This window comes from Pinus tabuliformis, chromosome 4_2 (genome assembly GCF_031772625.1).
Source record: "Pinus tabuliformis cultivar Carrire ecotype Pingquan chromosome 4_2, CPIR1, whole genome shotgun sequence".
Lineage (NCBI taxonomy): Eukaryota > Viridiplantae > Streptophyta > Pinopsida > Pinales > Pinaceae > Pinus > Pinus tabuliformis.
Window position 1 is genome coordinate 159,264,134 of NC_142304.1, and position 121,896 is coordinate 159,386,029.

The 121,896-nt window shown below is 38.3% G+C and overlaps 1 protein-coding gene and 3 pseudogenes across 2 annotated transcripts; all 4 read right to left on the reverse strand.

Moving 5' to 3' along the window:
• Positions 1-51,987: 51,987 nt before the first annotated feature.
• LOC149168675 (polycomb group protein FIE1-like) lies at positions 51,988-52,671 on the reverse strand (annotated as a pseudogene).
• A 783-nt stretch (positions 52,672-53,454) lies between these two features.
• Positions 53,455-93,741, reverse strand: LOC149168676 (protein DETOXIFICATION 40-like; annotated as a pseudogene). The gene is made up of 3 exons (XR_016259175.1): positions 93,499-93,741; positions 53,966-54,574; positions 53,455-53,926 (listed from the first exon to the last, which is right to left on the reverse strand). The product of XR_016259175.1 is annotated as a protein DETOXIFICATION 40-like (transcript).
• An 8,050-nt stretch (positions 93,742-101,791) lies between these two features.
• LOC149168677 (uncharacterized) lies at positions 101,792-109,072 on the reverse strand. Its single transcript, XM_089428371.1, has 4 exons — positions 108,716-109,072; positions 108,420-108,590; positions 108,070-108,251; positions 101,792-102,773 (listed from the first exon to the last, which is right to left on the reverse strand). Exons 1-3 carry the CDS (start codon positions 108,949-108,951, stop codon positions 108,224-108,226), a joined length of 435 nt encoding a protein of 144 aa, XP_089284497.1. The 5' UTR covers positions 108,952-109,072; the 3' UTR covers positions 101,792-102,773; positions 108,070-108,223.
• On the reverse strand, positions 106,896-107,363 carry LOC149168678 (putative clathrin assembly protein At2g25430 pseudogene; annotated as a pseudogene).
• Positions 109,073-121,896: the final 12,824 nt, after the last annotated feature.

Below are 121,896 nucleotides of genomic sequence, written 5' to 3' on the forward strand. Positions count from 1 at the left end.
TAAATAAAAAAATAAAAGGTAAAAATATGAAAATATCCCAACAATAACCAAGCACACAAAAATTACCCAAAGAATTCCCAAAACTTACTAAGAAGAGGATAAGGATTAAATAAGAGAGCAAAGTGCCTGAAACCATATGCAAGTCTTTAATTGTTGTAATCATAATGATAGGAGATGTTTGAGTTCAATCTTACCTAATAAATCCCATGAGGGGCATTGATAACCCCATTATGTGGTGTGCCCTTGTATTCCCAAATCCGCCAAATCCCACCAACACTCATGATAGAGGTTTGTCATTTTAGGCTCTTGGATATTGAATTCTCATGTCATTGGATCCTTCTCCTCATGCCAAAGCACTACTGAAATCATCTTGGACAACTCTCATATAAGGATTTTGTCATTCCACCCACTCCCATTCATTATCCCCTTAATGTTTTCTCTTGTCAACTTCCTTGAAATGTTTTGTTTTCCTTTCAATTGCCACCGAGACTTTGTTGATAACAAGGGGAGTCTTGGTTCCATTTTGTAGTGCATGGGAGGCAAGTGGATGGATAAGACATCCCCCCTTCAAAACAAATTATTTTGTTTCTTGGTTAATTGTGGCTTCGAACATGAATACCAATTTTGCATTTTCTGAGATAATTAAATTAATGGAATAGGGAAGTGGGAGATGTGATTATTGATTAGCAATGATCCTACTGTCAAACCAATTTCCCTCCTTTTCATTTCATCCACCTTCGTGTTGTTTTGTCTCAGAATATGATGACATTGATATTCTGAAAATTGATCGAGAAGGATTATGGTTCGAAGGAAGATTTAGTTGAAGAGCATATACTTATGATGCTTTTTTAATATGGCCTATGATAATTTTGGAGTCCCCAACAATATGGATCTTGAAAATTTGATTAGACCGAGCTAAAGAGAGACCTTGAAACAATCCCTATGCATCAACTTGATTGTTTGAGGCTTGTCCCAAACTCCATGCCAAAGTAGATTAGATTTTTCATCCAAGACAAAAAAAAAATAGCACCCCCTGCTCCTACCACCCCAACAATAGCACCAATTTTTATTGAAAACTTAGAATTTCAGTATTTTTTAAATCATTGTTTACAAATTTATTATTATTGTAATTGAAGTTGTCATACTCGCTCTCACTCCACTATCATTTTCCCAGATTTTAAAAACTTTTAAATTTTGATTTTTTTTTAAATCTTAAAAAAATATATCATATATATATATATATATATATATATAGAGAGAGAGAGAGAGAGAGAGAGAGAGAGAGAGAGAGATGTCAAATCACCTCTTGAGCACAAGCTCAATCTTGAATTATCACTTTGAGAATGATGATCTTGAGTGTACCCTCATGATATGTTAGGATGGAGGCTTCGTGAGAATGGCATCTAGCTGTTGTGGTGCTTTGGGCTGCTCAACTGCTTTTCACTCTTCTCTAATTGGAACTGTTGGCTGCTTGAAATTAGGGCCTTGGAGATCCAGCCAGCCAGAAAGAATGGTGTTGGATGGGGCAAGCATATGATTTTGATTTATCCCAAAGCAATATCGATGACTAACTCTCAACTCTCAAACAAGTTGTATGGCATATTATCAAATATGTGATAAAGATGAAGTATTTCGTATTTCTCCTGGAGAAATGTCCCGATCCCATCTTCCCTCCGTTCTTTTGAACGGAATAGTAATTCCTTCTAGCTTATTTTCTTCCACTCAGAAGTGACTCTTTGTTTCACAAATCTTATGATGAAATTAAAACATAAAGGCAAAAATATTTCAAATAACTAAAAATAACATTAGAAATTTATTATTTAAAAAACGTATTGAAAAATATGAAAGAAACAATTCCAAAGAAATGAAAACATTTATTAAAATATATATATATATATATATATAGATATATAGATATAGATAGATAGATAGATAGATAGATATATTCATGTTAAATAAGAGAGATAGGGTTGCAATCCAAGGTGCTATAGGTGAGGGTGTGGAAGGGTTTTCGCTTTCTTTCTTTTTTTCGGGGGCTTTTTAGGCTTGTTTGAGGTTTAAGGTCAAATATGTGGATTTTCTCAGTAAGTCAGACCCCTTACTCCTCAAATGTGTTAAACCTTGATTTCCGCTTGTCCCATATTTGGTGCCATCGATCTTTCCTGTCAAAATATCCCCCTTTTCATGCATTTTTATTTCTTCTAGTGTCTACTCGGGAAAGATGGACTATGAGTAGCTGGAACTGGTGGACTGTGGAATCATCTTAATCTATAGCTACATTTTTCATAGGCAGGATGAGTACCCGACACACAGGCCTTCAATCTCAAATCCTACTAATGTTTCCCTTTCTAAATCTTGTCAATTTGTCTTGACAAATGGCTTTCTACATGTGGAGGCTCGGGGTGTATTGTTAATTTTTCCATCTCCCCCTCACTCACATATTTTTCTTTGCATTCACCTCCATATTTCTCTTTTGTTCTGCTCCCTCCTATTTCATTTCCTAGTAGTCACCTCCTCCCTGGCGATATTTTTCCCCCTGTTGTGCTAGTCAGTTCAAGGGCCACACGCAACAAGGGTAGGTGAATTTGACAGAAAAAGGAATTTTTTAGCTTAACAGCTGGTAAGGACATTGAAGTGTCCCAAATCATGGATTATGAAATGAAGACGCTAGTTGATATATTTGGAGTAAAGGCAGTTGTGGAGGCTTCTCTCTAAAAATGGGTTGATTCATCATGGTCATCCTTGTTGGGTTATGTTCCCTCTATCCATGTGTTGGAAAGGGGTTGAATAAATTTTATTTCTAGTTTGGTGATGACTATGAGTGTATTCAATCATAAAATTGGAGTCGGGGGCATGACAAGCTCAAGCTCAAACGTTGATCTATTATGTTTGACCCAATCAGGGAGTCGATGGATAAGCTTAGGGTTTGGGCAATTTTACATGGTTTACAACTCCATTTCTGGAATTAATATTTTTTTAAAGTGATAGGAGACAAAATTGGCTCCTTTGTGGACGCAGAAGAAGCGTGGGATGGGAAAGTGGACCACCACTCAACCTAGATTCAAGTCGATGTTTGTTTCAAGGAAAAACTAGTAGCATAAGTGGAAATATTTATGGGAAAGGTGGCATGGGTGAGAAATGTCGATTACTAGAAAATCCCTTTAGATTTCATCGTTATCATGAAGTAGGAAATTTGATGAAAAATTATCCCCTACAAGGTCCCAAGGGAGCTACGAGGGTGCATTCCCAGCATCTCCAAGATGAAATGGACAAGTTTGATCCAAAGTCAGGTCTGAAGATGCAGAACAAGATCCAGGTTTCAAAAGTTATCTTTAGGTTCTATGATGGAAGAAAAACCCCCTATGTGGTAAGGTTTTCTCCTCTATCCCCTCTAATGGGTGTTTAGGTCTAGGAGGATGTCTTGGTAACACACCTATTGTTCATATATGATTTATTGGCATGCATCATGGAGGTCAAGAGATACCTCTCCTTTCTCAGGAAAGCATTGGACCTCTTATGTTGGGTTACTGCCATGGTAGTTAATCATAAAAAAAAATCCTATATCATATTACATGGATGAGGAGATGATATTCCATATTAGGAAAGGTTCCTATTTCCTTATGTTGTAAGAAGCTTAGATGATGGTTTGAAGTATCTAGGTTTTATTATAAAATTGAACAATTTTAGAAAAATGGATTGGATGTGGTTAGTCTAAAAGGTGGAGAAGCATATATCCCTTTGGTCAACTCTTTTCCTCTCAAGGGGGGGTCATCTAGTGTTGGTCAAGTCTATCCTTCAGAGTATACTTGTGTATTGGAATTATATCAATGTCATACCCAAAGGAATTATAAATTATATAAATAAAATCAACTTCCACTCTCTATGGGTTAGATTCAGTGAGCATAAAGGCATTTCATTGGTTAGATGATCATGCCTCATGGTGAAAAAGGCATTGGGAAGGCGGCGATAAAAGAAATTCACTTGTTTTTTAAAGCACTGGTAGAAAAAAACTATGGAGACTCATTCAAGAATCCTCTTTTATGGTAATAATCCAAATATGTACCTGGGAAATCAAATGTGTAATGGTTTAGAGAGTCAAACAGATTGAAAAAAAGGTTTGATTTTTTGGAAAGCGTTAGAGCTTTCTTGATGGTTGGAAGATGTATTTCATGGCATGTTGGGAATGGTATCTAGGTTCAAATAGCACGTGATCCTTGTTATGGTTCGAGTAACGATTACCTCTTCCTTGAATCTCCCTTGAGAATTATTTCCAGATTGAACATTTATGTATTGGCAAATGTGAGTGCCCAATATCCTCAATTAAAGGGTGCCTAAGATGGAAGTCAACCAGGGATTTGGTTTCAAGGGTGAAAATGTTGCAGAATGGGAGAAATATATTGACTTATTAACATAAACCATGTTTCTTCTTAGGGAAAATACTTTGCATTCCCTTGTGTTGGGTGTGGAGAATGATTATCTTCTTTATTCAGAGGTATCAACGTGTTGGACCCTAGTTCCTAATAGGGCGGAAATGTCGGTCATTTAATCGTTTTCAGGGGGTTCGGGGGTAGCACCCCCAAAGATAAAAATAGATGTAAAATTGCCTTGTAAAATATTGTAATTTCATAGTCAATCTGGGTCATTCATTAGGCAAATGACCTAATGATAGAAGTCATGTTTTATTTATGGTTTTTCCCTAGAAGGCAACCCCTCGATTTATATGAGGGAATTTTATTGTGGATGTGTATATGTGTATTCTGAGAGAGAAAGAGAGAGGAGCTTGTGTGAGAGTGAAGGGGAAATTACAACGAATATGTTATAGGTTTTATCTCTTCATTTTGTTGGATAATATGAAAGGAAGGATTGGTTGTTTTTAGCCTCACTCTCATGTGTTTAAAACAATTATAAGTCCAAAATAGTTAAATTAATTAAAATCAAGAAAGTTGGATTGAGTCCTACCTTTCTAGATTGAGTTTGCTCCACATGGTTAGGAGTCAGTTTAGGTCTAGTTGGTTGAGAGATTCTCTCCAACTAGTTAGGCTCCTAGATTGGTGTTTGGTTGAGATATTTTCTCAACCATAGTGTCCAACATAGACGCACTATCTTGAGACAAACTTCCTCATGTATTTATATGTATCATAAACATTATTTTAAAAATGAGAAAGAGAAGAATACATCAAGGCTGAGGCCTTTTCTTCCATGTCTAGTTTTTTATGTCTCTAATATTTTAACGTATGTTTATTCTAAATCCTTCATTGCGGTATCGGAGCTAGGGTCGTGAGGGATTAACTGGTGTGAAGCGAAATGATGTTGTTGTTGTTGAGGAGAGGGTTCAACTATCAATTTTTCAGAGATAAAGAGTTGAAGAGGATCTGTCTGCCCTCAACCGGTCGTATGGTTGAAGTATATTCCATCTAAAAGATCTTTCTACTTGTGATTCTATTGATAGGTTTTTGAAGCGCATGAAAAAAAATTAATCATTCGACTGGATGGCCATGGATGCTGGTGAGACTTCATTGTATTCCCTCAGCGAGTTTTACGGATAGTAGGTGTTAGTGGCAGGCTGCTTGGTGACTAGCGTGGATCAAGCACACAGATATTCTATATATATTTTGAAAGAATTTGCGGCATTTGAGGGCTTGGCGACTGAAATTATCAAATGTCCACCATTCAACCTAAAGCGTTGTTCCAGAACTACAGATTTGTTGATTGTTGATTATCGTTGTTGATGAAACCCGCAGTTAGACTACCCTCCTGCATATGAAGAGCTCCTCCTACAAATAAAGAGATGTGTTGGCATAATTATAATGAAAACAAAGCGTTGAAAAGACTCTGGAGCTGCTACGTCAGAATATTTTGAAATTTGTTTGATCATTGTGTGTTAGAGTCAGTCTTCGCAGCTTTCCACCAGTGATCAAACATGCTCTTACAAAGTGGTCTTAGCGTGTCAAAGTCAAATTGTGTCATTTCAGTGAGTCTTCGAGTAAAATTTGGTCAATAGGTATTAGGTCTAGGATTGTTTTCGCTCCTTCCTAAGTTTTCCAAGTATTGGTCCATGTCACCATTTGACTGAGTGTACCATCATTCAAAGAGTTGTCATCATTATTTTAGGTTCCAATGGGTCATTTTACATCTTGTTTGTGCTTCAGTTGTGCTTAGGTAAGGCTCATTTCCCTCTCCTAGGCTTTTGAAGGTAATTTTTCTTAGATGGTCAAATCATCAACAAAACTTGTATCCTGATGCTCATACACCTTCCCCTATCCTTAATATACCTTCTTAAACACTTCCTATCACTGATATCCCTCAAATTCATCATTTTTCCACAAACCCTAGCATATTGCTACAATTTGACACTTTTCTAGGTTAGGCCTGTGTTTTGGCCTTTTGTACCCCTTCCCCTCACTAAATCCTTGAAATTACACTTTCCCGTGCTTCCTAACATCCCTCCATACTTCCAAAAAGTTTCTCAAGAATTTAGAAGCCCCTCATCCCCTTCATTTCCCTTCATTTCTGCAAATCCCCTGTTCCACACATCAGGATAGGTTTTATTCACATGATGTTTCTGAGCAAGAAAAGATGAATTTGACAAAAGTGAGAGACGTTTTTGTCCACCATAGACCCAAGAAGAAAAATTTAATTCAGGTTTTACATAGGTCTCCTAGTTTGCGATAAATGTCCAAAACATCATTTCCCTAAGGAGAGTTGATGCACTTCTGGAGTGACCTTGGGAAAATCAAGCTTTCTCTTAGTTGGAGTGACCAAATGATTTGCTTGATGAGTCAAATGATAACTAGTAAGAGAGGTATTTTCAATGAGCTATCATGAGATCAATTTGGAGTTGAGGAGGACCTCCAAAAGTTGACTTAAACAACACTATGCATTTTGGCAGCCTCATTCTGCACATTTTGAAAAGTCTTTGAAGCTTGCACTTTTGACAGGGAAAATGAGCTCCAAATTGATGAATTCAAGATGTTCTGGAAAGTAGAATCGACAAGCTTTCCAACGAACTATCCCACACTGAATTTGGACATCAGGAAGGCAGTCAAAAGTGAGTTTTAAGTGGCGTTGCGTGTTCAGGAAGTGGCATTGCGTGTTTAGGAGGTGGCTCAATGCGCAGTGCCACCGGCGCTGCGCTTTTCCAAGGGACACCTAAAGGACAAATGGCTTGCATTTTTGGATTCAAAGCAATGAGTACATGCACCCTATGGATTTGCTAAGTTTTTGGGGCAGAACTAGTACACCAAAAGGTGAAAAAAAAAAAACAAAGTTACTAATTCATCGTGTGCCTAAAAAAAAAACACCATACAAATGACCTTTCTACCACTTTTTTGACAAACAAAAGCAGTCTTGGGAGAATCAACTTTTGAGGGGTCAAATGAGCTTCAAATGAAGAAATTCCAGGTGTTTTAGAAATTAGGCTTGAATACCTTTCGAATGAATTATCATTAGCTCAATTTGGATCTCGCGAAGGCCTCCAAAAGGGACCTGAAAGTGGCATTGCGCGTTGGGCCATTGGCGCTGCGCGTAGGGAAAATTTGCACAGGATGGCTTTTTTTCCAATTTTTTTTACTATGTTCATGGATTTTCTCTCATGGAGGTTGTTTTACTGATGTAAATGATGATTTGGCTTGTAAATAGGATGGATAATTAGTAGTAGAAGGTAGATTCATTAGATTAAAAGTCATTTTGCGCTGAAATGAATCAGTTTCCTCACTTTTAGAGGGAAGTTGTTAGGATGCATAGATTCCAGTTTCTTATTCAATGTTAGTTAGATTAGCTCCTCATCTTAGGGATTTGACCCCTGAGGATGCGAGGAGGCTGAAACAAAGCCTATATATTCTTCTTCTTTCCCATTGTAAAGGGTTGGACTCAGCTGGATGCTCATACCTTGATTGTACATCATTTTGTAGCAGTTTAGCAGGAGATTAATAAGAATTGCAGCTATTTTTATGGGATCCATGTGGTATGAAGTTTAAGTACAGTTTCTTCTCTTGTGATAATATGTTATTATGCTTTATGTATTTCGTTAATCATTTCATTTCTTCTAAGTGAATGTTTTCAAGTTGATAAGCAGAATTCATTCCATCACTGCTCTGCTTTGGGAAAATATTCACCATTTCATGTTTTCTACAGTTTGGGAAGGATCCATGGTAATCACATTCTCTTCCTAGCCTCTCACCAGTCTTAAACATCTCACCCATATAAGCCCTAGAGTGTTAAACCTTATGCCTGCCTTGCCCCATTGAACACCCTACAATTTTGACCTAATTCCCTAGCCCTAAACTGTCCATCTCCTCTTGATCTAGGAAACCCCCTTCAAAATCCAACCAAAACTTCGTGCTACTATACCTACCCTAAAATCCTTTACCTGATCCAGTCATCTTGGCTGAGATCCTTATGGAGAGAGCCCTCTCTTGGCCTAGTAGGGCTAACTATTTGGCTAAGCATGGTTTGTGGTTACCCTAGCATTGTCTTCCTTCAGCCTGAGGTTCAATCCTCGTGATAACATAGTGGCGACCATACTGGGGAACGTAGTTTTATGTTCCTTAGAAAAACGTATCAAGTTTAGATCTGATTGTTGATGGTGGACAACGATCAGACATCACAAGGTTGAAATCATTCACCTGGAAACTCTAAATCAATTTCGAGATCAGATCCAAGGACTCCACTGGAGAATGAACCTGACCAACAAAAACATGAAAGGACAATATGGAAAGATCAGGTATTCAAGTTGGAATTTCATACAAGACATTATGTTCTTTGTTATAAATTATTTATTCTCTTTTCCTGAGAATGTTAAGAAGGTTTTACAAAGTATACTGTATTTGATAAAATATCCTAGACCTGCATGTGATTCCTTCCCTTTGAAGATTGCAAATATGAAATATTTGCATGCCTTTGATCTTGATGAAGACCCTTCATCTGAATCTTATGATGACTGTCTTCAAACTGATGAGCCTCAAGAGATCAAGAATAATTCTATAGTTTTTGTATATACTCCTATACCTTGTAAAAATCTAGATAGATACAAGCCTCTAATTTTACCTACTATATCCCATGTTTTCCCTAAAAATCATTACTTATATCTACCAAGACTTGATGGTGAATGTGACAACATCACTGCTGAGAGACGTGTACTAAATTTTGAGTCTTTTCTTGACCTTTTTGAAGTTGATGAAGAGGATGTCGGTATTAGGCTTTTTACTCTTTCTTTGCAAGGCAAAGTCAAGAGTTGGTTCAAAACCCTGCCTGATGTGAGCATCTCAAATTTCTAGCAGTTCGTCAATTTTCCTCAACAATTGGGTGGTCAGACAAAACCCTTTCTTGATACTAGAAGAGTATAACCAGCTGAAAAGACTGCCAGGGGAGACACTACAACAATTTTCTGCTAGGTTTAACCAAGTCTATTTTTCGATGCCTGCTAATATAAGGCCTCCTCCTGGATCCGCTCTCTTGCACTACCCGGATGCCTTTGATTCGGAAATGGAGTTTCAGTTGAGAGAAAGGAACCTTGCAACACTTGAAGAGATGCAAAACAGTGTGGTAGATGTAGAGGCTAAGCTGTTGATCAGAAGGGAAAAGTTGAAGGAAGAAGAGAGGAAGAACATAGATCCAGAGGAATCGACATCTTTAGAGGTAAAGCTCGACATTTTGGTAAGTGCAGTGGAAGAGATGATGCAAAAGATCACCACAAGGAATGAGTATGATGTTCAAGACCATGGCTCACTGATTGAAGAAAAACAAGTGGCTAATCCAAAAAATTTCCTTTCTTATCCCAATTGTCATAGATCTGATAATGATTATTTTATAGATCAGTTTACAGAAGAGAGATCTGTTGATCTGACATGTATGTTTGAAGATGTCTTTTATATTGATGATTTCCCTAAGTTTGATCAGTATGATGATGATTATGTTCTCCAAATAGAAGCTAATCTTGCAGACAAATCAGCAGCTGGTTTGTGGAAGGAGGAAGTTCACTTTCAGCAGCTCGAATACAGTGATCAGCCGATGCATATTAGCTATGGAAGTGAGGAGGAAAGTGCAGAAAATTTTGAAGTAAGTGAAGGATCTTTGCCTTTTTGTTTTACTTCATTTCAATTCATCAGAGACAAATTTCGTGCAATCAAAAATCAACTGTCGATAAGTTTTGATCTTGACCATCTAGAGGGCAATGAAATCCTTGTTCAAGACTTCCCATATCTAGATTTGCAGCCCCCGAATGCCATTGAATGTCAAGTTGCAGATGAAGACTTGGAAGCTGGAACATATGATCAAATGATGCAAGATGATTCCGTACCATTATGTTTTGAATCATTTCAGTTTTTGAAGGGAATTTTGCATAGTATATCTTCAAATGAGCAGCCTGTAGAAAATCATGCAATCTCATTAGAACCAATAGAAAATGGGTTGCAATAGTCTTTTCAAGTTTTTCACGATCCAATAGCTGATGTGTTGGATGATATCTGCAGTCAAAGTCCTTCTCCATTAGCTAACTGTGAGCTTGAAAAAAGTATTGATACAAACTTGATCCGGTAGCCAGTTTCTTTGTCATTTTCAGCAAGAGTCTCATCACAAAACTCAAATGAAAGTTTGCATTCATGGTATGAGGAGAAGCAAAGTAATCCATTGGATGAGCTAAGTCCCAGTGCACATGAATTTCAAGATCCTTATGCAGTATTTTTGGAGTCAGATAAAGAATCCATATTATTCAATCTGGGAAAATTTGGATCTGTTTACAAGTTTTCATGGGAGTTGCATTTCAGTAGTTATTTCTTCTTGCTCATAAACAAACACTTGTGGAGAATTCAAACAGTAGCCAGAATGTTTACTTGGTTGCATTAGTTGTTTCATTTCACTTGATCAGTTGATGAATGGAACAGTTAGAGTAGGTTTTATTGAATAAGCTCCATTTTGATCATCTTTTCCAGTTTGTCAGTTGTGTTTTAGTATTGAGTCTTTTTTTAGTTGACTAAAAGTCAGTTTGTGTCTTTGAGTCATCAGTATTCAGTCATGTATTTCAGATTGAGTTTTTTTTTACTCCATGCCCAATGGATAAGGCTACTTGGTCTACGGTGTTCTTGGCACCTCCAAGGAGCTACCATCCCCAATGGAGCCAACAGCCTTTGCAGCCTTCCACCATCGATCAAACATGCTCTTACAAAATGGTCTTAGGGTGTCAAAGTCAAATTTTGTCATTTCAATGAGACTTCGAGTAAAATTTGGTCACTAGGTATTAGGTCTAGGATTGTTTTCGCTCCTTCCTAAGTTTTCTAAATATTGGTCCATGTCACCCTTCGGTTGAGTGTCCCATCATTCAAAGAGTTGTCATCATTATTTTAGGTTCCAATGGGTCATTTTACACCTTGGTTGTGCTTCAGTTGTGCTTAGGTAAGGCTCATTTCCCTCTCCTAGGGTTTTAAAGGTAATTTTTCTTGGATGGTCAAATCATCAACAAAACTTGTATCCTGATGCTCATACACCTTCCCCTATCCTTAATATACCTTCTTAAACACTTCCCGTCACTGATATCCCTCAAATTCATCATTTTCCCACAAACCCTAGCCTATTGCTACAATTTGACACTTTTCTAGGTTAGGCCTGTGTTTTTCCCTTTTGGACCCCTTCCCCTCACTCAATCCTTGAAATTAAACTTTCCCATACTTCCTAACATCCCTCCCTACTTCCAAAAGGTTTCTCAAGAATTTAGAAGCCCCTCATCCCCTTCATTTCCCTTCATTTCTGCAAATCCCTTATTCCACACATCGGGATAGGTTTTATTCAAATGATGTTTCTGAGCAAGAAAAGATGAATTTGTCAAAAGTAGGAGAATTTTTTGTCCATAATAAACCCAATAATAAAAACCTCCTTCAGGTTTTACACAGGTCTCATAGTTTGGGATAAATGTCCAAAACATCATTTCCCTTAGGAGAGTTGATGCACTTATGGAGTGACCTTGGGAAAATCAAGATTTCTCCTAGATGGAGTGACCAAATGACTTTCTTGATGAGTCAAATCATAACTAGACATAAAGATATTTTTAATGAGCTATCATGAGCTCAATTTGGAGTTGAGGAAGACCTCCAAAAGTTGACTGAAACAACACTGCATTTTGGCAGCCTCATTCTACACATTTTGACCAGTCTTGGGAAATTGAGCATTTGAAAAGGAAAATGAGCTCCAAATTGAACACTTCAATATGTTTTGGAAAGTAGACTCGACAAGTTTTCTAACGAGCTAACCCGCACTCAATTTTGACATCAGGAAGGTAGTCAAAAGTGAATTTGAAGTGGCACTTCACGTTCAGGAAGTGGAGTTGCGCGTTCAGGAAGTGGCGTTGCGCGTTCAGGAGGTGACTCAATGCGCAAAGCCGGTGGGATACCCAATGGAAAAATGGCTTGAATTTTTGGATTCAAAGTGATTAGTACATTCACCCTATGGATTTTCTAAGTTTTTTGGGCAGAACTGGTCCACCAAAAGGTCAAAAAACACCCTAAAAATGACCTTTCTGCCACTTTTTGGACACACAAAAGCAGTCTTTGGAGAATCAACTTTTGGGGGTCAAATGAGCTTCAAATGAAGAAATTTTAGGTTTTTTGGGAAGTCTACTTGAATATATTTCCAATGAGCTATCATGAGCTCAATTTGGATGTCAGGAAGGCCTCCAAAAGGGCTCTGAAATTAGTGTTGCGCGTAGGGAAAATTTGCACAGGATGGCTGTTTTTCCATTTCTTTTACTGTGTTCATGGATTTTCTCTCATGGAGGTTGTTTTACTGATGTAAATTATGACTTGGCTACTAAATATGATCGATAATTAGTAGTATAAGGTAGATTCATTAGATTAAAAGTCATTTCGAGCACAAATGAATCAGTTTCCTCACTTTTAGAGGCAAGTTTCTAGGATGCCTAGATTCCAGTTTCTTGTTCAGTGTTGGTTAGATTAGCTCCTCATCTTAGGTATTCAACCCCTGAGGATGCAAGGAGGTTGAAACAAAGCCTATATATTCTTCTTCTTTCCCATTGTAAAGGGTTTGACTCAGCTGGATGCTCAGACCTTGATTGTACATCATTTTGTAGCAGTTTAGCAGGAGATTAATAAGAATTGCAGCTATTTTTATGGGATCCATGTGGTATGAAGTTTTAGTACAGTTTCTTCTCTTGTGATCATATGTTAGTATGCTTTGTGTATTTTTTTAATCATTTCATTTCTTCTAAGTGAATGTTTTCAAGTTGATAGGCAGAATTCATTCCATCACTGCTCTGCTTTGGGAAAATATTCACCATTTCATGTTTTCTACAGTTTGGGAAGGATCCATGGTAATCACATGCTCTTCCTAGCCTCTCACCAGTCTTAAACATCTCACGCATCAAAGCCCTAGAGTGCTAAACCTCATGCCTACCTTGCCCCATTGAACACCCTGCAATTTTGACCTAATTCCCTAGCCCTAAACTGGCAAGCTCCTCCTAACCCAGCAAAACCCCTTATCCAATCAAAACTTTGTGCTACTATACCTAGCCTAAAATCCTTTTCCTGATCTAGTCATCTTAGTTGAGATCCTTATGGAGAGAGCCCTCTCCTAGCCTAGTAGGGCTAGCTACTTGGCTAAGTGTGGTTTGTGGTTACCCTGGCATTGCCTTCCTTCAACCTGAGGTTCAATCCAGGTGATAACATAGTGGCGACCATACTGGGGAACGTAGTTTTATGTTCCTCAGCAAAATGTATCAAGTTTATATCTAATTGTTGATGGTGGACAACGATCAGACACTGGAAGGCTGAAATCATTCACCTGGCGACTCTAAATCGGTTTCGAGATCAAATCCAAGGACTCCACTGCAGGATGAACCTGACCAGCAAAAACATGAAAGGACAATATGGAAAGATCATGTATTCAAGTTGAAATTTCATCCAAGACATTATGTTCTTTGTTATAAATTATTTCTTCTCTTTTCTCGAGAATGTTAAGAAGGTTTTACAAAGTATATTGTATTTGAGAAAATATCCTAGACCTGCATGTGATTCCTTCCCTTTGAAGATTGCGAATACGAAATATTCGCATGCCTTTGATCTTGATCAAGAACCTTCATCTAAATCTTATGATGACTGTCTTCAAACTGATGAGCCTCAAGAGATCAAGAATAATTCTACAGTTTTTGTATATACTCCTATACCTTGTAAAATTCCAGATAGATGCAAGCCTCTGATTTTACCTCCTATATCCCATGATTTCCCTAAAAATCATTACCTATATCTATCAAGATTTGATGGTGAATGTGACAACATCACTGCTGAGAGACATGTACTGAATTTTGAGTCTTTTCTTGACCTTTTTGAAGTTGACGAAGAGGATGTCAGTATTAGGCTTTTTACTCATTCTTTGCAAGGAAAAGTCAAGAGCTGGTTCAAAACCCTGCCTAATGCGAGCATCTCAGATTTTCAGTAGTTCGTCAAATTTTTCCTCGACAAGTGGGTGGTCAGACAGAACCCTTTCTTGATTCTAGAAGAGTATAACTAGCTAAAAAGACTGCCAGGGGAGACAGTACAACAGTTTTCTGCTAAGTTTAACCAAGTCTATTTTTCGATGCCTGCTAATATAAGGCCTCCTCCTAGATCCACTCTCTTGCACTACACAAATTCCTTTGATCCGGAAATGGATTTTTAGCTGAGAGAAAGGAACCTTGCAACACTTGAAGAGATGCAAAACAATGTAGTAGATATAGAGGCTAAGTTGCTGATAAGAGGGGCAAAGTTTAAGGAAGAAGAGAGAAAGAACATAGATCCAGAGGGATCGACATCTTTAGAGGTAAAGCTCGACATTTTGGTAAGTGCAGTGAAAGAGATGATGCAAAATATCACCATAAGGAATGAGTATGATGTTCAAGACCATGGCTCATTGATTGAAGAAAAACAAGTGGCTGATCCAAAACATTTCCCTTCTTATCCCAATTGTCATAGATCCGATAATGATTGTTTTATAGCTCAGCTTGCAGAAGAGAGATCTGTTGAGTTGACATGTATGCTTGATGATGTGTTTTATACTGATGATTTCCCTAAGTTTGATCAGTATGATGATGATTATGTTCTCCAAATAGAAGCTAATCTCGCAGACAAATCAACAGCTGGTTTGTGGAAGGAGGAAGTTCACTTTCAGCAACTCTAATACAGTGATTATCCGATGCATATCAGTTATGGAAGTGAGGAGGAAAGTGCAGAAAATTTTGAGGTAAGTGAAGGATATTTTCCTTTTTGTTCTACTTCGTTTCAGTTCATCAGAGACAACTTTCGTGCAATCAAAAATCAATCGTCGATAAGATTTGATCTTGACCATCTAGAGGCAATGAAATCCTTGTTCAAGACTTCCCATATCTAGATTTGTAGACTCCGAATGCCATCGAATGTCAAGTTGCAGATGAAGACTTAGAAGCTGGAACATATGATCAAATGATGCAAGATGATTCCGTACCATTATGTTTTGAATCATTTCAGTTTTTGAAGGGAATTTTGCATAGTATATCTTCAAATGAGCAGCCTGTAGAAAATCATGCAATCTCATTAGAACCAATAGAAAATGGGTTGCAACAGTATTTTCAACTTTTTAACGATCCAATGGCTGATGTGTTGGATGAAATCTGCAATCAAAGTCCTTCTCCATTAGCTAACTATGAGCTTGAAAAAAGTATTGACACAAACTTGATCCGACAGTCGGTTTTTTTGTCATTTTCAGCAGGAGTCTCATCACAAAACTCAAATGAAAGTTTTCATTCATGGTATGAGGAGAAGCAAAGTAATCCATTGGATGAGCTAAGTCCCAATGCACATGAATTTCAAGATCCGTATGCAGTATTTTTGGATTCAAATAAAGAATCCATATTATTCAATCTAGGAAAATTTGGATCTGTTTACAAGTTTTCATGGGAGTTGCATTTCAGTAGTTATTTCTTCTTGTTCATAAACAAACACTTGTGGAGAATTCAAACAGCATCCGGAATGCTTACTTGGTTGCATTGGTTGTTTCATTTCACTTGATCAGGTGATGAATGGAACAGTTAGAGTAGGTTTTATTGAATAAGCTCCATTTTGAGCATCTTTTCTAGTTTGTCAGTTGTGTTTTAGTATTGAGTCGATTTTTAGTTGAGTAAAAGTCAGTTTGTGTCTTTGAGTCATCAGTATTCATTCATGTATTTCAAATTGAGTTTTTTTTTACTCCATGCCCAATGGATAAGGCTACTTGGTCTACAGTGTTCTTGGCACCTCCAAGGAGCTACCATCCCCAATGGATCCAATGTTAGATTCAGTCTTTGTAGCCTTCCACCAGCGATCAAGCATGCTCTTACAAAGTGGTCTTAGGGTGTCAAAGTCAAATTTTGTCATTTCAGTGAGTCTTCGAGTAAAATTTGGTCACTAGGTATTAGGTCTAGGATTGTTTTTGCTCGTTCCCAAGTTTTCTAAGTATTGGTTCATGTTGGGTCCCTATAATACTAGTGATTACCCCATTACTATTGTAGTTATACCCCCTATTTATATTGTTGTGCCCCTATTACCCCCATATTGTTATTTATGTGCCCCATAGAATCCCTCTATTGTTATTTTTGTGGCTTTATATTATTATTGTTAGGTCGGCTGGATTATATTGTGACTCCTTAGACTCCTATATATAGAAAGGAGGTTTTGTCATTTGTATCATCCAAGAATTGTTCATTTATGTAATGTAAAGGAGGTTGCCCCCTCGAAGAGGCTGAATTCTAAGGCGTGGATCTCTCTTTTCTATCTTTTTGTGAGCTGGTTTCATAACATTTGGTATCAGAGCTTTGGATTCTAGGGTTTCGCTGCTCCAAACAGGTCATCGTGGCATTTTCGCTATAACTTTTTTTCTGTGACGTTTCAGAAGTCGCAAAAAAAACCCATTTGAGAAGAAATCGCGCTGAACCTTGGGTCCAAATTTCAGAGCTTTTCGCGCGATATTTGTGGAGATATGATCTGAGGAAGTTGGTCTTTTTGCAGACTCCTGAATTACATTCAAAACAGGTGACCTGGGGAAAATCGTCATAACTTTCTCTCTGGGATCGGATTGAAATTTCGTAAGAAGGTACAGAAAGAGGACGGACTTTAGTTTTTTGTATGTGTGTTTCAGATTCAAAGGTTGAAACAGTGACTCGTGGCACGTCGTACAAGTTTGCTCTACTGAACCAGTCTAAAAGCAAGTCACTGTGGGAGATTTCACATAACTCTTCCTTGGAGAATCCAATTTGGCTCAGACTTGTGGCATTGGAAAGAGGACGCAGAAGGCTACTACAGGTAGCAATTTCAGAATTGGATGATCCGAAATTACAGAGATACATCAGATTCAATATCAGGCTTCTATAAAGTGAAAAAAGGTGTGTAGTTTTTTTTTTTTTTTTTTTGTAAGCTTGGTTTAACGGAATTCAAAGGGCATAGTAAAACATTATTATCGGTAACTGATGCCCCGAGGAAAGAAAATGCAAACACCTAGTAAGGAACCTGAAAGCTCTAGCATGACTCATGAAGAAGAGGAAGAAATGCTACATGATATATCAAAATTACAAGAACAAGTGCAACAAATGTCACGCTCACAAAAGCTAACAGAAGCTAAGATAAGTGGCGTGGAATCTAAGGTAAATGGCGTGGAATCTAAGATAAAGGGCATGGAAGCTAAGATGGATGGCATGGAAGCTAAGGTGAATGGCATGGACGCTAAAATTGATGGCATGGATGATAAGATGGATGAATTGAAGAAGTTGCTACAAGAAAGGGTCACTAATGGTGAAAAGGTAGTAAAGGAAACTCATGATGAGAACAAAAGAAATGTTAATCATGATTCCATAGACTCTAATGTTGGATCGAAGACTCACCATGTTCCAAAAATCGATATGAGGAAGTTTGATGGCAAGGATCCCGCCACATGGATATTACAGATGGAGCAATTCTTCGATCTCAATAATGTGCAAAACACACAAAAGGTACGTATGGCAACTTTATATTTGGAACCAAATCAGTTTGTATGGTATCAATGGCTTTGTTCTCGTAAACAATTTATCACTTGGGCAATTTTTACGGAAGAATTGATAGCACATTATGAGGATACAAAAAGCAACACTTTTTTTAGCCAATTGATAAGTCTCAAACAAAAGGGTTCAATAATGGAGCACATTGAGGAGTTCCAAAAATTGAACATAAGGGTAAAAGATATTCCAGAGGAGCATAGGATTGATGTGTTCATAGGGTCTTTAAAGGATAATATCCAACATGATGTGCGCCTTTGGGAACCTGATTCATTAGAGAAGGCATTCAGGTTAGCAAGAAAAATGGAAAGCAAAATTATGGCAACTAGGAAGCATACCGTTCACAACTATAAAGACGGAAGTGTTGTTGCCCATAGTCTTCCACAACCTACAAGGTTGACACCACAACAATTGGAAGAAAAAAGAGCAAAAGGGCTTTGTTACAATTGTGATAGCAAATACACAAAAGGTCATAAGTGTGCTGAGAAGAAATTATTCTACATAGATTGTGAAGAGGAAGAAGAAAAGGAGCAAGAAAGGTCAAAAGAAGAGGATATATTCCAGGAACAAAGCCTAGATGAAGAACAAATAAATCCGACCATATCTTGTAATGCATTGGCGGGAATTACCACTCCTCAAACCATCAAGATAGAAGGACAAATCAAGAAGAAAAAGGTAATAGTGTTGATTGATTCAGGAAGCACCCACAATTTTATTCATTGTAGGGTAGCAAAAGAATTGAATTGCTTCCTATATCCAGCACCAGAGTGTCAAGTGATGATTGCAAATGGAGGAACAATAAATTGTTCTGGAAAGTGCCATAATATCAAGCTATCCATGGGAGAATATGTATTGACTAGCCCAATGCTTTCCATTCCAATGGGAGGTGCTGATGTTGTACTAGGAGTCCAATGGCTACAATCCTTGGGTACAATAGCTTTTAATTTTCAAGAACTTTTCATGAAATTTTCTGTGGAAGGAAAGGAAGTTGAATTAAGGGGTATTGCAGGGAAACCAGGAAAGATAATCAGCTCTAATGGCATGACAAAGCTTCTAAAAAAGGAGCAAAGAGGTGTAATTGCACAATTATGTTCGCTAGATGTTTCCACATTGGAATCATCTATTTCTCCAGATCTCCAAAAAGTCCTGGACAATCATTCCAAGGTATTTGAGACTCCCAAAGGTCTCCCACCTATGCGTGATCATGATCATGCTATTCATCTGATTCCAGGAAGTGTTCCTCCAAACATCAGGCCGTACAGATATCCATATGTCCAAAAAAGTGAAATTGAACGTATGGTTGCAGAAATGCTAGAGGCTGGTATAATTCAACCGAGTCAAAGTTCTTTCTCAGCTCCAGTAGTATTGGTGCACAAGAAGGATGGATCATGGCGCATGTGTCCAGATTATAGGGAGCTCAACAAGCTCACTATTAAAGATAAGTTCCCCATTCCTGTTATTGATGAATTACTGGATGAATTGCATGGATCAATTTACTTCACCAAGTTGGATCTTCGTTCAGGATATCATCAAATCAGAATGAAGATTGAAGACATTCCGAAAACAGCATTTAGAACTCATGAGGGTCATTATGAATTTTTGGTCATGCCTTTTGGCCTTACCAATGCACCTTCAACATTTCAAGGTTTGATGAATTCAATTTTCAAACCATTCCTTAGAAAATTTGTGTTAGTATTTTTTGATGATATACTAATCTACAGCAAGTCTTGGAAGGATCATGTTGAACATGTTGACAGGGTGCTACAACTATTGGAGGAGAAACAATTATATGCAAAAAGATCCAAATGTTTCTTTGGAGTCCAGGAGGTGGAATATTTGGGTCATATTGTATCTCATGAAGGAGTTAAGGTAGACCCTAGCAAAATTAAAGCCATTAAGGAATGGAAAATCCCCACATCCATAAAGCATCTGCGAGGATTTCTTGGGTTGACAGGGTATTATCGCAAGTTTGTTAAGAATTATGGGAGAATAGCAGCACCTCTAACAACATTATTGAAGAAAGATTCATTTTCATGGACTTCGGAAGCAACAAAGGCCTTTGAACATCTTAAAGAGGCAATGTGCCAAGCACCGGTCTTAGCTACACCGGACTTCACAAAAACCTTTATTGTGGAATGTGATGCTTCAGGAAATGGAATTGGTGCTGTTCTAATGCAAGATGAAAGACCCATTGCTTTTGAAAGTCGTCCAATCAAGGGAAAGTTTTTAAGCAAAGCTATTTATGAGAAGGAAATGTTGGCAATACTCCATGCACTTAAGAAATGGCGACCCTACCTAATGGGAAGACACTTCAAGGTAAAAACGGATCATGATAGCCTTAAATACTTTTTAGAACAAAGATTATCCTCTGAAGAGCAACAAAAGTGGGTCACAAAGATGTTGGGTTATGACTTTGAAATCATCTACAAAAAAGGGAAGCAAAATGTGGTGGCAGATGCACTCTCAAGAAAGGATGAGGATGTGGAAGCATTGTTGTGTGCCATTTCTATTATCCAACCAGATTGGATAAACAAAGCAAGGGAGGAATGGAAGAATGACGAAGAAGTGTGGGCACTTATTCGAAAGCTACAACAAGATTCCAGTACTTCTGATACATTTAGCTGGAAAAATGATTCGTTATGGTACAAAGATCGCTTATACCTCTGTAAGAATTCCCAGCTAAAACAAAAGATTCTTATGGAATTGCACACTTCTCCCTTAGGAGGGCACTCAGGATTTTTAAAAACTTACCACAGGGTTAAGAAGGAATTTTTTTGGGATGGCCTTAAATCAGATATTCAAAAGTTTGTGGCGGAATGTTTGGTTTGCCAGCAAAATAAAGTTGAAACAATTAAGACACCAGGTCTATTACAACCTTTATCCATTCCAAGCCAACGTTGGGAGGAGGTTTCAATGGATTTTATCACAGGTTTACCCAAGTCTGAGGGAAAGAGTGTCATCATGGTGGTAGTTGACAGACTTACCAAGTATGCACACTTTTGTGCATTATCACATCCATTTAAAGCCAGTACAGTTTCTACTGCATTTATGGAAACAGTTCAAAAGCTACATGGAAACCCAAAGATTATTGTAAGTGACAGAGATCCCATTTTCACTGGAAATTTTTGGACAGAATTATTTTCTTGTCTTGGTACTCAGTTAGCTCATAGCTCATCTTATCATCCTCAATCTGATGGGCAAACTGAGATAGTAAACAAATGTTTGGAAGGATATCTTCGTTGCTTTGTATCTGATAAACAGACACAATGGGTCAAATGGTTGCCTCTGGCTGAATGGTGGTATAACACTTCCTTCCATACAGCAACAAAAATGACCCCATTTATGGCACTTTATGGGTATCAACCACCATCCATCACATCATATTTAAGAGAAAATTCTAAGGTTCAGGCAGTGGAACATCACATCGAACATCAACAACAAGTCCTCCAACTCTTAAAGGATAACCTCGTGTTGGCACAAAATAGAATGAAACAACAGGCAGATCAACATCGCAGTGAAAGAAGTTTTGATGTAGGTGATTGGGTATTCCTACGGCTACAACCATATAAGCAAATGTCCCTAAAGCAAGCTAAGAAGGATAATAAATTATCACCAAAGTATTATGGTCCGTACAAGGTGTTGGAAAAGATTGGTACTATGGCATACAAATTGGAGCTTCCTGCAGCTTCTCGATTGCACCCAGTTTTCCATGTTTCATGTTTAAAGAAGGTTATAGGTGACAAGCTCCCAATTCAAACAATATTGCCAGAACTTGACGAGGAAGGAAAAATTATATTGGAACCGGAAGCAATCACAGAAACAAGAACTCGACAGCTACGAAATCGATCAATTTCAGAGTATCTTATCAAGTGGAAGAACTTATCCGCTGAAGATTCCACATGGGAGGATGAGAATTTTATGCAGAAGTATCCAGAACTGCTCAAGCGTTGAGGACAACACTTTTTTGAAGGAGAGGGGCATGTTGGGTCCCTATAATACTAGTGATTACCCCATTACTATTGTAGTTATACCCCCTATTTATATTGTTGTGCCCCTATTACCCCCATATTGTTATTTCTGTGCCCCATAGAATCCCTCTATTGTTATTTTTGTGGCTTTATATTATTATTGTTAGGTCGGCTGGATTATATTGTGACTCCTTAGACTCCTATATATAGAAAGGAGGTTTTTTCATTTGTATCATCCAAGAATTGTTCATTTATGTAATGTAAAGGAGGTTGCCCCCTCGAAGAGGCTGAATTCTAAGGTGTGGATCTCTCTTTTCTATCTTTTTGTGATTTGGTTTCATAACAGTTCATGTCACCATTCAGCTGAGTGTGGCATCATTCAAAGAGTTTTCATCATTATTTCAGGTTCGAATGGGTCATTTTACACCTTGTTTGTGCTTCAGTTGTGCTTAGGTAAGGCTCATTTCCCTCTCCTAGGGTTTTGAAGGTAATTTTTCTTGGATGGTCAAATCATCAACAAAAATTGTATCCTAATGCTCATACACATTCCCCTATCCTTAATATACCTTCTTAAACACTTCCCATCACTGATATCCCTCAAATTCATCATTTTCCCACAAACCCTAGCCTATTGCTACAATTTGACACTTTTCTAGGTTCGGCCTATGTTTTGCCCTTTTGAACCCCTTCCCCTCACTTAATCCTTGAAATTAAACTTTCCCCTACTTCCTAACATCCCTCCCTACTTCCCAAAAGTTTCTTAAGAATTTAGAAGCCCCTCATCCCCTTCATTTCCCTTCATTTTTGCAAATCCCCTGTTCCACACATCGGGATAGGTTTTATTCAAATGATGTTTCTGAGCAAGAAAAGATGAATTTGACAAAAGTGAGAGAGGTTTCTTTCCATCATAGACCCAAGACGAAAAACCTCCTTAAGTTTTTACACATGTCTCATATTTTTGGAGAAATGTCCAAAACATCATTTTCCTCAAGAGAGTTGATGCACTTCTGGAGTGACCTTGGGAAAATCAAGCTTCCTGCTAGCTGTAATGACCAAATTACTTTATTGATGATTCAAATGATAACTAGACATAGATATATTTTTAATGAGCTATAATTAGCTCAATTTGGAGTTGAAGAAGACCTCCAAAAGTTGACTGAAACAACACTTTGCATTTTCGTAGCCTCATTCTGCACATTTTGACCAGTCTTGGGAGATTGCGCTCTTGACAGGGCAAATGAGCTCCAAATGGAAAAATTCAAGATGTTATGGAAAGTAGACTCGATAATATTTCCAACGAGATATCCCACGCTAAATTTGTACATTGGGAACGCAGTAAAAAGTGAGTTTCAAGTGGCACTGCGTGTTCAGGAAGTGGCGTTGCGCGTTCAGGAGGTGGATGGCGCTGCGATTTTCCTAGGGACACCAAATGGAAAAATGGCTTGCATCTTTGGATTTAGAGCGATGATTACATGTACCCTATGTATTTTCTAAGTTTTTGGGTAGAATTGGTCCACAAAAGGTCAAAAAAACACCCTAAAAATAACTTTTCTGCCACTTTTTGGACACACAGAAGCAGTTTTGGGAGAATCAACATTTGAGGGGTCAAATGAGCTTCAAATGAAGAAATTCCAGGTATTTTAGAAAGTAGACTTGAATACCTTTCCAATGAGCTATCATGAGCTCAATTTTTATGCCATGAAGGCCTCCAAAAGGGACCTGAAAGTGGCACTGCGTATAGAGCAAATTTGCACAGGATGGCTATTTTTCCATTTTTTTGACTGTGTTCATGGATTTTCTCTCATGGAGGGTGTTTTACTGATGTAAATGATAACTTGGCTTGTAAATATGATGGATAATTAGTATTAGAAGGTATATTCATTAGATTAAAAGTCATTTTGAGCACAAATGAATTAGTTTCCTCACTTTTAGAGGCAAGTTGTTAGGATGCCTAGGTTCCAGTTTCTTGTTCAGTGTTGGTTAGATTAGCTCCTCATCTTAGGAATTCGACCCCTGAGGATGGGATAAGGTTGAAACAAAGCCTATATCTTCTTCTTCTTTCCCATTGTAAATGGTTGGACTCAACTAGATGCTCAGACCTTGATTGTACATCATTTTGTAGCAGTTTAGCAAGAGATTAATAAGAACTGCAGCTATTTTTATGGGATCCATGTGGTAAGAATTTTTAGTACAGTTTCTTCTCTTGTGATCATATGTTAGCATGTTTTGTCTATTTCATTAATCATTTCATTGCTTCTAAGTGGATGTTTTCAAGTTGATATGCAGATTTCATTCCATCACTACTCTGCTTTGGGAAAATATTCACCATTTCATGTTTTCTACAGTTTGGGAAGGATCCATGATAATCACATGCTCTTCCTAGCCTCTCACCAGTCTTAAACATCTCACCCATCAAATCCCTAAAGTGCTAAACCTCATGCCTACCTTGCCCCATTGAACACCATGCAATTTTGACCTAATTCCCTAGCCCTAAACTGTCCAGCTCCTCCTGATCCAGGAAAACCCCTTCAAAATCCAATCAAAACTTCGTGCTACTATACCTAGCCTAAATAATTTTCCTGATCCAGTCATCTTGGTTGAGATCCTTACGAGAGAGCCCTCTCCTGGCCTAGTAGGGCTAGCTACTTGGCTAAGCATGGTTTGTGGTTACCCTGGTATTGCCTTCCTTCAGCCTGAGGTTCAATCTAGGTGATAACACTGTGCATCACGGATTCTGTAGTGGATCGGCGCTGCTACGTTTTGTGTGATTGTTGACTCTGAAGAAGTGATTGAATGAATGTGATGAAGAGTTGTTATGTTTTTTTCTTGTCATCGTTTGACCCACAGAATTAATTTTGGTACGATAAAATGGCCATTCATGTGTTCAATGTCTCTTCTAATAGTGTAGTGTTGATACATAGATCCCCATCAGAATGCAACAAGTCTTTCTTTCAGGGAGTGTGTTGGTGCATTCAATCATTTGTGAATCATCCTTTATGCTGCCCTTTTCTTCTGTTAGTGAGGCTATTGGGACTTTAAGTCGCCTTTAAAGTTGCGTAATCAAGGCCGGAGGAGTGAGGACAAAACCAATTTTTCTTTGCAACGCCAGTGGATTCAACCTACATGCCTGCATTTGCTTGAAGAATTACTTTATGTCTGTAATAGTAACTATTATGGGATTCTCACACACAACGATATGTGCTGAAAATGAGCCAACATCACGGAGAAACTAGCGGAAAAGAAAGACCAGCGTTGAGCGCCAGCGTGGAATCCATTTTGGAAAGGATGTGTCTCTCTAAAAAATGATGGTGCATAATTTATTTCTCCAACGAAGTATCTCCAACTAAATACATATGTATGGTTTTTTATATGCTTAAAGTTTAAAGCTTGAAACATTAATTCACTTTTTAAAAGTGATTTCATGAAGGTTAATTCACTTTTTAAAGTGACTTCATTTAAAAAAATTAATGGAACTTTAAAAAAAACGAAAAAGGTTGATTATTAAAGATTTTTAATGGAGAAATAAGGTGTGTTTTCTTATTTCTAGTTTTGAAGTGATTTTTTTTGGAGAGATAAGGGATTTTGTAATATTTGTGGAGAAATAAGGTGCGTTTTTTTTATTTTAATTTGGAGTTATAAGTTGAATGTCGAAGTCTTGAAGTGATTGTGTGGAGTGATAAGGTGAATTTTTTGTAATTTTGGAGCAATAAATGTTTTGTAAATTTGGAGAGATAAGTGAATATTTTTACTTTTAGAAGGTTGAGTCAGTGTCTATTTAGTTTTTGAAGACAAGTTACTGCAAGAGACGATTCTCATTGTTTGAGAAATTTCAATGACAATGTTGTGAAGGTGAAAGGTTGATGTACTCAAATACTTAATAAAGACATATTTTTTTGTGTTGTTGAAGTGTCCTAGATCTACCCGAAATTGAATAAGGGAATCTTAGGAACACCTTGTGTAGTGCATGATTATTGATGTTGCTTATTTTTTGTGTCTAGTTTTGACACTATCTTTTGTAAAAAGATACAAATGGAGTACACAATAAGTTTCACGCATATAATCAATTCCATTCAAGCTCATGTAATCAATCTTAAATAAGAAAACTACAAGCAATCAAGCAGATACAACATATAATCAAGCTTGTCAACATCAGCATTCAAAAATGATTCTACATCAACAAGTGATTCAACATCATTCACTCAAGGCAATCAAGTTAATGAAGTTGTCATCTACATCAACAACATTTGCATCAATTCAACATCAAACTTTTGGACAATGCACTTGCAAATGTTTTGTAAAAGTCCACTCAAAACAAAATTGTAACTTGCACATCATAATTTGTAAGTTAGCTTGTAATCAAAGTCAAATTGAGTTGAATTGTAAGGGTGCATTCTCGGTCGAAACCGACACCCAAATTGTGAATTTATAGGAGGTAAAGTGAGTCAATTATCCTCAACTGAGTCAATTAAGTGAGTCAATTCTCTTCAAGTGAGTCAATATCATTTGAACTTGGCATTGTAAACATTGGGTGCATTTTTGGTGGTATCTATCACCCTCATCCTAGTACAAAATTCAAGTGAGCGTGCATTTCAATTGTTAACAAAAATTTCAAGCAAATGTCAAGCTCATTGAAGCATTCACAAAGTTCAAGCGAGCGTGATTTCAACCATTCCATTGATAAACTAAATCAGGCACACAAGTTCAAGAATTCAAGTGAGTGAGATCTTCAAATCCTACAAGTGTTACAAGCAAGCATCAAGAAAAATCAAGCAAGCAAGTGAGCCAGTACAAGCGAGTGTGTCAAAATTCATAATGGGTAAAGGAGGAAAACGTCTTCAAAGTGCAGAACTGGAGATTAAAGATTTGCAAGATTGCAATCATGAGTTACATAACACAATTGAATTACTGGAATGGAAGTTGAAACAAATTCAAACCTTAATCAATCAAATGCCCAGTACATTAGAAGTAGTGAAAGACTTTCAAATTGAGCTCGAAGTGAAAGAAAAACTCATTCCTGCACTTCAAATTAAGTTAAGTGAAAAGAAATATTTACTTGATGCACATTGTTTAGAGAAGACAGATGCAAGTTGTGACATAGAAGACCTCATCGCAACAGCGAATGAAAGTTGTGATACAAGTGATCTTATTCAGCATATTAATGAAGGTTGCAACATAGATGATCTAATCAAGCAAGTTGATATAAGTTGTGACACAAGTGATCTCAACCAACTAGTTGTACTACTTAATGATGCAACAAGTAGTACCAAAGATCAAATTGATCAGTTTGATGCAGCATGTCAAACAGATGAACTGTTAATGCTTGATGCCCAGTGTGACACAGAAGGTTTAATAAATCAAGGATAGGATGTTAGTAGCAACAGCAAGTATGAATAACAACAATAGGATAATCTTTCCAAGAAGGTGATCAGACCTTGGGAAGAAATCTCCTTCCACAAAGATCGACATGGCCTAGGATACAACAAAGAAAACACTTTTCTTGTTCCATATTTCTCAAATCCAGTTCAATTTGTAAGTGCTGGTTTTCTAAACAGTGATTAGAATATGGTTAAATGTAACCATTGTAAACGAAATGGCAATATGGAGAGTAAATTCTTTGACCTCCATCCTTGTCACCATTGTTGCAAGAAAAATCATTCATCTGAAAGATGCTGCAAGTGAAATAAACCACCCAGAGTGAAGATCAATTATGCATGGATTGATCTTGGAAGTGGTCATCTATAGTCAAACAATTTTCTATGTGTTACTGAAGGATTTAGTCTCACATGAAGACCAATTCTACAATAAAATGAAGATAGTGAAACTCTCCTACACCTGAAGGGGGGAGTTCAGAAATCAAGTGCAAATGATTGTCTCTCCTTTCAGTTGACAAAGGGGGGAAATGATAATGGAATTGAAGGTGGTTGTCAAACTGAAAGTCTCGACAACATTAGAAAAAGCATCCAGTGGGAAGTCTTCATCAAATCAGCCAGTGGGCATCATCAACAAATTTGCTAGTGGGCGAACAACAATTTTTGCTATCATCAACATCAAGTAGCCAGTGGGCAGTTTCGCATCAAAAAATTTGTCAGTGGGCGTTCAACAACAAAAGCAGCAATGAGAAGTTTTCAACAAACAACAGTGAGCAGTATCAACATCAGCAAATTCGCCAATGGGCGTTCTCAATATTTTTTTAGTGGATAAATCAAATTTGCCAATTGGCATCATCAACATTTTGTCAGCGGACAAAGGATGCTGATTGAAAGCAAAGGACAGATGGATCCTTTTACAGCTTGGCACGTGATGGAGACATCAAGCAAAATTCATAGATGAATCAGACTTGCAACTTATTCATTTTCACTTCAGATTGCAGGTTTTTTCGGCATCCAACTTTGGTGGTTTTTCAGGCAGTATTTTTGAGGATCAACAATTTCATCATGAGAACTTGGAAGATGGTTCTTGGTTCTTATTTTGGACTTATCATTGGGGGGTGGATGTTAGCCTCACTCTCATGTGTTTAAAACAATTATAAGTCCAAAATAATTAAATTAATTAAAATCAAGAAAGTTGGATTAAATCCTACCTTTCTAGATTGAGTTTGTTCCACATGGTTAGGAGTCAGTTTAGGCCTAGTTGGTTGAGAGATTCTCTCCAACTAGTTAGACTCCTAGATTAGTGTTTGGTTGAGATATTTTCTCAACCATAGTGTCCAAGATAGACGCACTATCTTGAGACAAACTTCCTCATGTATTTATATGTATCATAAACATTATTTTAAAAATGAGAATGAGAAGAATACATCAAGGCTGAGGCCTTTTCTACCATGTCTGGTTTTTTATGTCTCTGATATTTTAATGTATGTTTATTGTGAATCCTTCAGTTATTTCTCCATGGACGTAGCCCAACTTGGGTGAACCATGTATATCTGTGACTCTCTTGTTTTATGTGTTTTCTATGTTTTTGTTTCTACAATATTTTATGTATTCCATTGTTCTATAATATATAATTTTCTAACACCTTGCTTGGTCTAAAAATCCTCTCTCTAGCTCCTTTGAATCTAAGCTTGGTTATAATGCCTTGTTTGAAGCACATTTCTTTGAACGAATTTTTTGGTGGTGGAAATATATATGGGGGTTACATGCCCCTCTTAAAGCTAAATTAACATCACAGTTGGCTCTTAGTGATAGGATGTTAACCTAGGACAAACTTCAATGGTGTGGTTGGAACAATCCAAATAAATGCATGTTATGGCAACCCTCAAGAGGAAACACATACTCATCTCTTCATGAATTGTAGGTATATTAAGAAGGTCTGAAATATACTTTTACATGAATAAAAGTTAACATATTGATGGCTTGGGGCATCTCTATTGGAATCCTTTTGGTACTAGTGGTTAGACAAAGATATTTCTTCTTGCAAAGGAATGCCATGCATTTTAATTTCAAGTATTTGACACAATGGGAACAAGGCTATATTTGAAGAAAAAATCACTCCTCTAGCTTCTTGTGCCATGAAGGTGGTTGTGATCACTCAAGAATATAAGTCACGTCAACCTCCACACAAAAATCAGGTTCCAGTAATGCTTGAACTTGATTTTAGTATGCCGTGGGGAATATTTTATGGAGAAATCAAAAGTAACCCTCCCAAATGTGAAGTAGGAGTTGCATTGCACCTTAGTCGCACCCACTTTATATACATTTGGTATGCTACTAGGTGAGGTGAAAACAATAATGCAAAATTTATAGCATTATGGATACTATTGGAATTGGCCTGGAGCGAAGGGGTGTCGAGCCTCCAGGTGATGGGAGACTCCGAACTAGTCATAAAATGGGCCAATCATAAGTTGGAGGTAAACAATGTTGGTTAGACACCCTCCTATCAGATATAAGGAACACTCAAAGCTCCTTTGAGCACATTACATTCAGTCATATTTTACGAGAGATAAATTTTGAAGTTGATAGACTACCAAAGGAGGTTCTACAGATCCCCTCTAGCTCAGTAGGCCAATATGAATATCAGGATGGTGAATAACTTGATTCAATGGAGACCAATCTAAACTTTGGGTCTCGTTAACAGTTAGAGGCAAGCGATATCAACATATAAAAGATAACACCTCTATGTACCTATCTAAAAATGTATTATCCTTTTTCACTTTTGATGGTTTCTTGGGAACGATCAAGACTATTTGGAATATCTAGGTTTAGGCACCCTCCTATCAGATATAAGGAACACCCAGAGCTCCTTCAAGCACATTACATTCAGCCATATTTTACGAGAGTTAAATTCTAAAGTTAATATACTCCCAAAAGAGGTGTTATAGATTCCCTCTAGCTTGATAGGCCAATATGAATTTAAGAATGGTGAAGAACTTGATTAAATGGAGACCAATCTAAATTTTGGGTCTCGTTAAAAGCTAGAGGCAAGCAATGTCAACGTATAAAATATAACACCTCTACGTAGTTATTTGATAATGTATTATCCTTTTTAACTTTTAATGGTTTATTGAGAATGATCGAGACTATTTGGAATGATGATGATGATTAATTTCCATTGATACTAATGAGATCTATCAGACCTTAAGAAAGAAAGAGACTAAGATAGACTTTTCAATATTTTATTTCTATGGTAAAAGAGGAGGGAAAGAAGCGTTCTTAGATCACTATAGTTTGTTGAGTGAATAGGTCAAGAAGGTTGGTAGTGACGTGGTAGATTGTTTGGAAATGAGAATGGATATGAGTAAGAGTCGGGGAATCTAAGAGAAAATGTTTTTCATCTTCAACGCTCTTAGTATCGCATAGTTGACATATTCTTTCATCCCAATATTTTTTCGGAATAGACCAACGTCTGGTTTGTTACACAGTATTTTGTCACACCTCCTATTCACTTCCCTTATCCTATCCTAAAGTGCCAAAACATTTACTACTATGTAGCATATCCATCATGATACACAGACCAAATCCTCCCTAAAGAACCAAAGAAGAATTGCCTTGAGTCATTTCTGAAGAGGATTAGTTGAAACCCTAGTCTCTAGGTCAGCACGTTTTGCTACTCTACCTGCCAATGCTGATGGAAGGTTGCTCTTCTTTGTTATAGTGCTATCAGCACGAATTTTTCTATGGAAACCCATGTTGAACCTCTTCTGACAGGTTTTCCCAAACTGGAGGAGAAGCTTTGAATTCTGGAAGCTTCAAGAACGACAAGTTGGATATTGGTTGTTGTTGATATGGTCAAGCTCTCCCATTTGGAGCTCTTGATACTACAATTATGGGCATTCCCCTTGAGATGTGGACCTTCCTCCATATTTAGTGGATCCATAACTCCCTCTCCCTTCCTATAAATGCATCCCCTTACATTCCCAAATGGTTGTTCTTTGAATGCTTGCACCCTTACGCTGAGATTATGCCTAAATGTTATTGATTCTAGCTTGGAGAAGGAGTGCTTGAGAGACTTTGCTTGGACTTGGACATCCACCAAAGGAGAGCTCCAACATCAAGGCATAGGTTGTATGCTTCCCCTTTTAGATTAATAATACATACATTTGATGTTCACTTTCCATATTTGTATATGTGTTTATGCTTTTATCCTAACGCTCCTTGATATGTTAGGTAGTTTGTATTTGATGTACCCCATATATGCTCTTGTACTTTGCATTGTCCTTTGAGTTTTCTTGCAGGTACGTCAACACGAAGAACGAGTAAGGAACGAGGCCTGGGGTAAAATACTTGAATCCATCTTCAAATGGATCGAGCAGCTAGTGTTAATAAGTGGTAGGTAACTCTTCCTCTTCATTTATCAAATATAAACTAGGAAATGGAATGTCAGTTTGGTTTGTTTGTTGCTAAACCCACTCATTAGGCCAGAGAGATCACCTCTATCTGCAGAGGGGATTTTCCTTCACACAAAAAATGGTCACTCCACTCAGGAAGTTATAAGTCCTTCAATCATTTTTTCAATTTGATCTCCTTATCACTTTGACTAACCATCAAGTTCTCAGTTAGATTGAGTCAGTATAGGTCTGCACAGTGATTGATAGTTACCTTAGAGTGTTGAGTCTGGTCTATTTGAGGAATTCTTTTTTAGTTTTTTTCGTTTAACTGGCCCACCACGTTTTTTATCCTAAACAGTCATGCTACCAATGTTGTTTTTACTAAAACAATCGCATTGATCCCATGTTGAACATGTATTTAGCCTTGACAACCATGTTGATCTCAAAGATTGGCAAACATTAGGGTTTCCTTGCCTATATCCAGTGCATCTCAGCCTTGAGGTGTTTTTTATGATCTGGAATGAGTAGATCTATTGGTGTTTTGTCTGATTGACTAGTTTATTTGGTGAACCTTTGATCCAGGTGGATGTTGGTGGCCACCCACCTATCTCACATGGACCCTCACAACTGTCTCTTTCAGTTTTTTCAATTTCCTTAATTGTAGCACAATTTACTATTTTTAGCAGTTTTTTCGGGTCCTGAACTTCTGGAGCCGTTTTGAGGCCCTAAACGACGTTTTTTGGGAAATCCGAGAGCAACATGGGACGTCAATTGATGTTGCTCTTCCAAAAGTTGTATTCCTCCGATATATATTTCTAATGAGCTATTTTGTACGTCAAACGGAGATCGTATGCCGAAGTTACGACCCCAGGAAGTTGATGTACCAATTTACCCGAAACGGGGCCCACAGTTTGGCGTTTCATCTCCTAGGGTTATGTTTTTGGATGTTTAGGGTTTTCCATTGTTTCTCAACAATAAATAGGCCCGCAAGCCTCATTGTAACAGAGTTCAGAGGCATGTAGCGGCCACATCTCTTCTCATATATAAGCTACCATCATCCTAGCTGGTTTATTTCAATTTCTATTTGTAAGCATATTTCAGTAGTTTACACTAATGAAATGAAGTATTATTTCCGCTGCATATCTTTATTTATGGTTATCTCTGTAATTTGTTGTGTTCCTGTTTAATCCAGATTAGTGGTATCAGAGCAGTCTGCTCTTTCTCTATCTTTCTTTGCATGTCCCCAACGAGGTCAAGATATAAGGAGTTATGGCTTGCAATGGTCGAACCTTTGCAAGACCAGCCTCACAAATCTCGACGGCCTCCCATGGTGGATGAAAAGAAAGACGAGGGGGCAGGAGATCCTATCAAAATCTTGCTCGAAGAGGCCCTCGAGCAGCAAAGGTACGCGATGATGGACAGCTTTGCCTAGATCCTTCAGCGGCTACCGAGAGGCGATGCATCGGCTTCCAACAGCTACTCTGGAAACGCCACACCCTTTAAGGTACAAGTTAATTTTGAAATCCCCATCTTCGAGGCTAAAATAGACGCAGATGCCGTAGATAAATGGTTAAATCTGCTAGAAGGTTATTTTTCTGTTCATGATTTTTCTAGTTCGGAAAATATTATTTTCGCTCTTCTCAAAGCAGCCCCCCACATCAAGGACTGGTGGGAAACCTACTACGAGCAGAAGGATGAAAGTACAGGCTCACTATTTTCACCCGCACCCACTTGCAATTCATTCTGGGATTTCATCAAGGAGCGGTACTACCCTATCAAAAGCTATGAGGACAAATACATAAAGTGGACCACACTGCGGCAGGGAAGGGACCAAGATGTTCCGAAGTTCACAAACATTTTTCATCCCCTTCGCACACAGTTGGGTATCAATTATTTTGAGCTGCATTTGGTACTAAAATACCGTGGCTAACTACACAAATACATCCAGGAAGAGATGGAGTTCCTGAACATCTCCTTGCTCAGCACGGCGTACCGATACGCTGTCAAAATCAAGCATAAGTTTAAACAGAAGAAGCGAGACTTTGGATATACGAATCTGAAGCAAGGGAAAGGCTTCCCCAAATCACATAACCAAGGGCAAAACCTAGACGGGGCAACCCAAGAAAACCCGTCGAAGCCGCAAGAAAAGAACAACACCACAAAGTCAAAGAAGGACACAGGAAAGTGGTGTGAGTTCCATAAGAGCCCCACTCACAACACAAGTGAGTGTTGGACCAAGCAATCGCTGGTGGCCGAGTTGAAGGCTTTAGAATCAGATGCATGTTCCGACCCTGAGTCAGAACCCGACAAGGGGAATGACAAAGGGAAGGAGATCATTAACACGGAGCCCAGTGCCACTGTTGCCACCGCCAAGATCTAGAAGAATGAGCCTGAAGATCTAGAGGATGGGGAGCGTCTTTTCCAATCACAAATGTGGGTGAAGGGTTCGCCGCTGCAATTCATTGTTGACAGTGGGAGCCAAAAGAACCTCATTTTAGCAGAGGTTGTGAAGCGATTGGACCTACCGACTACACCACACCCACAGTCGTACAGTATTAGGTGGCTTCATGAAGGACGAGATCTCTGAGTCTCCTAGCAATGTCGCCTTCCCTACAGCATCAAGCCCTTCACAGATGAGGTATTGTGTAATGTTGCACCGCTTGATGTTTGTGATGTCTTATTAGGCCAGCCATACTTGTGAAGGCGACATTTTGTGTATGAGTCAAGGCCTCGCGTTGTCATTATTTCTTTGTGTAATTCATTATACAGGATACAGGAGGTAGCCCCACCGACCACCACCTCTTTGATCACTGCTAAGAAAGGCAGCAGGCTCATCTCCCAGACTAGGAAATTCATTTTCTATCTGGTTCACTCCTAAAGTAAGGGGAAGATCGTCGCCACATCCATGACCCCCGTGAAGTGTTCCTCCATGCAGCAACAACATCAGATGGATACAGTCATGAAAGTAGATAGGAACAACTTCTCCTCACCCATAGGGGTACCACACAAGTTTCAGGTGGGCAACAAAGTCTGGTTGAATTGACAGAAAGAACGCCTTACCAGAACCCATCAGAAGCACAGACCACTCCGACATGGTCCTTACAACATTACCAAGGCTATGGGAAAAAATGCTTTGGAGCACAACATTCCTCCATTCCTTCACTTGCACCAAGTGTTCAATGTAGAATGCCCTCGACCATGCTTCTCACCATTACTGGACACATCAGAGATTGTAGAATAGCTCACCACGGACCAAGTTCAACAGATGGAGGAACTCAACGCAATGGGGACCATTGCTTCCTAAGGGGGGAGGAATGATCCAGGTGGATGTTGGTGGCCACCCACCTATCCCACTTGGACCCCCACAACTGTCTCTTTCAGTTTTTTCAGTTTCCTTAATTGTAGCACAATTTACTATTTTTAGCAGTTTTTTCGGGTCCTGAACTTCAAAGTTGTTTTGAGGCCCTAAACGACGTTTTTTAGGAAACCCTAGAAAAAATTTGTTGCTCTTCCAAATGTTGTAGTCCTGAAATAAATCTTTCTAATGAGCTATTGTTCTCGTCAAATGGAGATCGTGTGCCAAAGTTACGACCCCAGGAAGTTGATGTACCAATTTACCCGAAACGGGGCCCACAGTTTAGCGTTTCATATCCTAGGGTTATGTTTTTGGATGTTTAGGGTTTTCCATTGTTTCTCAACAATAAATAGGCCTACGAGCCTCATTTTAACAGAGTTCAGAGGCATGTATCCACCACATCTCTTCTCAGACATAAGCTACCATCGCCCTAGCTGGTTTATTTCCATTTCTATTTGTAAGCATATTTCAGTATTTTACACTAATGAAATGAAGTATTATTTCCACTGCATATCTGTATTTATGGTTATCTCTCTAATTTGTTGTGTTCCTGTTTAAATCCGGATCAACCTTTGTCTTTTTTATCTTTCAAGTGTTTGAGTGAACTTGTTTGATTTTAGGGTTTCTAGGTCATTTGCTTGTCACTTGGCGCTTGTGAGTGTCATTGAGTCTATGATTTACTACTTGATTGGGTCTGATTATCAGTCCAGGTAATTCAGAATAACCAGTTACATTAGCTTCAGTTTGTCTTATGCAAAGTTGTTTTTCAAGTGTCATATTTCATCTTGCATTTGAATTCATCTTTGTCATTTTTCAAAGCATAGATTACATTGCTTGGTTGCAAACTAAAAAGTGTATATTTGCTTATCTATTCGAAAGAAAAGTGAAAAATAGTTTCATTAAAGTGCTTTTAGATTGATTGATGTTGCTTTGACTAATGCATCATTTTTCATTAAGAGCATTTGAAATAAAAATATCGTCTATTTCTTTAGTTGAAACAAAGTTGCATTAGGACATCTGACATCAAAAAGAGCATCATTTTAAGTGCATTTTAGTGAAAATTGAAATTAACATCATTTTTACTTTTGTTAGATTGCATATTGGATAGTGAAAGTGAAAGTTTATTTTTTGCTTTTGCATTTTGCATTTGGAAAAGAAAAGGTAATGAAAGCATGTCTCTTGGTGCATTTGTTTGTTTGTTGCATTAATTGATTGAATCCTCTTCTCTTGATTAGTGTAGCATTCATCGAAATGAAAATATTTCTTTTTCTCATTTAGTTGCATCCTAGGATTCAGGTGACATCGTTTGAGCCATAAAACTGAAACTTAATCCAAGATAAACATTAAAATTTACTGAATTAACCTAAAGATCATTTGGAACCTAACGCAAACATTTATAGTTATAGGATAAAGACGTGTCCTAGCGTCTTTAAACATAGCATTTGTCACTAACTGCCTGTATTGTATCCTGGGGGTGAAATCTCGTTCCAGTACGGAAGTATATCAGAGGTTCTCTGATACTCTTGGGTATATCAGAGGCACTCTAGTATGGCAAGTATATGGGAACGTGCTCACCGAACAGTTATGCATTAGACAGCGCTAACACGGACTTGTGCTCCCCGTACCATCGCATATATATTGGGAGACCCCATTAGGTTGTTATCCTTTAGCCATAAGTAACTGAGTTAGCCGCCTTGTAAACGTGATACATCGAACACATCATTCAGGGAGATTTGGCCATCGTACGTTAAGTCCTTGATTTCGGCTAAGGTGTATATGCAATTCATAGATACTTGGTAAACCCTCTTGCCTAGTACACCCTTTTTGATTTATTTCTTATTTTAAGTTCTGAAATTTAACTGCTCATGATAACACGTCGAACCCATGCATCTATTCTTGGCATCATATTGCGTAATTCCTTGAAAATTTTAATTTGTAAAGCCTCAAATAAATCACCTTTTATCCCTTTTTTTTAGAGAAAGCCACAGTGGTTGAACCATTGCGTTCACCTAACACCTCCCCTTCACAATCTGACACTGAAGGGTCACCACAAGGAGTCCATCCTGAGATTCCACAATCACTTGAAGCCCAAGGTTTTGAACTTGGAATTGTCCCAAGTATTCAACCCCTTACTTCTCGTCCTCCACCTAAAGAGTCATCATCTTAGGAAACTGATCCTGAAACTCCTAAGGAACCACAGAGGTATCTGTTATTTCCTCCCAATTTTCTTTTTGATCCATTGGACATATCTCCTTAATGGCCATATAGTCTGTTTGATAACCCCAACGTACCTTTTGAACATTCTCCTAGTACATCGCAGATTCCTCCTCGCCAATTGTTTCCACTCATGGCTTCAGAAGGCGAGATTCCAATTCCTTCACAGGATTCTCCTCCCGAAGTTTCAGCTACTCATACTCCTAGTGGTACTGATGGATTTGGATACAATTTTCCACCAGAAAGCTTTCCGTATGTGGGAAGTATACCAATACCACCACCACCTGTAAGCAGTGAGTTGTTGGTTCCACCAAGTTATCAATCCTTGGCTCAACTGGTTTCAGGAATTCCAAGTGCATCTTCACTATACCAAAATCCCATTTGGTCATCGAATGTTATGCCTACTTCTAGTCCGTTTGTTTTAAACACGGCCTTCCATACTCCTGTACAAATTGCAGTTACATCAGTTCTGGTACAACCGACAGTTCATGTCAATATACCAATAAGTTCCTCAGCTTCTCCATTGAGTGGACAGTATGTACCACTGTCGATTCCACTGCATGGGGGGAAATACCCACCTCCTCCTCCACATGTACCTCATTTTTTGGATGGGCCTTATGTGAGTGGATCACAACCTCACATACACTGAGTCATTCAACCTGTTGGCAGTACACCTAATCCTAGTGGATCATCCATTCCATCTGGATCAGGCCAGATACCATATCAACAACCTCATTCGGCTCAGATACCCTACCAACAACCATACCCTCTGTATGGTTCACAATGCTTCAAAACCCACCTTATATTCCGCAAGCATGACCCCATATGCAGCATGGTCAAAATCCCTCATTTGGGGCATCGAGTCAATATCAAACTGGGACTTATCAATACCAAATGGGAACTCAATAGATTCTGCAAGGAACCTTTCAACAACAGCAGCCTTTTTTACAACAAGGACCTTATGTGCAACAAGGGTTTTATCATCAACCACTGCAGCAAGGGCAACCTTTGCAACAACAAAACCCACCCTTGTATCAACAAGAAAAACCCTACAACCACAAGGTCAACCCCTCCAACAGCAGGGTCAACAAGTTTACTACCAGGGTCAACAGGTGCAACAACAACCTTATGTTCCATATGCTTCACAAATTGTTTATCCTCCTTCTGGATCTCAACGACCTACGATGGGTCCATATCAACCTTGCCCTAGACAAAATCCACCCTTTATGGTCAAAATACCTCTCAATGAGGGCAATATCAAGTCCTTATGGTCAAAATCCGCCACTTTGGGGGCAGAATCAATACCAGCAAGGTTGGAACCCAAATCTGGGCCTTATCAAAGGCCTGCCATGCCTTTCAATCAACAATTTCCATTTTAAGCAACGCTAGAACTATCGGATGTGTTAAGATTAACAAATGACCCAATACTTCATTCTCCGTATTGGATTCCATTTCCTACTAAAGTACCTGAGATTGTCCTAAATTTGAAGGAAAGTCTAGAGAATACCCCCAGGCCCATGTTATGACATACCATTTATGGTGTTCTAATTCCTGGGTGTATGATTTCATTCATCTTCGTCTTTTCCAGTGAACCTTGACTGGTGTCGCCATGAAATGGTACATCGAGCTGCCTCGAGCTGCCTTCCAAGACTTCAATTCTTTAGCAATGGCTTTTCTTACTCATTTCCACCTGTCAGTTCAATATGAAATGAGTACCCATCTCCTTACCTCTTTGAAATAGAACACTTCCAGGCACATTTCAAATCACATCCATGAGTATAGGCGTCATCTGATTAAGTTTGAAATCCAGATGAACTTTTAATTGAATGGTTCACTAAATCATTCGTTAACAAAATATCTAAGGACATTTATATAGGTGAATGTGTCATTGAAGATAAAGCCATTGTCTGTGCCCAATATCTCGACCTGGTTTATTCCCAACCTGGCACGCTGTATGAACTCTTTCATGATGCTCCATGGCCGTCTACTGATCCTGAATCTTTGAAAACTCTAGAGACACCACCTGTCAATGGCATTATTGGGTCAGTAACTCAAACTACCATCAAGGCTTCTTCTACTTCTACAAAGCATAAATTTGTTTCAAACACTGCATCCAATCCTTCTTCGAAAACTTCTTCGAATCCTAGTAAAACCTCTGAGGTTAATGTCATTCAGTCTACAGTGGCATACAAAACTTCCAAAGGTAAAAATAAGGGTAAATGAAAATCCAAATCCAACAACCCAAAATAGGATCCTCCAAAACCATCTGTTGATGAGGCGTCTAAACGAAAGCCCAAATATCCTTGCCTCATTTGTGATGAAGATCACTAAACCAAGGATTGTCCTCGTCGTGCTGAAGTCAGTCACTTGTTAAAAGGAACCCAAGGGACCCCGGCTGTATTGAAAGAACCGTTTCCATCTCAGCAAACCCAATTGGTAGAACAACCACAGTCTTCTTCATCTTCAGGCTCTCAAGTTTATATGAGTGGAACGACACCTATTTATGTTTCCAATCTATCTAAAGATTATCGTACTCCTCCTAAATAGCCTATGGAGAAAGAAGTTGCCAATACACCTTCCACGTGTAGTCCACCCAGTTTCAATCCTCTCCATATCGAGAGACCTAGTAATCAATTTGTTATCTGACCACCTCCCAAAGGTGTACTTCAGAGATCATCATATAATCGCAACGCTAGAGCTGCTCAACACTATAATATTGTCAAAGATTTAGCTCAAGAACCTCCGGTGATGTTTTCCTTAGAAGTTCTCCAGAGTTGTCCATTGCAACGAAAATCATTACTATCCGTTATTAGACGAATTGATCCTGTTGACTCAAGTCTGATTACCTTTGACCTTGAAAATCAGGTTCCACGTCTTCCTCACCAGCTTGCTTTCTTGATTAAAGTCATTATTAAAGGAAAGACGATTCATATGACTATCATTGATGAAGTTGCTTCCACCTGCATCATGTTTGTTTCATGTTGAAAAGCTATTGGCTCTTCAACTCTCAACTAGTCCCCAAAAACCTTAGAAGCCTTTGATGGAAGAGGATCTCGTCCATTTGGTATTCTCACAAGTTTACCCATAAAGATGGAAGGGAAAACCGTCAACTTAGAAGTAGAACTCATTGATGCCAACCTAAATTATAACCTTCTACTTGGTCGAAGTTGGACTCATGCTATGTGTTGCATGGTCTCTACTTTATTCTGTGTGCTTTATTTTCCTCATGAAGGGAGAATAGTCATAATTGATCAATTAGCCTTTTTCTCTTCTAACTTCTCAAATGGTAATGTGCCATATGTCTGAGTATTGATATTCCATATGAGAGTGTGGGGGCAGGTCTTTCCAAAGATTCTGATTTAATGGGAACTTTTTCTCTCCCACCTCTACATGTCGCTTCAGTCAACATGATCCCTACTTCACATGATCCTTGAATTATTCCTCATCCTGATCAAGTTGACTCTTTCGACGATGCCATGTGTTAGGTCCCTATAATACTAGTGATTCCCCCATTACTATTTTCATTGTATCCCTAATTGTTATTGTTGTGCCCCTATTGTCCCCATATTGTTATTATTGTGCCCCATAGAAGACCACTATTGTTATTTTTGTGCCCTTATATTATTATTGTTAGGTCAGCTTGGGTTATATTGTGACCCCTTAGACTCCTATATATAGAAAGGAGGTTTTGTCATTTGTATGATCCAAGAATTCTTAATTTGTGTAATGTAAAGGAGGATTCCCCCCTGAAAAGGTTGATTTCTAAGTCGTTGATCTATCTTTTCTATCTTTTTTTTAGCTGGTTTCATAACATTTGGTATCAAAGCTTGGATTCTAGGGTTTCGCTGCTCCAAACAAGTCATCGTGGAATTTTCACTATAAATTTGTTTCTGCAATGTTTCAGAAGCTAAAAAACAAACCCATTTGAGTCGAAATCTCTCTAAACCTTGGGTCCGAATTTCAGATCTCTTTTCGTTATATTTTCAAATATATGATCCAAGGAAGTTAGGGTTTTTGCGAGATCCCGAATTACATCTCAAACAGGTGACCTGGGGAAAATTGTCATAATTTTTTTTTGAGCATCAGATTGAAATTTCGTAAGAGTTTACAGAAAGAGGATGGCCTGAAGTTTTTTGTTTATCGGTTTCAGGTCCTAAGGTCAAAACAGTGACATGTGGCACTTCGTACATTCTCGCTCTACTGAACCAGTCTATAATCAGGTCATCGTGGGATATTTGGCATAACTCTTCATTGGAGAATCCAATCTTGATCAGACTTGCGGGGTTAGAAAGAGGACTTGGATAGTTACTGCAGGAAGCAATTTCAGAATTTGGAGATCAAAATTTATAGAGATACAATAGATTTAATATCGAGCTCCTACAAAGTGAAAAAGGTGTGTAGTTTTTTTAAATTTTTGCATAAATTTGGTTTGAAAAATTAGTTTGAAGGAATTCAAAGGGCATAGTGAAGCATTATTATCATTAATTGGTGCCCCGAAGAAATAAAATGGAAACACATAGTAAGAAACCTGAAAGCTCTAGCATGACTCATGAAGAAGAGGAAGAAATGCAACATGATATATCAAAATTATGAGACCAAGTCCAACAAAATTCACTCTCACAAAAAGTAATAGAAGCTAAGATGGATGGTTTAAAGAAAGATATAGAAGTTAAGATGTATGGTGTGGAAGCTAAAATCGATGGTTTAAAGAAAGGCATAGAAGCTAAGATGAATGACGTGGAAGCTAAGATGGATGGCGTGGAAGCTAAGATGGATGATTTAAAGAAAGGCGTGGAAGCTAAGATGGAAGATTTGAAGATAGATTTGACAAAGTTTCTACAAGAAATGCTTACTAATGGTGAAAGGGTAGTAAAGGAAACTCATGATGAAAACAAAATAAATGTTAATCATGATTTCATAGACTCTAACATTGGATTGAAGACACACCATGTTCCAAAGATCGATATGAGGAAGTTTGATGGCAAGGATCCCGTAACATGGATACTACAGATGGAGATTTTTTTCTATATCCATAATGTGCAAAACACACAAAAGGTATGCATTGCAACTTTATATTTGGAACCAAATCAGTTTGTATGGTATCGATGGCCTTTCTCTCGTAAACAAATTGTCACTTTGGCTATTTTTATGGATGAAATGATATCACATTATGAGGATACAAAAAGAAACACTTTTTTGAGCCAATTGAGCAATCTCAAACAAAAGGGTTCAATGATGGAGCACATTGAGGACTTCCAAAAATTGAATATAAGCGTAAAGGATATTCCAGAGGAGCATAGGATTGATGTGTTCATAGGGACTTGTTGATGCCCTGAAAATCGTTGTATCAACATTGGGGGATAACCACCCGGTCCAGACCTTAATACAGCTCCTTTTCCGTTTGGAATGGTGGCTCCGACTGGGGATAATGGGACCAGTTTCCCAGTAATGAATAAACGGGATGGATGAATGATTGATTGTCTACTCTAATGATAGGCGAATAATTTAATTTATTAGCAAAATAGAAGAACTACTACTAATCCCGGGAACTATTGTACTTTGAACTGTAGCGCTTGATGATCTATGTTTATTAACAGGCATATAGATGACTCCATCTAATAAACATGGATATTGATTCATTCAAAGATTACTTTGCTTAAATAGTTAAACAAAGTGGTTAACGCAATATTACTACGCTTATCATTTATATCATCAATACATATATGATCAAAAGAAAAGAATTACCATAAACATCCAATAGTGGAGGAAATAAAGAAATGTTGTTAAAACACATACATATATTCGATAATAGCAAAGGTGATCAAACGACAATTCATATAAGAGGAATGAATTCAGACATAGATAATAGTACCATATGAGCTCCTAGTCACTCCCGATATCAATCGCTATTTGAGATTCTTCTTTCAACGCAGAAATACTTTCAAACAAAGACGGTAGTGCACAATTGCATAAAAGCTTCCTTGCCAAAAATTAGAATAATTGGTCCAGTTTTATAAAAGAATATGCCTGAAGTACAGTAGTGCAACTTTAGGCTTTTAATTCAAGTACAAAATTTTACGACCCTTTCCAAAACAATAAAAGGGTCTATAAATACTTAATTAAGCTAACTATATATGAAACTGAAATCCTACTTAATTGGTATCAAATGATCTTGAATATCTCCTTCTCAGCAATCTGGCAGTCGGCGGCATGAATCATCATGTAGGTTGTTTGCCTTTAAACCTGAGCTGACTTATCGCAAGCATTGGCTCCACTTCGGGCGGTCTGTTGAGGCGGGAGTTGAGCTGGGCGGCATAGGTGGCATCCTGAATATCGGGAATAATATACCCGATTGCATCTGTAAGGCATTTGAGGGCAGCTCTTTGACTGTGCGGTTTTACCAAGAAGAACCAATAGGCGTCCCATGTTAAACTGTTAATTCCAGCAATTAATCTCCCATTTTTCTCCAGATCCGGATAACATGACTGCTCCAATGTTTTCGCCGCTGTCAATTTTCCTGGAGTGCATTGGGAAATCATGTTAGACAAGTAGAGAGTATTATTAACCAATTCAACCAAATTACTTGTGGTTGATTTGCATCTTGAAACTGCCCTCTCTGCTTTCATTAACTGGGACTGCCATTCTGTAAATAATATTTCTTTATGTGATTCTAAAATCCTTGGTAAATTTGCCGCCTGTCCCTGATCGGTATCTTGCCACTCAAGAAATTCAGTTAATGTTTCTTCAGCTTGATCCAAGTCTGTTCTAGCCTTTTCTGTTTGTTTACTTATTGATGTCGTCAAATCGCATAATGGTTCCGCCTGGGTGATTTGTTGACATAAAAGCTTGATCTGTGTTATTAATGCCTTATTTATCTGTAATGCTTCTGATTTGAATTCGGCTATCTGTGGAAGATCCTTTGTCTTCTCAAGCTGTGCTGATAGTTGAGCAATCTGCTCATCTTTTAATTTCAGCATTTGTTCATTCGCTGCCCTCAGTTGTGCCAATGCCTCAGACGACTCTTTCTGCTTCTGGACTGCGCTGTGATCGATTCTCTGTTTCTCTTCCTGCAATTTTTGAGTTAATTGAATATTTATTTGTTGTTGTGTCAACAATTGCCGTTCTGCCTGCTCTGCCTTCTTCTATGCTTCTATTAGTTTTGCTTGCAATAAAAAGATTTCCTGGTCTTTTGTTTTTAATAAAAGACTCACCTCTGATGCCTTATCTATTGTTGCTGCCGAATAGGCTCCAGCATATTGTGATAGTTTTGTTAGGTCATCAGAGGGGTCAAATTCCTCCTTCCAAACCACATTGCCCGTGACCGTCTGTTCTGGGAAAAGGGAAGGTTGATCAGTCCTTTTCCTCTTCCTCTGTCGTTTTACCACAGCTTTGTGTCTTGGGCTATAGAAGACATCCAAGGGAGGAATTTCTTCTATCTGCAAGACAATTTGATCGGAGGGATCCTTTGGGATTATTTCTACTTCCTTCGAACTGGGTAGGCCGCTGGTTCCACTTGGAACCTGTTTTGAAGTGGTCTCCTGTGTATCTGCCGCTTTTGAAGTTTCGGTGTCCTTTGAGCATTCAAGACTACTGATAATTGAATCAAATTGCTGCCATTCCTGGAGCAATTTGGGATCAATTTGAGTATCTACATTTACCTCTATGTTGCTCTGTTCCTGCTCTTTAGTCTGGGTTTCCTCTTGCACTTTCTCCTGTTCTTCTATTGTAACCGGAGGTTCCTTAGGATGTTGCTGTTCAGGCTCGCTTGGTCCTGTTGCTGGGGTTGTTGCTAACAGATCTAAAGGCAGAGTTTGCAACCTCTATTCTCTAAGTCTGTTGAATTCAACTAACCCTTCATCTTTGTATTCCATTATGGCCAACGATCTAACTTGATACATTGATTCAGCTGAGGAGAACAGGTCATCAAACTTATCTTCTATATGATCAAACTTTGTCAATTTGGCCTGTTCAAGTGCATTATAGGCGACTTTGTTGGGATCAAATCGCCTGTTAGGGAGAGTCGCTAGAGTTAATGACTTCATCTTCGTAGCTTCTTTTTTCTGCATGTTTGAAATCATGCAAAGTGTAGACACCGCATCTCAGAGGAAAGGAGGGCCAGACCTGCTTCTTATTTTTCTTCAGAGTTTGTGTAACCCCTTCGGCAATAATCTGATAGGCTATCTCCCTTGCCAGCAGTTTATCAGGTATGTACAAAGGAAGGACATGAGGTTCGGCTTGGCTGCCGAATACTCTTATATAAGTAAATTTCTCCTCTCCGAACCATCTTCCTATTGATGTTAAATCAATCCATGCTTGGTAAGAAATTTTGGGAGCAGGTTTATTAAAAATAGAATAATGAATGGGTAACATGAAGCCGTTGCAGACTTGGTATAAATGGTGCTTATAGGAAGTCTTCCACAATTTCTGAAGGTATATGTGAATTGGCGTGGGGTCTTGTGCAGTCCACCTCCAGCCAAGTACAGGAAACTCAGAATTAAAACACATGGTATCTAGAATATAAGCACTGTAGTAGAATGGGGGAATAAGCCTTTCGGAGACGGAAGTTTTAGTTCTAAAATTAAGAACTGATGTTGCTATCTTATCTGACAGTATGCTTGCCCAATCCATTATCTCACTATTACACGCTGCTTCCATCAAGGGAACCATTTCTATAGTGAAATTAGCGGAATCGTGCAACCCCCACAATCTACACATGATTATCCCAGCCTAACAATACGGAGAACATAGAGAATCAACAGAGTACTTACCGGAAGTTTCATGCTTGTGTTTCGGCGGATTTTGCCTCCAATCCCGAATGGGTTTGGATTCAGTTTTGTTCTCATTTCGGAATTTCTCCAGAAATGCCTTGTTGTACTTCTTCTCTGGCTCAGGCAAATGATACATTTGCCTCAAATCATCAGCCTTGAATGAACCGAAGATTCTTCCATATCTGGTGCAGAAGGTTTTGTCTGTGATTGGGATTTCCTCAATTGCCCACTTCACTACATCCGTATATGGGAGAATTTGTTCCCGAGCTACTATCCGATGAAGGAAAGAGTCGGCCAAGTCTTTTAAAGTACCATCAGATTTTTTATTGGAACCCGCTGTAGCTTGTACTGCTGTTACCTTTGGTTCTTCTGCCTCGATCAAATTATAGGTACTTTGCCAAGTGGTCTTGCCAAGTCCTGAACATGTAGTATCAGATATCAATCCTTTCTTTTTAGTTGCTGGATCAGCGACGGCTTGTCCTGTGGCTGGTGCAGCGGAAGCGATTGCGGTTTTCTTAGACTTCTTCCCCATTCTGCTTGAATCTATTACTTTGGAAGAATTCTGCACAGTAGTGGAAATAAGCGTAACAAAGAGAATTGGTAGCGAAAACAAAATACGAATGAGATATATTGATCAATGCACGATGAAGGATTAACTTAAAGTTGCCGCGGATACAATCTATGAGAAGATTTTTTAAATTTACTATTTCATTAAACGGCCGTTAAAACCTGCCAATCCTTTAAATACCCATCATATCGCTTATCGGCCAAATGATTTGTTTAAGCGTGCCTTGGATGTTTTGGCGGTTGAGCGCAGGTGAATCACTGCTTGAAAGATAAGGCTTTTAATATGAATTAATCGTAATATCTCTGCTTTAACGGTTTTTTGAAGTTTGCGCTTTTGGCTTTATCGCAATCGGGCGTCGGGGGAAAACTTAAATCTTTATATTGACACCTTTTGGAATTCCCGATCGCCGATAGCGATATCGCATCGCATCGCATCAGGAGTATTAACTGGGGCACTTTAGAAAGCATGCATGGTACATCCCCGATCGCCGATAGCGATATCGCATCGCATCGGGGCGAAAGGGACATGATCGCATCGCATCGGAGCGAAAAGCACTTGATCGCATCGCATCGGAGCGGGAGGCACTTTTATTATGGGAACTTATTATTGCCGATATCCGATAGCCTATTGCATGTCATCGCATTAGAGAAAACCAATGGGCCTTTAAGTTATGCCTCCTTTGTCATTGCGATATGCGATCTTGCGATCGCTTTATCGCAATGATAAAAGATTAATCATTTATATTATAAGACCAAATAATTGGTTTGTCAAAAAGGTTTTTTGTAATGTTTTCATCTTCTTTTTCGGACCTTTTTGAATAATACAAAGTTGATACCAATTAAAATAAAAAGGGACCCATTTCATATTATAGTTTTGTGAATAAAATGGTATGAAATGGGGGGTTGTTGTGGAGCACAACAATTGGCGATTCACTGGAAGAAACAGTTATCTCTGAAAAGTATGGAAATACTTAAACTTTTTCAAAATAGAGTTCTCATCAAAGGGGAAAATTTTAATATAACTAGGTATATATGCATTCCAAATAGAATGAAACTATCTTTGCTAATTTCCTCTCTTGTTTAAAATTAGATACATTCTAAGTTTTAAATTGGCCTTTAATGGTTGATAGTGATAAAATAGAAAACCTTTCCAAATCAGCTTTTAGAATTGACTCCTTTGTCATAGGTAGAGCCTCTGCTGCCAGCAAATGTTCATAGTTTCGACAGGGATACCTTTTTAACCATGCTATTGTCCATTGTCCTGCTCATTTCAGAGTATGATTAACAGAATGAATTCAAAACATGCTTTTCATATTTTGTATTTCTTTTCCACTTTTCTGTTATTTTGTAAGATAAAAAGCCATTGTCCTGGTTTGGTGACCAGCTTAGTGACAATGCCATTCACTGGTAGTAATTTAACCGAACAAGCTAGCTCGTGATGAGACCCCTTGTCTTATAATTCTAAGCCATTACCCTGTTTTGGTATGCAGTATTGGTAATGTCAGTTAAACTATTTCCCTATGATCATGGTAAGCAGGCTTGTAATAAGACCTCTTATCTTTTATATCAAATATTTTAGAATTACACTTTGAGTAATCATAAGCTTTGGTGAGTGGGATGGACAATTTTCTCCTTAAGAGTAAATGGATGACAAGGTAAGAGTTAAGGATGCTGAAGTTGGATTAGTTTCTATTTTGATATTGATAACCTTTTTATGACCAATTTAAAAACATAAAATGATTTACAATATTTCTAAACTTTGAGAAGCGTTCACAAAAATTGAAGTGTAGTTTCAGAATGCAATTACACCTAATTTCCTAGAAATTATCCCTCTTGTTTTAAGACTTCTGTTATTTTAAAAGTAAACATCAACCCTACTTGTTTTGAGAAACTTTCACGTATAGCAAAGGTCAATGGAAGATATCTCACAACTTTATTTTCTAATAATCCTACAAACTACAAAATTCTAAAAAAGGGAGAAGGGGTTACCTTCTTAATTGAAGAATTTCTTTAAGATGAGGCCATTAACAGGGAGAGAATCTCTCAAACCTGATAAATCTTGTAATATGAAGGTCGAATGGCCTATCTTCTCACAAATCTGAAATGGCCCAAGCCACATCTTCTGGAACTTGGTGTGTTTTCCCTTGTCCTCGTGGGCATTGTCCCATTTCAGAACCAAATCACCGACTTGAAATTGTTTTGAACCGGATGAGACTAAATCAAAGGATGACTTGATGATTTGCTGATGTTTTGCATGAATAACCTTGGCTTTTTCTCTTTCCTCTTCTAATTTTAAAATTTGGTCATGTCTAAGTTGAATAGAAGAAGAAGGGCTTTCCTCAATAAACTGCACTGGGGCTAGAGAAGGAAGGACAAGATTTGTTGGTAGCACTGCTTCTTTTCCATACACAAGGTTGAATGGAGAAGAACCTATGGAAGCCTTTTGTGTTATCCTATCAGCCCATAGTGCAAATATTAAGGATTTGTGCCATTTTTTATGATTCTATTCGATGGTTCGCTTAATAATTTTAATCAGATTTTTATTTGTAGACTGTGCTAAACCATTACCCTGGGGATAGTAATTAGCATAATATTTTAATTTAAATCCTCTTTTAATAGCGAAATCAAACATAGCATTGCCTAAGAAGTAAGATGCATTTGGGACACCAAACCTGGTAATGATGAATTGATCTATGAATTCAATGATTGTCTCAGAATTTGTTGTCTTCAGAGGAATTGCTTCAACCCATTTAGTAAAATAATCAGTAGCGGTAAGGATATACCTATGCTGTTTGGAAGAATGAGGAGTAATTTCCCCAATGATATCCAATCCCCATTGCTCAAATGGCTGTTCAATGTTGACTGGTTGCAAAGGGAAAGCTGGTTTTCTTTGTCTGCCACTAGAAGTTTGACAATTTTGGCATTTCCTTACATATTCATGAGCATCTCTAAACAGAGTGGGCCAGTAATATCCAGCATGAATGATTTTATGGGCTGTTGTATCAGCTCCAAAATGTCCTCCTGCTGGTCCATCATGTAATTCCTGCAAGACCTTTTGTGCTTCAGGTTTTTCTAGGCATCTTAATAAGGTTGAATCATAATTTTGCCTAAAAAGCACATCATCAATAATTGTGAAATTTTTTGCTTTTAATCTAATGGCCCTTTTGTTTTTGTAAGACAGGTTAGGAGGTGCATATCCATTTTTCAAATAAAATATTAAGTCAGCATATTATGATTCAGAATCAGTAATACTTATTTGGTTGATTACTTCGGTTTGATTTGTATCACCTGATTCTGGAATGTTGGAAGCTCCTGCCAATAACCTGCAAAAACCTTGGCCTCTAACAATCTTTGCTGGTTTAATTTCTAAATCATATTCTTGAAGTGCTGTGACCCAGTTTGCCCTTTTTTCACCTAGTTCTCTTGGGATTAATAGTTGCCTTACTGCAGGGAGAGGAACTATAACTTTTGTATGGGCTTTTAAAAGGAAGGGTCGGTAATGTTTGACAGCTTTATATACAGCAAAGGCTTGTTTTTCTACTTCGGAGTAATTCAATTCAGCACCCTGAAGATTTGAACTATAGAATGAAATGGGTGCTTCCGAATTGTGATCATTAATCTGTGTGAGTACTGCTGCATAAGACAAATCAGATGCGATAGTATACAGTGTGAAATGATTAGAAAAATTAGGGGTATTTAAGGCGGGGGCATTAATTATTGATTGTTTGATTAAATCAAACGCTTCATTTTCTGTTGATCCCCACTTAAAGACTAAATTTTTCTTAATCATAGTTTGAAGTGGCAAAATGATTTGAGAAAAGTCTGGAACGAATCTTTTGACAAAATTGATTTGGCCTAAAAATGACTGTGTTAACACTCGAATTGGCCTCAGGCTGAGGAAGGCAAAACTCAAGGCAACATCAAACCACGCTCAGCCTCGTAGCTAGCCCTACGAGGACAGGAGAGGGCTCTCTCCGGGTCTATCTCGACAGACAAATCTTCAAATGGGCTGAGATGACCAATAAGGAATACCGATTTTAGGCTAGTAAATTGATAGGAAAAGGGGTTTTAATGAATGATTGGGTTTTCTGGGCAGCGTGGTATCAAGAACAACGTGAGCAGAGATTTAATCAAAGGCACAGATTATTCCATAAGGCGAGGTAGGAGCGAAATTTAACAATTAAATTGAGATTAAACGGAATGGCAAGACTGCTGAGAAGTCGACAAGGGCATGTGTGATGAATCCTTATCGAACAGAAGAAAACATTAAATATGAACACTTCCTCAAGACAGAGCAAATAAATTGAATTCTGCCTTTCTCACTTAAAAGTATCCATTTAGAAACGATTATGAAATGAAATGGAAACATTACAAAGACATATGAAACAGAAGAAAAACATATGCTAAATTTCCACACCACAAGAATCTTACAGATCAGAGCTGAGCCATTTAATTAATCCCTGTCATTCAACTGTACATTGAAATGCTCTGTTTTCCTCCACGCACACCTCAGAATTTTTTCTCTCTCACCCTCACAAATCATTTGCCATACAATAAATAAACTATACTAGAAGAAAACAGAACGACCCAAAACAAGGGCGCTGTTTCACCTGAAGCCATGAAGATAGAAAAGAATCCTCCATCTGCTCTAAAGATAGAAAAGCCTTCCATTATTCCAGCTTGAGGATTTCTAATGACCCATGAAAACTAATCCTGGAGCGTAGACTAACTAAAGGCAGAAATAGGCAATCGAACCTTTGAATGCCACTTTGCAACTGCTCTCAAATTTCTAGAGATACGCTTTGCCACTTTACAGAAAATGGGAAGAGGTCCCCAATATTTTAATGCTAAAATATGGGTCAAACTGCGACATATGCACTTTTAGATGAATCGAATGCCCACATATTGCAACGATTGCCACGTTACATTTTCCATGTGCTTATCACCACATCATACATATACTGATACCTTTAATTCATCTGAAGAAGGTTCTATCATAAAACAACAACTTATATATAAACAACTCAATGCGGCCATCAACTATCTGATGCGAATAGACCATTTTCCTGAAAATACTGTGTCCATTTCCACTTTACTGCATGACAACATACACTATCTGTTTTGAATACATGCATTAGAACTGGTAGTGATGATGTCCCACTGACTTCTGAGAAGATTCCTTTGACTCCATTAAGATGATAATAACAAATGGTTGTCTTTGAAGGCATCTTTATGAACACAAGGCCCTGGGGAGCATGCTAATTTCAAATGTCCAGTAAAGTGTAGCTTTATAAAAATGGGCATGCAATGCACATTGAACCAAGAAATTGATGATTTTACTGAGCCACGTCCCAGCGCCACATACTACCATCGTCACAGCAACAGAGAATGGTACTTCCATCATGAGATATAGCCGTCTGTCTAATAGGATGTTTGCAATGTGGATGTGATAACCTGGCAATTAAATTAGGAGGGCTCGACTGTAATTCCCAAACATAAACTTTTCCTTCCCTGTTGCCAACTGCCATAGAATTATAGTGGAAATCGCATGAAAACTTGATAAACCAAATGTCACATTCTGGCACTGGATACTTCTGCAGGATGTCCACACTCTTTGATAGGATGAAACTGCCAAGCCATCTAGTGCAATCCACATAGTTTGAATGCACTGCAGCAATAAAAACAGGAAACTACACATACTTCGTGGGGAATTTCGATGGAAAATCCGTCCAGGTAAATGACTTCTCAACATAGGTCCAAAACTCTTTCATAGACCAGCTCTTGACCGTGTTGTCCATGCCACAGCTTGCAATACGATATACATCTGAAGGATGGAAATCTACACTGAGAACTTCATTGCGATGTCCCCCAGCTCCAGCAAATATCAAAATGCATATTCCAGTTTGAACATTCCAGAGTCGTACAGATTCATCTTTGCTAGCAGATAAAATAAGGGAAGGTTTCAATGCTCGGGTCCTTATTTCATTCACAGAATCTCCATGGCCAACGAAACTCTTCATGGCTGCGTGAATGCTTTGAAAATCCTATAACTGATATTGATGATGATGGCGCGCTTGCAATTGAAGCGTATGGGCATGGGATTGGACGCAAGAGCAACAAATTTCTGAGCTCTGTTGCTGTGTGGGTAGCGCCCCTGCCCAACGCGCCGCGCGCCTCTGATGCGCCGCGCGCGTGTAATTTTACACTGTGTTTTTGTGCCTGATGCGCCGCGCGCCCCTGATGCGCCATGCGCCCAGTCCAATGCGTCGTGCGCCTAAAAATTGATCCACCAAGATATTGGTAGGCTTGACATCTTTATGAATAATTGAAGGGGAGCAATCGTGGTGTTCTTCTAATCGGTTCTAATTGGTGGAGTTCTTCTTAATTCTGTCCTTCTAACATCTGACATGGTTGCAGCATTCTCCTGTAGATCTCCAGCTTCAGCAGAATCAAGAATATGCCATCTTATTTATGGAACTTTCAATACTTATGATAAGTCCTCCTGTTTACATAGATGGAAGGCTTTAAAATGCAAATTTATTACAAAAACAAATTTGTCGATTTCTTCTCCAAAACAGAGTTTTGGAGAAGGATCATTTTCGAACATTACTGATGATAAACTCTTGAAGTAAGAGACTTATTCAACCTCCCTCTTCATCAACAGTTGTAGCTGCTAGCATTTCAAACACCTCTATCAGAGCTCCAGGAAGAATGACATTGCTTCTTACCAAAATCTTCATCTTCTAGATTCAATAAGCCCACCAGTGTAGTATAGAAGGGACTCCTGTGTGGAAGCTTCTCAGCTATCATCCCAGACCAGATGCCAGTTATCCCCAATCCGAACTTGTAACATATGAGTATGCCTAGCGGCAATCCCACCATATAACAGGAAATTAAGTTCACATTAGCAACATAGTACTGTGAACCAGATCCTATAGCCACACCTGACAGCACTGCCTGTATTCCATTAAGAAGGATAGATGCAGTAAGAAATGGAACCAACTCTGAGACTCTTTCTGTGACAGTCGAGCTGCTTGTGAAGGGATAACCCAAGACATTTTTGCAAAAAAGAAAAACTATTGCAAAGAATATGCTGATGACTGAAGATGTAGCGACCGAAACAAAAACTGAAAAGCATGCAGCCTCAGCATTCCCAACACCAAGTTCATTGGAGACCCTTACGCTGCAAAGAGAATATTATGAACAGGAGGGAACATCTTATGGCAACGTTTGAAGCCAAGTGGTATCATCATCTCCAGAAGTATCATACTAATGCTTTGATAACCAATGTCGTGGAGCATCAGGATTAACTACCTTATGGAGAGTGCATCTATATCAACTGCTGGATCATTCAATGTCCCAGCAAGAAAAACGAGGATCTGATAGTACCATATCTGCAGGAATACCATTATGGCTGAAAATATAGATAGTCTTAAGAAGGATGGAAGTTGGCGGAATGCAATTAATTTGAAGCCCGTCCATGAAGCTTTGCATGAAGCAGAATGCATTATGTAAAGAAACTCAAGGATGGTCATAAGCCAGCACGATACATTGTGTCATGACAATACCAATGAGGCCTAGTTTTAGTTTGAAGGCAGTTATCCAACAGAATATAAGGTGCAAGATTAATACTCCTCCCGAGATCCAAACTATAGGTAAGACTAAACTCTGTGCATGTAAAAACTTCTGAACAGATACATTTACTGCAAATGCAAACAGTTGGGGAAGCATCCATTTCAAGAGAAGTCCTGACTTAGCAGCAATGGCAGTTGTTTGGCCAAACAGTTTGAATATAGGTTCTGCAAAAAGGCATGGAATGGACAATAAAAAATCCAATACAACAGCTACAGCTTCCTTGATAAAATGTGTCTCATCCAATATTATCCGATGCCCTTTGATTGAATATAGAATAGAGGAGCTATCCTGCTGAAGACTTGAACTCAAGCAGTGCGAATTGACTACAGTGGGTTGACAACAAACGGGCAAGATGGAGTCTAACACACTGCATGGATTTTTTATTATGAGGGAAAGGGATTTCAGAGATTTCTTTGATCCTATCGGGATCAATATAAATGCCATCTTTAGAAACAATAAAGCCTAAGAGCTTTCCTTGGTTAAGAGCGAAGAAATATTTTTTAGGATTAAGTGAAATACCATACCTTTTGCAGCGTTGAAAATTTTGATTTAAATCATGCAAATGATTGGACTTCTCTTTAGAAAATACAGTAATATCGTCTAAGTAGACGACTACTGTTCTGTTAATCAATCCTTTAAAAGCTATATCCATCGCTCTTTGGAATGTGGCTCCTGCATTAATAAGTCCGAAAGGCATTTTCTGATACGCATATGTTCCCCATTTTGTTCTGAATGTGGTTTTAAGTTGGTCATCAGGATGGACCAAAACTTGGTTATATCCTAAAAAACCGTCTAGAAAGGACATTAACTCAGAGCCTGCTACTGATTGGAGTATCTGCTCCATAGTAGGTAATGGGAAATTATCTTTTAAGCTCGCCTTGTTCAAATTTCTGAAATCTATACAAATCCTAATGTCGCCATTTTTCTTTCTGACTGGCACCATATTGGAGACCCAGTTTGAGTGCCGAATGGGAAAAATAATCTTAGCTTTCAAGAGTTTATTAAGTTCAGATTTTATTTGACTCTCTAAGTTTGGATGTATTTTTCTCAACTTCTGCTGAATTGGTTTCTGTTCGGGAAGCATTGGAATGGTATGCTGGATGATGGATGTATCATATGTCTTTAAATCGTCATATTTCCAAGCAAAAACCTGTTTATTTTTCCGTAACAGTCTAATGAATGCTTCCTTTTCTTCCACGGAAAGTCCTAATCCTAAATTAATGTTTTGAGGAGTTTGCTCAGTGCCAAGGTTTATCAATTCAAACCTTAAGGTAGAACTTTGGAGCTTTGTATTGGTCACAGGTTTAAACCTGTCTTTAATATCATAAAGATCCTCAAGCTTCACCATAGGCTTAGGGATTGAATTCTACTCGAGTTTACCTTTCATTTGAAGGTCATTCTCATTTTCCTCAATGATTTGATCATCATAGGACTTTTCGGAAGTTAAAAACTGTAAAATGTCTTCATCGTGGTTGAATACTCTCCAATTAGCTACATTGTCAGGAATTGATGGCCTAAAAAGCAATTCTACTGAAAATCTATCTGGGCTATAGTCTTCGGAAGATAGGAGCTTGGAAGCAACATTGGCTAGTAGGTCAGCTGCCGAATTTTGAGACCTGGTAATGGAAGAAATATTGAATGCCAAAAAGTGGGAGGTGAGTTCCTGTACCAGCGATTGATAATGTTTGAGATGGGTGGAGAGACAATGAATTGTATTCCTTACCTGTTTGATAATAATTTCAGAATCTCCGAACACTTTCAAATATTGGACCTTGAGGCCAATAGCTTTATATAGTCCTTGGACTAAGGCTTCGTATTCTGTTGTATTATTCGTGCATTCAAACTCTAACCTACAGGACAGCATTGTTTTTTCTCCTTGCGGGCTAATCAAAATACATCCTGCTCCTGAGCCCTCACTAGACTTGGACCCATCGAAATATAATGACCAAAATAAAGAAGTATTAACAATTTTATTTACAGTTTCCTCAGTATCATTAAAACACCTTGACCTATCTGTTTGTGAATAATTTTCGATTTGAGATGTAAAATGGTTTACTGAGAAAGGAGATGGTTGGGCAGCAAAGTTGCCAAAGAATGACTCTGATGAATAATTCCCCAAAATGTTGTTATTAAATGCTATTGGTTGGTTTTCTTGTTCAAATTCAGTAACTGTATGGGTCATATTCTTTTCCCAATCGATTCTTATTTGATTTGGCTTACCCTTATAGGGAAGCCACATATGTGACCAATCGGTAGAAATATACCCATGTAGTTTTTCAGACCAATCCCTACTCAAGATCAAACCATAAAACTCAGGTATATCGGCGATCAAGATATCAATCCTTTGCACTATTCTGGGATCAGCAGATAACCTGATAGTTACGGAGTTGATCTCTCCCAAAACCTGTACTTTAGTCCTGTCCAACTGCATAATATGAATAGCGGACTTTTGGGGTTCAATGTTCAGTTTGGAACAAACTGAAGCTGGCATTATGTTAGAAGATGCCCCTGAGTCAATCAAACAGTTGTGCAGGTTTCTATTGTAGATCTCATAGGTTAGAAGGAAAGGTGGAGTATGAGAATTTGATCTATCTCCTATTAGAACTGCATCAGTAGCTTCGACCATACCAGAAGGTGGTTGACCTGTATCGTTTGCAGCTTTAGCACTGGGAAGGGGTGAAGTAGGAACAGCATTTAATTCTTTGAGAAGCAATTTTTGCTGATGTTTCAATTTACTAAGTTCAAACATGGTAATGTTTGCCTTGGTCTTTTTCATGTCATCAACAATATTGTAATCCATTGAATCAGACACCACCAATGTCTTAGATGTTGATGGAATTGTTGAGGTTGAAGGTTGGTTTTGTGGGATTGTTACAGGTGGCTTCTTCGGGGGAGCCTTTTCTTTTGTTGTAGCAGCACCTGCACTTCTTTTCTTCGAAGTTGTCTGAACAGGTTCGGAGGTACCTCTACTCCTGGTAGTGACAGGAAATGCTTCTTCTTTGTTTTCTGTATCGGAGTTAGGCAATATAAAATCCCACATCCCATGACATTCAACAACTTCCTCTTCTTCATCAGTTGGTGCAGCTGTTTCTTCTTCTCCTTCTTCAAGATCTGAATCTGCATTTGATATAACATTTGGTGGTTTTGATTCAGTTTTCTTGTAATTTCTAAAGGGTCTTTTGGTTGAAGTTTCAGCTACCTGTTTTTTTAATTTCAACCATTTCATTTGACATAGTTTTGAGGACCTTTTGTAGACCCTCCATGTCATATGGATATTTAGGGGTTTTCTTCTTTGAATCATCTTTAAAAGAAACTTTTTTGGCTTTTCTATCTTCAAGAGCAGCTTTCTTCTCTAGAGCATTAATACGTTTCTCCATAGCAAGTGCTTCTTTCATGTTTTCAGCTAAAGTTGGTTTTACAGCCCTGTCTACAAAAATAGCTATATTGGCAGGTAGGGCAGTTATATACCACTCGCTTCAGATTTGCTCACTTGGTTTGGAGGCCGTTGGGATTTTTTTCAAGAGTTTATTGAATCGTGCATTAAATTCTTTAATTGGTTCCCTATGCTCTATCCTAAGATTGGAGAGATCATTTATTAGTGTAGCCAAAGACCTATCATCACCATACTTAGTAAGAAATTGTTCTTGGCAAGTCGTCCAACTGGTAATGGAACCAGAAGGTAAAGAAAAATACCAGGATCCTACTGATCCTTGCAAGGTATAAGGGAAAAGCCTAACGACAACATCTTGCTCTGTTACTCCCTTCAAATTAACTGCCAACATGAAATTATTAATATGTTCCTCAGCTTGTGTTCCATCATCTGGATTAAACTTGGGTAGCCATTTTTCAGGTGCATCAGGTAATGCATGCAATGGAGCAGGCATATTGACTGCACCAGGCCTGGTCCATGGATCTGCCATTGTAACCGCAGTAGTGGATGATATTACTGTTGAACTTACAGAAGTCTGGGAAGGAGTTAATATTAAGGATTGCGTAGTTTGGGATGTTGTAGTTGATGATCCCTGATGAACGACAACGTGTGATGAGGGAGTGGATGGTTGACTTCGCACGGGGGAAGGTGAGATGGAAGATGTGGTTGAAAATTCTTCACTGTCAGATCCTTCAGTGTTTTTCTTTGCCTTTTTCCTTTTGGGTAAAGGGAACTCAGTAGGTTCAATATCGAGCTTTCCACTCTGAAGTCTGGTGAGAGGGTGAGGTAAATTGAACTACGAAGTCGCACTGCTTTGAGATACCTCAGATTTCTGTGGTGAAATCGAGAAGCTCTGAAGTTTGTGGATAAGAGACTAGACTTCAGGGGATTCAAGACTTAATTGTTCTGGAGTATGATGGGTTTGAGCAGTGGTAGTTGATTCCTCTTCTTCTTGTTTGGATACTGGAGAACCAGCATGCAATTGGGAAGTACGAGGTGATGCGGAGGGAGAATTACTCTTAGAATGGTTTGTAGATTTGGGTTTGCTTGCCATTCACAGTTGATGGCCCTCCTTCTAGCGCCAAAAATGTTGATACCCGAAAATCGTTGTATCAACATTGGGGGATAACCACCCGGTCCGGACCTTAATACAACTCCTTTTCCGTTTGGAATGGTGGCTCCGACTGGGGATAATGGGACCAGTTTCCCAGTAATGAATAAACGGGATGGATGAATGATTGATTGTCTATTCTAATGATAGGCGAATAATTTAATTTATTAGCAAAATAGAAGAACTACTACTAATCCCGGGAACTATTGTACTTTGAAGTGTAGCGCTTGATGATCTATGTTTATTAACAGGCATATAGATGACTCCATCTAATAAACATGGACATTGATTCATTCAAAGATTACTTTGCTTAAATAGTTAAACAAAGTGGTTAATGCAATATTACTACACTTATCATTTATATCATCAATACATATATGATCAAAAGAAAAGCATTACCATAAACATCCAATAGTGGAGGAAATAAAGAAATGTTGTTAAAACACATACATATATTCGATAATAGCAAAGGCGATCAAACGACAATTCATATAAGAGGAATGAATTCAGACATAGATAATAGTACCATATGAGCTGCTAGTCACTCCCGATATCAATCGCTATTTGAGATTCTTCTTTCAACGCAGAAATACTTTCAAACAAAGACAGTAGTGCACAATTGCATAAAAGCTTCCTTGCCAAAATTAGAATAATTGGTCTAGTTTTATAAAAGAATATGCCTGAAGTACAGTAGTGCAACTTCAGGCTTTTAAGTCAAGTACAAAACTTTACGACCCTTTCCAAAACAATGAAAGGGTCTATAAATACTTAATTAAGCTAACTATCTATGAAACTGAAATCCTACTTAATTGGTATCAAATGATCTTGAATATCTCCTTCTCAGCAATCTGGCAGTCGGCGGCGTGAATCATCATGTAGGCTGTTTTCCTTTAAACCTGAGCTAACTTATCGCAAGCATTGGCTCCACTTCGGGCGGTCTGTTGAGGCGGGAGTTGAGCTGGGCGGCATAGGTGGCATCCTGAATATCAGGAATAATATACCCGATTGCATCTGTAAGGCATTTGAGGGCGGCTCTTTGACTGTGCGGTTTTACCAAGAAGAACCAATAGGCATCCCATGTTAAACTGTTAATTCCAGCAATTAATCTCCCATTTTTCTCTAGATCCGGATAACATGACTGCTCCAATGTTTTCGCCGCTGTCAATTTTCCTGGAGTGCATTGGGAAATCATGTTAGACAAGTAGAGAGTATTATTAACCAATTCAACCAAATTACTTGTGGTTGATTTGCATCTTGAAATTTCCCTCTCTGCTTTCATTAACTGGGACTGCCATTCTGTAAATAATATTTCTTTATGTGATTCTAAAATCCTTGGTAAATTTGCCGCCTGTCCCTGATCGGTATCTTGCCACTCAAGAAATTCAGTTAATGTTTCTTCAGCTTGATCCAAGTCTGTTCTAGCCTTTTCTGTTTGTTTACTTATTGATGTCGTCAAATCGCATAATGGTTCCGCCTGGGTGATTTGTTGACATAAAAGCTTGATCTGTGTTATTAATGCCTTATTTATCTGTAATGCTTCTGATTTGAATTCAGCTATCTGTGGAAGATCCTTTGTCTTCTCAAGTTGTGCTGATAGTTGAGCAATCTGCTCATCTTTTAATTTCAGCATTTGTTCATTCGCTGCCCTCAGTTGTGCCAATGCCTCAGACAACTCTTTCTGCTTCTGGACTGCGCTGTGATCGATTCTCTGTTTCTCTTCCTGCAATTGTTGAGTTAATTGATTATTTATTTGTTGTTGTGTCAACAATTGCCGTTCTGCCTGCTCTGCCTTCTGCTGTGCTTCTGTTAGTTGTGCTTGCAATAAAAAGATTTCCTGGTCTTTTGTTTTTAATAAAAGACTCACCTCTGATGCCTTATCTATTTTTGCTGCCGAATAGGCTCCAGCATATTGTGATAGTTTTGTTAGGTCATCAGAGGGGTCAAATTCCTCCTTCCAAACCACATTGCCCGTGACCGTCTATTCTAGGAAAAGGGAAGGTTGATCAGTCCTTTTCCTCGTCCTCTGTCGTTTCACCACAGCTTTGTGTCTTGGGCTATAGAAGACATCCAAGGGAGGAATTTCTTCTATCTGCAAGACAATTTGATCGGAGGGATCCTTTGGGATTATTTCTACTTCCTTCGAACTGGGTAGGCCGCTCGTTCCACTTGGAACCTGTTTTGAAGTGGTCTCCTGTGTATCTGTCGCTTTTGAAGTTTCGGTGTCCTTTGAGCATTCAAGACTACTGATAATTGAATCAAATCGCTGCCATTCCTGGAGCAATTTGGGATCAATTTGAGTATCTACATTTACCTCTATGTCGCTCCGTTCCTGCTCTTTAGTCTGGGTTTCCTCTTGCACTTTCTCCTGTTCTTCTGTTGTAACTGGAGGTTCCTTAGGATGTTGTTGTTCAGGCTCGCTTGGTCCTGTTGCTGGGGTTGTTGCTAACAGATCTAGAGGCAGAGTTTGCAACCTCTGTTCTCTAAGTCTGTTGAATTCAACTAACCCTTCATCTTTGTATTCCATTATGGCCAGCGATCTAACTTGATACATTGATTCAGCTGAGGAGAACAGGTCATCAAACTTATCTTCTATATGATCAAACTTTGTCAATTTGGCCTGTTCAAGTGCATTATAGGCGACTTTGTTGGGATCAAATCGCCTGTTAGGGAGAGTCGCTAGAGTTAATGACTTCATCTTCGTAGCTTCTTTTTCTGCATGTTTGAAATCATGCAAAGTGTAGACACCGCATCTCAGAGGAAAGGAGGGCCAGACCTGCTTCTTATTTTTCTTCAGAGTTTGTGTAACCCCTTCGGCAATAATCTGATAGGCTATCTCCCTTGCCAGCAGTTTATCAGGTATGTACAAAGGAAGGACATGAGGTTCGGCTTGGCTGCTGAATACTCTTATATAAGTAAATTTCTCCTCTCTGAACCATCTTCCTATTGATGTTAAATCAATCCCTGCTTGGTAAGAAATTTTGGGAGCAGGTTTATTAAAAATAGAATAATGAATGGGTAACATGAAGCCGTTGCAGACTTGGTATAAATGGTGCTTATAGGAAGTCTTCCACAATTTCTGATGGTATATGTGAATTGGCGTGGGGTCTTGTGCAGTCCACCTCCAGCCAAGTACAGGAAACTCAGAATTAAAACACAGGGTATCTAGAATATAAGCATTGTAGTAGAATGGGGGAATAAGCCTTTCGGAGACGGAAGTTTTAGTTCTAAAATTAAGAACTGTTGTTGCTAGCTTATCTGACAATATGGTTGCCCAATCCATTATCTCACTATTACACGCCGCTTCGATCAAGGGAACCATTTCTATAGTGAAATTAGTGGAATCGTGCAACCCCCACAATCTACACATCATTATCCCAGCATAACAATACGGAGAACATAGAGAATCAACAGAGTACTTACCGGAAGTTTCATGCTTGTGTTTCGCCGGATTTTGCCTCCAATCCCGAATGGGTTCGGATTCAGTTTCGTTCTCATTTCGGAATTTCTCCAGAAATGCCTTGTTGTACTTCTTCTCTGGCTCAAGCAAATGATACATTTGCCTCAAATCATCAGCCTTGAATGAACCGAAGATTCTTCCATCTCTGGTGCAGAAGGTTCTGTCTGTGATTAGGATTTCCTTAATTGCCCACTTCACTACATCCGTATATGGGAGAATTTGTTCCCGAGCTGCTATCCGATGAAGGAAAGAGTCGGCCAAGTCTTTTAAAGTACCATCAGATTTTCGATTGGAACCCGCTGTAGCTTGTACTGCTGTTACCTTTGCTTCTTCTGCCTCGATCAAATTATAAGTACTTTGCCAAGTGGTCTTGCCAAGTCCTGAACATGGAGTATCAGATATCAATCCTTTCTTTTTAGTTGCTGGATCAGCGACGGCTTGTCCTGTGGCTGGTGCAGCGGAAGCGATTACTGTTTTCTTAGACTTCTTCCCCATTCTGCTTGAATCTATTACTTCAGAAGAATTCTGCACAGTAGTGGAAATAAGCGTAACACAGAGAATTGGTAGCGAAAACAAAATACGAATTAGATATATTGATCAATGCACGATGAAGGATTAACTTAAAGTGGTCGCGGATACAATCTATAAGAAGATTTTTTAAATTTACTATTTCATTAAATGGCCGTTAAAACCTGCCAATCCTTTAAATGCCCATCATATCGCTTATCGGCCGAATGATTTGTTTAAGCGTGCCTTGGATGTTTTGGCGGTTGAGCGCAGGTGAATCACTGCTTGAAAGATAAGGCCTTTAATACGAATTAATCGTAATATCTCTGCTTTAACGGTTTTTTTAAGTTTGCGCTTTTGGCTTTATCGCAATCGAGCGTCGGGGAAAACTTAAATCTTTATATTGACACCTTTTGGAATTCCCGATCGCCGATAGCGATACCGCATCGCATCGCATCGAGAGTATTAACTGGGGCACTTTAGAAAGCATGCATGGTACATCCCCGATCGCCGATAGCGATATCGCATCACATCGTGGCGAAAGGGACATGATCTCATCGCATCGGAGCGAAAAGCACTTGATCGCATCGCATCGGAGCGGAAGGCACTTTTATTATGGGAACTTATTATTGCCGATATCCGATAGCCTATTGCATGTCATCGCATCGGAGAAAACCAATGGGCCTTTAAGTTATGCCTCCTTTGTCATTGCGATATGCGATCTTGCGATCGCTTTATCGCAATGATAAAAGATTAATCATTTATATTATAAGACCAAATAATTGGTTTGTCAAAAAGGTTTTTTGTAATGTTTTCATCTTCTTTTTCGGACCTTTTTGAATAATACAAAGTTGATACCAATTAAAAATAAAAAGGGACCCATTTCATATTATAGTTTTGTGAATAAAATGGTATGAAATGGGGGGTTGTTGTGGAGCACAACAGGACTTTAAAGGATAAAATCCAACATGAGGTTTGCTTTTGGGAACCCAATTCATTGGAGAAAGCATTCAAGTTGGCAAGAAAAATGGAAAGCAAAATTATGGCAACAAGGAAGCCTACCACTCACAATCATAAAGATGGAAGTGTTGTTGCCCCTAGCCATCCACAACCTACAAAGTTGACACCACAACAATTGGAAGAAAAAAATAGCAAAAGAGCTTTGTTACAGTGGTGATAGAAAATACACTAAAGGTCATAAGTTTATTGAGAAGAAATTATTTTACATAGATTGTGAAGAGGAGGAAGAAAAAGAACAAGAAACGTCAAAAGAAGAGGATATACACTAGGAACAAACCCTAGAGAAAGAAGAAATGAATCCGACCATATCTTGTAATGCATTGGCTGGAATTACCACTCATCAAACTATCAAGATAGAAGGGCATATCAAGAAGAAAAAGGTAATAGTGTTGATTGATTCAGGCAGTACCCATAATTTTATTCATTTTAAGATAGCCGAGGAATTTAATTTCTTCCTATATCCAGCACCAGAGTGTCAAGTGATGGTTGCAAGTGGAGGAACCATAAATTTCTCAGGAAAGTGCCATAATATCAAGTTATCCATGGGAGAATATGTATTGAATAGCCCAATGCTTTCCATTCCAATGAGTGGTGCTAATGTTGTACTAGGAGTCCAATGGCTACAATCCTTGGGTACAATAGCTTTTAATTTTCAAGAACTTTTCATGAAATTTTCTTTAGAAGGAAAGGAATTTGAATTAAGGGGTATCGCAGGGAAACCGGGAAAGATAATCAGCTCTAACGGAATGACAAAGCTTCTAAAGAAAGAACAACGAGGCATAATTGTACAATTATGTTCACTAGAGGTTCCCACATCGAAATCATCTATTTCTTCAGATCTCCAAAAAGTCTTCAACAATCATTCCAAGGTATTTGAGACTCCCAAATGCCTCCCACCTATTCGTGATCATGATCATGTTATTCATTTGATTCCAAGAAGTGTTCCTCCAAACATCAGGCCTTACAGATATCCTTATGCCCAAAAGAGTGAAATTGAACGTATGGTTGCAGAAATGCTAGAGGCTAGTATAATTCAACCTAGTCAAAGTTATTTCTCTGCTCCAGTAGTATTGGTTCAAAAGAAGGATGGATCATGGCGCATGTGTCTAGATTATAGGGAGTTCAACAAGCTCACTATTAAAGATAAATTTCCCATTCTTGTCATTGATGAATTATTGTATGAATTACATGGATCAATTTACTTCACCAAGTTGGATCTTCGTTCAGGATATCATCAAACCAGAATGAAGACTGAAGACATTCTAAAAACAGCATTTAGAACTCCTGAGGGTCATTATGAATTTTTGGTCATGCCTTTTGGCCTTACCAATGCACCTTCTACATTTCAAGATTTGATGAATTCCATTTTCAAACCCTTCCTTAGAAAATTTGTGTTACAATTTTTTGATGATATACTAATCTACAGCAAGTCTTGGAAGGATCATGTTCAACATGTTGACAGGGTGCTCAAACTATTGGAGGAGAAACAATTATATGCAAAAAGCTCCAAATGTTTCTTTGGAGTACAAGAGGTGGAATATCTGGTTCATATTGTATCTCATGAAGGTGTTAAGGTAGACCCTAGAAAAATTAAAATCATTAAGGAATGGAAAATCCCCATATCCATAAAGCATCTGCGAGGGTTTCTTGGGTTGACAGGGTATTATCGCAAGTTTGTTAAGAATTATGGGAGAATAGTAGCACCTCTAACAACATTATTGAAGAAAGATGCATTTTCATGGACTCCCGAAGCAATGTAGGCCTTTGAACATCTTAAAGAGGCAATGTGCCAAGCACCCATCTTAGCTACACCGGACTTCACAAAAACCTTTATTGTGGAATGTGATGCCTCAGGAAATGGAATTGGTGTTGTTTTAATGCAAGAAGAAAGACCCATTGCTTTCGAAAGTCATCCAATCAAAGGAAAGTATTTAGACAAAGCTATTTATGAGAAGTAAATGTTGGCAATACTACATGCACTTAAGAAATGGTGACCCTACCTAATGGGAAGACACTTCAAGGTAAAAACAGATCATGATAGTCTTAAATACTTTTTAGAACAAATATTATCTTCAGAAGAGCAGCAATCGCAAAGACGTTGGGTTATGACTTTGAAATCATCTACAAAATAGGGAGCAAAATGTTGTGGCAGATGCACTCTCAAGAAAGGATGAGGATGTGGAAGCATTTATTTGCACCATTTCTATTATCCAACCAGATTTGATACACGAAGCAAGGGATGAATGGAAGAATGATGGAGAAGTGTGGGCACTCATTCAACAGTTACAACAAGATCCCATTACATATGATACATTTAGCTGGAAAAATTATTCGTTATGGTACAAAGATCGGTTATACCTATGTAATAATTCCCAACTCAAACAAAAGAGTCTTAAGGAATTGCACACCACTCCCTCAGGAGGGTGCTCAGGATTTCTAAAAACTTACCACAGGGTTAAGAAGGAATTTTTTTGGGATGGCCTTAAATCAAATATTCAAAAGTTTGTGGTGGAATGTTTGGTTTGCCAACAAAATAAAGTTGAAACAATTAAGTACCCAGGTCTATTACAACCTTTATCCATTCCAAGCCAATCTTGGGAGGAGGTTTCAATGGATTTTATCACAAGTTTACCCAAGTTCGAAGGAAATAGTGTTATCATGGTGGTATTTGACAGACTTACCAAGTATTCACACTTTTGTGCATTATCTCATCCATTTAAAGCAAGTACAGTTTCTACTGCATTTATGGAAACAATCCAAAAGCTACAATGGAAACCCAAAGATTATTGTAAGCGACAGAGATCCCATTTTCACTGGAAATTTTTGGACAAAATGTTGGAAATAATACTGAGAGGGGGGTGAATCAGTATTATTAGATCAATAATTCTATTTCCCAACTAGATTTATATACGCCACTTCAGTGAAGTGAACTAGCGTGTACACGCGACTGTGCTTAAAGAAACCAGCGTATATGCATAGAACTTGTGATTTAGACAATTTATCATGTATTGAGCTTAAACCAGTATATTAGAGATTTATTAGACAGTGCAGTAAAAGTAGAATAAAGCATCACACATAAGCAATACACATGAAGACCAAGATTTAAAGTGGAAACCCAATGTGGGTAAAAACCACCTGCTGATGTCGTCTCTGTCTTCTTTTAATAATAAGAAAATCTGTTTACAATCTTGTACTGGTGCAGACTCATACCAGTATGCAGGATTCTACCTGCAAAAGGTTACAACCTTCTCTCATTTTCCAGCTTCTACTGGAAGGGAGCTACAACCCCCTAGCTCTTGTACTAGCCAATATGTTTACTAGTACGTAGGTGCCAGCCTACAGAAAACTCCACTCTTCCACCAAGGACCACGTTTCATGAATTTTCAGACTGGATACTCCTGGATCACAACACCACAATCTGAAGGCCATGTTTCATCAAATTTTCACACTAGACCCATCAAATCTTTTTAAAACTTAAACTGCATCAACCAATATTCAGTTAATCTGAACAATCAGATCACTGACACTAGAACACTGTGTTGAACCTAGAATCATTCAGAACCAGCTGTAACCTCAAAAATCATGCATTAGAGTGTATACGCTACTTGAAAGAACTGAACCTGCATGTACACGCTCTTTGGCCGAGACGAACCTGCGTACAGATCTGCAAATTTTGACTCAGAGCTTTGTTGCAATTCCAGACTTCAGACAAACCCAGATCATGATAGATAACAAATAGAACAAGTGCAAAACATTAGATCTGGTCTCAACCAATATCAGATCATTCAAGAATAAGTCATTTCAAGTCTCATGATTCTTGATCCAATATTGAACTCAAGGTGCACATGAATATTTCAGATCCAGTCCCAAACATAATCCTGCAACATAAAATATACTTCAGATAGAAGTATTCCTTAGAATCTCATTGTTTGCACCCCTTGGCCTAATGATATTCTCCTCCTTATATGCTCTTAGGCCTTTCTCAATACCTTGGACCAAAACCACTTATGACCAATACCTTGGACCCAATACCTAGGGTCACTACCTTGTACCAAATACCTTGGACCAAATACCTTGGACCAAAATACCTTGGATCAAATACCTTGGACCAAAAACTTGGTTTTCTAACATGTACGCAATTTTCCTCCTGTGAAAGTGCATGTATACATTATACGCTAATTTTGTTCTGTTAAACCGTGTGTATACGCGCCTTGGACAGAGTGAACCAGCGTATAACTCTGTTTCTTCATTCTTTGGAGTCTGATCTATAATCCTTTGTTGTTGACCTGCTACACTATGAACTTTCATCTGAGTGAGTTGCCATCAAGGACAGCACCTATATCATAATGCCAACAATCCCCCCATTGGACTTGATGGCAACAACAACACCAAGACACTCTCCCCCTTTGACATCAAGGGCAAAGGGCGGACCAAGATATTCTCTCCCTTTGACATACATTATGTTGTTCATGCTCCCCCTGAGTACATGCTGAATTCTCTTATTGAGCTCCCCTTTGTACATGCTGATATGCACTGAAACCGTCCATGCTCCCCTTAACCACAAGCAGAGTCTGCAAAAATATTCTCCAAAAGAATAACATGACTCTATAACTCAACTATGTGAGTATGACCTTCCTATCACCAATGACTCATACATACATCCATCTCCCAACCAAGTGGGGATATACCAAATTTTACTCATCCATGCAACCAAGTGGGGATATACCAATTGTTTATACATGATAGAAATACAATTACATCATCCATCCCATGCAAAGTGGGGATACAAATTACATCATTGTCCAAAAGGACTTATTCAAATGTATGAGAAGACATATCACACCCTAGACTTTAACATGACTTAAGCAACAAAAGGTATAAATATATGAAGCCATACCTAGACTCAGCAACCATAGTGCCAACAATGCAGAATGCATGTGAAAGCTAATGCTCCCCCTGAACCTATGCTAACTGTGCGTTGTTAACAAGTCAATGATCAAGGCATCTTTGTCAGTCAGATAAAAATTAATGAACAAAGCATATCAATATATTGTAATCATCAATCTCAGACATAGCACCCATATCAAAGTCTGCCCTATTGTTTTTCTATCTGAAAAGCATACACGCTCCTTCACCCACAGCAACCCGCGTGTATACGCGACTATACTTCATGAAATCCGCGTATAATAATCTTTCTCTGAAAATTTGGATTTTAACAATAGGATGATGCAGCAACTACTCCTAGTTTTTGTCTGAGATATTCAAATGTTTCTCTGGGCAGTGGCTTAGTGAATATATCAGCGACCTGTTCTTTGGAGGGAACATACTCCAATTTGACCTTTAGTTCAAGCACTTGTTCTCGTAGAAAATGGTACTTGATGGGTATGTGCTTGGTCTTGGAGTGCATGACTGGATTCTTTGAAATACTAATGGCACTTGCATTATCACATAGAATGGAGATGGGTGGAGTACATGTGATCTAAATGTCTTACAAAGTTTGCATCATCCAAAGTAGTTGTGTGCAGCAAGATGCAACAGCCACATATTCTGCTTCAGCTGTAGATAAAGCAATTGAACTTTGTTTCTTGCTGAACCAAGACACTAACCTGGAACCCATATAGAATGCACCACCACTAGTGCTTTTTCTATCATCAACACTTCCTGCCCAATCTGCATCTGTATATGCATGAAAAGTAAGATCTGCATCTCTAGGATACCATAAACCATAGTCCTGAGTTCCTTAAAGATAGTTGGTGTGATTCCTTTGGATTTGCTTGGAATCTTCCAACTATTCCTACTGCATGCATGATTTCAAGTCGAGTACCTGTTAGATAAAGCAGACTGCCAATCATGGATCTGTAAATTGGTTGATGTACTACTGTTGATTCATCATTTGAGCTGAGATTGCATACTGTTATCATTGGGGTACATATAGGTTTAGAATCTTCCATTCCGTACCTTTTCAAAATCTGTTTGAGATATTTGGTTTGTGAAAGAAATATACCATCTTGATTTTTTTGAACTTGTAGACCAAGGAAATAAGTAAGTTCACCAAGCAAGGACATTTCAAATTCTTGCTGCATTATTGAAGAAAAATTCTGACTCATGGATTCTTCATTGCTACCAAAAATTATATCATCAACATAAACAATAATAATTAGCAGTTTATCAGTTTCAATATTTGTATATAGATTGCTATTTGTTGAACCTTTTGTAAAACCTTATTGGTGTAGATATTTCTCAAGGCAGTAATACCAGGCCCTTGGAGCTTATTTCAGACCATAGAGAGCCTTTTTGAGTCTGCATACAAGTTTTGCATCATTTCCAAGAATGAATCCTTCTGGCTTTTCAATATAAACTTCTTCTTCTAAATCTCCATTAAGGAAAGCTGATTTTACATCCATTTGGTATACTTTGAATTTCTGAAAGCTAGAAAGAGCAAGAAACATCCTTATGGCTTCAAGTCTAGTAACAGGTGCAGAAGTTTCTTCAAAATCTATACCTTCTTGTTGAGCATACCCTTTACAAACAATTCTGGCCTTGTTTCTAATGACTTCTCCATTTTCATTCAACTTGTTTTTTAATATCCATTTAGTTCCTATAATATTTTTATCATGAGGTCTAGGAACTAATTCCCAAGTATCATTCTTTTCAATTTTCTCAAGTTCTTCATCCATGGCCTTCACCCAAAATTCATCTTTGCATGCTTCATTTACATTTTTAGGTTCGGTGGAGGATAGTAATGCTAGATAGCTTGAGGTCCCTATAATAGTTCTTCTTGTCTGTACACCTGCCTCTTTTTCCCATAAAATTTGAGTTTATTGATGATTTTTCTGAACATACCTAGATGGAGTCTTTTCTTCTACCATTATCTCTTCTTCTGGTGCTTCATTGGTTTCTTCTTCAATATCATTTTGATTTGATGTAGGAAAATAATCCACATCTTCTTCATTGTCATAATCTTCTGTTTTTATCTGTTTTGGATTTTTGCATGCTTCGTCAACTACAACATCAATGCTTTCAAAAAATTTCCCAAGTCTTTTATTATAACATTTATATCCTTTACTTCTGGAAGAGTAACCAAGAAGAATACCTTCATCTGCTATGGGTTCAAACTTACCAAGTTTTTCATCAGTCCTTTTGACATAACATTTGCTTCCAAAAACTTTAAAGTATTTTACAGTAGGAGTCTTACCATACCAAAGTTCATGTGGAGTTTGAGTTCTATTTACCCAAACATTTGCTTTGTTGCTAATAGTTACAGCAACGAATGCTGCTTCACCCCAGAAGGTTGCAGGAGTTCCAGATTCATCTAGCATAGCTCGAGCTATTTGTTGAATTTTTATGTTTATTCTTTCTACCACACCATTTTGTTGAGGAGTCCTTGCGGTGGAGAATTGCCTTTTTATTCCATGTTGTTCACAAAAGTCAAAGAATTCATCCGATGTAAATTCCCCTCCTCGATCAGATCTGAGGCATTTGATTTTTCGATCTGATTCATTTTCAACCAAAGCTTTGAAGGCTTGGAACTTTTCAAATTCTTCATATTTATGCTTTAGAAGACCTATCCAACACATTTTGGAAAAATCATCAATGAACAAAATAAAGTATTCTTCTTCACGAGGTGTCTTTTTCCTTGATGGTCGATATAGATCAGTATGGACAAGTTCAAGAGGCTTACTAGCTGACCCTTCTTTTTCCATGAAATGAACTCTAGTTTTCTTGACGATTTGACATGGTTTGCATATTGTGTTTTCTGGGATGTTGATATCTCAAAGATCACGGACAACCTTGAGTCTGCATGCTTTTCTTATTTGAGAAAAGCTTATATGTCTCAATCTTCTATGCCACAACCAGTTTTCATCATTTTTTCTTAGATAGCACTGTTGTTGTCCTCCCTTGAGTATGTATAAGTTGTTTTGAATTCTTGTACCTTTGATCATGGTCTCTCCTGTATCAAGCTCACGAACAATACATTCGTTTGATCAAAACACCACTTCATTTCCTTGATCACACATTTGATTGACACCCAACAAGTTATGCTTTAAACCATAAACATACATAACATTTCCAGCTTTAACCATTTCTTTCAAGAAAACAGATCCTTTACCTTTTATGACAGCAAGAGTGTCATTTCCAAATGAGACATTCTTCTCATTTTCTAAGGCATTATAAGAGTGAAGTTTTTCTTTGTCACCTGTCATGTGTTTTGAGCATCCACTGTCGATGTACCACTGATTTTCTTGTCCTTCTGCATACAAGGATGTACCACATATTTCTAATTGAGATTCTATCCTTCTCCATATCTTGGGATTTAATAGAGGTTGCTCCTTTTGAGATGTTTGCCAAAATTTGCTCTTGCATTCAGATTCTTCATGACCAAAGTTGTTACAGATTGAGCATTCTATTTCATTTTCAAGAGGAGAAAAGTTATTATAGGAACTTTTCTTGATCCCTGTTACATTCCTTTGATTTTGTGCTTCTCTAGTCATGATGGTTTTGTAAGCAACACATTGAGCAGCTTTGTGTCCAAAATTATGACATGAAAAACATTGCCCATTAAAGAAGTTCCTGCGGCTATCGAATCTATTGACCTGGTGATTGTAGTTTCTATTGATATTCATCTTTGGAGCAAATTGAGTATGATTTACCTAAGGTTGGTTGTGTCTTCTATTCATCCTTGGAGTAAATTGAGTATGATTTACCTGGTGATCTGCTTTATGCCTTTGCTGACGATTGTCATACTATACAAAGGTCTTTGCTGCATCAAGATAACTTTTGGTTGAAATTGACGGCTTCTGTGATTGAGATGCTTCTTCAGTATATCCAAGACCTGTCTTTATCAGAGGAGAACACTGAACCTTGATAATTTCATTTAAAGTTTCTGATCCTTTAGCAAATCTAAGATTGAGAGATTTCGTTTTCTCAAGATCCTTTCTTAGACCCACAATTTCACATTCTAGTTTTTCATTGTGTTTTTCCTTTTCAGCAAGTTGGTATGTCAAGGTATCTATAATCATATTCTTTTCTTCTAAATAGATTTTGAGTTTAGATATTTCTTCATGAAGGTCTTCCTCTTCTAAAGCATCCCAAAAATTATCATCGTCATAAGCCATGAGAAGTCTATAATCATCACTATTATATAAACCATCACTATCCTCTCCTAAAATATCCCAAAAATCATTGCTATCATAAGCCACGAGAAGTTTGTAATATTGTCCAGTTTCATCTTCATCACTATTAGATAAACCCTCACTATCTTCATGAGTATAATAACTCGTTTTATTCACAACTTGTTTTCTATTCCCTTTTGCATATTCCTTTCCTTTTTCAAATTTATCTTTATGAGGACATCTGGCAGCATAATGATCGACTCTGCCACAAGAAAAGCATTTGAAGGGTAACTTACCTCTAAACCTTCCAAAACCCCGTTGAAGCTTATTGACAAAGTTTACCTCATCTTCTTCTTCTGAAATATGTCCTGATTCATTATGTTCTTCCTTTCCTTTTGCTGAAGCTTTGAATGTGTCTTCTCTCATATCTGATGGTCCTCCTTTTCTCATCTCAAAGGCAGTTAAGATTCTGTGAAGTTATGTCATAGTGATATTCTGCAAATCCTATTTTTCTTCTATGGCAGACACTTCTTATTCAAATCTAGCAGACAAGGATCTCAAGACTTTCTCAACTAAGGTAACTTCCTTAATTTCTTCACCCAGATTCTTCATACAATTGACAACCTCATATATATGTAAGAAGTAACTAGCTATACTTTCATCACTATGCAACTTAAGAGTTTCATACTGAATTCTGAGAGTTTGAAGCCTAGCACGTTTTATGTGAGAGTCTCCTTCATAGCTCAGAACGATTTTGTCCCATATTTCTTTAGCTGATTTGAGCTGCATGACTTTAACAAACTCTGATTGTGACAGACTTCCCAATAACGTATTGACAGCCTTGGCATTGGTTTCATATTGCTTTTTACCTGCCGCATTTGTCGGAATTGTTGTTAGAAATGTATATTCTCCTTCCACAATTTCCCAGACATCTGTTCCAAGTGATTGTAGATAGGTTGTGGTTCTTTTTTTCCAATAAACAAAGTTGCTCCCATCGAAGATTGGCAGTCTAATGGATCCCATGCTTTCTTGATTATTCATGTTAATGGATCTCCCTTCAAGCAATCAAGCTTCTTCTGAAGGACCTGCTCTAATTCCAATTGTTGGAAATAATACCGAGAGGGGGGTGAATCAGTATTATCAGATCAATAATTTTATTTCCCAAACAGATTTATATACGCTACTTCAGTGAAGTGAACTAGCGTGTACACGTGACTGTGCTTAAAGAAACTAGTGTATATGCAAAGAACTTGTGATTTAGACAATTTATCATGTGTTGAGCTTAAACCAGTATATCAAAGATTTATTAGACAGTGCAGTAAAAGAAAAATAAAGCATCACACATAAGCAACACACATGAATACCAAGATATAAGGTGGAAACCCAATGTGGGTAAAAACCACCTACTGTTGTCGTCTCTGTCCTCTTTTAATAATGAGAAAATCTATTTACAATCTTGTACTGGTGCAGACTCATACCAGTACGCAGGCTTCTACTTGCAGAAGGTTACAACCTTCTCTCGTTTTCCAGCTTCTAATGGAAGGGAGCTATAACCCCCTAGCTCTTGTACTAGCGAATATGTTTACTAGTATGTAGGTGCCAGCCTACAGAAAACTCCACTCTTCCACCAGGGACCACGTATCATGAATTTTCAGATGGGATACTCCTGGATCACAACACCACAATCTGAAGGCCACGTTTCATCAAATTATCACACTGGACCCATCAAAGCTTTTTAAAACTTAAAATGCATCAACCAATATTCAGTTAATCTAAACAATCTGATCACTGACACCAAAACGCTGTGTTGAACCTAGAATCATTCAGAACCAGCTATAACCTCAAAAATCATGTATTAGAGTGTATACGCTACTTGAAAGAACCGAACCTACGTACAGATTTGCAAATTTTGAATCAGAGCTTTGTTGCAATTCTAGACTTCAGACAAATCCAGATCATGATAGATAACAAATAGAACAGGCACAAAACATTAGATCTGGTCTCAACCAATATCAGATCATTCAAGAATAAGTCATTTCAAGTCTCATGATTCCTAATCCAATATTGAACTCAAGGTGCACATGAATATTTCAGATCCAGTCCCAAACATAACCCTACAACATAAAATATACTTCAGATAGAAGTATTCCATAGAATCTCATTGCTTGCACCCCTTGGCCTAATGATATTCTCCTCCTTATATACTCTTAGGCCTTTCTCAATACCTTGGACCAAAAGCACTTAGGACAAATACCTCGGACCCAATACCTAGGGTCAATACCTTGGACCAAATACCTCAGACCAAATACCTTGGACCAAAATACCTTGGGTCAAATACCTTGGACAAAAAACTTGGTTTTCCAACATGTACGTGCTTATCCTCCTGTGAAAGTGCGTGTATACGTTATACGCTACTTTTGTTCTATTAAACCACGTGTATAGGCGCCTTGGACAGAGTGAACGAGCATATACCTCTCTTTCTTCATTATTTGGAGTCTGATCTGTAATCCTTTGTTGTTGACCTGCTGCACTGTGAACTTCCTTCTGAGTGAGTTACCATCAAGGACAACACCTATATCATAATGCCAACACAGAATTATTTTCTTGTCTTAGTACTCAGTTAGCTCATAGCTCATCTTATCATCCTATATCTGATGGCAAAACTGAGATAGTAAACAAATGTTTGGAAGGATATCTTCGTTGCTTTGTATCTGATAAGCAGACACAATGGGTCAAATGGTTTCCTTTTACTAAATGGTGGTATAACACTTCCTTCCATACTACAACAAAAATGACCCCATTTATGGCACTTTATGGATATCATCCACCATCCATCACATCATATTTAAGAGAAAATTCTAAGGTTCAAGCAGTGAAAGATCACATCGAGCATCAACAACAAGTTCTTCAACTCTTAAAGGATAACCTCACCTTGGCGCAGAATAGAATGAAACAGCAGGTAGATCAACATCGCAGCGAAAGAAGTTTTGATGTAGGTGATTGGGTATTCCTACGACTACAACCATATAAACAAATGTCCCTCAAGCAAGCTAAGAAGGATAATAAATTATCACCAAAGTATTATGGTCCATACAAGGTGTTGCAAAATATAGGTACTAGGGCATACAAATTGGAGCTTCATGCAGCTTCCCGAGTGTACCCAGTTTTCCATGTTTCATGCTTAAAGAAGGTTATAGGTGACAAGCTCCTAGTTCAAACAATATTGCCAGAACTTGATGAGGAAGGAAAAATCATATTGGAATCTGAAGCAGTCAAAGAAAAAAGAACTTGACAGCTACGAAATCAATCAATTTCAGACTATCTCATCAAGTGGAAGAACTTACCCACTAAAGATTCCACATGAGAGGATGAGAATTTTACATAGAAGCATCCAAAACTACTCAAGCATTGAGGACAACATTTTTTTGAAGAAGAGAGGCATGTTAGGTCCCTATAATACTAGTGATTCCCCCATTTCTATTGTCATTGTATCCCTTATTGTTATTGTTGTGTCTCTATTATCCCCATATTGTTATTATTGTGCCCCATAGAAGCCCACTATTGTTATTTTTGTTCCCTTATATTATTATTGTCAGGTCGACTTGGGTTATATTGTGACCCCTTAGACTCCTATATATAGAAAGGAGGTTTTGTCATTTGTATGATCCAATAATTGTTCATTTGTGTAATGTAAAGGAGGTTTTCCCCTAGAAGAGGCTGATTTCTAAGTTGTTGATCTATCTTTTCTATATTTTTGTGAGCTAGTTTCATAAAACCATGCCTCTAAGTCCATATGAACAAGCTTATCAAGAAGTGTTCTTGGCTTTAGCGACCGCTTCCGAAAGTCATACTACTCTTTGTATGCATCTAGCATGTATTCCCAGTCTCATTGGCTTGGTTCCTGCGATTCTCCTGATCCTTTGAACGAGATATTTCCTACTGACGAGAGTATGATTGAGGTGATGTATCTTGAAGAAACTCCCTGGAATGATGCACATCATCGTAATTTGTTTCTCCCAAGTCTTCAAAAATTTTCTTCATGTTTAGAATCCTCTGTTTCTCATAACCTAACTCATCCACTTCAAACACCTATTTTGGTGCATGAAGTTTGGTCTAAAGGTAATGTGGGGAACATCACTACTACGATGCCTATCAACATTTTTGTTCAACCAGGAATTGTCGAAAACATCCACATCGGGGTTTCTTGTTCTCCAGATGAGATCAAGGTTTACACTAACATTTTTAAGGAATTTCTTATGTCTTTGCTTGGTCATATGAAGAAATGACTAGCATTTATCTGAGTATAGTGGTACACGAGATACCCACTTATCCAAATGTGAACCTATTTGTTAACGACTTCCTTTCATGTGCATCCTAGAAAGGCAGCCGCTATAAATGGCAAGGTTGAAAAACTTCTTAAGGTTGGTTTCATTTATCCCATTACATTGACAGACTAGGTATCTAATATACTACCTATGACTAAAAAACATGGAACTATTAGAGTTTGTGTTGATTACCTTGATACCAATCGAGTGTGTCCAAAGGATAATTATCGAACTCCTTTTATCGATCAAATCATTGACGAGTGTGTCGGGAGTGAGATTTTTTCTTCTATGGACGGTTTTTCTGGCTATAACAAAATTAACATTCTTCCTGCCGATCAACATAAAACTACTTTTATCTATCCATCGAGAACCTTTGCCTACAAAAATCTCCCCTTCAGTTTGAAAAATGTCAGCGCGACCTTCCAAAGAGAAATTTCCTATGATTTTCATGACATTAAACACATCATTCAACCTTATCTTGATGACTTACCAACTCATTCTGCTAAGCGTCATGACCATCTCGACCACCTTCGAGCAATTTTTATTCACTGCAGACACTACAATATTCATCTCAACTCGCATAAATGTGTCCTTTGCGTAGAATATGGTTGTCTCATAGGGTTTGTCTTGTCTATATATGGCATCCGAATTGACCCTCTCAAAGTAGAGGCCATTATAAATTTACCCCCCCCCCCTTCATCTTCACACTAACTGTAGAGCTTGCAAGGGAAAGCTAATTTTCTTCTTTGTTTTGTACCTAATTATGCTTAACTTTCCAAGGGATTTACTTGCTTACTTTAGAAGGGGATCCCTTTCATCTGGGATGAAATCACTCAAAAATATTTCGATGCATTTGAGAACACCCTCATCAGTGCTCCTTTACTGCATCCGCCCAATTATCACCACGATTACTTCTTGTACTTGGCCTCAGCCGACAGTACTATTGGCATGGTATTGATTTAAGACGATAATGATGGAAATGAACACGTGATTTACTACTTAAGCCGAAATCTTAATCATACCAAAACATGATATTCCCATGTCGAGAAACTCGCTTTAGTCATTGTTCACATTGTTCAATGCTTTCGACATTACATTCTTCTACGAAAAACCACCATGATTTCTCACTGCAACCCCATGAATTGCATTTTGACTCGTTAGTTGCTCGGGTCCAAATATTCTAAGTGGATTGTCATCCTTCAGGAATTTGATTTGGAGTTTTCTACATCCAAATCAAAGAAATCACTATTTTTTACTAAGTTAATATGTGTCCTTCCTTCTGCAACCACTTCTACTGCTTTTGATGAGAAAATTCCTAATGAAACTCTCTTTGTTATCAGCACTCTTCACCCATGGTACAAGGATATCATCGTTTATCTTGAGACCCAAACCTTTCGATCAGAATTGTCCCATTCTAAATGTCGTCGCATTCGACATCAGTCTCAACCCTATCGGATTATTGGAGATACTTTGTACCGAGTCGGTGTTGATTCTATCCTTCGTAGATGTTTGACACTTGAAGAGGCTAAGAGAGTCCTAAATAACTATCACTCTGGGGCATGTTGTGGTTATATGTGAGGGTATGCTACTACTTAAAAAATCCTTATGTGGGTTATTTCTGGCCTTCGATCTTCAAATATTGCATTTTGGTAGTCTAAAAATGACATGCTTCCCAGATTTACAACCGTAAACTGCGCCACCCACCCACACCCTTACACCCAGTTGTTATTGTTGGTCCATTTGCTAAATGGGGAATTGATTTCATGACATGTAAGCCTCGCTCGGCTAGGGGGCACGGTTATATCATCATCGTTGTTGATTACTTCGCTAAATGGGCTGAGGTGATGCCCACATATGTTGTTGAGAAAAATTGCCACTCAATTTCTTTTTAACCATGTCATAGCTAAATTTGGTGTCCCTCAAGCCATAATCACTGATCATGGTTCTCATTTTCATCATTACATGATGGTCAAGCCTACTGCTCAGTTCGGTTTGCGTCATGACGGCTCAAATCCTTATTATCCACAAGCCAATGGCCAAGTTGAGGCAATCAAGAAATTCTCGGTGACCATGATTTAGCGTACCACTGGGATGCATAAACGAAATTAACATCTCATGTTTTTTTTAGCTCTTTGGGCTTACTGAACTGCAGCTAAGACTGCCACCAGATTCACACCATTTCAGTTGGTATGTGGTATGGAGGCAACTCTTCCAATTGAATGTGAAATTCCTTCACTAAAGCTAGTTGTCGCTTTACTCCCTGATACCTCACCTGAGGAGGAATGCTTACTTTATCTCAAATGGCTTGATGAAACCCGTCGTTTCACAGTGTTAGTACTCGAAGCCCAGAAGAAACAAGTTAAGGCTCATTATGATAGAACTGTTTCTCCACGTGTTTTTGCTAAGGGTGACTTGGTCTTGCTATATGATCAAGCCAATGACAAATTGGGAGCTAGCAAAATTCAAACCCATGTGGCATGGGCCATATATTGTTAAAAGAGTTTTACAAAAACGCACCTATGAGTTATTGGATTATGAGGGAAATTCTTTATCCGAGCCTCGAAATGGTCTTTACCTTAAGAAGTATTATGCGTGACTTTCCGTATAATTACTTTTATACATTAGTGTGTTTTCATTAGTGTGCAGTGTGGTTTTGGTGTGTTAGTTTGTTTTTTCAAACAAGTTTTTCCCTTTTTTACCTCGTGCTCTACTTGGTTCGCAGATCTCATCCAACCGTTATGTTGGTTTTGCTGATGGTGCTTGTCGTAGTACACGGAACCTGTCTTCCACATCATGGGAAATCTATGACCCTAATGGTGAGTTAGTGGATTTACAGGGTATTTGTTTAGGTCAAACAACTAATAACATTGTTGAATATAGTGCGGTCATAAAACTTTTGTCAGAAGCTATTTATCTTGGCATAAGGGAGTCAATTGTGAATCTTGATTCACAACTCATTGAACTACAACTCAATGGTCAATATTTAGTTAGAAAGCCTCAAATTTTGAGAATGTATTTGTGAGTTCGTCTCTTGGAACGAGACTTTGATTTCATTACTTATCATCACATTCCAAGACGCATGAATACTTTAGCAGATGCATTGGCTAACTGTGTGTTAAATAGACAGTTGTGAAACTTGTAAAAATAAAACATCACATTATAAACGCAGTGAGCACAAAAACATGTATGTATGTGTATATATAGATATCAAAATGTCAAAATATGTGTTCCGAGACACATGGATTCACAAGCCTACAACAGTGTAGAAAATAAAACTAGACATTGGATATTTTCCCGCATGATGCTCATGATAGCATGATATGGCCCTGATAACTCAACCTAACAACCGACGAAGTCTAGAAGACACTCTGACAGTGTGCCTTTAATACTGCAACAGTACATCATCTATAGTGGCATATTTTGGAATACCCTTGGTTAGGGCTTCCGGGTTACGCTCCATCTCGACAATAAGATTTTCTCCCTCCTCATAAGGAGCATCTTCCTCGATCTGACGTGCCACTCATCTGGCTATTGGAGAAACCCCTAGAAGTCTCTCTGGTCCCACATCTACAAAACATCATAAGTAAACTCTCAATACACATAACAAAAAAAATCAAAAACTTTGAAAAACAAGTTTTTACCTTAATCGGTCCACTGTGCCCCTGTTAGAAGTGGAAGATATGGATCTCCTCGGAAATTCAAGCCTGCATAATCATGATCAATTTTCAATTCAAACATCCAAAGAATGTCATCGGAAATGACATCTGTTGCCGACCTCCATGACGAGGCATTAAATCACCCTATCTGAGTAGTCATGGATCTTTGGGCGCAGGTGGATTTATCTCTACCCACTAACACTGGAGTAAAGGCACACATTCCAAAAAGAATGTCACTAAGATGTAACCAAACAGGCACTGCTTGAGCCTTCCGGACTTGCATTTTGTGAGTTCGCTCTTCAGATTAACCAACAAGCCCTCACACTAATTGAAGACTGTAGGACTGAGACAATCGATCGCATACTGGAGTTGAGACTTCATTTCCTCATGCAATGCTTGTGCCCCAACTACCCGGGCCATGCTATGCAGGATTGTGTGTGGTAGGATATTTGTAATGGTCTTGATGTCTATCTTCCCCCTTTGTGTTTTTCAAGTGCCATGACAATGCCTCAAAATCAACATGTATATACTCTCACCTCCAGTGTGACCCCCAGACATATGAATCTGTTGTCCCTTTATGGACAACCCAGTAATGAAATAAATGTTTGCCACATATATTTCTACCTCTTGGTCCCTGATCATGAACAATTGATGGTATATATCCCACCATCCAATCAAATGCCACAATAGCTCAGTTTGGGATTTGATCCCAGGGATTTTGAAGAACTTAAGCAACCCACAAGCTCGCAAGGCATTGATGCAATGCAGATCTTCAGCCAGTTGGTGGTATTCGGCTTCATGACCACGTTATTTCCATTCAATCACCATCTTTGCCAATTAACCTGTGAAAAACTAGTAAAATCACATTTCATTAGCTTTCACGGAGACAAAAATCATGAAAACCCCTTTAAAAGTGAGGATTTAACTGCAAAACATTCAGATCGACGCTGATTTTTTCCGCGCTGGCAGTGTGGTAGAATTTTGGAACACAAAGTGACCAGTGTGGGTCCGATAGGTAAATCCTGCGTTGATCACCCTTGACCTAAATTTTTGAAAAGTCCTCCTACTAAATGACTCTATGGATGACATTGCATAAAAAAGGAGGGAAAATGAGCTAAAAGAACACATCTCTTACCTACAACTGACGACTCAAAAAATGGTGTCCTAAATCGATCATGCTCCTCGCTTGAAGTTTGAGGAAAAATGAGGTCAAAATGCTCTCCAAATAGTGAAATGGTTTAATGGTGAAAATTATTTACTTTTTCATTCTTTTATATATTTTAAATTGTGATAAATAATATTTTTACCAAAATTAGGGCATTTTTAATCATTATTTATCATTTTTTCTCGAAAATAAGTGATGAGTGTTCACATGTGCAACAACAAGTTATTTTTCTTAGTGCCAGTGATCTTTTTTAACTGATTCAAAAGAGTTTTATTTTATCACTTTTTCGAACTCGCTAAAAATAAATGGAAAAGTGACCTCCTAGAGTCATCTTTAAGCTCTTTTTTGACTATTGAAAAATGAAAAGATTTCTAAGTACTTGCCATTTCAAAATCGTTAAAGGAAATGAAAAGAAGTCTCCTCAGTATAATTTTAACCCTTTTCCGGACTGAGATAGACTATTGTATGAGAAAGGAATACCTTATTCTAACATGGCTAGGCAGTTCTCTTGGATATTGTTTTCTACCTTTTTGGGTTCAAGAGATGATTTACAAAAAGGGAACTTTGAAGTTTTCTTTTCTACTTCTTTTTCAAACTCCCTAAAGAGTCTATGCCCTAGGAAGTAGAACTCGTAAAACTTAAACGACGTAGGACTTGTCACCATGACAAGGCAAAGTTTCTATTTCCTGGGGCATAGAAAACTTAATAGGTTGGATTCATCCGAAGGATGAACTTATATGGAAAGCATACGTTTTCCCCTTCAAACTTGCGATAAAAAATAATAGGGTACTAGCTAGAAATGGTGGGGGAAAAAGTGAAAGAGATCATCTTTTGTATTTTTGTAAATGCAGCATGTCTCTCTTGAGCATGACACTCATCTATTTCTCGTGTCAAGTTTAGGACATCCTCACTTAGTCACTTGCCTTCCTGGGTTTGGGAAATCCATTTTGCTTCTCATCTTATTATTTTGTTTCATCATCATGACCTTTGATCCTATGTTGAGTCAAATGTTGCCAAACTCCAGAGTTGTGTCGTTGATATGTTCAATATAAGTCCTATCTGCAATTCTTTACCACTTATACATTGTCTCAATTTCTTCCACAGTCCTGGATGATACTTATCTACTCTACTTCATCCTTTGTTTCGTGTCGAGGATGTGGGATTCATTATGGCCCTCCTTCGATGGATCGCTTCCCATCAACTCCATCTCATTATCCAGGAAGATGATCTAGAGACTCCCTTCTAGTACCTTAAAGCTTGCATGCCTTAATGGAAAATTCTTCACATTCGAAAATAGGTTTACATCATTGACCTTCGATCAGATGATTTCACGGGTGTTCGACTTCAGCTTCATTGTTCACATTCGTGGATTGTGTTGATTGTACCTTGAGAACCATTTTCATTGTCGGTGGTTTCTCTCGTAACTGTTAACAGTTTACATCATTGACCAATAATCAGGTGGTTATCTAGCATGTTTGACTTCGACACATCTATTCGCATGTTAGAATTCATACATTGATCGGGGCGAGATGAAGCGTAAGACCCTGGATTTTGTGTGATAGAGTCTAAGTTGTGTGGAGTTATAAGTTATTCATGATTGTACGCATGTTTCCTCTAGATGGATGGGTGCGACCATACCGTGGGTCCATATATATGAGCCTTTCTATTCGGATGGTTGCATCCATACCGTGGATCCATATACATGATCCCTTCTATTCGGATGGTTGTGTGCATACCATGGATTCCTATGTTATTAGATGCCTATTCATGTGTCATTAGGCATGATTATCAGAAATGTCAGATATGTATATGTATGTATATGCTTGATTTACAAGTCTCCTGGTGGTGATGTTCTAGTCCTTGCACTGACTTGTAAATCATCTCAGTCATCACTCCCTATCTAGCTTCATGCATTAGGGGGCATCTATTACACAATATTTTTCCACACCTCCTGTTCACTTCCCATACCATATCCCGAAGTGCAAAAACATTGACTACTGTGAAGCATATCCATCATGATATATAGACCAAATCCTCCATGAATAACCATATATGCTCTTGTACTTTACATTTTTCTTTGAGTTTTCTTGTAGGTACCTGTACACAAAGAAAGAGTAAGGAACGAGGCCTGGAGCGAAAGACTCAAAGCCATCTTCAAAGGGATCGAGCAGCTAACGTCAATAAGGGGTAGGACACTCTTCCTCTTCATTTATCAAATATAAACTAGGAAAGAGCATGTGAGTTTGGTTTGTTTTTTTGTAGACCCACTCATTGGGCTAGAGAGATCACCTCTGTCCGCAGAGGGGATTTGCCTTCACAACATGTTTTTACTTCGAAGCTCATGGGAGTCAGTCCTTATCTTTGTGATGTTCATTTTCTTCTTAGCACTGGTCAAGACAGAGAGATAATTATGGTTAGAAAGAGTGGGTTGACCACCTCCTTATAATGCTTTAGCTTCCTTTTCCCCTTTATCTCCTTATCATCCCACAATTTGTCCGTAAATTTGGAAGCAACAATATTTTAATATTATCTTTATTCTCCAAGATGGTTCCTTCTTTAACCACCAATTGTTGAGCTAGGACTAGGCATCCTTTTGCAAACCACGCTTTAGCTGGAGGAGGGGGTTTGGATAGAGTTAGAAGAAAATTTGGGGAAACTCTTGGCTTCCATGTTGTAAATCTTCTTATTATACATCAAACAGTGAAACATAGCTACATTTTCAATGGGAGAAAGGTTAGCTTCAGTCAAAAGGATAGGATATGGCGTATTACCATTAATCTTGAGGTGTAGGTTATAAATTGCTTTAGGATCAACTCGATATTCCTTCATGATTCTCTATATATAATGCAACCCCAAACCTCACATCCATATAAAATAATAGGGGTGTCGAGAGTCTCAAAGAGGAACCTTTTTTTACTCCAAACCTAGAGATTAGTCGTCATACAATATCTAGGAATATATGAAGTCTTGGACAAATTTTTTGGAAAAATAATAAAAATTAAGCTATTAAAATATTTTACATAAAAATGTTGTATATTAAAATGGAATTGCAATGCTTATATGTTAAAATGGGAGGGGTGATTTGATCACCCCTTTGTTGTGAAAATTTGGATGCCCAAATTTCTATTGCAACAATTGATGTTACTTCTCCTACTTATAAATCCAGACAAGTTATTTATTGTTTTCTACAGTAAATATTGAAGCAAATACACTGCAGCCTACACCAATTAAATTATTTTTCCAAAACAAGAAAAAAACAATAGAGAAAGATCCACACAAATGACACAGTATTTTTTGGACAAATGTCCCCAGAAAAACCCAATGCGGGAAAACCGGTGTAAAACCTCTCAGGATTTTATATTATTAAGCAGTAGTTTCTTAATACAACTCTGGATGCCCTTCTGGAAACCCAGTTACAGAGAAAATAAACTAGCAGAAAAACTTAGTGAGATTACCTCTCTCTACTCGGAAATTTCTGTTTGTTCCAGCAGTTGAACCAACTGTCCCTGTCTATCTCTATGCGGGCCCTACGTCAACCTAAAAAGGCTCTGCCTCATCTCAAATGGGAAACGATTGCCCTCTGGAGCAGTTTCTAGACCTCCCGGCTCAGAAATGTCAGCTCCCTCAGCAAACTCAGGCTTTGCACTGAAGACTGCACTACTTCTGCATGAGCCCTTCTAGCTCTGTGTCAAGCACTGCGTGGGCCCTTCTAGCCAGTGTCAGCCCCTCCCGGGTCTGTGCTACCTCCTCCTGGTGTCTCTCTGCCTCTCTGTTGCATATACTAGGCTCTAGAGAAGATAATTCAACCCAACTATCCCTGCCCCTCACTACACAAGCTCACTATCGAAATTCTCCCGGCAGCTGCTCTGCTTCAGAAAATCTAACTTCTGAACTCTTTGTGTGTCTTTCCAAGTGACCCTCAAGCCTCTTTAAATAATATCCTCATTGACATTCAACAACCTAGAATAGAAGCTAATCAACAACTAAGGTCATTTCAGCTTGATCCGTGTCTTCTTCTAGAAGTTACACCCACAGTTAGATTACTACCCATTAATTATTTTAATTTCCCAAGTTTAGACTTAGGGTCCCATTAAAAATAATTAATTATTTTAATAAAACTATTTCTGGGTGTAATTTCCCAAAACGCTTTCTGGGTTCTTTGGAATACATGTGCTTAAGCCCCCCTGCAAAATTTGAGACTTAGAGCACATCCAATGCCACCAGAAATCAACATTTTTGCGTTATATGCTTTTTGTAGCCTTTTACGGTTTATGATGATGGGAGGGGCATTATCGTAATCGCCCAAATTTCCCCCATTTTTTACTATTTTTAATAAATGTTTTTAAATGTTAAATGTTTTTTATTTTTAATTAATTTAATTTATGTTGTGTTGTTATACATGTTTTGTGTGTATTTTTACTGGTTTAATTATTTTTGTCATGTTATTTTTAATTTTTCTTTCCTTTTTTGGTTTGACCTACAAGGATTTGAATCTTGAATCCCATTGTTTACACAATATTTCATAACATGGTGATTTCCAATCGAGTTTCTCTCCATGTGCTACATTTAATTCATTGTTTTTTTTGGTTTATTATTTTTTAACATAAGTGAGAAGAAATTATTTTAAAATCTACGTTAAGACATAGTTCTTACTAGGGAAATGAGTTACAACATGTTCTCCATCTTGTTTGCCTCTTTGACTATCTTTGACTAATGACACTTTTATTAAAAAAAAAAAACTAAGAAACCAACATCCTCCTGATAAGAGCTGGGAGGGAAAAGTTCCAAAACTAAGTCTTTTGATTTTTACTCCTACTGCTTCATGAGAGCAGGAATAAATTTTAACAAATTGCTTGCACAAAAAAATGCAGAAACAACACATTTCTATAAATTTCTAGAAGATGACTCAACGCTTGGACTGCGGGAGTTAGGAACAAAGTTCTTTCTACTATGATCTTTCTTGCTTCTTGTTACCAGTGGGGAGGACTACTACATTTGAAGCACATATGAATAGGAAGGGGGAGAAGAGGAGGACTTCTGCCATACCACCTTACCAACTTATTGATCTTTTAATGCAGGAGAGACCTTCGGGAAAATATTTTCCACCGTAGGAGATTTCCTTGGAGGGTCCTGATCTGGTTCTTCTTCATCAATCAAGTCAAGAGGGACCTTTGGAATTGGATTATTTGGTTGATCCGTTAGGGCCTCAAGAGTCTCGCCTTCTTCTTTTGAAGCATTCAGGACTTCAAAGATATTTTTGGAAATGGGTTGATGCTTTGATTCAACCTTGCATGTCTACTACTTTTTAATATCATGCTTCTTATGTTTCCTTTGAACAAGAATAAATCTTTTGATATTTTCTCCTTGCTCTTCTTTATGAGGAGGTAATGGATTTGAAGAGCTTTGAGTGGCAAAATATTTTGGACAACTTTTGGATAAGTGACCGTACTCGTAGCACATATTACATTTTAAAGGAACATGTTTGTAATCTAGAACCTAGAGATGGGGTCAACCATCCAGATTAAGTTGAATCGCCTTAGGGAGGCCTTTTGTGAAATTTATTTCGGCACAAATTCAGGTACATGAAAAATTGTTCCCCTATTTCGTATCAATAGAAATAAACTTGCCCAGTTCATCTCTTATTGACTTAAAAACATCTTCACCCTAGAAAAGAAGGGGGATAAATGGTAATCTTATCCACAAAGGTGAAGATGAGATTTTTGTGATGGCATTAAAATACAAAGACCAATGAGTGAGAAACAAACCTCTGGTACCCATGAAATAGGGACCCAACTTATAGATCTAGTCCCTTGATTCCTGGTTTTCAAAGAAAAATGCGTAATACACATTTCCATAATAGTAAATGCTCTGGGGTTCATTATTTTCCCAGTTAGCAAAACCTAGTCTTCAGCAACTTCATAACTTGGCCACAGACTAGTGAAATTTCCTAATAACCCTTTTTCCTTTTAGAATACAACATTTTTTTCCTTGAGGAGGAAAACCCGGATCCAAAGAAGGGTTTGATTTTTCCTTCTTCACAAATTTATTTGAGGTAATTTTTGTTCCTACATTAAAGCACACAACCAACAAGCCAACCCTTGAACCCACACAATAGTTGCTAGCAGGCAAGCTCGTAGGCCAAACCACGGGCAATGAGGCATTTAAACTAGCACAGATCGAACGAGGCGGCGACAACAATACCTCAACTTCTGAAAATGATTGCATAACAACTTCATGTCCACTAACCAATTAGGCAATCAAGCTTTCCCCTTAAACGTATGGTCATGCTAAATTATCAAATGGGGGGTTGCAAGATGCCATAGGAAACTGGGGAAGCCGTAGTTGCAAAGGGGCAGACTAGAACTCCATTCTTGAATCGATCCAAGTAATATTAGTTCTTACATTATACTATTTTTAATTCATTGTTAATCATTTGTTTATATGGTTTAAATTTTGTTTTTTATTTTTATTATTTTTAAAGTTGGTTTTTTTCTTTTAAGCTAATAGTAAAGTGCAAGCAAGTTTAATGATTACAATTGAAGTAATGGTGTGTTTTTTGATCACAAATTCAAAAATATTCTAATTTTAAGTGTAAAATAACAAGTGCACTATTATTAACACATCTTTTCAAATTGGAGGTTGATTTTAACATTTTGGTTCTAATGGTATGGGTTGAGGTCATGATGTTAGATAAGTAATAATTTTAACCCTAAAAAAAACCTAATGGATGTATCTATAAAATTGTGTGCTTTTTTTTGTGAATTTTGCAAATTCTATTGATAACAAGGAGATTTACATAATTTCAAGTATGTTGGTTGTCTTTGGCTTCCCACAAGGAAAACTATACCAGAGACAACATAGTATCTGGACCACTGTGCAAAAATTGACTCTGTAAAGTGAGACTCAATATACATAGAAATCGATAGTAAGAGTTGCTCCAACAAAGGGGAAACCAACAACCAAAACACATAATTTTTAAGATAATCAATCCACACTAGATAGTGAAAACAACCAGGAGTGAAAGTAGATATTCCATGGATGGGAGCCAATGTCCTTGAAAAACTAGCAAGCAAAGGAGAAAAGACAACATAAATATAGCCATGAAAGAAAACCTGAGCATTAGGAGTTTAAGGAGGTATCTAGGTTGATGGAGTGGACCACTCCCTTGTTTTTATGACGCACTTAAGATCTTGGTGGTGCTCCCATCTCCAAATGTTTCAGGTGACCATCCACATCCAGTATAAGCAACTTCAGTTCCTTTAATCTGTGCAATAGGTTATCATGTGTCTCTTTGTGATTAGCAAGAACCTTTCTCAAGATCAGTTTTATATGCCAATAAAGATCAGCATTATATAGATAATGATTATGTTTCCCCCTTGCATTACCAGTGTTAGAAATCAATATAACTTAGTCCCTTCAATACCTTTGAATCCAAGATGTGTTAACGTTCTTTCCTAACCTCCTAGCGTCATGAATTATAGCTTGAACTTCAGTTGGAATGTGGGTTTGATAATTATGAATCAAGGATTTGGCCCAAAAACGAGCTCAAGAACCACCCACTAAACCATGACCACCTCATCTTATTAGCAAAAAGCGTGTCACCTTATCATGGCAGTGAGGGGAGGAGAGAACGAAGAGAACAAGAGAAGTGCAACGCAAAAGGGCTAAAGGGGTGAAATCTCTAGAAGAAAGAGAGATTATCCCGTGAGAGTGCAGTTGAAGCATATGAAGTTGGAGCAAGCCCCTCCTCGCCTAACAAAGCCAATGTAGGAAGGAGAAAATCCAAGAACATATAACTATGCAAAGTCATACCTAAAGGTGGCCAACAATTGACAGTTATTGTAGGGGCAAAGGAATGCCCAAATGAGAAGAGAACTAGATATTAGATCCTACAATGCCTTGCATTGATGGAAATCCCATCTAATGAATACGTTAAGGTGACAAGTAAGAGTAGAAGTAATACCCACCATGGTATGCATAAGGAAGCTCCCAAATCGATGAGGAGTATTAATGAAAAATCGATTGGTGACATGCGGAGGGAGTGGTGTAATAAATCACCTATCATTTCAAAGAGTCTTCATAAGTGATGACAACTAGTGGCACCATCATCGGGGAATATAATTGATTTATTTTTATTTTACTGTAACCAAAGGAACTTGATAGCTCATGTGACATGTGGCTACAAATAAACCTCTAGGGGTCTATGGCATGTTCTCCTCTCCATAAACAGGGTCATAACCAGGGGGAATTTGAACCTTGGATCTCTTCGTTACCATAGACTCACATTACCTTAATCACCAATTAAACTGCCCCATGGGAATAAACAAAATGTGATCGATAATCGAGAAACATGACCCACTATAAGGGGGATTGGAACCTCTGACCTTGTGGTTAACAACCACATGCACTAAGGAATATAACTACTTTTTGGTTTGAAGGATGATTTTAATATTTTGGTTCTAATAATATTGATTTTTAAGGCCATGGTTTTATATAAATTATAATTTTAGCTTCAAAAAGATATAGGGGTGTTACTAGCATAATCTTTTTTCAATTTAGGGGTTGATTCTAAGTCTTTTGTTAACAACATTACAAGACATGTTGTAGAAGGTAATAACTTTACCTCGAGAAAAGGGGTAATATTTGTGGAACCACTTTTTAATTCAACAATTGATTTTAATATTTTTGACACAAAAATATGAGTTTTTAGTTTAGAATTCTTGTTTTGAGGTCATGACTTTCATTAGGTTGGTAAGTACATTCTTTGTGTCCTTATTTTGATATGATTTTGAGAATTTTGCACTAGTAGTGTCCCCTTTCCAAGTATTATGGAGATTTTGCTAATCCTTCAATATCTTTTTAGAGTTGTTTCAAGTATGAACAAGAAATGATGAGATGGAAGTTGGATTCTATATTGGCTTCATAGAGATAACATTTACTAGGTCCTTCAAAGCTTATTTTCTACCGAATGTCCCAAGTTAGGGCTTTGTTGTTGAGTAGGAGACACACAAAGATTTTATATTTAGTAGGACATTTAAATTTCTAAATGTACTTCCACCACCATATCGATTGGTTCTCATTGCATTTTAATGCAAGAGCCTTATAAAAAACATGTTGTAGCTTTTTCTATCTCCTATCACACAATTGCTACAGAAGATGTAGAAGCCTCCTAGAGACAACACCCAGGTTGAAAGAAAGGATCAATGCCTAGGACATCCAGAGGAGTGCTTTTGAAGATTATCTAAGGGCTTTCTGTTGCACTCCATATGTCACATAATTTGAAAAGAGATAATTCAGAGCTTGGTTCAATAGTCCTTCACCAAGGTTGACTCAAGCAGACACACATATCTAAATACTCATGGGTAAATATGGCTTATCTCAAAGAGAAATGCGTTGGTTTTGGTGGTCAACACACAACAAAATACAGTTTAATATTGTTGTTGTAGTGTAGATGAACAGGAGGAAGTAAAGGAGGGAAATTAATACAGAGGGTCGGGCATAACACAGAATCCTAAGCAACAATCTCTAGCAAAAATATGGAAAAGTGAGGAGGTGAAAATGCAGAAAAAGTGGAGCGTGAATTAAGGTCTCAAGCTCTATGCCTCATGAATACATTTGTCACCAATTAGCATAAGTAAATTTGTGTTTACATAGGTACTGCAGGCTATAAAATAACACAAGTAAATCTGTGTTTACACAAGTACTACAGGCTATCAAATAACAAAAGTAAATATGTCATTGACACAAGTACTTCTTACTACTTAGTAGCATACATATAACCATGAGAGAGAGAAACTAGCACCTTCATTACACAATTTCAGAGGAGGAAAGACATACATGAAATGATATACAAAGGGGAAAACATATTGTGCATTGCTCCGATTGGAATCAACAAAACTACTTCATTAATATTTGAAGATGGAGTCCAAATCACTAGTCCATCACATTTAACAATTGTATATGCCCAAGAACCTCATGAACAAGAAAATTCAACCAAAGTGGAACCACGTTCTCTGCAAATAGAAAGAATTTGCTAAACAGAATTCGGGCCTCTTGGATGCATAATTTGGGAACCATTCTTAAGTGTTTCTTCCCTCTTTTTATAAGGAGAGGGGGAGCTTGAAAAACAATTACAAAATATCTCAGTCGAGCTCCAACCGTCTGATCGACTAGTGGTCTTGGTGTGCAAAGTTTTTGCTGCCCAAATCATTACAACGGATTTGATTCCTTTCTTTAAAATGTAAAAATTAAAGAATAAAAGAAATAAGAAAAATCGTGATGGTTAAGAAATGTATCTCCATGTCATTCCCGTGATGGCCTCTAATCAAGCCACATCTTTTCCATGATGTTCCTCTTTAGTTACCCGGTCAGTTTGCATGTCGCTTTCCCCTTAACTGCTTGAATTCCCCACTTTCTAGAGCTGGGAGCGATCAACCGTGGTGGCCTTAGTGGTGTTCTGGAATCACAACTACCAACTCATCCACCTTTTAACTCTTTGTATTACACTATCAAAGCCCAATATGTTAGAGTTGCAACTCATCAGAACTTCATTTGCAAAATCCTTCTGAAATCGTAAAGTTTTGATGCCACTAGACTCCTTTTGTTTAACCTCTTTCTGCATTGCTCATCATAGGACCAAGGGTTGTGACTGCTGCTTAGCCATAAAGCGCTACGGAATTTTGTTCCTATCGGGGGCCATTTTTACTTCGTTAAGTGCTTTGCACCCCTTGATTCTTTAAACTCTTCTCGACCATGTGCCAGCCCAATATCAGAGCCCCTCCCATCGGAAGTTTTTCAAACACCAATTGTTCTAAAGTTCTGACTTCCTCAACCTCCAATATGCTCACCTCTAATATGATGTCATTACTCCACATGGCACTCATGAGCATTGACATGTGTCATCCAAATTTGTCCCCTTAAGCCCCTCAAAATGTGAAAACTACCTGCCACGTATCATGTCGTACCACCATGTCATGTTGACGTCAGATGCCACTGTAGCTTTATCGAAACCAATCATATGCTTCCATGTGTCTTTATCAGAGCCAATCGTATGCTTCCATGTGTCCCACTAGAGGAGAGAGAAAAGGGCTCGTCAACCTTTGGTTTTGCAATGAAATCCTTTGTTAATCCTTTATCGGCATTCCCTGACACTTTCTAATACTATCGACACTTTATGATATCACAAATTTTTAAAGGTTCTCACTTTAAGAAGTTCTAATTCTGTGATACGTCGATGTTCCAATGTGTCAATGCTCCTCCAACCTCCAATACTGCATGCTCCAATGTATTGAACCTCCGATATTGCGATGTGTTGGTATGCTGGACCTCTGATATTTCGATCTCTGATATTCTGGACCTCAGATATTGCGATCTTTGATGTTCCTTCCTTCTTAAGGCTTCAAATCCTTGAAACTTTAGGAAACCATACCTTTTGATCCAGGGGTCCATTTTTTGACTTCCAAATATCATTGGAAATGTTGTTCAGAGAACTTTCCAATGGAGAGGGTATGACGTATGCTTTGAGTCCTTCTGCTTCCTGGAAGATGACTGCAAACTTCTCTGCGTTTACTTTTTGGACAGATGAAATCACACCCGCCATGAGGATCCTCCACATGAAGCCTGCAACTACCATAGGAATCCATCTGAGCCATACATTTGCTGCAACACACATTCTTGCCAATCTGGTTGACATCAGTTCCAACATAATCTTTGGTTGATAATCCTCTGAGGGGTTTATAGATTAAATAAGCTCAGCTTCCTCTATACCCAGTTTGATAAAGCACTTTCTAATGTTATCGATATAAGCCTTCCAACTATTTTAATTTTCTTCCTTGAGGTCCAAATCCATCCACGTGAGCCATTGCTATTGTATATTGTTTGCAAATGGTCCTTTTGCTATATGCTTTAGAGCATGGTAGCCTTTGAACCTGAGAACCTTTTGCCATCATTATCCTTAATTGTTCTAACAAAGTCTTCTAATTAGTCTTTAAATCGGAAAATGATGCTTCCAATAACACCCTTTTTCTTTATTAGGATTAAAATCCCATATGGCTTCAAACCATGGACTTAACAATTAGTACTATTGCGATCAGAATATTAAATTATCCCTCAAATTAAAAATGGTGTTATGGATAACATTTTTTTAAAGTTAAAATCACAACATGTTTGAAACCATAGTATAAACAAATGGTATCATTGCAACCAAAATCTTAAAATCAACCTTTAAATAAAAAAGAGGTGTGAGAAATAAAACCAATTTTTTAAACCAAAATTGTGAATAATTATATTAAAATTTGTGATTGGGGGCACGACCTTACATCAAGAAGTACAAAAGGGTTGTCTTCCACTATCAAAATCTAAGAAGGAGATAGGCCTATCTAAGTATAAAAACCTAGCCTTTCTAACTACTATAATATCAAAACTAATTGGTCATAATTCATAAAGCCACCAAAAAACATTAAAAATATGATACATTTGAACTGCGTTAGAGACTATTCATGAGAAGGGGGCATGCCTTGGTGCCCAATCCAAAGTCTTCCATAGCAAAAGCATTTAAGTTGGACTGATTTTTAGTACCCTAGTTAGATGTGTTTCCCAGGGAGGACCCCCCTTGTTGAAGTTGACGAACTGATATTTGAACCTTTGTGAGCTAATGTTGAAGGGCTACCATTTCATCTTCTATGCTTTGCAATTTTATTTGGTGCTCCACCAATTACTATATTATTACAATCATAGTTGATATTGTTTGCCAACAATGAATTCACAAGTGAATTGGGTCCTACTACATTTGTTCCATTTACTCTTCCCACTCAGAAAGAGGAACTTTCCCAAGATCTTTATGCATGATAACCTCACCAATGGAGCCAATAGATCCCAATCCTTCCCAAAAACAACTTTATAAGTAGTACTATAGGGAAATATGGCAAACAACTGCAATGAATTACTTATTATCCCAACCAAGAAACCAACTCAAAGGGGTTGCATCCAATAATCAAGTATGCCCAAAGACACCTGAATTTTATTCCAAACTAATAAATCTAGTAGAGAAGAGGGCCTAGACTAGGCCAAGCTCTTCCGCCCATGACGAGAATCCATAGAGGATAGTGAAAAGGGACACCCAATCCCAAATAACAAAGGAGAATTGTTTGATATACACGAACAATCCAACAAAGGAAACCTAAAGCACACAAATACCTGCCCTAACATAGATAAGAAACCACTGCCTAGACTCAAAGAAGAGGCCCAAAAAGGAAGGTAGAAAAAGATAATTACCAATCTAATCTTGAAAACAATTTTGAAAAGCAGGGGGAACCATTCCAAATCTTAGTGTAATTATTTTTGAAAGATAAACACTAATCTCGAATACCTAATACAAAATCGCAAATGCCCAAACTATACCCCGATAATCCAAACCTGCAACAACCACCCAAAAGGTTTCGTTCGCTTACTAAATGAATTCCTACATTGGATGAACTAAGATGTGCAGGTGGGCCAAACCAATACTTGACAATCCACTGAGATAGCCACAACCCTGTTAGGATCAACTATTGGCTAGATATAACTTCAACAAGGGGGAGATAATAGATTAATTGAACAAAATTTAGGGTGAAAAGATGCAAATCTCCCAACATTAACCAAGCAGATAACCACTAACTAGAGAATTCCCATACTTACTAAGAAGAGGATCAGGATTAAATAAGAGATCAAAACATCTAAAACCCTATGCAAGTATTTAATTATTGTAATAATAACAAGAGGGGATGCTTTAGGTCAATCTTACTTAATAGCTCCACTGTGTGGCATGCTCTTGAATTCCCAAATACACCAAATCCCATAAATGTTCATGATAGAGGTCTATCACTTTAGGCCATTAGTTCTTAAATTCTCACATCATCGGATCGTCCTACTCATGCCAATGGACTACTAAGCTCATTTTGGACAACTTGCATAGAAGGTTTTTTTCATTCCATCCACTCCCATTCATTATCTCCTTAATGTTTTCTCTCACCACCTTCCTTGAAATGCCTTACTTGCCTTTCAATTTGCGTCGAGACTTTACTAATAAAAAGGGGAGGCCTACTTCCATTTTGTTGTGTATGGTAAGAAAATGGATGGAGGAGACATCCACCCTTCAAAATAAATAATTATGTTGCTTGGGAGATGGAATGCGACCACCAATTTTACATTTTCTTGACATAATTAAATTCATGGAATAAGGAAGTGGGAGATGTGATCATTGATTAGCAATGATACCATCACCAAACTAATTCCTTATTCACCATTTCATTTTCCTTGGTGTTTTTTTGTCTTAGAATATGATGTAATTAATATTTTTAGAATTGATCAAGAAGGATTTCGATTCGAAGGAATATTGAGTTGAGGAGAGTGTCTTTATGATTAGTTCCTTTTCGAAGATGACCTATGATAATTTAGGAGTCCCCAACAATATAGATCTTGGAAATTCCATTAGAATGAGCTAAAGAGAGTCCTTGAAGTAGTCCCTATACTTCAACTTGATTGTTCGAGGCTTGCACCAGACTCCATGCAAAACTAGATTGTATTTTTCCTCTAGGACGAAAATAGTGCCCCTCACTCCTTCCACCCCAACAATAGCATTTTTTTTTTACTTATAACTTAAAATTCCATTATTTTTTAAATCATTGTTTACAAATTTTTCATCATTGTAATCAAAGTTGTCATACTCGCTCTTACTTCACTGTCATTTTCCTAAATTTTAAAAACTTATAAATTTTAATTATTTAAAAAAATCAAATTTAATTATATATAAACTCCCCGTTGGGAGTGATTGACTTGGGAAGAACACTAACTCGAGACAATTCAAGCCCTCCCATGTGGCCACAATGAAGACACTTTATAGAGAGTACGAAAATTCATATGGCCTGCAGGAGAACTTTATGGAGATTGTATCAGTTTTTATTCCCCCAGTGATGGTTGTGACAAGCAGAAGCGTCATTTAGGAGATGAAAAGTTGGAGGTTGGAAGGTAGTACCTACTCGGTTCCTTCGGAGGGCCTCTCTGGGGAGCCAAGATGGGGTATTGAATTTGTTATAGTCTGGAATTTGGGGGAAGCGTTGCAAACAAGAGCTGAACAAATAGTTATATGGGACCCTGGGTCAGTGCCTGACCAAAGCTTGGGCTCTATCTAGAAGTCGAGTAGTTGCCTTCGGCTCAGTTAGTAAGAGTCTAGCCTCGAGGTTGAAGCATTATGTCGCAACGCCGATTGGGGAGGGAGATAGCACCGCCTCTTAGGTAATTCAAACATTTATGTCCATTTTAGTGTTTCATGTGAATAATTTACTTGTGTGGTCCTACATGCAATGTGAGCAAAGAGTTTCAAACCTGTGGTCTGATGTTGGATGGTTTGGGTGAGAGGGAGTCCTATGGCTCTTTGAGGATAATTGTAGCAATGAGATCAATTGCTTTAGACCCATCGTGGTCAAAATTTTGGGTTTTGTTAGGAACCCGATGTTTCAAAGGTAATAATGAGTGTCTAGGGTGGGGCTGGACAGTAAGGGACCAAGACGATGACGAATCTTTGCTAAGAGGTATTATCGCACAATATGTTATTTATATTTTGTTGTGAATTTTTCCAGTACAAGGGTTTCTATGCTCATCTCGTCTCGTGGGGAGAGACCATTTTTGTGCGAGGGCCTGAGCCTGAGCAACACAATATGCTTATGAGTAGGGTGGTTAATTGGTGGGGTAAACCCCTTATTGTGAATCCTTGGCACGAAGTCCATCAAATTTAAGCGAAAGAGATGATACGCTAGTGTGGGTGTGCTCAACGGGGTGGCAGCCTTTGTGGCCAACATGGTGAATGGACTCACTGGGCGAGGGAGCAGAATGAGGAGGTGGGAGGTGCAGATGGGGAAGGTGAGGTAGCGCATGTATGGGCCCAGTCTCTAGGTCGAGTAGAGCAACCTCCCTCACTTATAATGTTAATTGATCAAATGTGGAATATTCATGCCAACCTGGACATCATTCACCAAAAGAGGTATGACGATCGAAATGAGATCATAACTTATATCAACGATGTTCAATACAACCAAGGAGAACTTATGGAGAGGTTGGCTTCAGTGAGACGCAACTAGTGTCAAAACAATGAGGGACTAGATGAGATTGAGGTGTGTTTGACCCATATCGACTATCATGTTCACAAAGGTGACGACCCTCTGACGGCCCCAAGCAGTCAAGCTCTAAATCCTCCTCCCTGATATGAAAATTGTAGGATGTTTTCTAATTTTATATGTGTTTTGGGTATTGTGGTCATTTTGTCCTTGGGATACATGTAAAAAACGGAATCATCGTTTATTTTTTGTCTAGCTCTCATCACTAACAAATCCAGTCAAACTGAAGCGAAGAAAGCTAAAAGTCGTTGAAATATATGTTGTTTCTCTCTGATAATATAACTAGCATTTGCATCAGATGTTGCAAAGGAAACGCCGTAAGGCATAAATTTAAATGGTCATTGAAAAGAAGATAAAGCATAGATAAAGCATAGATTTATCCCATGAATTAACTGTGAGCTTCCCCTGGCACTAAAAGTTGTAGGGAGGACAAAGGCAGGGTGTATTGATCCACTACAGTGGAAATGGACCGCTCAGAGACTGCCAAATGACCATAGCCTCGATGCTTGTCTAAGCTTGAGTTACGATGCACTGGGTAAGGAGACTATTCATTTGCAATTATTCTTTCTATACATGGCTGCAACATTTGCAGAACACCAAATTATTCATGCCAACCATGTGATTCCATTGTGGGTGGGAGAAGGGTTGTTGGCAAGAAAAGATCGCCATCAACTTAGCTACAACCCATCCGCACTGGGAGGGGTTTATCTCAACCTTTTGGCAGATCCTTGTTTGATTGAACCCATCGTGAGAAACATTGATGGGTGCGTAGTCTTCTGTAGGATACACAACCTCTTGCGCGATATGGGAATCCATGTTGTCGAGGCCGAAGAAACTTTATTTTGCCGTGTGGGTCAGGATTTGAGCATGTTTAATGAAAATGAACGTTTCGGATGTAGTTGGATTTTGTTGAGTAGTAACAAACTGAGTTCGCTCCCTGAGTCAATGAGAGTTCCAGAACTATGTTCATTTTTAATAGATGGTAACAAATGTTTAACAAAAATTCCAAAAAGGGTTATTGGGAATATGGTCTCTCTTAAGGTTCTGGATTTGAGTGGGACGTCAGTGCAGTCATTACCAGAGAGTGTGGGGTGTTTGAAACAACTAAGATGCCTCTTTTTATCAGGTATGCCCATCAACTTTCTACCTGCATCTCTTACAAATCTTGGAAACCTAGAGATCCTTGATCTGAGTCGCTCTAGAATCACGGAATTACTGTTCAACCTTCATAATTTGAAATCTTTAAGGCATCTAGCCATGGATAAATGTGGTCATTTGCAGTATCTACCTTGCAGCATCTCAAGGCTCACCTCTTTGCAAGGTTTGACAATGTATGGATGCACCAATCTATGGGAAAAAGGTGAGCCCAAGAAATGGAAAAAAGTGGCCAACATTATCAATCTGGCCAACTTAAAGCAACTCACCAAGCTCCATTTGACAAACAATGAGGGCGTTACTAGGGAAGGCACATTAGGGAATATGATTGAAATGAACACCCTCATGTTAGAGCTCGCAAAGGTGAGATCTCTGCCGAGTGACATGAATAATATGTCAAAGTTGAGAAAACTATATATGGAGTGTCGTGACTTGGTTAGAATGGAACTAGTCTTATATTATACAAGTGTAATATGTTGGAAGAACTTTCACATCTGCATAAGCTCAACAATCTGCGGCGATTAGAAATGATTGAATGCTCTAAATTAAAGAAGTTTCCTCAGCTCAATAATCTGCAACGATTAGAAATAATTGAATGCTCTAGATTAAAGAAGTTTCCTCAGGAATTCGGTGACAAGGAGGCATTTTCTTTATTGAAGATATTTTCAATTGCTGGGTTGCATGAATTATAAGAGTTGGCAATCGTAAAGGAAGGAGCAATGCCAGTACTTGACATATTCATCATAGTAAAATGCTCAGCATTGAAGGTATTTCCAAAGAGTTATTTCGATTTGAAAACACTTCAAATAAGAAAAATCTATGGTTGCAGTTCCCTGAAAATGGAAGATTTAAGAGAACTTAGGGAATCCAATAAAATGATAGAGGTGAAGACTATGTCTGTAGAAGACACTAGAGACTCAAGAAATAGGTACTCTCAATTAATGACGGAAATGAAAAGTTGGCTCCACAGAGAATTTTGGAGCAATAATGATGTGTTCCTTTTCTTAAGAAGTCTTTATACACTTGCATGAGTTAACTGTGAGCATTCTATATATGGTGAGTTCTAGGAAGGGTAGTCCATTAAAATTGACCAATATAGACCAATCAATACTCAAAATACGTAATACTCATAAGAAAAACATATATTCCTCTATTATGTATATTTATTTACTATGTGGTTTTGAGTGTCGTTGTTGGAAAATATAATCATTAAATTAAAAGATATATTCATCCATTATGTATATTTATTTACTATGTGGTTTTTTGAAAGACTTTCATCTCATTTTGTTACAATTTCCTTGTAAACTTTAAAATCAACCTATCAATCCAGTACATGGTTGGTGTATATATTATTTGTTAGCATGTGAAAGATATATATGTCTTAGCATAACAATCAAATTTGTACTAGTTTACTTTTAAGATCTGAATTGTGATGGCTAAAAATGTTTAAAAAGCTGATATGTAGTGAACAGTGGTTTGAACAATATTAGCTACATTCAACAAAATTTACAAGCATAATTTCATGTCATTTTGTTACAATTGCCCTGTACACTTTAAAATCAACTCCTCAGCCAGGAGCAATGGAAAACCCAACATGTAAATATCGCCATGTGAATCCTAATCTTGGGATTGGCAGGTCTAGCAGCAAAATTCTGCTCTGTGAGCAGAAGAGGAGTGCTTCCAAATTCGATGTCTAGTCACTCAATTTCAAAAACCTTTTGTGGGGCAAGTGACATAGAGATAATCCTTAAGGGAAACGTTTTTTTAGGTATACATCCAAGATTTTATTTGGATAAATTTTCATTCTAGGGCTGATGCATCTTCATTTCAAGATGGAGATGGATTGACAACAATGTGCCTTTCAGGATGTGAAAGGTCTGTACGACCTGAATGCTGCACAAACTCTGCAGGTGACAAGAATGTGCCATGGCACACACAAACTATACTAACCTCATCTCTGCTATAGTTGTACAAGAATCCACTGATTGTTTTCCCATTTGGGCCTGGTCCACTAGTTGAAACACAGGGCATTTTGGGCAATGAGGATTGAGTTAGAGGCCTTTTATCTTTAGAAATATTTGGATTACCTGTTTTGTCTATTGTAGCATTTGAAGTAGATACTTGTTGGGAGGACTTGGTGAAAGATGAGGCTTCTGTGAGTTGTCTTTCATGTGTGGTTGTTGTCGTTGAAGTTGCTAGTGCAGATTGAGCTGTAACAGAAGGTTCCTTTTCAAGAGCAGCATCAGTGGATTTAGGAGGCTCTAGTTGACTAGAAGCACTCAATTCTGATGAACCCACAGTTTGTTCCTGCATATTGCTCAGAGAAGAAACCCTATTCAAAGGTTTTGACGCAGAAGATGTGATTGACTCTTAGTATCATCGCTACTGGTCCCTGTGAAAATAAAAGGATATTTGGTCAGCCCAAATGTTGATTAAAATCAAACTAAATGCTTCTTCCAACTATATCAATCAAATTAGTAACCCAAAGTAATTCATAGAATATGAACAGGGACAGTTTACTTGCCAGAAATGTATGTTACTTCAAAAGGGTGTCATTGTTTTAGTGGCTAAATGAAAACAATATAAAGTGTATCTCCTAGTTTTTGGAACGTGTCATATTCCACTGGACATCCAAATCAGAGTTCAATACCAGTAAACAAATCTTTGAATGGGGTTCTAGCACCATGTCAAATGGATCCAAAATGAAAAGAAGAGCAAATGTAGCATTTCTGAGAATTAAACAACCCTTCGTACTAGGAACAAGGCCATCAGATTCAAAGTAGGATAATCTAAGCACTTGCAGCAGCATTTTTTCTCTAGAGCAGTGCTTCCCTACATCTTAACTACGTTGTGCATGCAATAATATGCAAGTGTGTTCCATAAAGAAAAACATACTATAAATGAGACTCCTAAGCAATGCCATACAAGGTTTCATTCATCAAGTAGTCATATTCCACTGGACATCCAAATCAGGTTTAAATACCAGTAAACAAATCTTTAAATGGGGTTCTAGCACCATGCCAAATGGATGCAAAACGAAAAGAAGAGCAAGGATTGAGTTGGAGGCATTTTATCTTCAGAAATATTTGGATTACTTGTTTTGTCTGTTGTAGCATTTGAAGTAGATACTTGTCGGGAGGACTTGGTGAAAGACGAGGCTTCTGTGAGTTGTCTTTCATGTGTGGTTGTTGTCGTTGAAGTTGCCAGTGCAGATTGAGCTGTAACAGAAGGTGCCTTTTTAAGAGTAGCATCAGTGGATTTAGGAGGCTCTAGTTGACTAGAAGCACTCAATTCTAACGAACCCACAGTTTGTTCCAGCATATTGCTCAGAGAAAAAACCCTATTCAAAGGTTTTGATGCAAAAGCTGTGATTGACTCTTAGTATCGTTGCTACTTGTCCCTGTGAAAATAAAAGGATATATGGTCAGCCCAAATGCTGATTAAAATCAAACTAAATGTTACCTCCAACTATATCAATCAAATTAGCAACCCAAAGTAATTCATAGTCTATAGAATATGAACAGTGACAATTGACTTGCCAGAAATGTATGTTACTTCAAAAGGGTGCCACTGTTTTAGTGGCTAAATGCAAACAATATAAAGTGTATCTCCCAGTTTTTGGAACGTGTCATATTCCACTAGACAACCAAATCAGGGTTCAATACCAGTGAACAAATATTTGAATGGGGTTTTAGCACCATGCCAAATGGATCCAAAATGAAAAGAAGAGCAAATGTAGCATTTCTGAGAATTAAACAACCCTTCGTACTAGGAACAAAGCCATGAGATTCAAAGCAGGATAATGTAAGCACTTGCAGCAACATTTTTTTTGTAGAGGTGCTTCCCTACATCTTAACTACGTCTCTGAGCCTATTGTGCGCGCAATAATATGCAAGTGTGTTCCAGAAATAAAAACATACTATAAATGAGACTCCTAAGCAATGTCATACAAGGTTTCATTCATCAAGTAGTCATATTCCACTGGACATCCAAATCAGGGTTCAATACCAGTAAACAAATCTTTGAATGGGATTCTAGCACCATGCCAAATGGATCCAAAACAATGTCATACAAGGTTTCATTCATCAAGTAGTCATATTCCACTGGAAATCCAAATCAGGGTTCAATACCAGTAAACAAATCTTTGAATGGGGTTCTAGCACCATGCCAAATGGATCCAAAATGAAAAGAAGAGCAAATGTAGCATACAGATCACAAACATTTCCAGCTCCTGAACCCTCAGTTCAAACTTTAACAGCAAGTCCATCTGCAGTGCAAAGCTTATTTGTAGGAGTTCCACCTTGTGATTCAATACAAGAAGGTTGCCAACAATAAAGCGGTTGGATTTCTTAGCAGACCACCAGTCCAGGTTCTTAGCGTTTTAGGTGTTCAATATGCTACTTATGATTTCTTGAAAGTGCACTACCTAATTTATCCAGATTGAAGGCGTTGTTATAATTAAGGGTTGATTTCTGCCAAATAAGCAGCTTGTCCTTCTATGTAGACCATGGTGGTAGTTATCCAGGCTGTACATGTTTCCAGAAATGAAGAATATACTTCATTTTTGTAGCATAGATGGTTGCATGTCTATCATACTCGGTAAGTTCACATCATATAGCAACCATGGCACTCACTAGAGCAGTGTAGAAATGAGCAACAACACAAGTTCATTTTGACAAATCAATTGATCTGTGATACAAAGGCCGCAGAGATGGATAAAGAATGTGTCAACAAAAGATAAATGTGGCACAGATTTGTATCCTTTCCAAATTCTACTCTGACAAATCACCACGTCATGCTAAACAAATGTAAAGTTACTCCTCACAGTTGGAACAATGATAAAGCAAATATATAAATATATAATAAAAATTGCATACTATTACTTGAACAGTAGATATACATACAACAGCTAGCAAACTGTAAAGGTTTTCCAAGGACAAAAACCATCCTCTATCAAAGGGATAGTATCTGGGAACACAACCAAGTGACAAAAAAATTCATTAGAACCACATGCTTTACTACAATCCTGAAATAAATTACTAGAATCCTGAACTAACATAACATAGATAGTTAGTCTAGAAAAAGACATAACATAGATAAAAATCAATTTTCAATACCACTGGAAGATGCCCCTGAAGCATGGGAAGATTGCATAGGACCTGTCATCGGCGGGGCTTGTGAGTCTGCAACCCAACTCGGCGGTGTTCTAGAGACAGGTATTTGAAAAAGAGGAAATGGGTGAGTAGCCACAGGTTGGAAAACAACGCAGCTACTCCCTTTTGAGTTTTTGGTGTGTTCACATGGATGTCAATGTGTGCTTTTATGCGATTGAGGAGGATACTAGATCTTGATCATCACAACTCTAAAAATATGGTGAAGCAAAGTTGTCAATATGGTCAATGGAATTTTTAATATCAACGTTCTTTGTCACATGGTAACTGGTATTGTAGGCTTATTTCGTGCTCTGCTTTGGACATTCTTTTCTGTCTACTATATTTTTCCCTGGCTTGGGTTAGCCATTTCTCTTTGCTCTGATTTTTTTTATTTTTTTGAGGGTTTGCTCTGTTCTTCTTTGCCATTTCTCTTCCTTTATGCAAATTAATTCCATGCATCTCAAATTAAATTTGAATCTCATATAGGACCTTTTCCTTCATTATTCATCTTTGCCATTTCTTTCATGAGAAGAATATACTTCATTTTTGCAGCATAGATGGTTGCAAGTCTATCATACTCGGTAAGTTCACATCATATAGAAACCATGGCACTCACTACAGCAGTATAGAAATGAGCAACAACACAAGTTCATTTTGACAAATCAATTGATCTGTCATACAAAGGCCGCAGAGATGGAAAAAGAATGTGTCAACAAAAGATAATGTGGCACGGAGTTGTATCCTTTCCAAATTCTACTCTGACAAATCACCACATCATGACAAACAAATGTTAAGTTACTGCCCGTAGTTGGAACAATGATAAAGCAAATATATAAATATATAATAAAAACTGCATACTATTACTTGAACAGTAGATATACATACAACAGCTAGCAAACTGTAAAGGTTTTCCAAGGACAAAAACTATCCTCTATCAAAGGGATAGTATCTGGGAACAGAACGTAGTGACAAAAAAATTCATTAGAACCACATGTTTTACTACAATCCTGAAATAAATTACTAGAATCCTGAACTAAAGAATACAATGTCACAATTTTTCTTGCATACTGTAATGCTCTCAGATAGTTAGTCTAGAAAACAACATAACATAGATAAGAATCAATTTTCAATACCTCTGGAAGATGCCCTTGAAGCATGGGAAGATTGCATAGGACCTGTCATCGGTGGGGCTTGTGAGTCTGCAACCCAACTCGGCGATGTTCCAGAGACAGGTATTTGAAAAAGAGGAAATGGGCGAGTAGCCACAGGTTGGAAAACAACGCAGCTACTCCCTTTTGAGTTTTTGGTGTGTTTACATGGATGTCAGAGTATGTGTGTTTTCATGCGATAGAGGAGGATACTAGATCTTGATTATCACCTGTTGCAAACAACTCTAAAAATATGGTGAAGCAAAGTTGTCCATATGGTCAATGGAATTTTTAATTCTTTAATATCAGTGTTCTCCGTCACATGGTAACTGGTATTGTAGACTTATTTTGCACTCTTCTTTGGACATTCTTTTTCTGTCAACTATATTTTTTCCTGGCTTGGGTTAGTCATTACTCTTTGCTCTGATTTTTTTTATTTTTTTTGAGGGTTTGCTCTGTTCTTCTCTACCATTTCTCTTCCTTTATGCAAATTAATTCCATGCATCTCAAATTAAATTTGAATCTTATATAGGACCTTTTCCTTCATTATTCATCTTTGCCATTTCTTTCACGATTGAGATATGACTGAGTGAATGAGAAATTTGCAGTGCTGAAACAAGAAAAATGGGCCAACCATAGAGTGGGTAATCATCATCATTTGGAGTGGGTACCCCACAATTCTGCTATCAGGTGTGTATCTCAATCGCAAATCCCTTCCTCTTCTGCAATGCTATTTTGTTGGAAACGAAACAATCTTGCATACAGATCACAGACTTTTCCAGCTCCTGAACCCTCAGTTCAAACTTTAACAGCAAGTCCATCTGCAGTGCAAAGCTTATTTGTAGGAGTTCCACCTTGTGATTTAATACAAGAAGTCTACCAACAATAAAGCAGTTGGATTTCTCGGCAGACCACCAGTCCAGGTTCTTGGCGTTTTAGGTGTTCAATATGATACTTATGATTTCTTGAAAGTGCACTACCTAATTTATCCAGATTGAAGGCGTTGCTATAATTAAGGGTTGATTTCTGCCAAATAAGCAGCTTGTCCTTCTATGTAGACCATGGTGGTAGTTATCTAGGCTGTACATGTTTTCAGAAATGAAGAATATACTTCATTTTTGCAGCATAGATGGTTGCAAGTCTATCATAATCAGTAAGTTCACATCATATAGCAACCATGGCACTCACTACAGCAGTGTAGAAATGAGCAACAACACGAGTTCATTTTGACAAATCAACTGATCTTTCATCGAGATACAGGGCATATGTGCGTACAAATGCGGAATAGTCCCAAGCATTTGAGTGTGAATCATCTCTAAAATCAGACAGATTGAGCAGGCGTGCACCACGCCTCATTCCCTGAAGAACTTCCCGCTCAAAACTTGGATCACCGTCCTGAAATAGCCTATGAATGAGCATCAACGCCTTCATTGCCACTATCCAATTGTGTGTTTTGCTGATCCTCTTGGACAGACTGTGGACACAAGCACTAACATAACCCCTGGAATAAGAGGTGAGGTGCAAAATTTCATACACATATTTTTCATCTATAGTTACTTCATCATGACTTGTTGCCTTTACAATGGCAACATCCAGATCTGGCGCATTGTTGCTTGCAACCTTTGCTATACTAATACTCGTCTGGTCCTTCACAGCACCGAGAGCTTTCCTTAGCTTACTTGGAGCCATTCGCAAATCTCAAAAAGCACAATTAACCTTAACAAAGGTTTGATCTCAAAAAAGGCAATTCAAGCTCTGAAAAAACCAAATTTCTACCAACGGGACCTAATCTCCCTACTGCACTTTTCACGGTCTAAATTCCCCAAATAATGACAAAATGTATGGCTAACGGCAAACTTGCCGATTTCACCGCCCTGGAACACCACCAGCCAAATCTCTCCACGAGAAGCGATGCCGGGGACCTCAAAGACACGAATTAAACCCTGTTATAAAAGCAGCCGACGTCAAAGGCCACAAATTACCGGCGAATATCCTCCACAGCTGGGGTTTCAGCTCAATTAGGTATATCAATTGCAAAATTTCAAAAAAATCCAAACCTACGTAACCCAAATAACAGCTAAATCAGAGAAGATATCCAAAACATATGAGAAAGATGACAATATCCTCGCTTGAAATTAAAGCAAACAAAATCTCTGCAAGATTTTAAAAATGCAACAAAATCCATTATCAAAAAGCAGAACACGGATCTCCAATAAAAAAGATAAAATTTCACTAAATAATCCTATACATCGCACATCTATAAATACAAGAGTACAGCTTCCATCTCGAAAATGAAGATCGAATCGCCGGATCTAAGATTTGAGCAAAATTTTCCTCCAAAACATAAATCAAGCCACCTGACTTTCAAAAACTTTACAGAATCTCTCAAAAATACCTGGACAGCAGCCGATATAAATGGATCCTTTGACGCCGGTTCGAATCCTCCTCTCGCCAATCTCCAGCAAAGTTATAAACCATTGAGAAAATCCTCTTCTTCAAATATGAATCCACATTATATTGTCGTAGAGGAACAACTTTGATTGAACATTTTAAAAGCCATGGACGGAGACGACCGACCTACAGAGCACAAAATCCATCCATCTTACCAATGAAAAATGCTTGGATCCACTACCGCGACAAATTTGCTGGAATTTGATGGATTTTGGAATGCAAAATAAAATTTGATGATTTTTGGAATCCTCTTCTGCATTATTTCATAGTCTGAGATTGACGGTGAGCTCCTACTTGAAGATGCCCCTGAAGCATGGGCAGATTGCATAGGCCTTGTCATCGGCAGGGCTTGTGAGTTTGCAACCCAACTCGGCGGTGTTCCAGAGACAGGTATTTGAAAAAGAAGAAATGGGAAGTGCTTTCCTCGGTGTTGGAAGTCCTTGAATTGCAGAACAACCCCAGGACCTGCAGGCAGGAAAAGAAACAGAGAATTACCAGATTAAAGAAAACAAGAAAACAAAAGAATGTTCAGATACCTAATGTGTAAATCGCTACAAGACGGCTAACCCATCAACAAAAATTAAGCTTACTTGCACCCTGTGAAACTGGATTCTGGATGGTATTCGGTAGCAGTAGTTGGCAGTAGCAATGGATAGGCAAGACGCATAGACCGGTTCACTGCAACGTCATGGCCAAGAGGCAATAACTGCCACCCAGGAGGCAACCCTAGCTGAGTTAGGGTTTTGCAGAGCGTTTTCACAGAGCATGGCATCGAACACCCTAGATGAGTTAGGGTTTTGCAGAGCTTTTTCACAGAGCTTGGCATCGAACAACTGAGTTATTTATGTTAATGAAAAGGCTTAGGGTTAGATGCACCCAGCGAAGCCACCGAACCGAGAACCGAGTTGTCACAGGTAATGAACAGTCTTAGGGTTAGATGCACCCAGTGGAGCCACTGAACCGATTTAATTGCCTTGATAGCATCTAACGATGGAAAAACATTTAATCGTCTAACAACGCATCTAATGGTCAAGATTATGACAGAAAAGCAATTGGGGAGGTTGATTTTAGAGGGGAACGCCTTACGGCGTAATGAAATTTCCTACCCAAATATCTTCAAGATTTGAGCGAGACTGAGCTGCGTGGTGCCCTGCTCCCCTCGGCCTCCATCCGATCCGCAGACCATGCTAGGTCAGCAATCCCGCCTTCTTTTGGCCCGTCCTGTGACTCACTGGTAAGCCATCTGCCTACTGCGGCCTGTTTGCATGGACCGTTCAGCAGGGTTTCAGAGGATCTCTTAGATATTTTATCCATGGAGGGGATGGGAACCCATGCGCCTCTCCCGTCTCCCCCGTCGTCCTCTCCTTTTGAGGCGTTTAATAGACTTCTGGCAGGACTGCCAAAGAAGAAAAACATTGAAGCAGCGAAGTTTGTTAAGAGGTTGGACGATATTCCGGTGATCTCCCTCCCTCCAGAAACCCCGATCCAGGTTGCTTTGTCATTGGCTGAAAGGGCTCTCATCGGCCAGTTCACCGGGCTATGGTCGTCTCCAAAAACCACAGAAAGCTGGGTTAACAGAAACTGGGTTCCTCTAATCAAAGAAAGCGTCGCCTCTTACTTTCTGGGGAGAGGCTACTTCCTCTTCGAGTTCACCTCAAAAGAAGATAAGGACCTGATCTTCCGAAATGGCCCCTACTTCATGGGCCCCCAGGGTCTTTATCTGAACAAATGGACACCAGACTTCAATCCGACAGTAGACGTGCCCAAAGCAGTCCCGGTGTGGGTCAGACTCCCAAATCTCCCAGTGCACTGCTGGAACTGGGATTCGCTGAAACACATTGGAAATGCCCTGGGAAAATTCATAGACCGTGCGAATAACAAGGATCAATATGACTGCGCCAGGATATGTGTAGAAGTAGATCTGGAGGTGGGACTACCAGAGGCCATCACAATAAAGGTCGGAAACTGGACACAGATGCAGAAACTAGACTATGAGCAGCTGCCTTTCAAATGCCGGAAATGTCATGTTTACAGCCACTTCGCCAGAGGATGCCCATCTGACAAAGAGACCGAGCAGGGAAAAGAGGAGGGATGGAACCAAGTCAAGCGAAGCAAAAATTATCCCAAGAACCAGAAGCAAGGAGGCCCCAATGGCAAAGGAAGCCAGCAAACCATTACCCAGCAGACCATCTCCAAACCCATCTCCGAAAACAAGTTTGATCCCCTGAGCACGCAACCAGAGAGCACACAAGAGGGCGAGACTCATAAGAAGACAGAAGCAACACAGGAGACTGAAGCTCAACCCACAAGCAAAGGTACTCCCTCAATCTCAATTTCTCTCAAAGGGACAGGTGCTGAAGATCCGAAAGTCACAACTATAGAAGATGAAGAAGAAGAGCAGGAAACGGAAGAATCAGAAGAGGAAGGAGAAATAGGAGAGTCCCACACCCCGGTAAGAAGATCAGCAAGAGGCCGGAAAACCGATAGGGAAAAAAGAGAGCAGGAGACTTACAAAGAAAAACTCCAGGGCAGTCAACCAACCTTGGAGAAAATGCTAGCATCAAAGCTGAAGATATTGAAAAACCCACCCCAAGGCTCCAAGGGAGCCCACCAGAAGCATAAATAATGAAGGTCATCTCCTGGAACTGCAGAGGGATGGGGAGCAAAACGAAAGAAGAAGCCATCAGAAGTCTAATCAGGACAGAAACCCCAGATCTACTTCTAGTCCAGGAGACAAAGCTGGAGGACAATGTCTTCCTCCAAACAAGCAAGAATCTCTGGAGCAAAAGCGAAGCAAGAGCAATCTCCACCCGGGGAGCCTCAGGGGGGATAGGTACTCTTTGGAATGCAAACAAATTTACAGTTTTATTTGAGGCCAGGAACACCCATTAGTTGATGATGAAAATGCAGAACCTGGATACTAAAGAAAAGTTCTGCCTTTTCAATGTCTACTCTCCAGTCAACATTAGGGAAAAAAAAGACTGTTGGGACACTATAAGACTTCAAGCAGATTTGACAGATCTGGAAAACATAATAATTGCTGGCGATCTCAACCTTACCCTTCATCCATCAGAAAAAAAGGGAGGCAGCATAGTGCGAGATCCAGCCAGAGAATGGGTGGAAGACATAGTGCAAGACTGGGATTTGCTGGACATTAAGCCATCTTCAGGTAAGTACTCTTGGTCTAACAAAAGAATGGGCCCGGGGCACATTGCTGCTAGATTAGATAGATTTATCATTCAAAGTTCCTATCTGCTGCTAGGCTTAGAGCCCAGAATGCATATCCTGCCTAACAGCATCTCTGATCATAAGCCCATAAAGCTTGATCTTTTAGCTCATCATGATCTGGGTCCCATTCCATTTAGATTCAGCCCCTTTTGGGTAAAGGAGCCTGACTTCATGCAAACTGTCAAGGACTGCTGGATCCAACCAGTTAAAGGATCGTCGTTCTATATTTGGGAGGAAAAACTCAGAAGGGTGAAAGGAGCTCTAAAAAGATGGGCCAAAACGCTGTCCAATCCGGCCACAATCAGGAAAACCACTAAAGCAGCTCTTGTTGCCCATTAGAATGATATGGAAAACGCAGTGCCCACAAAGGATTCTCTAGAACAAGAAACTTTGCTTCAACAACAATATCACAAAGCATGTTTAGCTGAAGAAGAATATTGGAGAGTGAAATCTCGAAACCTCTGGCTTAAAGCCGGGGATAGGAATACTGCTTATTTTCATAAACAAGCCCAGGCAAGGAAATGCTTCAACACTATCTCAGAGATTAAAGAAGAGGGAGATATCCATAAGGATTTTGACCACATAAAGAGGGCAGCGTTTACACATTTCCAAAAATTATATAGTGAAGACAAGGACCCAAGCCACTACCCGGAGTTGTTAGAAAATATACCTTCTGTAATATCTCAGCGAAGAAGTGAATTTCTGGAGGCCAAAGTCACTAAAGATGAGGTGAAAAAGGCTCTCTTCGATATGGAACCAGATAAGGCCCCTGGACCGGATGGTTTCTCTGCTAGATTCCTCCAAGCTTGCTGGCTGATTATTGAAAAAGATCTATTCAAAATGGTTCAAAAATCCCAAAATACTCAGAAAATCGGAGTCAGTACTAATTCTGCATTCTTAGCGCTCATACCCAAGGAAAAAGGCGCCAACAACTTCACCAGATTCGGCAGATCTCTCTATGTAATACAGGGTATAAGCTGATCACCAAAGTAATTGCAAACAGATTAAAGTTTATCCTCCCCAAAATAATTCCAGAGAATAAAGGAGGCTTCATCCATGGAAGGCAGATTGTGGATAACTTTCTACTGGTCCAGGAGGCAATACATTCGAGTCTACAGCGCAAAGAGCGAGGTATGGTGATCAAACTCGATTTAGCAAATGCTTTTGATCGTGTCAATCATAATTTCCTTGTAAATGTTATGTGCAAATTTGGTTTTGGAGCAAGCTTCATCAATTGGATCTAGGCATGCATCTCTGAGCCATGGATAGCTCCTCTTGTCAATGGAAGAGCCACAGATTTCTTTAAAGCCTCGAGAGGACTCAGGCAGGGGTGCCCTCTATCCCCCCTGCTCTTTGTCATTCAGGCCTCAACCCTCAGCTTCCTGTTAAATCAAATGATTCATGAATAAGAAGTTAATGGTCTGCGCATTACAAGAGGGACCAAAAATATCAACCATGCTCTGTTCGCGGATGACACTTTGTTGCTAGGACCCGCCTCTCTTCCCTCTGCCTCAAAGTTCAAAGAAATTCTAAATGAGTTTAGTGAAGCCTCAGGTAGTGTTGTTAACAAGAGAAAATGTCATATTTATAGTTGGAACACTTCGCCCAGGCTGCTATCTGCCATCTCCAGATGTTTGGGCTTTGAAGCCTCCTCCTCCTGGTCTTCCTTTAAATACCTGGGCCTCCCTTTATCTCATAAGAGTCCTTCTAGCAAAGATTGGCACCCTTTGTTAGAAAAGTTCAAGGCAAAGATTCAGGCCTGGGGATATTCCTGGCTCAATGCTGCAGGCAAATCGGTCTTAATAAAATCTGTTCTCATCAGCTTGCCTCTATTTCAATTCTCAAGACTCCTTGCTCCCTGAACCATCCTAAGCAAAATGGAGGATTACATAAGGAGGTTCTTCTGGAAGGGAGGGAAACAAAATGAAAAAAATATCCCCCTTGTCAGCTGGGATATCATCTCCAAGCCGTTGTTGGAAGGTGGTCTTAATTTCAAGAATCTTCGTCAGCAGAGCGTGGCAATGGCTGCAAAAATTGTTTGGAGGATCATCGCCCCCAGCCTTGGCTGGGCCCAAAAGCCAGATGCTTAGACAAGGTGATACGTTGGCCAAATTCAACATTTCTCAAAATTTATGACAAAGCAGCAACTCTAATCTCCGCCCACTCCTACTGGATACCAGGCAATGGGAAGAAAATTAATATATGGTCGGGCAGAATAATGGATAAGGAGCCTATCGAAACCAGAGCGCCCATAAATTTATTGCGTTGTTGGATGGACAGCGAAGGCATGAAAACCTTGTGGGATATATCATGCTGGAAGGACGTGAATTGGGCAGGCTGGAAGCATCTTCAAGTGTTGGACAACCTGATCTCAGAGAGGACCACGCTCCTCGACGCCCTCCATGGTCTGGCTCCATCGCATCTGTGGAAGAAAGATAAGATCGGTTGGGGACCAAAAGGCAGCGGATACACAGTTGCTCAGGGGTATGCCAAACTTATTGAACGCCCTCACGTCCCCACGAATCCAGCTCCTTGGAAAGGCGTCTGGCATCTGCCCTCTTGGCCCAAGGTCGACTTCTTCGCCTGGGTTTACTGTCATGGAAAAATTCTAACTTATGATAACCTGCAAAAAAAAGGCTTCCACGGCCCTTCCATCTGTCCTCTGTGCAATGACAACGCCGAGACAACAGTCCATCTTATGCTAGAATGTAGCTTCTCCAGGCAGATTTGGGCCTTTTTTACCCACGATCTGGATCCTAACTTCACTGTTCCTCGCTCCACATCTGATCTCTTCTCTGAATGGGCAAACAGATTTCCAGGACCTCCACCTAAAAATCTGATTATCAAAGCATCATGGGCTGTCCTCCCAAAAATTATTTGTTGGCAGTTATGGATTGAGCGCAATAAAAGAATTTTCAAAAACACAAAACAGAGCCACAAAGTCCTAGAAACCAAAATTAAAAGTCACATAAAGGAGTGCTTGATCGATCTAAAAGACGACTCCAATCTCAGACAGCAGGATATAGCTTGGGGATCAACGCTAGAACTTCAATTCCATCCAGCAATCAAAAAATCCCCCACTATCAAAGAATGGCAAATAAGAAAGTCCGAGAATGACTTCCAAGAATGGCTTAAATTGCAAGCAAGGCACTCTCTTTTCTTTGACGGAGCAGCAAAGGGAAATCCGGGCAAAGCTGGTGCAGGAGGTGTAGTTCTAAATCAAACTGGGGAAACAATTCATTCCTACGCTTGGGGTCTTGGGTACACTACCAGCATCCAAGCTGAGGCCTTAGCCCTCTTCCAAGGTCTCAAGACCCTTAAAGAACTGGGAATTAATGAAGCAACTGTCATAGGCGACTCTCAAGTCATCATAAATGCAATGGTTTCCAGCAATCCAATTCCGGACCTCAATCTAGCAAGGCTGATCACAAGGATCAAAGGCTTGGAAAGCAACTTTCAAGATTTGAAGTACTACCATGTGCTGAGAATTCACAATAAAAAGGCGGACATTGAAGCTAATAAAGTTGCCCATCTCTCTGCAGGGACTAAGATGAAAGAGGAAGAAGAATCATGGGAACCCATTCCATAACTGAACTGCTGACATGTTCTACTGCCTTTTACTAAATCAATTCGTTTGTATTTTCAAGTGGGGGAAAATATCTGAAAATAACTTAGCAGAGGTCAATCCAAGGAAGAATTTTGTAAGTCTCAGCTATATTTATAGTGAAGAATTGCATCAAGTCAAAGTAGCACACAATGTAATCAGATTTTGACATTCTACCCAAGATTAATATAAAATTCCATAACCGTTCCTGTAAATATATATAATGAAATTTCCTTGAACGAAATATATATATATAACTAAAACGAAAAACAAATCTTAAAAAAAAAATATTATGATTAAATACATATTAAAAACAAAACATAAAAATCTAACTTAACATGAATTTAATTAAATACATATAAAAATAACAAAACAATAAAAAATAAACTTATGATGAAATTAAAACCCGGAGGAAAAAATATTTTAAATAATTAAAAATAACATTAAAATTTTATTTAAAATATGTAAAAAAAAAATATGAAAAAACAACCATGAAGAAATTAAAACATTAATTAAAAATAAAGTTATAAATTATAAATATAAAAATAAAAATTATTAAAAATATTTAAATATTTAACGTTTTAACATTAATTAAAAATAGAGTTATAAATTATAAATATAAAAAAAAAATTATTAAAAATATTAATTAAAAATAAAGTTATAATATATATATATATATATATATATATATATTATTAAAAATATTAAAATATTTAATATGAAAATGTTTGTATCTTATAACAACATTTATACGTTAAAAGGGGAGGGGGTGATTCCATCACCCCTTTGCACATCATAAGCTTTTTACATCCTTTTAAGTAAAAGGTTTAGGATGATGGAAGGGGTATTCTCATAATTACCTTTTCTTTTTCTTTTTTCCCTGCTTTTAATTGATGTTTTTAAATGTTAAAGTGTTTTTAAAATATTTTAATTTATTTATTTTATATTGATGTTTTTAGTTTTGTTTTTAAGTGGTTTATTTATTTATTCAATTGGGTTATGTTATTTTTAATCATTTTATATAGGTTCAATTTTTTTATTTTAATATTATTATTATTATTTTGTTTATAAATGATTTATATTATATTAATAAAAATCATTTATATTATATTAATAAAAAATGAATACATATAGTATAAGCAAAGATGCATGGAGAGACACGGCCAATAAGTGCTATAAAAAGATGTAGAAGGGAGGTCAGTTGCTTTAGGAAGGGGAAACCAAATAGTTTTCCAAGGGAGAGAAAGTTTGGTGCCATTGTTATGTTGGAAATAATATTGAGAAGGGGTGAATCAGTGTTATCACATCAATAATTTTTCATTTCTCAAACAGATTTATATACACTACTTCTGTGAAGTGAACTAGCGTGTACATGCTACTGTGATTAGTGAAACCAGTGTATACCTAGAGAACTTGTGATTTAGTTAATTTATCATGTGTTGATCTATAACCAGTGCATTAATAGCTTACTAAACAGTGCAATAAAAACAGAATGACCATCACACATAAGTAACACACATGAACACCAAGATTTAAGGTGCAAACCCAATGTGAGTGAAAACCTCCTGTTGCTGTCGTCTCTATCTTCTTTTGATAATAACAAAATCTATTTACAATCTTGTACTGGTGCAGACTCATTTTAGAACGCAGGCACCCACCTGCAGAAGGCTACAAACTTCTCTCGTTTTCCAGCTTCTACTGGAAGGGAGCTACAACCCCCTAGCTCTTGTACTAGCCAATGTGTTTACTAGTACATAGGCGTCGGCCTACAGGAGGCTACGACCTTATCTCTTCCTCCAAGGACCACGTTTCATAAATTTTCAGACTGGATGCTCCTCATACACAACAATACACATGAAGGCCTCATTTCATCAAATTTTCATACTAGACCCATCAGAAACTTTGAAACTCAAACTGCATCAACCAACAATTAGTTAATCGGATCATTGTCACAAGAACACTGTGCTGAACCCAAAAACCCGCATCATCATTCAGAACCAACTGCAACCTCAAAAATCATGCATCAAAATGTATACTCTACTTTACTGAACCCAACCTGCATGTATACACTACTTCCTTTAATCAAACCTGTGTATACCTTTAAAACTACTGAAACATGAAACTTCTGAATCAAGTCTGTACCAATCAGCAATATATTGAACATCTACTGGCAATTTACAAAGCCTTACACTGGCAATCACAGAGATCACCCTTCTCACTTATATAATCAATCAATCAGATATCAAATTCATGCATTCAGTTTTACATTCATCTCTAAGAAGACTTCATTGACAGACAGCAGTAAAATAATAGTATTGATCAAATAGATCAGTCATATCTGAACAATATACTTTTCTTTTGCATACGCTACTTGGAAGATCCAAACCAATGTGTATATTCTGCTTCACCAAAGTGAACCAATGTAGAGATCTACAAATATTAACTCATAACTTCGCTGCTATTCTGGACTTCAGACAAACCGAGATCATGACATTCAAAGAATAAAATAGGTGTACACAATTAGATCTAGCCCAACCAATATCTAATCATTCAATTATAAGTCATTTCAAGTCTCATGATCCTAATCCAACGTTGAATTCAAGGTGCACAAAATATTTCAAATCAAATCACCAACATAGCCCCTGTAACATAAAATATACTTCAGATAGAAGTATTCCTTAGAAAACCCTTTTCACTTGCACACATTGGCCTTATGATCTTCTCCTCCTTATATAGTTTTAGGCCTTTCTCAATACCTCGAACCAAAACCACTTAGGAACCGTGTTATTCTTGGGCAGGATCAAAAAGTCGTTACTCCACTCAATATTGTGGGCTAATACCATGGTATTGACCCCTGTTATTCTCTATTCTTGAAATTCCTTTATTTCCAACCTATACGTGCTTTTCCTCTTGCGATTTTTGTCATGTGGACTTGCGTGTATACGTTGTTTTGACTAAGTGGACTTGCGTATACATCTTAAACTGATTTTCACCATCCTTTACCTTCAACTTCTTCATTCTGATTAGTAGACTTTAGTTCCATCTTCGTGTTCTTCTGTACCAATGCCCTATTACATCTGAATGGATCTGTTACACTGTGGGTTGCCTTTCATCAAAACTGAACTGACCTCTGAATGAGTTGCCATCAAGGACAACACTTGTATCATAATGCCAACATGTTACAATTAAAAGTGGCAAAAACAAGAACCAAAAGATGTGAGCAGAGCTATTGCTAGAAATCCTGCAACTGTCATTGTTCTTACATCTGATTTTGAGAAAAACTAAAGACAACATACCAAGCATAAAAATTGACTTGGTCAAGCTGAGCTAGTGCCACGTGAGCTAGAGGGAGCACATACAGGTTGCTTCTATGCATGTTCGCCATTGGTTGGACCAGCAACTTCAACATTTATGGGGTTGGAAGGGCCTTTTTCAGGTGGTTCTTCCATGTTAAAATAACCATAGGGATTGAGGTGAGGGGGAGAGGACCTTTCATTAGCTAGTTGGACATCCATAAGAAGGAATGAGGTGCCCAGAGACCCACGAGCTAGCAAATGATGCCCAACACCAGCGTAAATGGTTGATATCAAAGAGGACCCCGGAGGGACCGATACTGAAGCAGAAGGACTAGGAGAAGACGAAGAGGGAAGTTCCACTGGGAATGTTATACCAAGGTTGTAGGAGAGATGTTGGAAGGAAGATTATATATGGTTGGTGTGGGCATTAGCTTAGAATATCCTTCTAGCGGCACTGTTGTGTTCCCGTTCCTAAGTCAAGAGGTGGCGGGCAAGAAGATTGTGAAGCGCCCAAAGAACTTCCCCATTTGACAAACCTCCTCTACTTCCAAACTTGTAACCTGTCGTCAGATGTGTGTAGGGACGTCATTATCAAAAAGAACCATTTATTCTTCCACTACAAGGGTCGCAGATGGGTGACCTTGCCCTCATCCACAACCACCACCGTGAACTTGACCTCGTTCTTAAATCATGGGTTCGATTTGGAAGGCGATGAAATTTGTTGGAGGCATAGGGGTATCATACATGAATACAAGATTGGGCATGGAGAAAAATAACTAGTGAGGAAGGAAGGACACTCCAAGACGTTGACATGGTTGGGAGCATAAATGCATATAGGGTGGTGGCCAATAACACGTTAAGGAAAAGTGTGTGAGGACGCAACGAAGGACAGGAATTAATGGATGACAGGTGCATGGATAGGCGGGATAGGGAGAGAGGATACCAAGTGGAGGGTGGATTCACGCCGAGCTCAAGCAGGTGGCTGGGAAGGTGGGAGCACTTGTATCCGAGATATTTTAATATTATTTTTAATTTTTTTTTATTAATAAGTAAGTAAGTTTTATGACACGTGTGTTTTTGGATCATAATTTCAAGAATATTATAATTTTAAGTGTAAAATAATAAGAACGCTATTAATCCCTAGATGTGGGTGGAAAATTTCAAGAGTTGTCCAATTCAAATTAATCTCCTCATGCAAACTCACCACAAGTGGCAGTCTGAAGCCCCTAATTCCTCCTGTTGGCACACATCTCGATTGATCCTGATGAACCACATTTTAATGAGCTAAATCTGTAGTATGATTTCTTAGTACCTCGCAAGTATGCCTCATTTATTTCGCTCTCACCTCCCTCATCGGTGGTGCTCCCTCTGGCTATTTGACTACATCCTGCTCAATTTTTTCATAATGAGTCTCTCACTCTCCCTCAATTACACTCTTCATGCCTATCTGGAAAACATTGTTCGCACTCCTTGTAATTATGCTCTCCCCTTTCTCCTTATTCGCCCTGTCATCATTGGTTAGAGAGTGTGGTCGTGTTAGGCATGGAGGAAGACCTAATGGGCATGGGAATCCTCCTCGAGTTGTTGATTAAGATGAGAACTCTACTCTCTATGATCTTGACATTCCTCTAAGCATTCGCCAAAAGGTTACCTCTTTGGAAGCATATGAGTGAATGCGTCGTGGAGATGGGCAATGGGTCATTCATAATCTTCTTGTCAGGCACTTGTGGAAATAGCAACAAGCAAAAGATGATGTTGAGATGAAGTTTGTTGAAGCCAACACCCAGGTGATTTGCTTCCGCCAAACTCTGCATCAACTATCCTGCCCTTTGGTGTTTCTTTCTGTCTCATCTCGCTCACTGCCTCCTCCTCCAGCTCCCAAGATGGCATTCAGTCCCTCTCTATTTTTCCTACCTCTCCCTCCCTCTCGACCTATATTGAATATTCTTTGTAGCAAGGTCTAACAATAGTGGAAGATATGAAGGCATCGCCTTTTCAAGCTTCAAGTTCTTATGGGTGTCCCATCACGGAAGAGAAACTGGATGAAGCAGCAGTTCCAAAGTTGACCAGTAAGGTGCAAGATACTTTTGCAACTTCCAAAGTCAAGCAACCTGTTTCATTTTCTTTTCACAATGACAAATAATCTCAGTTTTGAGGATTGTTTCACATATACTTTTGTGTTTTGGTCTATAGGCCATTCTCTTTGGCTCTATCTAAACTTGTTACTCTGTTTCAAAACTCTGCTCATCACTGAGTTTTTTTGGAATTTCAATCTCACTTTGGGACTTCCTAGTTTCCCCGTGAGGGGCAGTTTGTCCTGTGAAGGTTATCTTCGACATTTCTATAGCTCTGTAAATATTGTACATCATTTTTGCTAATATGAATACCATGACTTGCTTAAAAATAAAAAAATAAATGCATTATTATTGATACATCTTTTCAATTTGGAAGTTGATTTTAAGATTTTAGTTCTAATGGTATGGGTTGCTAAGGTTGTGGTCTCAAACAAGTAGTATTTTTAACCCTAAAAAAAATAAATGGATGTATTCATAATTTATTTTGTGAATTTTGGAAATTCTATTGATAACAAAGACTTTTACATAATTTTAAGTATGTGGGTTGTCTCTGGCTTGCCACAATGAATACTAGACCATAGATGCATAGTATCTAAATCACTATCCAAAAATTGGCTACGTAAAACTAGACTCAATATACATGGGAATTATAATAAGCATTGCTCCAATAAAGGGCAAACCAACAACAAAAACTCAGATTTTTTAGGACAGTCGGTCTAGACTAGATATTGAAAACAACTAGAAGTAAAAATAGATAGTACATGGATGGGAGCCAATGTCCTTAAAAAACTAACAAGAAAAGGAGAAAAGATAACATAAATACAACCATGAAGGAAAACTTGAGCATTAGGAGGATAAGGAGGTATATGTGTTGATGGGTTGGTTGGTTCACTCCCTTATTATGAGGAGAAACTGAAGATCTTGGTGGAACTCCCATCTTCAAATGTGCTAGGAGACCCTCTACATCCAACATAAACAACTTTAGTTCCTCTAACCCGTGTAAGAGGTTATCATGTGCCTCTCTTCGATTTATGAGAACCTTTCCTAGAGGAAGTTTTAAATGCCAATAAAGATCAACAATATATGGATAATGCTTATGTTCCCCCCTTACTTTACAAGTGTCAAGAATCCATGCAACTACTCCCTTCAAGACTTCTTAATCTAGAATTTGTTAATGCTCTTGGTTGACCTCCTCTTCAACATCATAAATTGTAACTTGAAATGTAGCTGGAGTGTGGATCTAATAATTACAACTGAAGGATTTGGCTCAAAAGTGGGCTCAAGAATCACCCACTGAACCATGACCTTCTCATCCTCGTCAGCAAGAAGCGTGCTACCCTGTCATGGTAGTGGGGGGAACGAGAGAACAAAGAGAACAAAATAGGTGCAAAGTTGAAGGGCTGAAGAGGTGAAAGCTCTAGAAGAAAGAGAGGTTATCCTATGAGAGTGTAATTAAAGAAAATGAAGCTGGAACGAGCCCCTCTTCATCTAACAGAGCTAGTGTAGGAAGGAGAAAAACCATGAACATATAACCATGCAGAGTCATGCCTAAAGGTGGAAAAAAATTG

Coding starts and splice junctions, on each gene's coding strand:
- LOC149168677 (XM_089428371.1), bottom strand. CDS start 108,951: ATGCCAAGCTCTGTGAAAAAGCTCTGCAAAACCCTAACTCATCTAGGG. Junction 108,591..108,715: donor TCCAGTTTCACAGGGTGCAA/GTAAGCTTAATT, acceptor TCCTGCCTGCAG/GTCCTGGGGTTGTTCTGCAA. Junction 108,252..108,419: donor TGCTTCAGGGGCATCTTCAA/GTAGGAGCTCAC, acceptor TGTGCTCTGTAG/GTCGGTCGTCTCCGTCCATG.